We start from the raw sequence: 142132 nt of genomic DNA, 5'->3' as shown, positions 1-142132 counted from the left end.
TGTGAGTTGGAACCAGGGGTTTCTTGGTCGTGTACCTGTGCCTTAAAACATTGGCATCACAGAAACTTTGTCTCTTTCTTCTGTGATACATTTAAATAAATATATCTTTACTTTATGACCCAACATATCTTGTCTCTGCTCATGTCAGTCCATTCAAGACAGAAAGGTATAGATGAGAATCTTGATAGAAATAAAAAGAAAAAGAGAGAGAGCGAGAGAAAGTAATTTAACAGCACGAAACATTATTTCTTGCTGGGTTGGTTATTTATAATACGATTTTCAGAGAAAATGACAGCAGCTGATAAGAGAAAATACAGAATCACTAAACTTAAACACTGCTGTTGGAAAACTGAAGACAAAATGTAAATAACCATTTTGCCTATTTCATGTTTATCACATAATCATAGCACTACCATATTTGGAATAAATAGCTTAGTATTTGAATGCAGATGTAACTGATATTTATTGTAATATTTTGGACATGTATCCACATAATGCAATCTTTTCATATGCTTGTCTTACCCAGAAATGAATTTGCTGGATGGCTTCCAGGCTGTAATTTGGATCTATAAGAATGTAAATACCACATAATTGAGTTCCCAGCAGCTTTTAAGCTCATGGAGATTAAGCAAAGCAGATGAAGGCGACTTCAGAGGCCCTAGTGACACAACTGCCCACGTCACTTCCCCCCTCCTCCGCCGTGGGCCTCACATTCTCTTGGGCCATATTTCAAATTTTATTTCTGTGATTCTCACAGACTTTATGGGTTTCAAGAGCCTTCCTCACAAACATAATGACTTATCCTCTGAGGGTTGCCTACAAGTCATCTGGTAATTATAAAGCAGTACATATAAGTGTGAGTTGGAACCAGGGGTTTCTTGGTCGTGTACCTGTGCCTTAAACATTGGTGAAAATGTAAGATTTCACAGGATATCAAAAGAGAGGCACCTTGGAACATAGATACCCGGGCACTTGAAAGGCTTGCCAAGGTAGGTGGAACATCTAACGTTAGGCTTGAAGGATGAGCAGTCATTTTTCAGGTGAACTGGAGATCAGGAAGAAGAAACAGTGTTCCAGGCAAAGGCAACTGCATTTGCAAAAGCCAGGCAGGAGATAGGATAGAGCCTGAAGGAACTGGACAGAGCAATGGAGCATAGAGTGTTAGAGGGAGGGGTGATGGCTGGGCCAGAGCGGGAGGAGTGGCCCCATCATGAAGGGCCTTGAAAGCCATATTAAGGAGGTTGGATTTTATCCCAAGGGTTTTATGTGCTGAATTGCATCCCCTCCTTCCAAAATTCATACATTGAAGCTCTAATGCTCAGTAGTTCAGAATGTGACTGTATTTGGAGAGAGGGTACGTAAAGAGGTAATTAAGTTAAAATGAAGTCCTTAAAGTCAGCTCTAATCCAACATGGCTGATGTCCTTATAAGAAGAGGAAGAGACACGAGGGCTGGGCACACAGAGGAAAGATCACGGGAAGATGCAAGGAGAAGACAGACGTCTACAAGCCAAGGAGAGAGGCCTCGGAGTGAAACCAAGTCAACCTTGATCTGGGATTTCCAGCCTTCAGAACTGTGAGAAATAAATACTTGTTGTTGAAGTTACCCAGTCTGTGGTACTTTGTTACTGAAGCCCAAGCAAGCTCCTACTAAAGCAGGTAGGAGGAAACTGGTTAGATTTACCATTCTGAAAAATCCTTCAAGCTGATGGACAGAAGAGATAGCTGATGATTGCAGCTGCTGTGGAGGCTGTGCAGACTGTAGTCAGGACACTCATGAAGGGCGACTTCTAAATAGACGACAGTACAAATCTTGTGCCCACAGGTTGTATAGCACCCACTTTGCAACCGCACAGCTGCATGAGGCAACCCTGATGACAGCAGATAGGTAAAGGAATCAGGAAGAAGTGAATAGATTTGAGAAAGACTCAATGATTTTTGAAAATTGGTTGAATACTGCTAGTAAGCGAGAGGAAGAAGTAAAGGATGAAGCTGTTTTCAGTCTTGGGCAACTGGGTGGGTGGGGACACTTGCCGGTGCATAGGAAACTGAGGATGAAGAACCGCTTAGAGAGGATGATTGGGTCCTTTTTGGCTTCCAGTTTAAGGAATCAAATGAAGGTGTCCAAGTGGAGGTTTTCAATAGGAGATTGGAGACGTGAAGACACAGAATTTTATATGCATCACGATTTAAAGAGTCCGGTATTTTAAACCACAGAGGTTGATAAGAACAGAAAGAGTAATGTGTAAAATAAGAAAACAGCATAAAAGAAGTAAAAATAGGCCCTGCTGGCATCCCAACCCCTAAGTCAGAGGCTCATTGTGGGAATGCGGCAGAAAACTAAGAAATATGGCGTCACCCATTCCCTTTCCCTCTTCTACCCACCCACTGGTTTCAGGAACAGTCAGCTCTTCGTGTCTAAACAATTGATGCTTGGCAGTGCCCTGGAAACATGGATAGTGCATGCATGGAGTGATTCCCTCATTTGTTCAGCAAATACTAGGTGCCTACAGTATGTCAGATACTGTGCTAAGATTCTGTTAGCCAATAAAAACTGTCATGTTGTTCCCATTCTCAGCACAACCCAGATGCTTGGGCTGTTGCAGGGCCCCCAGAATTGTCATTCTAGAGACAGCATGGAAGAGCAAGGCTAGGTCTCTGCTGAATGCATAGCTGAAGTTGCTTCAAGAAAATATGTAGATTTGGAAAAGGTAGAAACAAGGCCACTGCCCCACCCCTTTTATCATCACACATAATCAAGCGTTAACTATAATGTAGCTGAAGGTGGTACTTTGCATTTGGCATTATCTGAGGTGAAGTTCAGATAACACTAGTTATTACCTACTCCCCAAGTATCTTTTTTTATTCATTCATATACCTGAGTACTTTTGTCTAGTTATTGGGGAGGATGGATTTAGGAATGATGCTTTGCAACAGAGCAAGCTAGGACAGAGGAGGCTGCGTGGAAACCACAGCTGACTGCCTGGTTTGTGCATACCTGGGAGGAACTCCTTAGGGACCACCTGAAAGTAATTGATGGCCAAGAGGAGAGGAGGATTTATTCTTGTTTGAGCTCAAAGTATTATAATTTGGGTACAGATATAAATGTAATCCCATTACCAGCCCCAGGCTGGTGAGGCCCAGAAACATTTGGGCAACATGAGATAAGCAAATATATATTCAAATCCTCTGGGAACCAGGGATAAGACCGTCTTGTTTTGTTCTGTTTTGTTTTAAAGAATACTTACAACATGAAATAACCATTAATGTTGATGTTTGACTTAAGATGGCAGTTTATTCAGCTTAGTAGCTCCATCAAGAGCAAAAAATTCATATGCAGGAGATTATAGGAAAGCAGGAAGCTTTAGTCTTTTGGCAGAAGGAAAGAGAAATAGTCAGCCATGACCAGAAGTCAACAATCCTTAAGCGGGTTGTAAAATCCAGACTGGAAACAATGGAGAAAACCATAATTAGCCATCCAGCCATGTCCCTGTGAGAGGATGGTGACACCACAGGAGGATCTGGACTTGAATGAGAGAAAGGTTTACATTTCTCCCAATTCTGGGTCAAATTTGATTCTAAGGCATTCTAAGGGGGCATTTCAAGTGCTTTTGTTGTTTCATTCTTGTTCAATACAATTTCAGCCCAAATGAGGAATCGCCTGGGGCTGGGAACTCTTTGGTTATAGAAATATGAGAAATGTAACAGAATTCTATCCAGTCCATAGAGAAATGAAAAATCTACAAGTAGGAACTAATTCTAGAAAACATACTCTGCATAGATGGATGTGTCTCCACCCAGTGTTCACCTGCCTTTGTTTTCTCATCATGCTGTAACATGGGTGAGCTGCCTAAAAATAGCCATGGGACTTTATTGAGTGTATTGAGATTCTGATTCAGAAGGTCTGAAGCGGAGCCTCGGATTTTACATTTCCAAATGACACTGATGCTGTTGGTCCAAGTAGCACTTCAGTAAGTTTACTATTCTTATAACATCCCATAGACGGAGAAAAATCTCAGCGCCCTTTCCACCTAGCACTGCAGGAGAAAACTATCAGCTACAGAGCAATGATTTTCCTTGTGTCAGGCAAGGGTTTAATTCTAGGCTGCCTTCACATGATGGATGAGCCCTACAGATAATTACCAATTTAAAGTAAAGAGAGATCAATGTCAACTTTCTTAATCCCTGTTATCTGTTGCGGTTACAAAACACCATGTTCCAAAATACTGAATTTACTCAGAACTCTTCAGTTACTGGCAAACTGTCCATGCTACACATCTAATTTCAAATCTGCTTAGCTGAAAAGCATGGAAACTGTGTTACGTCACTTCATGGAAGAGAGAGCACTGCGCTGGGATGCAGGAGACGTGAAATAAAGTCCCTGCTTTGTCACTCACTCGCTGTGTGACTTTGGGTAATGCCTTCCCTCCCTCTGTAGCTCAAATGTGAAGCAGATAGGACTGACTAGATGCTCTCTAGGAACACTTTCAGCTCTAGGGTTCCACATGCTATATAACATATTGGAACATAATTTAAGTTCTCACCAATTATTAGGAAGGTGTCTGGGGGGTGGGGTTAGTCATGAGTTTTGATCCCCACGGTTTCACATCAGTGAGAACAGAGAGGTGAGCGCATAGTGGTAGGGGGCACTGGCTTTGAAGTCAGACAAATGTGGATTCAAATCCTGCCTCGCTGTGTTACCAGGCTCATGGTATTTCAAAAATGACTTGACTTCTCTGAATTTCAGTTAGATTGTCTATCTATGTTGTCTGATCTGTAAAATGAATAAGAAAATAGACACGTTCATTAGAATATTCTAAGCAGAGTGAACGACTGTTCTGGTTTGCCTGGAACTGAGGGGTTTCCCAGGAGGTGGGAGTTTTAGTGATAAAACCAGGACAGTCCCAGGCAAACCGAGATGGCCAGCCGTTCTCAATTCCCAGGCACCAGCTGTGGTGAGCCTGTCCAGCACACAGAAAATGTTCAATGGGTGTTAGCCATGGTTATTAATAGGACAGAAATAAAGGGGGTTCAGGGTGAATTTATATTCAACCAGAAAGTGATCCAAAATTGCTTTTTTGATTCCTGATATCAACTTCTTCAAGGTTATATGGTTCTCTTTCCTGGAAAAGGGAGAGAATTTGACATAAGTTCCCTGCTCTGTCATTCACTTGCTGGGTGACTTTGAATAACGTTGTCCACATTCCAGAGGCTCAGATGTGAAATGAGTAGTTGCTGTGTAACTGTGACATATGAAGCCACCCAAAATGACTGCCTTTCTGCAAAGTAAAGTTTTGAATCAAAGGACAACATAGGCTCTCGATGATGAGACCATCACAAGCCTGGTGTGGGGACTCTGATGTGGCTGCAGATGGACAAAGACAGTGCTCAACAGTGCTGGAGGCAGCACCAGCTAGGACGGGGAGCAGTTGCCTTTCTAACCCCGATGTCATATACTGAGGCGATGCCAACATCCTTCTCTTCCATCAAGACGCTCCAGAGCTCATCCCTGTCAGGACGTATACTGATATGTGTCCTAGGATTATTAGCATAAGGCCTGCCTCCCACCACTGGCTCAGGGATTTGAGACTCATCCTGCTAGAAAGTCTCATGTATATAATTCTGCACAGACATTTAATTAAAGAAGATGTGGTAACCAAATTCCCTTCTCACGGCCACTTGGACTCTCTACCAATGCTGCTTTTAGAGCTTTTCTCCTCTTCCCTTCCTTTCTACTCTCTGTCCCTATGGCCCGCCCACTTCTGTGGGCTCTAGGTTCCAATCAGCCAGTCTCAAGGCTCACTCTTCTGGTTGCAAGCTGCCAGCCACACCAGTGCTCACACTCCTGTGGTTTCCATGTGAAAGCACATTGCTCTGTCCAGCTGAAACTTCTTCCACTTCATTCCAGACCTAGGCTCACCCATACACCCTGATTTGGCCAGGACAGTCCTGGATTACACCTGGTTAACAATTAATTGAACCCCCTTTTACTCTCAAAAATGTCCTAGTTTGGAAGATAAACTATATGATCATGCTATCTAGAGTGGTTCTCCAAGGATAAGGAGGATTTTCATCCTCCAAAAAGGGTGAAACATTCATAGCAACAGTCAACACCAGGGGGCTGGCCCAGTGGCATAGTGGTTAAGTTCGAACTCTCTGCTTTGGCGACCCAGTGTTCACACGTTCAGATCCTGGGTGTGGACCTACACACCACTCATCAAGCCATGCTGTGGCAGCATCCCATATATAAAATAGAGGAAGATTGGCACAGATGTTAACTCAGTGACAATCTTTCTCAAGCAAAAAGAGGAAGATTGGCAACAGATGTTAGCTCAAGGCCAACCTTCCTCACCAAAAAAAAAAAAGTCAACACTAGATAGGGTTTGAGGAGGAAATTCACCAAAAGAAACGCAGGCAGAAGTCTAACATCATGCTGAGGAATATCTGCTCCCGGGCCAGCCTTCATTGCTTAGGTACAAGAAAACAAACTTGTATTTTATAAGTGAAGCTGTGAGTTGTACTTCTTAAGAAAAAGAAAATACTGTAAAGAGGTTTATCATCAAGTAAACGGATCATCGAAATGAACATCAGTAATTCTACATTGGTAGAAGCTATTGGAGACGTGGCTCCAATAGTAGAAGGTGGGCAGCATGCATGGCCCCACGGAAGGACCCTGGGCTTTGGAATAAATCAGACTGGAATTAGGATTCTGACTTCTCTTCTAAGAGTATGACCTTGGGCAAATGGCTTAATGTGTCTGAGCCCTAGTTTTACCGCTTATGACAGGAGAGAGAACTCAATTAAGCATTGGTTTTCAAACTGCGCTCTGCAAAGCCCAAGGGTGTTGACAGCGTTGCCTTTTAGACACTTGGGGGAAAGGGCAAGCTCGAGATCTCCCACCACTGCTCAAATGGAGTCCCCTTTCACCTGTTTTACATCACTCAGTGAGCTCTCTTAAGATCTTTTCAATTTGATTTTAAGATTTTGATGAGTTTGAAGAAAAGATTTCGGTAGTAAAATAAAATGCATACACTTATGGATTATAAGGTATCTAGAATTCCTTCCTAATTATAGTATGTATGATCTTAAGGTCTTAGGAAATGTCAGTGGTTAGAGAACTTACAGCTGGAGATGGACAGAAGATTCTTCTGATGCCTGCAAAGCTTCTTGCTACTAAGTGCAGACTAAGAGGGCCTGAGGATGTGTGCATTGGTTTATTATGGAGGCTGCCAAAGACCAGGATGTGTATGAGGAACGTGTAGTTACAGACATGGGGATGTGTGGCTTGGAGGTGTCTTAGCTGGAAAGGAACATTCTAGGCCTCTGAAAAGTGGCTAGAGGTGTTCTCAATTACTCATAGAGATCCAGAGATTCTAAACTGGTCCTAGGCGGTTGATTTTAGGTTTTTAGGAGAAAGCCTGGTGTCTGAAAAGTATTGCCAATATGTCCAAAGTTCTTAATAATAATAATAATTAATAAAGTATGGTGTGTTTTAGCACTTTAGGGCATTGGGAAGCATATATAAATTTAAAGAGGAAAGCCTCCTTTCTTCTGGAATGAAAATCTAAGCATTTACATACAACATCTTAATGAGGACAGAGGTGGATCAGGGAACCATGGTCTTTTTCCCGCATGCTACATATTTCAGGAACTAAGAGAAAAAACACCAGATAACGGTGAGTGTGTGGCAGAAGTGCTTACTTTCACTGACCTGAAAGAAAATTCAGATGTTGAATCAGAAGGAAAAGGTTAGCACCACTAAGGGGATTTGTGTCCTAGCTACTTGTGAAGTCAGATGTACCCTTGGCAATCAAAATGTGAACTTGGGAGACCTGTTTCCTTTCCTCCATAAGATCATCAGAGAAGAAGTTAGGCTTGAGACTGCACTTGAACGAAAATCATTTGTGCTCTCATTTTTATCGTAATCAAAAAATGGGATTTCCCACATTTTATATACTCTTAGTCTCATATCTGAAACACTCTTAAATTTTGGAATTTGTTCGTATCTAGCCTTGAGTCTTTTCTTGATTATTCAAGAATGATACAGTTGGTTGCCGTTTCTTATTTCATTGAACTTTTAATCATGTCGCAATACCATTTTTCAGAACATCCCCGGATTTCTACTGCCAAAGAGATAAAGCCCAAAGTCTTCACATCAAAGGCTTTCATTCTGGCACGCTACTTTCTTCTCAATCTCATGTCTTTATGATCCAGAAGCACGGGATTACCCATTTACTGTCAAGCACATCTTCTACCTTCTTCCTACTGCCCATTCATTTACCCTCAACACTACCTTCTCCATGAAGCTTTCCAAATGCTAGAGCCCCAGGTACAACGAATTACCTTCCTCTGCTCCCAGAATCCTGCTCCCACTGTTGGCGCAGCAAGAATCTTGCTGTCCCTCACAAGCCGTGTGTGTGACTCTCTTGCTGTGTAGGCTGTGAGGAGCACGAGAACTGGGACCGTGCCTATCCTTTCGATACTTCTGACATCAAACACAGAGCCTGGCATATGGTAGATACTCAACCAATCTTTATAGAGAAGCCATTGTTTTAAATTAATGAATTCCCAATTCATCTAGGAATTAGGGGACGGACAGACCTTTAATGATGGATGCTTCTTTTGTCTGTTTTATATTTATAAGCTCATTTAACTGGTTGTGAAATGAAGAGCACTGTAAATCTTTTCAAACTAAATCTTTTCAGTTTAGGATGGCTGGTTAAGCACATGTTTTTAATCCCCCACCCCCAAAGTCCACTGAACTGCCATTCCCCAACAAAAAAAAAACTAGAAAAAAATCTACATCAGCAAAATCAGGAAGGGCATTATCCACACGAAAACAACTTGGAGGAATTTCTGTTAAATATAGTGCAGATGTGAGAAGTTAGATGGAAACCGCCCACAGTTTAGGACACGACATTTAGACCCCACCTGAGCAGGAAATGGAACTGCACCCCTGAGATGCTCTCCTCTAAAGCTCCAAGGCTCAAGGCCTTGGTGGACCAATCTCTAAAGGATGCTAAAATACTGCTAGAATAAATGGGAAAGTTGAGGCCAGTTGACAAAGTTGATTAAATCTTTAAAAGATGATTCAAATAAATAAACTGTACACGAATGAAAAATTCTGAGACAGGGGAATTTGAACACAGACTGGATATTTAATGATTTTAAATAATTACTGTTAGATTTCTTAGATGTAATAATGGGACATTGGTTGTGCTTTTTAGAAAGAGCTATTTTTCAGAGCCATACACTGAAATATAGTTGATCCTCATTATTTGTGGATCCCATCTTTGAAGTTTCTTTGTAATCAACACTCATGGTGCTTTCACAGTCATTCGAGTACGTGAGCAGAGTGGCAAGAAACTTTAGTCCTACATGTTCCCACCTGAGGCTGAATCCATGAATCAACAACAAATGTATATTAAATAAGGTGTTTTTAAACAGAAACACACATAAAACAAGGCTATGTGTTAATTAGTTGACCAAAATGTTGTGACCAGGGGCCCACAGGAACCTGACCCCGTGTTTTCCCAAGAGCGATGATTCGGTATTTGCTATTTCAATGTCCGCAAGACTTTAAAGACCCTCACTACCGTGAGTGACAAGAATCAGCTGTACTCACACCCAAAATGATAGGTGTCTGACATTTGCTTCAAAATAATCTGGAGGACTGGCTGTGGGAATACAAACGAAATAGACTGGCTCTGAGTAAATTGTTGAGGGATGTGACGGGTACATGCGTGTCCATTATACTATTCTCTCGACTTTTGTCTATATTTGAAGTTTCTCATAACAAAAAGATTTTATTTTTAAAAGAAAGAGAATAGCATAGCAGAAGCACCAGTTTGGCTTTTCTTCAGGCACTAAAAAATCGTTTAGTGTATTATACAAAGAAATATAATTATTTAGAAGTACAATGAATTAAATTTCACAGTAAGTATAAATGATCCAGTGCCAGGTAAAGTCAGTATATACAAATTCACAAAAGGGAAAGATAGTGAACGAGTGTGGGCTTCATAAATTGTAATGTAATAGAGAAACTGACATGTCATTTTTAGAAAGTGAAACGAGAAAGGCAAGAGACATCTGAATAAAAGACTACGTTCTGCCATTTAACTATAATAAAGCTCAGTTTCTAACATTCGTTCTCATTTATCCCGTTAATAAACCTGCCTCAGGCCCCTGGGATGGCAGTGCCCAGCTCTGCCCCAGCCAGGTCTCTGAGAGTTCACAGCAGGTCAAGTTCAAGGGCTGACGCCAGACCTCATCCCCACCTGTTTGCCGCAAAATGCCTCTGCTTGCTCTCAAGCTCTCCCACACGGATTCAGCAGTTACTTTTGCCACGCCAAAGCTTCTCTATCATTCTGTTCTTCCTCATCTCCTACAACAGTGTTTTCCAAATATATTCTGAGGGGTCCTAGGGCTCCAGAGAGATTTCTCAGAAGCGCAAGGGGCAGGGTAATCAAATGGCCCAGAGCTGCCACGAAACCACTTTTACCATTTGAGTTTGGCAAAAGTTTTTTCAAGGGAAAAAAAAAAATTATTGTGCTTCTTAGGGAAAAAATTGAACAGGACAAACTTCTGAGACACATTTTATGATGGGAGCACGTGAGGGCTTGATGAATGCCTATCATAGCTGTTTTGAGGAACCCACCTCGATTACGGGGTAAAGCCTCACTCAGCAGGTGGCCTTCTGTTCTCTTGGAGAAACCAGGCTCTTTTGCAGCCCACATCAACATAGCTTCCTCCGAATTGCTGAGCACTGGCCAGACTGTCTTTTGCACAGAGATAGGTGTTGCTTTAGGGTCTTCAGCTTAAGAAAGATTTGGAGACCCGGAGAGATTTTTGAGTCATGCTCCTCACCGCCGTTCCTCCAGAGCCTTTTTGTATGCACCAGTCACTTTGCATTTATTATTTTATTTACTCCTCTCAATAAACTTGCAAAATACGTGGTAGCATCCTCGTGTATTAGTCGACACTCTTTTACAGGCAAGTGACAGACACTTAGATTTAATTAGCTTACACTGCAGAAGCCAAGTGTGGGAAATGCCCAGTGGAAACTATCTTCAGAAGGACCAAAACCCAGGGCCCAGGGTTCCACTGCCGATAGGATGCCCATTGCCTTCTCTCCCCTAGGCTTCTGTTTTCACCTTCGTTTATACCCTGCAGAGGTGGTCACTTTCTATGCTCTCGATGAAAGCAAGGACCTCGCTCTTTCATTGCGATATTCCCAGCAGACAAAACAATGCCATGCACGTGGAATATACCCAAAATACACCCCAAATACCCCAAATACACCCAAAATACATCTGTTGAATGAATGGAGGGGATAAAAGTATGGTGTGGATTTTTCGAAGTCCCATTATTCTATGCTCATGCCAAAGACATGGTGGCATTTCCTGGTGTACAGAGTATCGTTGTGAGCACAGAGCAAGCAGATCTCCATATCTTAGCCTCTCTCCAGCTAGCTTTCAGAATTGCCTCCATTAACAAAGTATTACATCTTATGTCTCACTTTTAGCTGTTATGCTCCAAACAGTTTTGTTTTTTTTTAACATGGCATGTGTGAAGCTAGAGGTAAAATACGACTGGAACGCTGTCCTTCCATGAAATACGTGGTCAGGTGTACACCTAGAGCTGCCCTTGACTTTGGGTTACTGCAGAGGCCATCACGATTTATTTAGGAGCAATCCCTCTTAGTTATAGTCTCCTAATTTCACTGTGCTTCTATAATTTCAATTTGAAACAGAAGCATCCTCCCATAGATTGGGTCCTGAAGAAAGTCAAGTACTCAACCTCAGACCTCCACCATAAAATGAAAGTTTGGACAAAAGGAAGTCAAAGCATCCTCTGGTTCATTCTAAAATTCCTATGACCTATCGCTCACCCACACTTGTGCCTAGCTACTGTGAGTATTCGTTCACTGCTTGGGACCAAATCCAGTACATTTTCCTCCATTTGAGATTTTAAGAAGATGCTTCATTTCTTCTACATCAATCTGAGAAAGGCCATCCAATATTGGTCCTTAAGAAAATATAAGATGCTAGTAGGCCTTCCAGAAAAGGAAACGGACAATAAGCAAGTAATACCTAACATTTATATTGTATAATACAGAATTTATAAGAATATATAATGTCAGGTGGTACAAAGGTAAAGGTATAGAGCAATGCTGTCCAGTAGAAGTTTTTAATTTCTACTAGTCACATTTAAAAAGCAAAAAGAAACTAGTGAAATTAATTTTAATAACATATTTTATAAAACCAAATATATCTAAAATAGGGTCAACATGTAATGAACATTAACATTGAGATATTTTACATTTTTTCACACTAAGTCTTCAAAACCCATTTAGAAAATCTTTGAAACCCAAATGTATTTTATACTTAGAGCATATTTCAGTTTATGTGCTAAATTTTCAATGCTCAGTGTGAAATGTAGTCCCATCAAACAATAAAGTTGTTTAAGAGGAAAACCTTTTCTACTCCTTCAGCTTTTAAATTTAACTTAAAGTTAAAGACAATTAAAAATTCAGCGGCACTAGCTACATACCAAGTGCTCAACAGCCACACAAAGCTGGCAGCGACCACAATGGATGGTAAAGTGGAGGGAGTCATGGGCGGGGGCGGAGTCTGTGTAGAGTCAGGAAGATCTTGTGTGAAGATGACACTCGAGCAGAGACATGAATGGAATGAGAGAGGGAGTCTGCCAAGACGTGAGGGAACAGCATTCCAGGAAAAGAAAAATAAAAACTGCAAAGTTCTGGAAATGGGGTCGTAAATATCCAAACGCATGTATAACCTTCAAAGTTGTGACCTTGGGAGTCTATTTACTTGTCCTAAGGATGCCATCATGGTACAATATCTTTTTGGTGTTTGGGGCATAAAGTTCCTAAAATATGCATTGCTTCCCCTTTCTGTGGTTCATTAGGACAAAACATGAGATTCATCTCCACTATGAGAAACAAGTAAAAATTGTTGAAGTCTCTGAGTCTGGTCTCAGGACTGAGCCAGTTGTCTCCCTATGGCTTGGTGGTGTGCACCACTAAAGAGAAACTAAAAGAAGAAAATTTCTGCGTAACACCTGGCGGTGAGGTGCTGCTTGCTCTCACCCACCTCTGCCCTTGAGAAGAGTTCACAGTGGCCATCTACATTTAGCTAATCTCAGTGTTATTTTCTCCCAGAAGGTTTCTCGACAGCTGACACCTTTGACAGTGATATCACAAGTAGGTTCCCAAACAGTGCTGTCCAGAATCCACTCAGAGAATCTGAGCCAACGGATTAAAGTCTTTCTTATCTTCACTTTTTCTAAGGCAAGTTAGACAGAGGTGTGCAAGCTGCTGAATAATCTCAACCAGGGACAGAAAGTCTAGAGGAACCAAATGACCAAGAGCTGACAGGCCTCTCAGGTGGGCCCTGAGCTCCCGGGCAGGGAGCGCACAGAGCAGAGGAGACAAGTCAGGGAACAAATTATCGTGGCTTCGTGCATATGGAAGGCCCTTCTGAACCCACAAAATATCTAAGTGTATGCACAGTATTTCTGAAATGAATAAAGATTGGAGGGTTTAAGATGACAAAAATAGATTTTCTTAGCGTATTGATTGAAAGCTTTTTTTCTTTTATCAAAACTATCTTTAATAATTAGTATTAGTTATAATTAGTAAAACAATGAAAAGATGCTCAACATCACTAATCATCAGGGAAATGCAAATCAAAACCACGATGAGATGTCACGTCACACCTGTTAGAATGGCCATTATCAGAAAGACAAGAGATAACAAGTGCTGGTGAGGGTGTGGAGAAAAGGGAACCCTTGGGCACTGATGGTGGGAATGTAAAGTGGTGAAGCCGCTGTGGAAAACAGTATGGAGGTTCCTCAAAAAATTAAATATAAAACTACTATATGGTCCAGTAATTCCACTTCTGGGTATAAATTCAAAGGAGACGAAATCACTATCTTGAAGAGATATCTGCACCCCATGTTCATGGCAGGGTTATTTACAAGAGTCAAGACACGGAAACCACCTAGGTGTCCATCGATGGACAATTGGATAAAGGAAATGTGATATATACATGAGGGTGAAAGTGTGCCTGTCTCGTTCACCAGGTAGTCCCAAAACCTCACACAGAAGGGACGCTCAGAACATATTTGTTGAACAGTGAAGGGCCAATGACAGGTAGGAAGTCATTACCCAAACTTTGGGACAGGAGAAGAAATGCGGGGACGAGGAACTGTGTGCCTCCGCGGGGAGCAGGAGATTGTAGAAAATGAGATCCTCAAGGCATTTCTCGAGTCACCTGAGGAAGGAGGTTCCAGGCGGTGTAGAAAACTGCTTTGAAGTACATGAAAGGACCCTGAATTTTTAAGTCCAGGGCCACGAGGGACCGGGGGTGCACTAGTACCCGTCCTCAGAGGTTCAAGATGCTTTAACCAGCAGATGCGTCTGTCCTGAGGCTTGACAAATCAGATGCTGGACTCAGCCCCGTGCCCTCATGGACTATTTAATGCTAGAGGTGAGCACCGGACACTGTGCCCAGACAAGCAGCTGCTGGTCGTGGAGGGAGCTCACAGCCACACCCCCCTCTGCCCTCAAGGGAGAACCAGGGAGCTGGAAGCAAAGGATTTCTCTTGACTCTCTAGTCCAAGAACATGTTTCCATCCTCTGACCTCCCATAAAAATATCCAAGGTATTGTCAGGTAAGAGGGAGAGAAGACTTCCTGTGCCCCTTCACGGGGAGGATTTCAGCTCATTCTGTGGGACAACATCCTAACCATCAGAGCTAGGCACAGAAAAGACCACCTCCCAAAGTGAGGTCCCTCTGCAAGCCTGAGGGACCACATCAGTGGCATCATAGAGGGAAGCCTCTATTTGGAGGGAGTCTGAACTCGATAAACTCTCTCTCAAATAAGAGCGCACCTTTGTGAGGGGAGCCAGCATCTCCGACCAGTGCCAGCTGGCCTGGGCGCAGGTATGCTCATGCTCCACTCTAACCTCTAAGCTGAGTCAGGACCACAAAGCCAGGTGGCCCTTTTGTCCCCTGAAAGTAGGGCGTTTGTGTAATTTATCATGCAAACTAGAACACTTTTACAATTGTAAGGAAACAATACTAATAATAACATGGCACAACAGGGCAGATGCGGACCTATGGTCCCCTAACCAGACTGCACCGTTAGCAAAAATGCTCAGCCTTTTGGAGGGATCTACAATTCTAAACCACCACATTTATTAATGGGCTAACAATCTGCCTGGGTCCTTAAAGCCTGAGGGTCTTCAATGAATCTAGCAAGAAATATAGCAATGTGCTGTCACATAAGGACCCTTGGGCTGGGAACTCTGGTGGATATGGAATATTTTGGGGGAGGTTATGGTTTAAGAGTAGTCCTCAGGTTTGAGGAGCAGAGGCCAAGTACTGAGGACGTGAGGGTGGGAGGAGATGATTGAAAACTGCATTTCCATAGGTACTTTTAAAGATTTTATTGTTTTCGTTTTTCTCCCCAAAAACCCCCGGTATGACATAGTTGTATATTCTTTGTTGTGGGTCCTTCTAGTTGTGGCATGTGGGATGCTGCCTCAGCGTGGTTTGACGAACAGTGCCGTGTCCACGCCCAGGATTCGAACCAATGAAACACTGGGCCACCTGCAGCGGAGTGCGCGAACTTAACCACTCGGCCACGGGGCTAGCCCCATAGGTACTTTTAAACATCCTTGAAATAAGACTAAGAAAGTCTCAACTATCCATGTCAAATTATATGGTTTTCTTTTCTTTAGAGGGGTTTTGGGGATGTCTGGAGTAAATGTACTGCCCCCCCTCGCCCCCACACCATCACCAAGCACACGTCCGTGCTGGCTCTGCCTGCGTTTGCAAACAGCCGAACCCCAGGGCTTCATCTGTAAAGCCGAGCACAGAAGCCTTTGCTCCTGGGTTTCCAGCGAGCTTGGACCTCTGTGACTTCATTCTCCTATTGACCTACAGCAAAACAACTGACGTCATGCCAAGCCCCACAGACCTACCAGAGTGATTCATTTAATAATATTTGTAATCTTTGAAAGATGAGGTTGCTCCATAAAAGGGTTAGAAAATAACCATGACTTTAGTAATGTGTTAGCATGCATACCTCGGACTCTCTGCTGTCCAGACAATTTTATAGTCATCTCTTCCTTCCTTTCTTCCACTAGCTTCCTAATTTTCCCCCCTCTGAGACTCCTAAAGTCAGACTCACACTGGAATAGTTTGCAAACTCCCGTCTTTTCTGCTGGGCCCATCTGAATGGAGCCGTCACCAGTGTCTTCACAAATGGCATTTCCATTAACATTTCTATTTCTGTCCCTTCGGGGCACCTAAAGATTTCCCACCAAGATTTACATCAACTATTTTAAGAAAGTGCTTTTAAAAAGCCAACGCGTTGGCTAAGTTTAAATCTGACTTTCTCGAGGGATGCTTAAAAGAAATATACAAAGTTTTTTTTAAAAGAACCTTTGTAAGTTCAAAATAACATTCCAAAAGGAGTCACTAGAAAAACATTCAGGATTAGAGAAAAAAAATTTTCTTTTTTTGCATCTGTGGCAGACCTGGCTTCATCTTAACATTTTATGTTTGTTTTTTGACACAGAAAAGTCAAATAGCCATAAGAGTCAGATAATAATTGAAAGAAAAATGGGTTATGCTTCTCATATCTAGAATATTTACAACAGAGGGAGGAGTCGAGCTGTCTAGATTCATTATTCAATAGGCTAGGCAGAAACAGAAGATTCTGACAAATGGCGGATCAAAGACAGAGCTTTGGAGATTCTCTCAGAACTTCTTAGGAGCAACGTCAGAACCATTCCTGAGCTATGCCAACTGGAACTTTCCATCAGGCTGACGACCCATGACCTTCTGATGCCATAGCCTGACTGGAATGCCTGATATGCTTGGACAGCTGCCAATCAGAAAGATAAGCCGTGGATGATTACTTCAACAAAAGCTTAGAGTCCAACTGATCGCTCCCCTTGGCGTGGAGACAGACTTCCACTGGCAGAGCAAGATGAATGATGTATCAGTTAGAATTAGGTTTTGCTGCTAAAACTAAAAAAATCTCATAATAGTGGCCCATCACAAAAAGAGACCAGGGAAGGCTTAGGGCTGGTATGGTGGGACCACAATGTCATCAGGGACCCAGGCTCTTAACTGTTTCCTCCGCCACCTTGAGCATGTGACTTCCATTCTCCAGGTCACCTCATGGTCCTATGTAGCTACCAGGTTACTATCCATCATGACTGCATTCTAAGTAGGAGGAGAGAGGAAAGAGTGGAAAGTGTGGTCCTCTCTCTTTGGGGAGATTTCCAGGAGTCCCACACATCATTTCCATTATCTCTCATTGGCCAGAATTTGGTCACATGGCCATTACTGGCCACAAAGGAGGCTCAGAGTTGCTAGTTTAGAAGGGTCCCCAGTAGTCTCTTTCCCAAATAGAGACTGTAGTGAGCCTTTTCCCATCTTCCAGAGGCACCAACTTGCCTAAACTCAGCATTTCAGACTGCAAAAGACTTTATGAACGTTTGCTCTCCATTGGACATAACAAAATAACCTGGAAGTTTGAAAAGAATGCTGTTTTCCATGAACTATAATAAAAGGCAAGTGTTTAATGCTTGAAATAGTACGTATCTCCTGAGCTTTCTCCAGGTGAATAAGTAAGAAAGTCCATGTTTTAGCCTAATAATGATGTGGTCCTAACTTCACTTTTGAAGGAATATGAGAAAACCATTAGCTTCTGGAGAACCTATCTCCAGCACTTGCAGCAGTCAACCCAAGAGATCTCAAGGTCTCCATAATTCTGTTCAGAATGGCTTAGGGGGTGCCTGCCAGTCTGGTGGGAAGAGCAGAAGTTAAGGGGGAAGTGGAGGCGGTAAATTTGTCCTGAAGGTGCAGTTCCATAGGAAGCACGATACCCAGGATATGTTCAAAATCACTCGAGTACAAGTTTAGTAATCCCCACTCCCACGATGAGGCAACTCTGCCACATGAGATGGTCCTGTGTTGGAAGCTTTTTCAATATTCCTCCATAACACGTTTACAGAGCAGGTGCCACCAACAGGATCGGGCTGTATTCAGACACCATTCTACGCGGGAGCCGCCTCCCTGGATGCCTGCTCTAGGTTCTGAGATCTTGCCTGAAAATGTTAAGTGAGTCTCTCATCTTTAAGTATTTCTCTCCATTTTAATACATGATACTTAAAGGGGTTCTTTCACACCAAAATATATGATGATGAAAATAAAGGACTTTTTTGAAAACGACTGTGTGCGTTATTTATACAATACGGAAGGAAATCCTTGCTGGCCATGAAACCATAAACTGAAACCATTACCTACAACAAATTTCAATAATATGGCACTGGGGGGAGGGCATTGAAAATTTTTTTCCAGCTTTGTTCAAGTATAATTGACAAATAAAATTGTAAGATATTTAAAATTTACAATGTGATAATTGATGTATGTATACATTAGGAAAGGGTTCCCTCAATGCAGTTAGTTAACACACGCTTCACCTCACATATTTATCTTTTTTTTTTTTTTTGGTGAGAACATTTCAGTACTACAGTTTTAGCTGATTTTGTTATACGACACTGTGTTATCCAGTATAGTCTCCACGTTATACATTAGATCTCAGACCTTATTCATCTTATAGCTGAAAGCTTGTACTCTCTTACCAGCCTCTTCTGATTTCCCCCACCGCCCCAGCCTCTGGCAACCACTTTTCCACTTTCTGTTTCTGAATTCAATTTTTTTTGTTTTTCGTTTGTTTTTAGATTCCACATATTCCGCACTTGCTTCAGTAGGCAGATTATTGATGTAATTAACAGGAAAGTGTCTCCATCTTGTTCTTTTCTGCCTCCTCCTCACCCCTAAGCCTGGAGGCACACAATCTGATGCCCATGAGTAGGTTTAGGAACCCCCGGAAATTGCGCGTCAAGCTGCGTGTCTTTGTGCACTGGGAGCAGGACACCCATCAGATTCTCAGAGAGGCCTGCGGTCCTTAACACTGCTGCCCTGACATTTTACACTTCACCGATGCAGATTGCAGATCGCCCAAGGCCAAACATTCAAGGCTGTCTCCTGCCTCCGTGTCTGCCAGGGGACAAGAAGAGGAGGCCTTCCCGGTGGAGACAGCAGCGTTGCCTGCCTGGTAAACTCCTGCTTAGCTTTATATTCCAGAACAAGACCTGTTCTCTCTGTAAAACGTCTGACCCCTTTAAGCAGATGCAGGCTTCCTTTGCCCAGTTGTGCTGCCTGCACCCTATCTCATCATAATGTGTCATAATTACTTGTTTCTATGTTTTTCTTTCCACTTGTCTGTGAATTCTCTGAGGCTTGAATTGACTTTTTACATATGTATCACCTAGTACTTCAACTAGCACACTCCAGTGAGTTCCCAGTGGATGGGTGGATGGACAGACAAACGGATGGAGCCTCTCCTTTCATTATCAATTTTGCATTATCCACAGATTCATTTGTGTTCCCTATCTGATTAGTCATTTCCTTAACTCAGGGCTAATATTAATTTCAATGCCTGAAATTGCTGAATGTTTAGGCTTTAAAATAAACAATTCTGATTAACTGAATTTTGATCCATCCATTTCGGATTTCTATGGACAAATTCTAAAGCAGCAACTATGTTCTGTAAATGGGGCTCGTTCGGTTTCTGAATAACAAATAGTGTCTTCCCTTCGATGGGGGCTGCTCCATGCTTCTGTCTTCTTGTAGAAGGAAAACAGCGTCCAGTCTCAGGCTTATCTGAATCTTGCACCACTGTTCACAAGTTGTTTTGACTTCAGCTTCTTTACATGGCTCTCCATCAATTGCTGATCCCCACCCCCAACAGTAACTATACTTTAAAAACTATTGGTTGAGTTCTTCCCTGGGGTTGTACTAGGTTTTAACTTTGCAGTGCTGACTGGCATGTTTTAAATTTGCATGTCTCTAAGCTTACTCCCAAGAGCTGATAAACTTTCTCCTCCATGTTGATAAGCCCTGAAAGAGTGAAGAATGGGGAGAGGAAAGAGTTACCGTCCAGAGTTCGCCTGCCTAGAGCGGCGTTTGGATGAGGCTCATTATTTGTGGAAATGGTGTGTTCCACAGGCAAAAATAACTTTTTAAAAAAAGAACATCTCTGTACCCTCCTGAAGTCATCTCAGAATGAATTCAAGATTTCTCATGAAATGGAGAAACCTTTATTATGGTCTGAAAGGGTCCTTGTGTCCTTGGTCATGCCACATTAAGTCTAATCTAGGCAACTTTAGGGTCCAGAAAAAGCTAATAGAGGCTTAATGATGAGGTAATGAGAACGGAGGTCAAGGGTGGGGAACAGGTTTTCTATTTGGAGCCACACAGCCATGGGAAAATCTCACTTGAGGACCATAAACTACCAAAAAGAAACAATTGAAAGACAAGAATCTGGGGCCTTTGCCTTACCTGACTTTAAATTACCCCCAAAGGACACCACATTTTAAATAAGAAAACACATATGTCAGCATCACATGAGAATCAGCTAAGGGAAAGAGACAGACAGAAAAGGAAGGGCGTAGAAGAGAAGAGGAGAGGAAAACGGAGAGAGGGTAAGATGCCTGGAAAAAGAACCAGCACTTCCTTTATGGCAAGCACTGTTCTAAGTGCTTCACACATTAATTGTTTTCAGCGTTATAATACTCCACACAGCCCATGTTATTACCGTCTCTGAAGAAGTGAAGCACAGAGTGTAACTTGCCCAAAGTCAACACAGCCAGCTGGTAGGGGAACTGGAATTTGAACCCAGCAGCCAGCCTCCAGGTTCTGTGCCTTAATGACAAGAGGATGACAGGTACAACTGAGGAATTGAGAAAGCTGACTTCTCCTGACCGCACGCTGTGTATAGACTGACAGTATCCCCTCAAAACCCATGTGTTGAAACCTAACCCCAAATGCAATGGCATTTGGAGTAGGGCCCTTGGGAGGTGATCAGGACATGAGAGTGGGGCCTTTGTGAATGAGAGTAGTGCCCTCATAAAAGAGACCCCGCAGAGCTCCCTCACCCCATCTTCCAGGTGAGGACACAGTAAGAAGACTCAGTCTGTGAACCAGGAAGCAGGCCCTCACTAGGCACTGAATCTGCCTGTGCCTTTGTCTTGGACTTCCAGCCTCCAGAAGAAACAAACGTGAGAAACAAATACCTGCCGTTTATCAGTCACCCAGTCCATGATGTTCTATTACAGCAGCCCAAACGGACTGAGACACTATGGAACTCCCATCCCAAATCCCATTCAGAGTCCAGCCGCCCACACCCTTGCTCTGTGCTTTCCACCCCTCTCTTCACACCGTGGGCTCTTGATAAAGCATTTCTGAATGCCCAGCTCAGCCAGTCACCCTTCACCCAAGTATGACCCCTGCCTAAATTTCCTGACCTATGCGACCTCATATCCTGTCTCCATGGGATCTGACACTTCTGGAGAGGCAATCTCCAATCTCTCAGCCATGGATTCTTCATTCCATTCACCACACCTCCTGCTGGGCCTGTTTCTGACCTGTTCAACTCCACATTTTCGTTCTAAGCTGAGGGAGTCCCAAGCAGGACACAGAAAGAGGAGCATGTCTGAACTTTGATTTCATACCCGGGGGTTCAACAGAAACCTACTCTGAGAGAACGTGGAGAAAATCAAGTGAGACAGAGTTAGTTATCGATGGGAATGTGCATGGTGGGGTTGCAGGCGGATGCTGAATGGATTCAGACACTTCTAGTCTCGTCACTGTGGGAAACCAGAAGTTTCAGCTAAGCCAATAAACTCTGTGAGGTGGGTGTTCTAGCATTAGTAGTCGTGATCTTTGCAGGTGGAATATAGCAGCACATAATATCTTCTTGAATAGATGTAGGAATATTTCCAACCCTGAACACCTAACTTGACAAAATCATACTGTACTGGAAAATTTTATTTTGTAGACAATATACTCTAAATAACTTTCTTTCCCTCGAGTTCTAATCTAATCACGAGCTTTGCCTCTAGTTCAGAGGACACAGGGGGAAAAGCCCTGGATTTGAGGTCTGCTGCGTTGGGGAATGTAGTGGAGACAGTAATGTGACACCCAGAGCCCCAGCCGCTGGGAGTGTGGGGGGCTGGTGGCTCTCAGCTGAATCCCACTCAGAGATTTGCTCTCAGCCAAAGAGAATTACCCAAGTTGACATCCTCTCCCCAGGGGCATGTATATCCAATAATTGGTCCACAGGGATGAGGGGTAAAAAGGTCTGGCCTCACTGACTCAAAGCAGGACAAGTCTGAAGGAGCATCCCAACTCCAGAGCTCCCTGGGATTCAGGGCCAGGACTAGGGTGAAGAGAGTGAGATACTCGTCCACCTCAGGTGCAACATTGAAGGGGGCACCAAAGATCTCAGTAATCAAAATGGGTAAAATTTTGATGCAATATTTTTAATAATGCAAAGAAAATCCATGATAAAGCATCACAATTTAAAATAAAGACTGACTTCCTCAGGGCAAGGATTAGGGTGAGGAGTGTGAGGTAAGTCATGCAGATGCAGGATTGGATTTTGACTTTATTGAAAATTTTAATAATTTGTTCATCATGGATTTTTTTTAACATTATTTTAAAAGTTTTTAAATAGTGCATTAAAATATTATGTATCTTGACTACTGTGTTTTCTGGTGTCCCTTGAATTTTGCCCCAAGGCGAGTCTTGCCTCACCCTGGTCCTAGTTCAACTGGGATCTGGTAAGGCTTCTATGGCAATCACATCACAGTTTAACTTCTCCCCTCGCTCAGTCCCGCCTGCTTTCCTCACTCCCCTGTGGGAATTATTCCCAAGCCACTCCCAGTAGGCCTCCTACACCCAGACTTCACAGTGTCAGTGAGGAACACGACCGAGGGCAGGGAGACACTCGCGAGTATAGAAAGCTGACGTGGGAGGTGGACCTGAGTCTGAGGCTCAGCCCTACAACTTACTGAAAGTGTGATGCTGGGCAAGGCACGCAGCTTCCGCAGCTCAGTTTCCCTCCAAAGTAAAATGAGAACAACAGTGTCTGTCAATCATTTCATCCTGGGTCTCAGTGAAGAGGACACAAGCTAATCTAAGGAAAGAGCTTAGGTTAGTGTCTAGCAAATAACAGGTGTTTGGGAGAACGTTATTCTTCCTCCCTGTGTTTCAGCTTTGCCTTCCCGTAAGCCCTGGAGCGGGCTGAAGTGATAAGCACCAGGACCTGTCACGACAAGGCTGGAAGCCTTGAGGAAAGGGACGAGACCCTGTTTCACTGGTTTGGCCAAATCAGCCTGGTTCCATCCTCCTACAGCTAAATCAACACTTTTTATCTACAGCCGCTGATAATCTGACCCACTGCTTCCTGGTAAGCTCTGTACTGTGTGAGGTCTTCCTTCTTGGTTGTTTCTAAGCATCCATGATTAGGGACAATTAGGGACTGGTGTGCCTGCCATTCTTCTCCTTTCAGCTGAGGAGGAAGCTCTGACATGCCATTATCAGGAGCGAGACATCATCTGTCAGCCACAGACTCAGGAGCCCACAGGATCATTCAGACCCAACGCCAATCTTGCTAACTTTATCTGTGTTCTCCGAACGCCTCAGACTGTTTGCTTCTCACTGATAGAGAATCATTTTCTCAACGACCAGAAAAAGATTCTTAAATAGCAAGAAACTAAGATAGGCATTATGGAATGTCAAGGAAATCAGGAAAACCAGAGAATTCAGTCTCCACCTTCACAGAGCTTCCAACACTCCAATAGGGAAGAGAGAATAAACACACATGAGAGACAAGCAAAACCTATACTCACGGACTTATGGCGGGATGAACCCATCTCCCTGCCTGCAGCCTGTCAAAACCACTTAGGGCTCATAGGACACCTCCTCCATTAAGCATTCCTCTCTCCTGCACCAGCCCCCTGGCCTCAACCCCAGTCAGAAGCAATTTCTTTACTCTATATCTCCATAGCTTGAAATGCTCTTCTCATTTCTAGATGCTTTGCTTTAAATTTGGATAGCTGCATCTACTCCTGTATATTTTTTTATTTCTGTCTCTCCCACAATGTTTTGTGTGAAATAGGTGCTCAGCAAATGCCTGCGATGAATGGCTGTGCTAGAAAAGCCCAGGAGCCATGAGTAAAGAAAGGAAGAACGGGTTTCCAGGGGAGGTGGTTTTTCATGAGACAACTTTTGAAGGAATGGAACAACATGTTCCTCTGCGGTAGGAGTTACAAACTGGAGCTCCAAGGGCCACATTCAGCCTACCCACATGGATGCTGGGTCTGCACATCGTTGTGAGATTTTAAACTCTGAATGCCTGTGGCTCACACATGCACTCCCACGGAGCTGCATTTCCCATCACGTCCTGTCTGCTCTCTACATCGATGCCTGGCCCCTCAAGCCATTTGAGTTTGTCTCCTGCTTTAGAGCCTGTCCATAGCTGCTTCCCTCTCTGGAGTTGGGTCTTCCTGGCCAAATACACGGTGGATTAAGGTAAATGTGTGTGTTTTCCCTAATTTCCCGGCCATCTCCTTAAGTGTAGATTAAGACCTCTTCCTTCAGGGCCAAAGACAGATCTAGGAAGAGAAGGGACAGAGGAGTCACTGAGTGTCCACCATACAACAAGGCTTTATTCCAGTTAATCCCCACAACCACCTCGAAATTAGGTGTTACTTATCCCCACTTTACATGTGAGCAAACTGAGGCTCAGAGGGGTTAAATAGCTTGCTCAAAGTTACAGAGCTGGGAAATAGTGGAGCAGGATTTCAGACCTAGATCTGCCTGCGCCCCATACCCTTAATCTTATCACAACTTGGAGCTGCCAGGGAGGAGCAGCAACACAAAACCTCCACTTCCACCGGCAGAATGGGGGGCGGGGCGGGGGCAGCATGCCCGCCTGTTTGGAGCAGCACAGGGGTTTGCATGCAAATAATTCCTGTTTATCTGCCCTAAGGCAGGCGAGTCATGTGCAGATAATCCAAAAATAGTTTCTAATTTTTCTTGGGATAAATATAAATTTTTGGCAACAGGCACCCCTTTCAAAGTGTGTTTTGATTAGAGTTACACGAAAAGGCGTTTTTATTCTCTGAGGATTTGCCAACTAATGGGCAAAAGGGAACTAAGAAGTGTGCCAGCGCGACCTCCCTCCTGCCCACCAACAGACGGACTGTGTACAATCCACAGAGCTGTCAGTGAAAGGACGCTGGGTGGAAAAAGGACACCTGGGCTCCGGCTGAGTCTCTGTCGCTCTTGAACTGAAACTCAACTCAAGCCTATTCATTTCAGACACATTTCTTAGGAAGCTAAGATCTAGTTGTGAAGTGTCTTAGCCAGGGTCACAAGGCAAGTTAGTAGAGAACTGGGATTCAGAATCTAGAGCCCTTCACTTCATCTCCTTTCAATATTAACCCTCTTCCCTGATCCTAGTGTCGGACTGTTCCAGAGACAAGAATGGCCAGGAATTGAGATAAAGGGATGTTTGCATATGATTCAAAGTACGGACTCAAAACATGATGGGGCAGAAAATGGCGGGTGGGCAATGCTCTGTTCTAGGTCTGAAAACTGGCTTTCCGTGAATACCCTACTTCTGGACACTAATGAGGAGCTTGGATTCAGCAGTGAGGCAATTTGAGTCAAGTGGATGGAGCTGAAGCCTGGAGTCAGGCAGACCCAAGTGGTTTGGGGCACATAATTTAACCTCTGTTGGCTTTTCCTCAACTACCAAATTCAACTACCGAGAGGACTCACAGAAGCACCTGGCATATAGAAAAGATGGCGGTGAATGAAAACGAGTGGTCTTGTTGAGAGTGAAGGGACTCTCCTCTTCCAGTCCTTGTGGGTGAATCTGGCTTCTCTTGAGGGATTTATTGATTAAATTTATTGATTTAGTTATTTACCAGTGGGTCTCCTTTCTTTCTTCCAAACATCAGCAATGGATGGAAGAGAAATTAATAAATTGTCATGCAGAGAAATACAAGACATAGCCTCTCGGCCCCTCAAAACCCATGCTCTTCTGTCCCACAATGAGATGTCAACGACAGAAGTTGTGACACAACTAGACAGGCAATGTGGAGAGAGGGAGAAGCAGGAAGTGAAGCAATCCTGGACCATCGTTTTCTGAGTGTATAGGCTCCAGTAGATCAAGGCTGACCAAAATTGTCCAAGGCAAATGGGAGGGTCATTCTGGCTGGAAGAGCCAAGCCAATGGGCACTCACATTTCTGTCTTTAAGGTGAGATCTGAGAAGGCCTAGAGTTTAGCCTTAACATAGTCCTTGACTCTCACTTACTTGATCTTAGTTGTTACTAAGGAATAACTAGGGATAAGAACATTGAAACTCAGGGAGGTTAAATGACTTCTGCAAGTATAAACAGCGTGTAACAATAGAGCTGCTATTAGAACCTGCTATGTTGAAAGAGATTGTTTCTATGCCTTGGAACTGCTTGAGGACAGAGGCTGTATCTCACTCATCTTTGTGTCCTCAGCGCCAGCAGACAATAGGGCTTCTTTGGTCAGCATTTGTTGAAGGAATAAATTTCCTATATATTATGCTACTCTGCATGTATTTGAAGAAGTCCAGTATTATGAATCACTACGCCTTCTCATCTCAGACAGCACGTGACTTCAGAAAATCTCTGTGATTACAAACTGAACCAAGTGTGAGTTGGCAAGACAAATATTTATTTAGCCATATTAAAGTCTTTTAGTACAAATGTTTTTGTATAATTATAATTCATCAACCATTTAAAAATCAATTGTTTGCCCACTTTCTAAACATAATCAAGAGGCCTGAATTACGATTCTTGATGAGAAATTGAAGTAGCATCACCCAAATGGTCTTTATGCTTAGTGACATAAATTTGATGGAATTAGGCAGGAGTAGGATGAGAAGCTGAGTCAACTGGGCATGTCTTTGGAATCAAAGGTGCCAACTTCAGAATTTCATCTGTGAATAGCCTTAAGCCCACCATTTTATAGTCCTCTAAGATAGTGTATTTTGGAAGAACGAAGTTCCTTTTAGCCAAAAGAGAAAGAAAGAAAAAATCCCTAGTTTCTTGTGTCAAGATAACTCTGTCCTTCATCATCTTTGAACCCATCACGCTTGATCTTCTGGCATCCTCACCTATGTGTGATGCTTCACATGGTTCCATCCACTCCCTTCCCTGACTGTCTATATAGATAAAAACTCTAGGGCCAACAGTAGGAAGACAAGGGGCAGGGGAGGTCAATTGTTTTTGCACTATAAAGAGGACTGACCTGACCCTTGAGCCTGGAATCTTTAATACCACTGACTAAACACGTAAGCTGACAAGTAGGAAGCAGCTTCATTTCATGATTCTATGCTATTCTGTCAGGAATTAGAAAAGGCCCCGATTGACATTCTAGTGGGGAAAAGGGGAAGATAGAAAGTAAGATGGTGCAGGATCACCAGAGTGAGTGTATGAGTTTCTTGGGCTGTCATAACACAGTGCCACAGCAATTTGTTTTCTCACAGTTCTGGAAGCTAGAAGTCCAAATCAAGGTGTCAACAGGTTTGCTTTCTTCTGAGGCCTCTCTCCTTGGCTTATAGATGGCCGTCTTCTCTCTTGTCTTCACTTGGTCTTTCCTCTGTGCATGGGCATTCTTGGTATCTCTCTGTGTGTCCTGATCTCCTCTTCTTATAAGGACTCCAGTCAGATTGGATTAGGACCCACTAGATGGGCCCCATTTTCACTTAATCACTTCTTTAAAGACCCGATTTCCAAAGACAATCACATTGTGCCGTACTTAGGGTTAAGGCTTCAACATATGCATTTTGAGAGGACACAATTCAGCCCATAACAGGGGGATGTGTAAAGTACCAAAATCAAATTTCATCTCCTTCACAAATTTTCTCAAGCCAGATTTAGACATTGGACCCATAAAAATGAAAAACTAATGTTTTCTAAGAGCAGTCATATGTTGGTAGATATTTAACGACCATCTTTCAGGGAGGGGAGAAGCCACAATTTGTGGTGTTTGCCAATTTCTATGGTGTAAATATTCCCACCACCATCTATTGCAAGTTAGCACGGTGGTATCACTGAACACAGACTTGGGAAGAGATTCAAACAATCAAATCTCGCGAGCCAGTGTGAGCTGCCTCTAGCGTACCTGTAAATGGTGGGAAGGTGTAGTGATGCTGTGTGGTCCCAGCCAGATTCCTTCTTGTCATTGTTGCCTCTGGTTTGAAGTCCCTCTCTATTCCCTACAAGCTACTGGATTTCAAATCTGGCAAACTAAATATCTATTAATCGAAAAGTGTCCCTTTTCCCTTCATCTGGACCTGAAATATTTTAGTACCAATACATAAAATCCTTGATAGAGCCCATCTCAACTCTCAGTACTGGACAAATCACCTGTAAGAATGATCATGGGGGGAAGGCAGTAGCTATATGAAAATGTTCAACAACCTCCAAAAAGGGAATTGATCTGATAAATCAGAGGAAATGCCCCTCAATTTCAATCACCCTTATTGAAATCATCAGAGGCAACTTAATAGCATACGATGTATTTTCAATGCTTCTCAGAAAGATTTTACATTTATAAAGCTGGTCCTGAAAAGGAAGCAATCTGACATCAGAAAATATTTATTAGCAATCTAAAAATGACAGATACATTTTAAAATGCAATAAATGTAGTACATAGCGATTGGATTGTACATAAAACCTGAACAATTTAATTACAGTACAAGTTCAAGAAGTTTCTGGAGTAAAAGAGATAAACATGGTAAAGTATTAAAAAGATGGGAAGCATGGGAGGAATGATCCAGAAGATTTAGTATTTATACGCAAAAAGAATTCCAGAAAGAAAGATCAAAGAATTCAAAGGATTAATACTCAAAGAATTAAAAGAATATTATTCCTGAACTAAAAAAAGACATGATTCTTTTCACCAAGAATCATATCTAATGAATGAACTGAGACTCACGTTAAGACATACCTTGTTTGTGTGTTTTTTTTTTAAATTCAAGTATTGGGAAAACAATCTCATAAGCATCCAGGTACTTTTAAAAAATTACTCACAAAAGAAAAAAGTCAATTTTATACCAAACTTCTTTGCAACACTAAAAGCCAGAAGTCAAGTCTACAGATTTTAGATGAGAAAATATTGTGATGAAGGGAAATGTTCTTCAACATGCAGACTTTAAAACTACACCAGTACACCCATTCCTGCAAAATGGATCAGAGAAAGCAACTTCACAAAAGCAAATAAATAAAATAAAAAGAGATAATCCAAGCTTGAAGAAGGGAAAGCACAAAGAAATGGAGGTGAGTAATAAGAACAGTAATATTTAGGGTAAAGTTTCATATTTCTTGTTAAAATGATTTTGAAACTGAATGCGAATGGAAGAATAATTCTTGCCAAAAATGCTATATAATGAAAAAAGTAAATATTTGATTATTTTCTTCTGGATTTAATATTTTTGATCATTTCAACAAAACCTAGAAGAGGGAGAGTGCCAAAATTAAATTATGCTCTAGTTTGAAAGAATCAGAGAACGGTTCCCAGAAGAAGTGCTGCTTAACTGAGTTCTGGAAAATGCTTAGGTGATGAGAAGGGGAAGAGTGTTCCCAACAGAGGAAACACGTAAGTGAAAGCCCAAGGCATTAATAGAAAAATACATGCTCAACTCTTTTCTTAAAGAGATAAGGTAGTAATAAAAGACTAAAAATAAGATATAGAATTTGAAAATGACTATAGGAAAGAAAAGAGAAAATTAAGAACTCTGATGAAAGCATAGAAAAGCAGAAAGCAAAACAAGATGAGAGAAGTAATGCTAACAATTTACCACGATAAATGTTAATGGATTAAACCTCTCCCATTAAAAGACAAAGAATTGAATCAGACTGAAAATCCAGACTGTGTTTTTTTATTAGATAAATACCTAAAACAAAATGACATTAAAATTTTTTAAATGATGTATGAAAGTGTAACTTTCAGAAGAAGCAAAAAATACAGGCATAGTAATACCAACATTAAACAAAGAAGAATTCAAGGCAAGAAGCATTTAATGGTGCAAGGTTTTGTACCTACTACTGTTTCTTCAGCTATAAAACAGAGAAATAATGAGATAATAAGAAAATAATGAGTAAGTCCTATTTGAATACAAAGTGAGATAATGCTTAAAGTATTTAGCACACTGTTACCTGGCACTTAGAAAGAGTTAAATAAATGATGGTTATGTAAAACTTAAGAGACATCATTGATGAATTCATTTGAATTTTCTCTCCTATCTCACTTTTGTTCTCCATTCTCATTTTTAAAACCCTAGTATGGTCTTTCATTACATTTCTGCTGATTACAAAAATAATCCCCTAACTGCTGTCCTTGTCTCCAGTTTTACACACTTCAATCTACACTGCACAGACAAAGCCTCTTAGAACTCTATTTTTAGAATTTCATTTTGGCTCAAAATTTATATACAAGGTGAAATCAGAACTTTCCAGCTTGTTATTCAAAGCCCTCTAAAATCTGCCAAAATCCCGTCTTTATTTACAGGTTTATGCTGTACTCTCTCACCCTCCATTCCAGGAAGATCTACCTTTTCAATGGCCCTGAAACATTTTAATCACTTCCATCTCTGTGTCTTTCTTTGTTTACACTCGAAAGCTCCTTCCATCTATTTCCATGTTGGCCTTCCCTACTCCCACCTCCAGTCCCAACGATATCTTCCCTACCCCTCTTTAAATGTAATTTAGTCTGGTCTACAAAAAACTTTCCTCTTCTGATGTCCAGGGAATTAGGTGCTGTATTCTAATACTCAAATAAATCCTCCCCTGTATCATTATTTACCATATGTCATCAAATTTAAGAGTGTTGATTGTAAGATAAAGCATTATTTTATTTACTTCTAAGAAAGAAAAAATTATAGGGTGACATTCCATTGAGTTTTAAGAGGCATTGTTTTTCGGTGATAGTACAAGATGGAAAAATGTGCATCTTAGGATCAATAAAATACAGTAGGTGTTTCATACATTCATTTTTTCAATAGTCCCATTTTACAGATCATGAAAATGAGGCCCAGAGAGATTCAGAGAGCTGCCTAAATTCAACTCCCAAATTCAGGCTTCTTGATTGTACATCCAATGCTCTTTGCCAGATTATACAAGTGGAGAGTGAGGGATATCAGTGGGGTGGAAGGAATTTCAGAGTAATTCCACACTAGTCCTGAACGGTATTCCAGAAAAATCACCCTCTTCTCCTACCACCAAACACAAAAATCAAAGAACCATGCCAGAGTACTGACCGAATTGAACATCTGAAAGTCCAAATATCAATAATATGTAGAAGCTTCTGTGCAAACCAAATCAGCAGTGGAAAGTGATAGGTAAATTTTAAATGTCCCTGAGCGTGCCATTTAACCCTCTGCTCTTGTCTGTGGCTTGGCCCTCACCAAAGAGCTCCAGATGGAATGGAGAGTTTCTGGGGCTGGCCTCAGGGTTGTGTTATGACTGCATGTTGGCGTCTTGCCAGGCTTGGCCTTCACTCTGTCCCCCCCGTGACCCTGACCCACTTTGGCTGGCTGAATTATTTAAATATTGTACATTACTAGTTAATAGACACAACATATTGAAAGTTTTACAATCAAATATTTATGCTACTAGAAAACATTTTACGTTATCTTTAAACAGCCATGTCATCTATTTATTTTCATTCTCTGATCTTTCTGTTTTGTATCAGAATTGGAGAATTTAGCCTATTTACCCAGAAGTAAATATTATGATGAAAACATTGGGCGGCTCAAAAGTAGACTTAGTAAAGTGCAGAAGTATTTTTTGTTAGTGTCAATTGCACAACAGCCCCTGCATGGCAATAAACTAAGAAATTTCTTTGGAGTGACTTGAAGCATGGAGATTAATATTTCATGCCTCTACCTGCCGTTGGCCCCCTTGATGGAGCAGCCGAACCATTCTTCCTGGCCATTCATTCTTTTTCTGAAATGGAGAGAAACTCTTCTGGGGCAGAGAGTGGGAATTTGCAACTGACTGCCGTCAAGGAAAGATGTTTAACATTGAACCTTGGGCTGCAAGTAAGAGTTCACACCTGATGGTCTAAAGCCCCCAGTTTGGCAATCAAAGGCCACCAAGCCCTCAGCTTGGCCTCTTCTTTTTCTGCCAGATACTCCTAACTTCTGAAGACTTCTCCCTAACTCTATCCTGTGTTGTTGCTTTATTAGGCCTCAAAAGCTAGTCATTGTGTTTCAGGGGCAACATATCTCTGCCCTTGAGAGGGTCCAGCCAGTATCTCCTCTTATCACTGAGTCAAAGAGAAAGACCCTCCTGGAATATCAGGTGATTTTTTTCCATGTCATTTCCAAAGAACACTCTTAAAGGCACAGGGAAGGTGCCAGAATATCACAGGGTCAGGAAGCACCATCTTTGTGATGAGCTTTGACCCTAGTCTCTGATTTGGTGCTCAAGATTTAATTTCTGCCCCTTAGCCTTAAATTGGCTCTTTTGTGCTCTCTACTCCTAGAGCTTCATTCCTTCACCCATATCCCATTTTTGGAGCTCTAGTTGAACACCCCATCAGGGTCTTACTTCTGTCCCACTTTGGAGGCTGGGTGACCTACAGCTCCCTGCCCTGACTTACCAGGAGCCTCATTAGATTAGAAGAAGGAAGTGTACTGGGTTTAGCATGAGCGAGACCTGCGTCAGAATCTATGCCACCTTCCCAGAAGCCTTAGGCAGCTTCCTAAACTTCTTGAATTTCATCTCCTTCCCCTAACATAAGAGGAAAGTATATAGATGATAGGATTGCCATGAGGAATATGTAAGAACTCACGTGGGTTATTTGTAAAGTGCCCCACACTATGTTTGGTCCAGAGTGAGCGCTCATCAATTAAGTAGCAACGACTATTATTATTACTATTCATGGTATAGACGCTCTGACTTCCTCAAAGATCTCCCTGGCCTTGATTTCCCCAGTGGCTCTCCAATACTGGCATGGAATTTTTCAAGTCAGTATCTAAACATTACCCCTTAGGCAGTGGTTCATAGCTATAGGAAGGCACGGGAGGTAGGATGTGCGAAAGAAAACAGATAGCAAACAAGGAAGGATTGGGGAAATGCAGGTTAGCAAATCCGTGCTTTAGAAGAAACTACTCATTATATTAAAAATACATATGGAGTAAATAGAAAGTGAAGAAGAGAGGTCCCTTTCCATAAAAAAGATAGAGTACAAATGAGACAGAAACTGAAAAACTGAGAAAGGCAACCCTGGGTCACAGAAACTCTGGTCCCAGTCTCCCTGTGAGGAGCCGGACAAGGTCCATTTCCAAAGATCTCAGCTTCCTCATCTGTAAAATGGGAAAGTCCAGCTAGATTCATTCAACAAATGCTTAGCAGCCTTTTACCGAACACCTACAATGTACAAGGTGCAGTTCTGGGCCCTGGGGTTACAGAGGGGCACAGGAAAGACAAGATTCCTGCTCACATTCAAGTAGCAGAGACAAAAAATAATCCAAGCAGATAACTAAATAAGGTAATTTCGGTTAATGATAAGGGACTTGAAGAAAACAAAACAGAGAAATTAATAGACAGTGTTTGGGAGCAGCGGGCTACTTAAGGTACGAGGTCAGAGAAGGCCTTTCTGCGAAGCTGATACGTATGTGAATGGAGCTCAGGCACACAAAGATCTGGGGGGGAGGTTTTCCAGGCAGAGGACAGCAAATGAGACTGGGGTATGAGCAACCAATCAGAAAGGAGAGCAGGCCAGTGTGGTGAGAAGACAGTAAACCAGAGGAGCCTGGAGGGAGGTTGGTGGGGTAGACAGGTGCCAGACTTGGTGGACCTTAAAGCCAGCAAGGAGCAGATGGCACATGAAAATTTGGCAAATTGAGCAGATTTTAATAAAAGGAATGCTTACAAAGATGTGGGTGGGTAGGAAACGCACAAAGCATGGTAAAATACGCCCAGGGCGAAGAATAGCAGGACACCCTGACCACTCCCAGTGCTGGAGGGAGTGGAGGGAGTGGTCACCAGGACCCACCGGGAGGGAGGGAGCCAAGTGGAGAAGGCCTCCTGGAAAGAGCTGAGGCCATTAGTCGAAGGAACAATGCCCTGATGTCACCCCGCCCCCCCACAATGTCCCTCCAACCCATGCCAGAACTTCCTGTTCGCTGGACATGCCCTGAAGTCAGAGGGCAAAGGAGCCTATTAATGCAGGCCATAATAAGCAACCTCTGCGGGCACCCCCCAGCGTGAAGGGCAGGACAGAGGAAGAAGAAGAAAGATCAGGGGAGAGAAGAGAAACTATCAGAAGATATCCAGAATTGCCATAATGATGTGTCTGGTTCAATTCTGAGGGCAGTGGGAAGCCACTGGAGAGTTTTAAACAATGGAATGCTTTAAATTGAGTTATGTTCAAAAGGTCATTCTAGCTTCTGTGTAGAGAACGGACTTCAGAGGGGCAAGAGTGGAAGCTGGGAGACTATTTAGGAGGTTATGACATCATCTAAGTAAGAAATGCAGGTTGGGGTGGTTAGCATGGTGGCTGAAGATAAAAAAATAAATGCATTTAGGATATAAATTGAAAAAACTTTTTAAAAACAAGCTCTGCATTGCCATGAGCTAAAGGAGACTCTTCTACAAACCGAATGGAAAACAAGAACATATGTATGCCGTCAATGCTGCAAACTCTGGAACCTTGGCACCAACGCCAACTAATATCGCTTTTACATGCAAAGTGCATTAAGATAAATTTGTCAGCTCTATGCTGTTCTTGTTTACAAGAAGGAAAGAGAAAATAAAGAATTTTCCAAGCCTGGCATGTAGAAAAATGATTTGCCTAGTCAACCCGATAAATAACAAACAGTAAAATCTTCTAGTTTTATTGTTGGCATTATCATAAAGAACACGCTGTGCTTATTATCTGGTTAAAGAGGTTTCATTCTGTGTGATGTTGAAGTGAGTTATAATCTTTAAGAAACAAATAACGGCAGTAATTTTTAAATTCCACAGTCATGAATGTTTGTAGGATTTTTCTCTCTCTCTCTCTCTCTTTGGTGATACTTTCGTCACATGTCAGAAAGGCTTTTGCTGTATTCCCAGATGTGATATCATTTCCAAAGAAAGAATTGTAAGACTATTTCTAAAGTCCATCCTTGTCTCTTCAAGCAACGGACTGCACCAATGATGAGCAGCCTAAAGGCTGGTGTCATAAGACCAATCCGGAGCCATTAATTCACTTCTAGGAAGCTCCGATTCCTCATAAATAAACCGGGCTAGATTATTAAACTCAGATTCTTAGGTGAGGGAGTCATAGCACGGAAGGTGGTCACAGACCAAAGAAAATTGTGAGAGTGTTGTTTGATCATTCTGCACATAAAAGACTTAAGTAATAAATATTGTTGGGGGGAATTGATCATTTTTGCAAAATTTACATATAAATGTTAACTCCTTGTATCTTAAAGATAAAGAACAAATATGTGAGTATTTCTGACACATCTGAGGTCAAATACAAACCCTACCGCTGACCAGCTGGGTGATTTTGGTCAAATTTCTCCATCTCTCGAACAGGGCTGCCCCTAGAAGGTGCAGGGGCTTTGGGAAAATATGTTTGCAGGGCTCCTGTCAACATAAACAAGATGAGTAACTCAAAATCTGCACATCAGCACCATTCTGGCAGCCCAAGAACACGTCAGTCAGAGGACATCCTCAGCTCAGCAGGCTGTCCTCCTGGAACCAGGGCTGGTCATGAGGCCCCAGGACAACCCTTTAGGCTTTAGTGCCTGAGCTCATTTGGGCATCTGGTCAACCCTACCACAAGCTAAAGGGGTAAAGAACACCCTGAATGGGAGAAATAGAGACCAGGGAGCAGGGCCCACCCTGTCTGACTTGGGCTTAGAGCACCCAGCCCGGATGGCACTTCTGGCCTCCACAGTGGCCAGGTACCACAAGAAGACTCAGAAAATTTCAAAGGAGGCACTCTCAAGTGCAGGAGGTTCCAGTGATGTGGCATCTACACTAAAGGCCCTGCTTGCCCTTGTCTAAGGATGGCTCTCTTAACCTCAGTTTCCCTATCTGTAAAATGGAAATAAAATTGTTTCTACCTCTTAAAGCTTTTGTGAGGATTGAATGAGATAATAAAACCATTCAGATCCCTAGCACAGAGGAAGCACGCACTCCATGTCAGCTAACGTTACACACATGTACATATATATAAATACAGACACATAGACACGTCTGTCATAGCCCAGATTCAGAAAACTTTTTTGATGATAGATGCGTCTATCAGCTTTTAACAGTTAGCTCTATTTTCTGGCAAGTGTGGTGTCTGTCTTCAAAGTTGACAATGAGCAAATCCAAATACACCAAAGAAAAGGATACAAAATCTTTATCATTGTTAGTTCTAGCTTCCCAAAGTTCCACCCAAACAGGTGTTATTCTGCAGGGGTTCTTCCTTTTCAAGTAGCACAGAAACAAAACTTCCAAAGTCCAAGTGCCTCAAACCCGACTACCATTGCTTCCATTGTTATAATTAACTGAAGCATGGATCATTCCACATTTATATTTCCAGTGGAATCTTTAGAAAAAATTCAGAGGCCAGCCAATCCAAACCAGCAACTCAGGGATCTGACTGCAGCATCTGGGCAACTGCTCCCTGACCCGCAGTACCACATCCAGCCACGGGGCACTGATTTCATGCAAGGACAGCTTGTCTGATGTACCTGGAGGCTGTAAAGGATGCTGACTTGCCCACTGCTTTGGAATTGCTCTGGCCATTTCCATCATAGAAAATAGTTATTAAAGGATCACCATTCACAGGCCCTAATATGTAGCATTGACAGAGCACTTTAAAATTTATGAGGTGCTTCTCTGCCCTTTAGCTTTGCCTGTAAACGGATTGGTTGATGCATATGCATAATCGTCATGGTTGCCGTCACCAACACCAGCATAGTCATGATCAGGATTCTCCTTTTTTGGGAACCGCTCATGTGCCAATCTCTGTCCTGAGTGCCTTACATGTATTTATTTACCTGTTGAATCCTCTCCATAACTTTATGAGCTAGACATCCTAATCTTACATATGAGAAAACCAAGGCATACAGAACAGAGAGGTTAAGTAACTTGCCCAGGGTCATATAGGTAATAAAAGGTAGAGCCGAGAATCACACTCAGGCATCTGGCCCCAGAAGCCACATCCTTTGCCATAACTATCCACTGGGCTACCACCGCCCCTGCACGAGAGAGGAAGAATTACACCGCTAACAGCTTCAGGTCTCAATAACTCTTCTTTCCAAACCCAAACCATATACAGACACATAAATTTTATTGGATCTTTAGGATTCTCCTTTGGTCATTTTAAATAAATTTTCTGTCAAACAGATGAGAAGATACCCCAGTTTCATGTCTTGAAAGCCTTAGATACAAAGTTACCATTCTTTAGCTTTAAATGATAATGTAACAAAATCCTGGTTTTTGTATTTTCTTTTTTTTATGGAATGGGTCAGTACCAAGGTCAGTTCATAATAAAGAATTTTCTAGAAGAAAAACAGAAATTGGCAATGTACTGTAAGAAAATCCTGCATGAGCCAGGAAGCAACATACAGATGTTTAAATTTCGCCTGACATGAATACTGACCACCCAGGGAAATAAAAAAACACCTGTCGAAGGCAGGGCACGTGTCCCCCTAGAGAGGGAAACTGGAGCAGGCTTCTGAGTCAACTTAGAGGCTGCATGAGCTCGTGCAAAGAGCGGTCACGCGGGAGCCTTGCGTCCCAAGACCTGGTCTCAGCTCTGCCTCTGCCTGGAGGGACAACTTCGGAGGAGCCAGGATCCTCTCTCCTGCGTCAATTACTCTAGCTGTCAAAGTGTCAAACACCTCGCAGAACTGCTGTGAGGATCACAAAGGAAAATACACACAAAAGGACTTTAAAAAGTTAAAACTACCTACGACACTGGGGAAAAGCAGCATGAAAATAGTGCAAATGTGAAACAGCAAACTCTTAAGTGGGGAGGGACGAGTAGGTGCAGCAGAGAGGATGTTTGGGGCAGTGAAACTACTCTGTATGATACTAAAATGGCGGGTACATGCCATCATACATCTGTCCATCCCAAAGAATGCACAACACCAAGCATGAACCCTAATGTCACCTATGGACTCTGGGTAATGATGATGTGTCAGTGTAAGTCCGTCCTTGGTAACGAAGGTACCACCATGGTGGGATGTTGATAAGGGGGGAGGCGATGCATGTGCGGAGGCAGGGGATATACAGGAAATCTAGGTACCTTCCCCTCAACTAAAACTTCTAAACTTAAATCTTCTCTAAAAAAATAAAGTCTATCAAAAAAAAATCTTATGAGAAGAGGGGCCGGCCCTGTGGTGCAGCAGGTAAGTTCTCATGTTCCGCTTCGGTGGCCTGGGGTTCACCGGTTTGGATCCTGGGTGTGGACATAGCACCGCTTGGCACGTCATGCTGTGGTAGGCGTCCCACGTATAAAAGTAGAGGAAGATGGGCACAGATGTTAGCTCAGGGCCAGTCTTCCTCAGCAAAAAGAGGAGGAGTGGTGGCAGATGTTAGCTCAGGGCTAATCTTCCTCAAAAAAAAAAAAAAATCTTCTAAGGAGAGGCATACTAATGGTTGCAACCCCTACATGAACATCATGTAGATTTATGTCTGAGAGATGCTTGAGTCAATTTCTATAAAACTGGCATATCTGTTCAAATCACATTCATAAAAAAGGAATTTTGCTGCAGAAGCATTCAGTGGATCTGAACATCCCTTGGTCATTTGCTAAACTGAATGATGTTTTTTAGAAAAATTCTCCTTTTACTGAACACTGGGTTCCTGAGACAGCTGACGGTGTTGTTGTTTTCAGCGGGAGAGAAATACCCTTCCTAGACCGTGTCCCCTGGAACTGAAAACTCTCCCCGCTGCCTCACAGCTCTGGGAACGTGGGTGAGGTAAAGACGAGGTCTGGAAAGCTGGTGAGTGACTGTGGGCCGCTAAGTAGCACCGCTGGCCCTCCCCCGCCCTCCCCACTCCCGCCACAGGCCGGGCCAGCGCTTCACCATTCCTTAGCCATAATAGGCGGCCCGGGTTAATAAGACTAGGCATGCATGATTTGTAAGGTCACCTGAAACAGGTCAGGGATTTATGGGCTTCCATTCTGTTTTCTGAAGAGCGGGGGAGATGGCAGGCGTGCTGAGCAAAGGGAGGAGTTAGGAAACAGAATGTGACTAGTTGCAAAAAAAAAGGTTTGGAAGGGAAAGCAAACTCCCAGATCAGATCACACTTTATGAACCAGAAGTGGTTTCATCATCTCTGGAAAGGGCATAATGTTGTATTGGGTCCTGAATGGAGTGAATCAGAACAAAACAGTCCCTACTCCCCAGGCATCGTCCAACCAACCCATGTTGCAACTACTCATTGGAAGCCACCATATAAGATGGCTCAGTAGAGATAAAGCCTATAAGATGCAGCCAAAGCCTTCAAGAAGTTTACAAGCTATTTGGACAAGAAAAGACCAGAAATAAGAAACACTATTCCATATATAAATTCAAACACAAATTACATCAAAGGGTAGTTTATTACGAGTAATACAGACAATTAGCAAAATATAATTAAAAGGAAAAATAATAGGTTACAGATAAACACAAATAATATTTCTGTCCCCCAGTAGCCTATAAACTAGTAGAAAGATGTTCGTGTTAAAAAGTAATTGATAGCGCTCCTTGACAAACGCAATAACAGAAGAACTTACAAGATGTGAAAGCAGCAAAACAAGAGGGTGTGAGGAACTCTTGCAGGGGGCTGTCAAGGAAGGGGTTCTGAATAAGGTGAAGTCAAAGTTGGGTTTTGAAGTTTAAGTAGGATGTCTCTAGACAGAGAAAGGAAGAAGGCATTCTAGGTAAAAGAAACATCTTAGGAAAAGAAGAATGAGAGAGAAAAGCCCCAGTGTTTCTTAAACTATTTGTTATTGCTAGTATGTAGAGAACGAAGTGGGAAGAAGGGGCAGGAGTTGACGGGGCTGAATTACATGGGGCTTTCTATGTCATAATTAGGAGCCTGGACTTTACCCCTGGGCACTAGAGAGCCAAAGGCAGGAAGCAACGTGATTCTGCTTATGGTTTAGAAATACCATTTTGATGACAACATGGAAACATGGATTGGCACAGGGGAAGATGAGCAGGAGGGGAGACCACTGGAGAGACACTCATAATAAACCAGGAAAAAAACCAAGGAGGGCTTGAAGTAAGGAAGAGGCATTAGGAGCAAATTAAAGGGGTGGATTCAAGCGGTATTTAGGAGGAGAAGAGACATGGCATGTGACAGATGGATGACTGAGAGAATGCAGGAGTGTGGATCGTGGGCCATCTCCCACACCAGAAACTGGGTGGATACTTTCCCCATTCATTCAACAGGAAGAGCAGGAAAAGGAGTAGGTTTGTAGGAAAACTTGGTGAGAGGAAGTGGTAAGTTAGGTTTTGTACCTGTTGTTTTTGAAGAGCTTTTGGGAAACTCCCGTAGAAAAGGCATTTGGATACAAGGGTCTAGGGAACAAGAGAACAATTCCAAACAGACCCTTTGAGGGGAAGGAAAGGATTAACAACGTCTAAGCTTCAAGAGAATCTAGAAAGACAAAGACTGATAAGTGTCTATTGGGCGACTAGGTAATTATTCATCATCTTAGCGCCCTCAAACTACAGAAAAAAAGAAAGGAGAGTTGAAGAATTTGCACCAGGCAAATTGCACCTATCCAATATGGAATGACATCCATGAGTCTAGCTCTGTCAACACCCACCTCCATCTTCCATATTCTCCATGGCAAGCAAGGCACAGCAGTGTGAGAGCCTCCTGGATATACCCTGGACCCCCAAGGACACTACCATTGCACAAATTCAGTGCAAACTAGCTTAAGCAGTACTTATATGTCATGTAACCGAAAGGCAAGAATGGAGCTGGGACAACTGGTGTGACTGATTTGAACCCTCTCAGAATGCACATTCTTTGTTTCTGAGCTACGCTCCTCCCCACCCTCTTATAGTGACAGCAGCAAGGAAGAAGCTGAAGAAGAGGCAACATACGGATACACGACTTTTTAACACAGGGATCCTGGCCTCTTGTAAATGATGCCCAGCCCAATGGCTTTAAATCAGAATTAGCAAATTCTGTTCCCTTTTCTTGAGCTAGGACAGAAAAGTACAAAGAGAGAGGGAAAGAATGAGAAGCGTTGCTGGCAGGCAGGGGAAGAAGGAGCTGTTGCAGGTATTCTCCACTGAAACTACTTTCTTTATGTTTGTTTAACTCAAAGTCTTTGTTTAAATTAGGCAAAAGTCCTTTTATATTCACTTTCATGAAAGAAAACAGGTTATATCAATAGGGTGGCTCAGACGAATGCCATCTGAGATTTCATTACATTACCAGGGTAATAATGACATTGGATTTCTGGTTTGTCGGGGGTTTGTGGAAGCCCCACCACTTTCTTCTTAGCCCTACAGGTCCAGGATCATAGCTGCTGTATCTTTATAATCTCTACAGTGCTAGAACACAGTCTGTGCTTAATAAATATTTCTGGAATTGAAACAAATTGATAGGCTGAGTCTGTATTCCTAAATAGGTAATTCCTTAAATAGGCAACTTGGTGGTACATGTTTCACCCCCCCTCCTGGAGTCTAGATGGAACCTCTTGGAGATCAGAGCACAGATTTCACAGCAGAGGTTGCAAAGCAGTGCCATCTGAGTCTCACTAAGCTTGCAGACATGTCTTATTGGCTCCAGATCTGGATTTACCATTAAGTTAATGAAGCTTAAGCTTCAGGGCTCCCTTCGTGCACCAGCCCCGTGGGTGCTGGGAGTAGCTGAAAGTTCCAGAGAGTTCCAGGTGGGAAGAGCAAGCCAGGACGCAATTAGGAAGGATTTCCGCATTACCATTTCCGGTCAGTTGACTGAAGGATTTCACAGTAAAGAAACTGAATCTTCCACGCTCCAGTTAGCTGTGATTCCATTTCTCATTCTAAGTCAATAGTCACGCTTGCACTAACATCATATTTCTAATTTTGCATTTGTTTTTTAAAGGTCCCACAACCTGGATCTGCCCCTCATTGACTCATACTGTGTTTTAAAACTTTTTTTTTTTAATTACTAATAGTTGCTCACATTTTTAAACACCCAATAGCTGAACATGACAACCTGGATTTGCAGTTTGTCTGGACAACTGGAAGGAATGGTAACAAGTGTCTGGATTCCCTCCCACACGTGTACAGTTAACTAGAGCTAGGTTACGGCTGATCCATTTGGACAAGCCATGTGCTGTCAGGTTTGCTGCACACAAGCCCCTCCCCACCACATTCTCTCGTATCCCTGATCCTATCATTTGAGTTTGCAAACCTGTCTCTAGACTGCACGCCTACGAGGGCACTTGCCAATGGGACTTGCACAGATTCCTACACGCATTGCAATTAATAGGCCAAAGAGGAACAAATGTTCCCCTGAAGTTGCTCATCAAACATGTGAGAGAAAAAAGATACAGCAGACAAGAGGCGGTACCAGGAATAGGCACTGAGGAGAAGACAACGAGACCCAAGAAGACGGTGATGACCCTGGGTGGGGTGAGGGGATTGTGCTAAGAAGGGGAAAATTGGAGGTCCTGAGGTCAAGCGAGGTGAGCTGTTCCTTTGCTCACCACCTTGTACCCTGTGACCTAGCAGCTGACTTTATGCTGCCCCATCAGGAGGTCCATAAGGGGTCAGAGTTCAAGCCAACTGCCCTGAGCTGAGCTTGGGACTTATGCCTACAGACATAAGCACCGCCACCTCAGCTGAAGGCCAAGGGCCACAGTTGTGGAAGGCAGAATTCTAAAGTGATGCTCAATGAGTTACACCCTTGCGTAATCCTTTCCCCTTCAGCGAAGGGTGGGGGGGGGGGCGGGGGGGGGCTGGGGAATGTCACAGATGGCGCTGCCATGATTAGGTTACATTTATGGCAAAAGTAAAGGGGTTTTGCAGGTATAATTAAGGTTCCTAATTAGTATGACTTTCAGTTCATCAAAAGAGAGATTATCCTGGGTGAGTCTGACCTAACCAGGTAAGCCCCTTAAGAGTCTTCCCTAAAGACAGCTTCTCCTGCTGACCTTGAAGAAGCAAGCCATGATGACTTCTAGAGCTGCCAGGAACCGAATTCGACCAACAACCAATGAGCTTGGAGGAGGACACGGAGCCTCTGAAGAGACCACAGCCCCAGCCAACAAGTTGATTGCAGCCTTGTGAGGTCTGGAGCAAAAGACCAGCTAAGCCGTGCCCAGAGTCCTGGCCCACGGAAACTGTGAGATAACAAACGTGTGTGTTGTTATAAGCTGCTAAATTTGTGGTGATTTGTTACACAGCCATAGATAATTAATGGCAAAGTAAGGGAAAGCCACAACAAAGGAGAAGGATCCAAGATTGCTTGGAATCATCCAGAATGGTTGGAGATGGGGGAGGGTAAAGAGAAGGACCTAAACCACACCAGGAAGAATTTGTCTGGGCACTCCAAATGTATTATTTCACTTAAACTTCCCAACTATTCTGGGAAGTAAGTATTTCTGACTCCACTCTACATGAAGATGATGAGCATTTCAGAATGTGAATAACTCAGTCCGGGTCACAGGGGTAGCTTAGACTCAAATGCAGAGCTTCCTGATGCTGGAAGCTCATGTCTCCTCTCTGCATCACATCACAGGCTCACTCTCGGGCTCAGGAGAGAAGGGCCCAGGGCAGCAAGGCACGGGAGGAGTGCTGCCGAGGTGGTTCAATGGCAGGACCGAGCTTGGTGGCCTGCCATCGCTGCACTAGCCTGACGCTTGCAAAGCATAGCAGCTTGGGAGATCTGTTCCCCTGGGGAACATCCTCTCCACATTCCACCAAAAAAGCTTTTTTTTCACAAAAAAATGCTTGCCTACAGAGGGGGAAGGATGAGCTTCCATATGAGCATATTTATATCCATAGATATTCCACTCCTTCGGGGGTATAAATCTCAGAGGGCAGATGTCAGCAGCTCCGTGCTATGATGGGAAAATTGAGGAGGGCAATGGCCACCAGCATTTCCCAAACCCGCTCAGAAAAGAAACTATGCTCCCCTACACACACACGCACACACACTCGGGCCTGCAGAGGAAACATAATTTACTCCTGTCCAACTCTTCTAGGTCATGCAGACCCTTGCATTCGATGCTGGCTTCAGCTGTTTTCATCACAACTTTCACTGGAAGAACAGTTCTCTGCCAAGTTGCCATGTATCTCTTCTCAGCTCCACAGTCCTCAGGATAAAAATCTGTTTGGTTCTTTTTTTATTTTTTAATGTTACTCAGAATAGATTTTTCTCTACTCAGATCATTTAGCAACATTCCTTATCCCACCAATCGCTTTACCCAAAGTACCTCCCTGCTATGAGCATCCCAAAGCTTGCCAGGGTTCTTCCAGACTCCCGTGCATCCCCATTCGCAAGTCTCCCTCCACTTGACCTCTTTTCACTGAAGACGAGGAGCCTGGGGCTCGACTGGGGACAAGAACAGGCTGGTAGAAAGAGGGGTCGCTCCTCATCACAGGCAGAATAATACTCCCTCGTCACGTGTTCACGCCCTTCCCAGAAATCTGTAAATACGTTACATTACACAGCCAAGGGATTAAGGTCCATAAAGAGCTGACCATACACTAGGGTCTACCCAGGTGGGCCCAATATGATCACCAGGGTCCTCAAAGTGGAAGAGGGAGGCAGAGGGGGAGAGAGAGCAGAGCCATATCACAGGACAGGAACTTGGCCCACGATTGCTGGGTTGGCCACGAAACGAAAAACATGGGCGCCCTCTGGAAGCCGGAAGGGGCAAGGAAACAATTCTCCCCGGCTGCTCCAGAAGGGAAAGGAGTCCTGAGAACAGCCTGATGTCAGCCCAGGGAGACGTGTTTCTGACTTCTTACCTCCAGAACCGCCCGATAATAAGTTTATGTTGTTTTAAGGCACTAAACTTGTGGTAATTTGTTACAGCGGGACTAGGAAAGTAATACACTCTATATGGGAATGTTACATAATCACTGAGGGGCTCCTGCACATCTGTCAGCCTGTAAACAGGCCTCTGAGGTAGGGACACTATTTCCGAGGGGACCAGAGGCGGCAGTGCTCTGCCTCCTTTCTGACACATGAGGAATTAAATGCCCTATACCAGAAGACCTTAGTTATACAAACAACTGGTCAGATCCAAAGAATGAACTCCAGTATCAGAGGATTCAGGCAGAGGCCCAAATTCAGGATCTTAGAAGTTGTCCCACGAGCTATTGTCATATCAGGTCTTCATCTGTCACCGACTGACCTTTTAAGGGTTTAGAGGCCTCCTGAGACATAAGCAGGCTGTATGTAAGAGAGGATACCTGGGGGCCCACGTGAGCACAAGGTTGCAAATCAATTCAACCCAAAGTTGCGTACGTATATAGTTGGGTTTTTATTTTCTGTGCCGCTATGAAGGAAGCTTCTTGAGAGCAGGATCTTTGTCTCATATGTGACACCTGGCACATTCTAGATGCACAGTAACTCCGTGCTGGGAACCGAGTGGATTTTCCTCTGAGGGACTCACTGGTAGGAACAGCCTTTTAGCCTTTCCAAGCCGAGCCCACCCCCAGCTCTGACATCCCCCTGCTCCAGACACCCTCCCTCCTTGACTCCCACCATCGTTAGAGCCCCCATCGGGCGTCCAACTCGTGCATCTTCCCCGAGGGAGAGCACTGTGGATCTGCACACGCACTGAGTCGGGTTTGTCCCTTAAAAAGCACATCCCCGGAAAATGAAAGGCGTTTCATTTTCTCCGTGGACGTGCATCCAAGTCTGATACCGGGGGTGCGAGACGTGTACTCGTCCCTGCCAGTGCTCCTAGACCCGCAAGCGCAGAGGGGATGCGGGACGCTGCTCCGTGGGAAGCCTGGCTTCTCTCCGAGGGCCAGCCCCTCTGCGGAGCGCCGCGGCGCGCCCGGCCCGCCCGGGGCGGGAGATCCCCGCCGCGCCGCCTCCCCGCCAGCGCCCGGCGCCCAGGGAAGCCCCGGCGGCTCCCACCACCCGGCCCGGCCGGGAGCTCCCCGCGCCGCCGCCGCCGCCCGCGCCCCAGCGCACGCCCCGCGCTCTGCAGCCGCCCTTCGCGTCCTCCGGGCCCGACCCCGGCCCTGCCTCCCGCCCCCCGCGCTCCGCGTCCGCTCAGCCCGCCGCAAAGAGTTAAGACCCCGCTCCCCAGACTCCTCTGGCGGCTGCAAGTCCCCGGTCCCCGCTCGCCGCTCCTGATTGGCTGAGCTCCTGTCAGTAGTAAAAAAGTATCAGATAGCAAACTTGGGACCTTCATAAAGGCGTGGTGGTGATACTCCGCAATCGCTGGCAGCCGATGACATCAGCCAAGAACGCCTGGGATGCCGCTGCTCCTGGCCAAACTCAGAGGAGGAGGAGGGTCCTGCTGGCTAAGAGTTAATTAGCCCCGCACAGCGAGGGGGGAGCCGCCAGTTTTCTGGGGACACTGGTTTCGGTCACTGGCTGCCACTGTACTCCTACCCAGGGGAGCTCACGGAGAGTTGGATGAATTCTGGGTTGTTAGCTGCGGTCAGCTGGGCTCCTGGGAGCCTGTTCCTGGTGGAAAACAGGGGGCGTCTGGCAAAGGGACCAGCGGCTCGCTGAGACTCAACATGACACTCCTGGGGTCTGAGCACTCTTTGCTGATTAGGAGCAAGTTCAGATCAGGTAGGGCTAAGGCATTTAGCATTCCTTCTTCAACTTTCCTCTTCTGCACTTCTCAGCTCTAGACTGGCTTTACAATAAATGTTTCAAAGCCTGCCGTGGCTACTTTAGTGTCGTTCCCCAAAAGCACATTTTGGAAGTGAAAAATTTTCTTTGACTTTGGGGGCCTTTAATGTCTTCCATTTTAAGTACTTTTGAGTTGTTGAGTGTGGTTTTTGTTTGCGAAAAGCCCAATCTTTTCATTTTATCTTTTTCTCTGTACCTGTGAATAGAATTTTTGGAGGGGTACCTCCGAAAGGAACAACTTGGGAAATGAACAAATAAGGGATTTCAAGTTTGAGAGCTGCCTAATATCAGTTATAACTGCTGAGAAGATGAACCTGAGGCTGTGTATTAGATGCAGGGGTCACTTAAAATGTAGCTAATCCAAACAAATGTATTTCCCAAAAAAGTCACTTGGGGGAAGTAAAAATAGCAAATTTGGAGCACACCAAGTATTTAAAATGACATCACTGTAGAACAAAAAAAGGCCAGTGCCACAAATATTTTTTCCCAAACCATCTGATATTTATAAATGGAGAATTTTCCCCCAAATTTCTACGTCAGTAGCGCATAGAGAAACTTCTCAAAGGACGCTGAGTGAAGGTGAGTGGAAGGGAGAGACGGGAATTCTTACTGCTCCTCACCAAGGGTTGGTGTAGGCGCCCGAGGAAGGTGGTGACGTGTGGGTGTCCACACGCAGACAGGGAGACACTCGTCTTCTTCAGTTCTTCGTCAATAGTTCTGTGTATAATACTGGTTTTATAAAAGTAGTAACAAACTGCTCAATAAATGGCAGAACTCCTACTTAGAAGATGGATTAACATTCCACGTGACAGGTGTTAGAAGGATGCTGGCACTGTTTGCTAAGTTTTCCTTGGCCCTTCTAAATGGGACCACTCAGTGTTTCACTTGGGAAGGATGTTTCCAACATGAGAAGAGTGGATGCTGGAAAGTAAGGATCGTCTGTGACTTCCTTCGATTCTCCTGGCTTTTAGATGTCTGTGGGGTCAGTTGGAGATTTTCTTAGGCTCTGTTCTGTTGAAATGAGATGAAACGTCGACAGCTTAGGTGGCCACAAGATTCAGTGCCCTGAAGCTCTGGGGAGGGGAGTCTGCCAGGCCCTGGGTTCAGCAGTGGCTTAAAGTCCTTCCTCTCCTTTCCATGGTGAGGTGAGGTGGTTGGTCTGTTAATCCGCTAGAGACATTGCCACTGCTTTGTAATTTGGTGAAAACTGCAAGGCAACACTGCCACCTTTCTGAAGCAGAGAGGATGCAGATCTGTTTTGCAAGAAGCTGTGTTCATTTCAAGTGCACCCTTGTCAGTTTTGTGTGGGAGGCAGAGGAGGGGCTGGTTTGTCTCTCAAAGGATTTGCTGAGGTGCTTGATAGTAGAATTGCAAAACAGACTTATCAAAGGAATCCTTCCTTCAGCCAACATGCAGAGGAGAGGGAAGACAGTTTGCACTGCTCCTAATTCCTGTCTTAGTGGTTGGTGGAGTCCTGGTGTCCCCCAGGTAGACCCTGCAGCTTCGGAGAATTCCAATCGCCACTTCGCCTTTTTTTTTTTTTTCTAAGTTTGGATAAGTTTTTGTGTCATGGAAAGGGAAACCTCAGGAAAACACAATCTCAAAGCAGACAGGCATGCTTAATCCTTCACCTTGGATAAATGGGGAAGCTGGGGTCTGGAAATAGACAAAGTGGTTTGGTCACCTGAGATGCAAGGGATTGGTCATCTCCTGAAAGATAGAGAAGAAAAACAAGCAGAATGTAAAACTACATAAATGTCATGTTGAGGATGGTAATTATTCTTCCCGGAGATAATTACAGCCATAGCTGCACCAACACAGCAGTGTGGTGGCAGCATGCTAACTAGAGGGCCGGGCTCTTCCTAAGGAACTTGGTTTATTTTGTGGCTGATGATGGATAAGGAAGGCCTCTTCTCTGTTTTGATTTCTCTCTCTCTCTCTGTTTTCTTTTCCTTCTTTTCTTTCATGAGTTACTCAAAGTGTAAACTCATATAACTCTTTCCATTTCTCTGCTGTTTGCTTTGATGGTAGAACTTGTGTTCCATATTTCATTAAAAACATTTCAAAAAATAAATGAAACTAAATTGCTCTCTGATCATAGCAAGACTCCCCGTTATAGGGCTTGTTTATAAGCGGCCAGATGATGCCTTCCACTCTGAAATTGACATGTATGGCAACAGCGTCCAATCGGCTTGGTATAATCTGTGTTTAGGTGACCTTGTTATTAAGCACAAAATCGTGCTACGGGAGCAGTGATCTGTGAAAGTTTGCAGGTAGGGACATGTTTAGTGATATAAATTCATCTTATTTGGGAGGCTGCAGGGTTTCATGGTTGAGTGTGTAGGGTCCAGCGCCAAACTAGCTGGGTTTTTAGGAGGCACCTCTTCTTACTAGCCATATAACCTTGAACCTTAGGTAAACTACACAATTCTCTCTGCCTCATTTTGCCTCATTTGAGTAATGAGGATGATCATAGGGTTGTTGTGAGGATTAAATGTGATTACATAAGTAGAGCACTTAGAAAAATGCCTGGCACTTAGTAAGCCCTCAAAAAAATGTTGTTCCATTATGAATATTATTAGGCAGCTGGATCCGGCGTTGGTCACTTCCTTTCTGAGTCCTGGTTACTTAATCTGTAAATGTCAAGGTTGGACTAGGTGATCTCTCAGACTCTTTAGGAACATTTTATGCTTCTCTGAAAATGCGTAAAGATTGGGAACAAGCAAAATTGTGATTGGCCTGTGTGGGACTTGGGCATAAATGGTAGGCAGTTTACATAAATGCGATAATGAGCATTACTTTTAAACTAACCACATTTTTACCGTTTTTAATCTTCTCACTGTTCTTTTGTCAATATCTGTAATCAGTATCACTGTCAACAATTTTCCTCAATAACATAATCCTTGTGTCAACAAAACATGAAGGTTCGTATATATGTATGTATACACACATGCACAAAGGATCAAAAAGAGAGAGAGAGGGGTCCATTAATGGATTTCGCTTCTCAGGAACTGTTATGTTTCTTTCGTTTCTTTCTCTTTTTCTCCTCTTCTTACTCAAACAGCCTGTGCAAAGGCAGACTCTGGAATCTGCCATGACTTTGCCTTCATCCCCCACAAATTTAGGGTTGTCAAATTCAGCAGATAAAAATACAGAATGCCCAGTGAAATTTGAACTTCAGATAAACAAGGATTAATTTTTTGCATATTGTCATATTGGGGACACAATTTTATCTGAAATCTAAATTGAACTAGGCATTCTATATATTGTCTGGCAACCCTACCTACAATCTGAGCAGTCTTTGATCTACACTCTCTGCTGTGCCATCCAATATCCCACCAAACTCTTGAGATTCTGGGTGCCCAAAGACTCCTCAAAATGCACAATTTGCATCTTAGGCATAAAAGCAGGAGACTCAGAATGAGGGGATGGGGTGCCATGAGCATGAACTCTGGTTCCTCTAGGGTAGAGCCAGCCAACACCACATTCTTCTACTTCCAGCAACATCCAGGGACAGGCCTCCAGAGTCTGCGATTACTGTTTGTCCTTCCAGAGAAAGCAAGGGACATCTAAGGGCTCCGAAGGTTGTCCTCTCTGTGCCTTCTCTGTCCTCCATCCTTCAGATCCCCTAAAGGACTACTGATTTCTGCTTTAAGCTAGATCCTTAACATCTGTGGGACTGGATTTTCTCTGCTATGAATCGAGGAGATTGAACTAAGAGTTGGATGTGACACTATTGAAGAAATTTCCACTGTGATCTCAAGAGAAGCCCAGGCTCTGGCCCTCCCATCACTGTGAGTTAGTTTTGTAACCTAGGACAAATCATTTAACCTAGAAGAGTGCCTTATTACGTGTTACGGGAAAGGTACTCTTCTAGGCTAAATGATTTGTCCTAGGCTATAAAACAAATTATATATATATTTAGCTAATTTAATTGACCTCTTTAGATCTCATTTTTGTCATCTACAAAATAGAAGAGTTTGACTGATTCATCTCTAAAGTTGCTTTCAGCCCTAAGATTTGATATTTTTCCAAGTGAATGGCCCTGAGTATTTTTGTAAAGTTTTGAAGACTGTGGGTTTCATAAAAGCATTACCATGACGTTTTGAACTGTTGTATTCTCAGGGAACTGGACATAGAGTACATGCTTAATAGATATTTTTTGAATGGATGATTGAATAATTCACACCCATCTTCGTAATTAACACGGTATTCTAAGAAGATCATTTCAATTGCTTCATAGGCTCAGTCAAACTTTCAATAACAGCTTTTGGATGTGAAGCCTATGGGAGCACAAGTATCTTGACTATTCCCCAATTCCATCTTGCTACTGAAATGACCAGTAGAATATTTTAAAAGTTTGAGAAAACTCGTTTCATTAAAATCTTTCAGGAAGTTCTACTAGCTGTAATCAGAATAGGAGGAAGTGGAGGGCTAATTGTCACTCTGGGCTTCTGCACAAACCCTTCATAGCTGAACTTCTTCCTTCCTTTGCTGACAGCTGCTAATTCCCTTCTCAGCAGCAGCATTAGTCTCTTGTTGCTGCTGTAGCAAATGACCACAAACTTAAACAGCACAAATTTATTCTCTAAGAGTTACAGAAGTCAGAAGTCTGAAAGGGTCTCACTGGGCTAAAATCAAGGTGTTGGCAGGGCTTCGTTCCTTTTGGAGGCTCCAAATGAGAATCTGTTTCCTTGTCCTTTCTAGATTCTAGAGGTACCTGCATCCCTTGGCTTGTTGCCCCTTCCAACATCATCAGCGACAGCAGTGTAGCATCTTCAGATCTCTCTCTGACTTCCGCTCTTCTGCTTCTGTCTTCCATATTTAAAGAATCTTGTGATTCCACTGGCCTCATCCAGGATAATCTCCCTGTTTTAAGGTCAGCTGATTAGCAACATAAATTCCCTCTGCAGCCTTGATTCCCTTATGCCTTTTGTCTCAGTCAGCGTGGGCTGCTACAGCAACATATCATAGACTGGGCGACAAAACAACAGAAATTGATTTTCTCACAGTTTGGAGGCTGGGAGGCTGAGAGCAGGGTGCCCAAATGGTTAGGTTCTCTTGGGAGCTCTCTTCCTGGCTTGCAGATGGCTGCCTTCTTGCTGTGTCCTCACATGGCAGAGAGAGAGAGAGAACCAGAAAGAAAAAGAGAGGAGAGACAGAGAGCAGTCTCTGGTGTTTCTCTCATAAGGACACTAATCCCATCATGAGGGCCCCACCCTCACGACCTCCTCTAAACCTGATGATTTCCCTAAGGCCTGATCTCCAAATAGCATCACAGTGGGGCTTAGGGTTGCAACATGAGAATTTAGTGGGGGACAAAATTCAGTCCATAGGACCATGAAGGTAACATATTCATGGGTCCCAGGGATGGGGATGTGGACATCTTTGGGAGGGCCATTATTCTGCCTATGACAGCACCTTCCATTATGGCATTCCCAACTTCCACAACTCCACAACACCTCTGTCCTGCAGACTTTGTTCTAGCCATAATCCCAGTGATTTCCCTATCGTGGTCCACAGAAGACTAATTCCACAGGATGTTAACACTTGTGCAGCAGGAAATTTAAAAAAGAGGGAGGCAGAGATACTGAAAAATTAAATTGGATTTTTTCTTTTTCTTTTTTTTTTGAGGAAGATTAGCCCTGAACTATCATCCGCTGCCAATCCTCCTCTTTTTGCTGAGGAAGATTGGCCCTGAGCTAACATCTGTGCCCACTTTCCTCTACTTTATATGTGGGACGCCTGCCTCAGCATGGTTTGACAAGCTGGGCGTAGGTCCGCGTCCAGGATCCAAATCAGCGAACCCTGGGCTGCCAAAGCAGAGCACATAAACTTAACCACTATGCCGCTGGGCCGTCCCTAAATTAGATTTTTTAACTACAGAATTTCTCAAAGACTTTAGTATTTCTAATGTATTTGTGAACTTCTAAAAGGCAGTGATTCCCAAACGTGTTTCACCTTTATTCACATAGCATCCCATAGGGCAGGTTTAAGTGGACAAACACGTTGTGGAAAATTCTGCTCTGAACAGAGAAGCTCACAGTTTCCACAGTGGTTTATTTAATGGGGTTAATCTCTATGTGCGGGCTGCTGGCAAGCCCTCCCCACCCACCCAGGTGAGAACTCCCCTGATTTTCTTTCCTGCGTGCTTATTTGCGTGTTGGCTCACTCTTTCACTCCTCAAACCTCTGTTCTTTATTGGTGCCAGGCACCAATGCCCCACCCCAGGATATCCATCGTAGGGTTATAATCCCTGTCCGCAAGAGTTCGCAGGCAACCTGGAAAATGCTGGATGAGAGTTATCTATTTATTAATTCACTCATTCGGCAAATATCTCTCCGTGTTTCCCTTGTAATGGAGACTGCCAGGAGCTGGGGACACAACTGGGGAGCAGAAAAGACACATTCCATGTCCTCATGTGGAATATTAGAACTCACCTTCTAATACTCTATTCTGTGCATGCTTCCGGCAAACTGTGCCTTCAGAAGTCCACGTGAGAACACAGTTAGCTGGACCTGAAAAGATGAGGGTATTTTAATTCCTAAATGGGAATTAAAAATCTTTTTTAAAAACCAAGGGACTTTCAGGGTCTGGCTTGGGCCAGCTGCTTTAGACAACTGATCTGGCCTCATGTCCGACTGCATTGGACTTATTCACGTACCAAGTGGCCTTCCCTCACCTCTTATTTACTATACAAGAGCCCCCACCTCCCCTCCAGCCCCCAGATCCTCTCTGCCTTATTTTTATCCATAGCTCTTATCACTGCCCCGCATATAAACGTGTTACTTGCTTCTTTGTTTATTTGCCCATGAGGGCTGGAAGTTTTGTTTGTTTTGTTCGTTTCCGCTGCTTTATTCTCTGGCACCTAGAACAGTGATTGGCATAGAGAAGGCACCATGAAATATGCATTGTAAATGCATTTTATTCTTCCCTCAAAGAATTTCAAAAGCAATAAAAGTAAATAATATGTGTTTTAATATACTTTTAGGCATGTGCGTGTTAAGACTAGAAAAAAGATGAATTTGAATGCAAAATTCAGACAACTGGTTACCTCTGGAGTGGGAGAGGCAAGATGAGGAGATGGGGTAGCCCGAAGTCAGAAAAAGGTTATTGGTAATGTTCTTAAGTAAGGCAGTGGTTGCATGCATGTTTATTATTAAGCAAATTAATTAAACAATGTTCATTCGTGGGTCAATGATGACAGTGTGACAGTGCAACATGGACTAAGGATTAGGTTAATCCAATTTTGTGTACCTGAGGTCCTTTATAAAAAAAGCTTTTTAAGACCAGAAAGAGTAGCATTCATCTTTTATCTACTACAATATGACAGACACAGTCAGTAAGAGTTTATCAAATTAGATTGAACCAAATTGAATGGATTCTAATCTAATTGGATTAAGTTAGAGAATAGCAGAGTCCCTGGCAGAAGCAGAAGTGCTCAACCCCAAGGTTAGAATTTTACATACTTCAAAAAAGCCAAAACTGAATAGGAGATGCTGGAGCATCGCTTGACCTTTCAGCTCCTTTATTTCCATCTTTTTAGCAAGAACTCACCGGTCATCTAGCAGATGGTAACCAGCTATTTTGCAGCTCTGCCCAGATCGGGCAGGAGGAGCCAGCAGGTGCGTTTCACAGGTGTCTGCCTTCCCAGGCTCATTCCCGCGCTCCCACGGGCTGAGCGACGGTGGGAGCCCATCACCCGCTCTCTGAGTCCATGACCTTGGGAAAGTCAGCTCAGCTCCCTAGACCTTTGCTTCCATTACTGATAAAATGATTCATGCCGTTTGTGAAAGAAAGACGTTCCTAGAGTTATTGAGGGTTTCTTTTACAGAAAGAAGTCTCTAGTCCCCCTGTGGGAAGGAATTACTTGACCTGGTGGCATGTCAATTGCACAGGAGAGAAGCGTGGAGTAATTAAAAGGTTTTGATGAACATAAATAAGATTTAAAAACAACAACAACCATTAGCCAAATAATAGTTTCGCAGCCTTACGATTTTGGTACTTGGATTTCCAATGTTATTAAGCGGTAGTGTTGGGGTTTTTTGCCAGCAATTTGCACTAACTTCTCTTCTGATATCGTCCAGAATCACTGGTAAATCACGCTTTACTTAGCTAATCTTGGATCATCATTCTTAGATAGAATACGAAGTTCTCCAGATTTTGTTACAATAAAATGCATCATTTATTCCCAGAAATTTAGAATAAATAAGGCTGGTTCCTGGCTTTTATTCTCATGGAGCACAGCAAAGTGTCCTCTGGAGCCACTGAAGGAGGAATAATTTCTTTGTTTCTTTTCTCCTGTTAGTTTCAGGGAAGGTGAATTCTCCCATTTCCCTATAGACACTATTCGGCTACTCCTCTCACGTTTCAGTCACTCCAGTTGACACTTGCTGTATTCGGCCGCCTTAGGTCGTCAGAGGAGCAGTAGAATTCTAGCAGTAGAGACAGCGCATTAAGCCATTGTAGTATCGTGAAATGTATTTACTGGGTTCCCTCATGTGTAGGAATTTACCCATCACTAGGCATGTGTAGCAATGCTGAGTGAATACACAATCTCTGAAATACTTAGTATGTCTTGCCTAGCACCTCTTGTCTGGCACCCCAGTTTGAACAAACGCCCTCAATCGGCATCTCTTTTCTCTCAGCCTCTTAAGTGGTACAAAGTCATCCATTCTTTCTCATAAAATATAGTCAAATAGCCCCAGGAAATGTCCCCATTGCATAGATAAGGTGAAATGACAGGAAAATACCCCATAAACTGTTCTGCCTTTCCTATTTCCAGAAACTCTGTCCCTTCAGGAAGTCGCTCCCCTTTGTTCTCCTCAGGACTGGTTGGGCTGGTTTCTCGGTCTGAGGTAAAGTTCCACATGGGACTTTTTGATGCTCAAGCTCCAGATGGGGCAATAAGGTTCCAAAACAGGCTAAATCCAGAAAATGCTTTTCCACATTAATTGTGCAATAATCTCCTCAATACTTAAATGTCTTCACTATTTTGTGTCTCTTCCTGTCCTTGTCCAGATGTGTAAAGAATTTTACAAAGTTTCAGTCACAGCATATGTGTACGTTATACCCAGCCTTTTTATCAGGAAGTGTAATGTCCTAAGTTGTTTTTCAAGCTGCTACATAGCAACATAATTCTTGTTTTGAGGGCTGTATCATATTCCACCAAGTGAGTATGTAATAATTTGCTAAACCTTCCCCACTCATATTGGAAAATTAAGCCAGTTATAATTTTTATATTATAAGTAACACGACTGTGAAAATCTGTATGCACACAGCCTTTTTCTTACTCTGGGTTGTTTTATAGGATACTCACTTTTTAGAGTAAATATCCAAGGATGGGAATAATGGAGATGAATCTTTGTGATCCACTCCGGGAGCTGGTATTTTTGGAGCACTTGCAATATACTAGGCTTAACCCTAGTCCTATTTTCACATGGCAATGAATGCTTGGCCCTGTTATAGAACTAACTGACTGATATTCAATGAGCTTTTCACACCTTTTCAGTCAAGAATTCAAAGGAAAAGGAGCCACAATTACCTGATACCTTTGGAAACTTCTATGTAATCTGTTATTTGAGGACCACCTGTTACCACATATGACTGGTGCTTCGTCAAAGGAGAAGAGAAGAGAATTAGGGGTTATGGAGAACCTATTATTGCTGGCACTTTTATTATCTCATTTAATTTTTACAAAAATGCTATGAGACAGATATGATTATCCCCCTTTTATGGATGAAGAAGCTGAGCCTCAAAGATATTAAACAACTTGGTGAGAGTAACATAACCAGCAAATGGCAGAGGCCATATTTGATCCCAGTTGTTACCGTGCCGTGATGACCAGCTCTGTTACAGACTAAACCTCCCTCCTCCCAGCCTCTCCCCCCACCATATACCACACACCTGGACCAGTGGATTTACTATAGCTCACTCTGGGCTAGAGCTCCAGGCATGTACCCAAATGTCATTATTGGCCTTGCTTTCTGAAATAGTGATTTATTAAGCTACTTGTTTCTAGTACTAATTAACCTATAAATTATATATGCCATCTCCCCCAAATCCCAGGATTTTTAATGAAACTTGACTATTTAAATCTCAGTTTGAGAAAAAAAAATTCAAGAAAATTTTGAAAACTAATAACAACAAAAGTAGACTTGCTCTAAGACAGTAATCATCTCTGAACAAGAACTGTCTAGCAACAGAGAGTAGAACTGTGGTTGCCAGGGGCGGGAGGGTGGGGAAATAGGGAGAGCTTGGTAAAAGGATACACACTTCCAGCTGTAAGATGAGTGAGGTCTGAGGATCTAATGTATAACATGGAGACGATAGGTGATAGCACTGTGTTGTATAATTGAAATGTGCTAAGAGAGGACTTAAACGTTCTTGCCAAAAAAAAAGGTAAATATGTGAGGTGACGGGTGTGTTAATTAACTCAGTGGGGGAATCCTTTCACAATGTATACACATATCAGATCATCACGTTGTACACTTTAACTATATTATGATTTTATTTGTCAATTATATCTCAATAAAGCTGAAAAAATAAAATAAATATCTGATAATTAGTATTGAGTAAAACAGACAACTATTATCAGTGGGTCAGAATTGTGTGTGTGTATGTATACACACACCTACATTTATATGTATATGTATGACTTTAATTTCTAGTTAATTATTAATTATTAATCTCTACTAATAATGGTGGCTGTTCCAGTCAGCAATAAAATATGTAACGACAGTTTGTTGGGAAAATTGATGATCCATTTGGAAATAAATGAATTCAGCTATTTTATAATATATCTTAAAATAAATTCGATGTGGATTAAAGAACTAAGGAAATCTTTAAAATATTAGAAGAAAACAGAGGGGAGCAATTTTATAATCTTGGCATGGAACAAACCTTTCCAAGCATGTCACTAAGGTCAGAGTAGAAATAAAAATTGACGTATTTGGCCACTTAAAAAGTTTAAAATGCTACATGGAAAAAAAAGTCACCGAAAGAAATTTAAAAGTCAAACAGTAGATTGAAAGAAAATACTTGAAATGTGTATGCCCGACAAAGTTATTAAAAGGACTTCTAGAAACAAGACTAAAAGCACATAAACTAGTGGGAAGAGAATTTAAGGGGAAAATAGTCAATAAGTACATAAAATATGCTCAACTCACTAACATTCAAGAAAAGGCAAATTGAAAGAGCAAGATATTTTTTTCAAACATCAGATTAGCAAAAATTTGAAATATTGATAGCATCAAGTATTGGACAAGTGTGGAGAAATAGGCTCATATAGCCTGTTGGTGAGCACATCTGTAAAGGGATGATTTGACAGTCTCTAGTGAATTTTGAGCCTCACCATCAACCAAGAAATTTCAAGGCATCTAATCTAAAGAAGTACTTGTACGTACAGGGATTTTCATTGCATCGTACTTTATAATGCAAAAAAGAGATGGAAATGACAAAAACATCCATCACTGGGGCATAGTTAATTAAATTATGATACACTCATACTATGAAATATATTACAATGCAAAGCAAAGAAGAAATGATAAATTTCTATATGAACTGACATGGAAAGATCTCCAAGACGTATAATTAATTTTTTGAAAAGCAGATTATGAAACAATCAGGCAACATGTTTGCATTTAAGTTTAAAAAAATTATTTAGACATAAATACACAGAAAAAAAAGTTTAAAAAAATTATTTAGACACAAATACACAGAAAAAAACCTTCAAGAATATAAGTCAAAGTGTTCACAGTCACATCCAGGGGTGGGAGGAGGGCATGACCTTATCTTCTCTTTACCATCTGAATCTTTTTTTTAGATTGGCACCTGGGCTAAGAACTGTTGCCAATCTTCCTTTCTTTTTTTTAAGGATTGGCACCTGGGCTATCAACTGTTGCCAATCTTTTTCTTTTTTTTCCTCTGCTTTATCTTCCAAACCCCCACCCCCCGTACACAGTTGTATATCTTAGTTGCAGGTCCTTCTAGTTGTGGGATGTGGGACGCCGCCTCAGCATGGCCTGACAAGTGGTGCCATGTCCGTGCCCAGGATCCGAACCCTGGGTCGCCACAGCGGAGCACACGAACTTAACCACTCGCCCACAGAGCCGGCCCCCCATCTGAATCTTTTAAAATAAGAATGTATTGGTATCTATGTAGTTTAAAAATATGTCTAAAGTACAAGGAGAAATTGACAACAGTAGGGGAAAATAACACATATCTGTAAGTCTAATCAAGTAGACAAAAATTCAAACTAGGATTTGTAGGATATGAATACAGAAGTTAAATTGATTATCTGTTTTAAATGTCTTACATGACATAAAATATTAGAAGACAATTTTCAATTTAGTGCCCTCCCCAAACACACATACACACAGAAATGTCAATAAATTCTAAATATCAGGCTCATTTCTTGACCATAAGGCAGTTAACAAAAAGAAAATACTTTTAAAGTTGACATATTTTAAATTCAACAAGTTAGGCATCAAAATACACCACAAACCTACCAAAAATGTTACAGCACAGAAAAAAGCCTGGAAAGACCCATTCCCAAAGTGATTGGCTCTGGGTGTGAGACTATGAGTAAATTTTAATTTTTCTTATATTCTTTCTTATATTTATGTATTCTATATTTTGATTATCTCTTCGGTGTCTCCTATATCTTCTAAGATAAACAAGAAAAACTTTGGTAATAAATTAATTAGCAGTGAGCGATGTTTGCTTATTTAAAGTCATGGTGTAACGGGGGAGAAAGATATCTTATCTGAGGGACCACTAAATTGGGAGCTGGCTGAACACCTGGGAGATTTAAGTTCTTATTGAATTTCTGCCGATCCTAGAGCGTGCTCACATTCAGACTACAACCAAGAAAACTGCTCCTCAGCAGAGACTGAAAACTGACAACCCCTAATATTAATTTATGTTGGAAAATTTGAACGTGTCCATTGTGCATAAGCCCTGTAGTCATCTGACCTGTGTTCAAATCTTGGCTCCACCCTTCCTGCTTGTAGGAACTTGAGCGCGTCCTGCCAGCTCTCGAACCTCCACTTCTCCATTCGTAAATGTGGGCACAAAAGTGCCTCCCCCGTGGAAATTCTGTGGGGCTTCAGTGAAAAAGTAGATAAAAAGTGTTTGACGTAGTGCAGGAATATGCTTATGAACTCTATAAATGGTAGCATTTTATCTGCAGATTAATATTAATTATTATATTAATATGCTATAGTATGTTGATTTACGATATTTTTAAATAATTTAAATATTATTATAAAATATGTTGTTTCTAAGTTAGCAACAGCCAGCCTCTTGTGATTGTCTCTTAAGATTTGCTGCTATTGGCTATTCTCATTTCTTTTTACCCCAGGTTGTGTTTAAGAATGATGAAAATGATTATTATCATTATAGAATTTACACTGTGTTCTATAAAGTGATTTATACACATATTATCACTTTTTCTCTCCTTTTCAAAACATTTTCTGGGTAAGGCATTATTATCATTTTCGTTCTCTGGAGGAGGGTGGTGGTTGTCCAGCTCAGGTCTTCATGTGTTTCCGAAGAGAGCCTGGCCAGGTCTTGGCTGGGACCTTTGTGAGGTTACCTGGGGCTATAAGGATTAGCAAAGGCTCGTGGCTGCTTTTCAGGCTCATCCGAGAGCCCAAATCCTACACCTTTATAATTGAAAATACTCTTCTGTCTGAAACTAAAACCAGGGGGAAGTGCTCTCTCCAGCGGAGCCAAGTTTGGGGATCAGACAGCTCGTGGAGCCGTCTGCTGAATTCTAACACCTTATGTTTTTATGGTGCATTAAACCCTCCCCACCAAAAAGGAAAAAAAGAATCGCATCAGTTATGATGTTTTTACTTTTATACTAACTCTGGGAGATTGCACAGCCAGCCCTAGAGATGAGAACACTGAGGGCCAGGGACGCTAAGAAATTTGTGCAAGGTCAGCCAGGAGATTTAGAACCAGAATTCTGGTTCCGGGCTCCCAGAACCAAGTTCACCACGTGATCCCCCGAGGAGTGTGCAGCCAGAGGAACACAAATGGTGCTGGCTAGGCAGATGCCTGGCTCTGAAGCCAGAGGCTCTCTCCACCAAATGGCGCCTCTGCTTAAGGCTTTCTTTGCACATGGTAGCCATCTGTACTGGCTTCAAGACTGAAAACTAGATTAGAAGGAGAGGTGAAAATTAAGCAAGTCTAGCACAGTGTCAGCTGCGAGAGGAAAACAGAATGAGACATAGAGATGGCAGAGGAACCTTTGGCTTAGCAGAACGCCAGCCTCTGCAGAGGCTCTGGTCTTAACACAGATTAGAACCCAACGCCATGCAATGTCCCAGAGACAGAAAATGTTCTTAGATATTATGTCTGGTTGCTTCAAAACCTGTATCTAACAGCGGGAACAAGACTGTGTTCTATCATTTAAAAAGATTTATTATGCCTACAGTTACTGTTTTCCCAATTGTGAAGGTAGTGTATCAGTACACTAATGAAAGACATACATATATACACATATGCATGTATATGTGTGTATAAATATATGCAGTCATGTGCAGCATAACTACATTTCAGTCAGCTATGGATGGCATGTGCAACAGCAGTCCATGAGATTAGTGCCATATAGCCTAGGTGTGTAGTAGGCTATACCATCTAGGTTTGTGTAAGTACACTCAATGATGTTTGCACAATGACGAAATCGCCTAACGACATGTTTCTCAAAACATATCCCCGTTGTTAAGCGTCTCATGACTCTGTGTGTGTGTGTATCTATCTATCTATATATATATATACTCACATATGTATATACTCACACTATTATATATATGTCTTTACATATATTAGTATGTATATATTAGGGTACTAACATATACACTATATACTAATAGACATACTAATATATATAAAAACATATATGTATCACATATATTTTATATACTCACCCTAATATATATAACTATTATATCTATCACTATTATGTATATAATAGTATGAGTATGTAATGTATACTATATACACATATGTGTCTATTGTATATGTATGTATATGCTATATATCATATGAAAGATCAAAGATTTATGTTCTTTGTAGTGTTATATATGCTACGGAAAAATTGAAGGAAAAATTTGAAATGTTCAACAAAAGAAGAATATTTGAATACATTGAAATAACATCCATGTTAAATATGGTTCTTTCAAAGAATAGCTAATGAGATAGGAAGACATTTATAATATAAGGACGTTTCAAAATTGCATATTTAATCCTATGCCAATTCTTGAGAAATTGTGGAGTGGATATTCTTTATATCCATGTACATGTGTGTGAGTTGGAAGAAAGAAGACAAAGTATTAGCGGGTGTTGGTTATTCCTGCAGACTCGAATTACCATTAATTTCACTTTCCGTCTTGAAACTTTTGTATGTTTTCCAAATTTTCTGTAATGAACATGCATTTGTTTTATAATCAGGAAAGGCAATATATGCTCTAAATGCTAGCATAGTATGCCACAGGCTTCACTTAGGATCTCAAAAGAATTATGTCTATATTCAAGGACGACAGCAACGTGGAATGAGCATTTTCCTCTTAATTTAGAGAGAATTCCTTTTCCCTGCCCTCATAAAACCCACCCTTTGTTCCAAGTCCTAATTCCCCTTTATTACCAATTATCCAGTCATTCACTGGGTGCCTACGTGAACCTCATTAATATTTGTGTAGTAATTTACCACTGCTGACAGAGTCTTAGTCTGTCACTTCAGTTACTCTATAAATGGGCATAAGGGTATCTTCCTTATAGGGATGGGAAAGCCAAGGTTCAGAAAGTGTTAATGGCCCCTGCAAATTCACACAAACACAAAAATGGCGGCACAGAACTGGAACCTGGATGTCCTGGCACCAGCTCTCGTCACCTCCCTCAATGAACGGGTGGACACAAGGAGGCGTAAATGAGAGTCCCTTTTCTCAGGGACCTCTCCCAGCAAAGCTTTCAAGGAAAGCAGGGCAAACGGCAGGTTCTTTCCCCCACAGGCCCCTCCTGCGGTCCCGGGGTGTGTGCACGCTGTCTGCTTAATTCACTCATGGCTCTACGCCATGGAATACATAAACAAGTGGGGAAAGCCTCTGAGAGGAATCTTGATGCCCAAATGAAGTGATTTGTCTTCTGGCATTATTGTTTGAAATTGTTTATGTCAGTTGCCGAGTTTCTGTACTTCAGGGACCTGTTTGTGATGGAAGAAAAAATCCCCTGCAGTTGAACAGCTATCCTGGCCGTGCAGTTCTGGTGACAGTGTGGCCTGCTGCTTGCCCGTCCTCCTGACACAGGAAGGGGTTTAGGGAGATTCACTCCAGCCCCACTAGAGCCCCTCCAAGAATTATCTGGTGCTCACTATTTGATGGGCAGTGCTCTAAGCATGTAACACGCTAACTAATTCCCACGACAATCCTATAGGGAGGCACCGTCGCCCCCGACCCTCTCCCTAAATTTATAGATGAATAAACTGAAGCATCCAGCCTTTAAGGAAATTTCATGAGATTCCATGACTAGTAAATGGAAAAGCTGGGACTTGAATTCATGTACCCCTGGCTTCAGAGCCCCTGTTTTCAACTATGACCCTGTCCTGTTTCTCCCAGCCACCTAAACTGGCCAGAGCTGGCTTGAGCCATCTGACTTTCTCATCCCGTCGTCCCAGAGAGCATGCAAATTGTGAATTCTGCCCCCTTAGCGACATTGTAAGCCCCAAGGCGTTTCCACTTGAGGCTCACATTCTTCATCTCTCCAGTATCTTGAGATGTTGTAACATGAAAGCCTTCAGCTCACAAACCTGGCAGCCTTGTGAGTGAGAGAATTCCTTTTGAGGCATGAATTAGTCTTCTTCAAATGTTTTGACAAACTGAGAGTGCGGTGCTTAGGGAAAGAATAGCTTCACAGTGTTTGTGTGAACAGACATCTCTCTACAACAACTTTGGACCGTGCATGAGGCTTGACCATTGAAATCACTGCATGGTAATTCTGAGTTCAGGCTCTTTGCATTTGAATATTCTCCTGGTTTTTACCCTCTGAATGCTCAGTGCTGGAAGCTGGCCTGAATTAAAGTTTCTCAATCTCCTTAAAGGAGTCAGATATCTCTTAGGATTAAGAAAGAACAACGTGTGCCTCGTCCCAGTCTCTTGTGTACAAGCCTGTGCATTTGTGAGGGCAACTAAGGCCAGTCCAGCACCCCCTCAGGCTCACCTTCTCCTTTCAGACGACAATGGACTACATCAGTGACCTGATCATCATTTTCACTTCCTCTTCTCTGGATACTCCCAGCGATAGATGAGTAGACAGTTGGGCCTATGTCATTCTTAGTCACTGCTACCACTTGACCAGGCATCAGCACGCAGGCCAATGTTTGGCCAGGGAATGGTTATTATTGGTACCAGGACTCAGAAGGCAGGGAGCAGAGTGTGCTCAGCCATCAGGACTACACACAAAAATAATTCCTGGCTCTCAGTCTTGTTTGGGAAACATGGCCAGATCTGGAGATCTGGGCAGGAACAGCATATACAACATGGCATATCAGGCCATGTTCTTGTGGCTTTACATCAGTGGCAGCCCTGTCTCCTCTTACCAGGGGGTTTAATGCCTGTGTACCCCAAGAAAGAACATGTCCGACCCACGATTGACTTGGGCTGCTTATGTAAAGGGCGGCTTTGTCCCAGAGTCAGATAATAGACTGACTATTATTAGGTAGAGAGAACAATTTTGTGGGTGGGCCACCAGTTGGGCAGGAAGAGTAGAGTTATATCTATACTATGTGTCCTGCAATATCGACTTTCAGCTCTGGAAGGGCCCTGAAACCTCCAACGATGGTCCTGCTTGTTACTTTCTAGGAAAGCATCCATTGGTCAACAGCTTTCCAGTGGCCTTTGTCTGACAGTGTCTTTGAAGGCAGTAATGTCAAAGTGCGGGGTCGTGCGTGGTCGATCCAGCTAAACCCAGGGTAGGTTCCACAAAAAGGGGAAGGCCAAGGACTAAATTATGGACAGGTACTACTGTCCTTTCTGAGAGAACAGCCCTTAGCTGGTTGATGCTCTGTTGTGTCCAGAGCTTGTGGTCTTTACCTGGCACTGTGTAGAGAGGATGCAGTATAAACAGCCATCCAAGATGTTTTTTCGTGACCTGATTAACCTGGATTCCTGGGTCTGCCAGTGTCATGCATTGACATTATAGGTATGTTTTGGCCACCCTTACAGACTCTATAGGTCCACACATCTAGGAGTTTTGACTGGTAGTACAGGATTTAAAAACAGATCTCAAAGCTTTGCTTGGTTGTACTGATAGCGTTCTACCACCGCTGGATGCCTCCTTCAACAGAGATCAGTAGGGAGCCTCTTTGTTTGCAAACAATAGAGAATCAAATAATGGAAATCTCAAACAGGCTTAAGCAAAAAAAAAAGGACGCTTATTTTAAACATACTGGGGTGCCTTGAGGAAGTCAGAGACAGGAATGTGGTTAGGACTTGGAGGAAACTAAGCTGGAACTGGGGATTTGAACACCTTCAGGCCCTCCCTCTGGCTCTCATCCATGCTCCATTCTTCTCCCCTCCGTCAACCAGATTTATCGTTCTCCTAGTTCACATGGTTGGAAATGGCCACTCCCAACAAAGACTGAGTTTCTTCTCTCCCAGTCCCATTTCCAGAATTCCTAGGGAAAAGCCAAGTGTGAGTGGGAATATGTCCATCCTTGGGGAAAAACGGCGATCAGGCAGAGAGGCCATCCAGTGGGAACATCTTAGCTACACAAAAACCACATCCATGGCAGAAAAAAGGCATTTCCTTGCAAGCCCAGTGGAAAACCATTCAGAAGAGAACAGAAGGCCAGTATCACTTGCTTCTCGTTTCTTCTTTTATTCCTCACTCTGTCTGTAACTTTGTTGTCAGTATCTCCCTCTCTCTCATTAGGCCTGCTGAGTCTTTCTGAAATGAAAATTACTCCACATAAGTGTGCACATGAGCACACACACACGCACACACATGAGCCGTTGTTGAGTGAAACTGGAAGGAAGCAAATTCAGTGTTGTGGACTTAGCAACTCCATTTATTTGTTTAAGTTTCCTGGGAGAAAAGACTAGAAAAACCTTCTCTAATTCCCGAACTACATGCAGCTCCCCTTTCCTGACATTCCCACAATTGTAATTATTTGTTTAACGTCTTTCTCCCTCCCTAGACTGTGAAATTTACATAGGCAGAGCCCATGACAGCTCTGTTTGCTGCTGGATCTTTAGTGTCTGAAACAGTGTCTGGACATAAAGTAGGAGATCAATAAATACTGAATGAGTGAAATGAATGGGTGAGCGATGTGTGTGTGTTCACCTTACTGCCAAGTTCCTACGTGAAGCCTTGCCTCAGAGGCTCCGGGCAGCCTTACCGATAATCAAAGGAACAATGCTTTAGTTTGTTGTGGGATTTTTTTCTTTTTTTCAAACGTCTTATTATAGAAATTGTCACGTAAAGTTGATTCACCTGTCTCTGACTCTCTCTCTTTCCATCTTTCCTTAATTTATTATCGAGAGATAGTAATTCTTCTTTTCCACTTGTTTCTCAAATCTTCCCTCTCCTCTCCACTCCCACTGTTTCTAAGTGGACTTTCTTGCTTTACCTAAGGATCATGATAAGAGTTTTCAAACCAGCCCTGCCTCCTTCATTCGTGTTAGCATGAGATTAGTCATCCTAAAATCTCAACATTACCGTATAACTCTCCTGCCCAAAAAAATGCCAGTGCTGCCCTCTTTCTACAGAATGATGTCTGAACACCTCAGCACAGCATTCACGGCCCTCTGTCTATGAATCACTACTTCCTTTTCCTTATTATCTCTTACCACTCCACAATAGTATCTCTTTCCTTGAACAAGGCAATATTCTGGGGGACACTACATATTTTGTGGGGCCCAGTGCAAAATGACAATGTGGGGCCCTTTGTTTAAAAAAGATTAAAATTTCAGATGGTGACAGCATGGCATTAAACCAAACACATTGCCCTCTGACCATGGGACTCTGACAGCATAAGTCATATGCTCGTGAAGGTGGCCCTGGCCAGGGCATGCCATGTCTATTCCACATTCAAGTTCTTACGTATGTTCTTCCCTTGGTCAAGAATGCCCTTTACCAACTGTTTCACCCATGTGATTCCCCTTGGAAATGTAAAGGTCCAGTTCTTCCACCCTGGGCGGGTCTTCTATGAATATGTATTCTCTAATCACCTGTTGCATAACACAATTTATCTAACTCAAGTGTGTATGTCTTCTCTTTCCCGCTGCATTATTCATGCCTTGCTTTGTATCATCCTCAATGTGTAGAGATGACTCAGCAAATAGCAGGAAATTTTTAAATACTTTTCGAGAGGCTAAATTGGTAAATAAATGCATGAATGCATGATCACCAGTTTGGCCTGGTGATCCTAAAGATTTCTGTGGGATTCACAAAAGTAATAGCTCTTATAGTTCATATTTCCCTCTAGAGGATCACTTTAGGACCCTGCATTTCACATCTGACTTCTTAGAACTCTTGATGGGGTCTTGCTTTGCAATCTTGCAGCCCTTTCCTGCACTTTGAACATAATACTAAGAACAAGAAATATTGTAATCTCATGGGGAAAACTCCAGAGATTAAGAAAAATCTCAGAGGCCTGAATTTGGAGACACACAAAGAAAGACCCTGGTCACAAATGAAGCCAAGTGTCATGAAATGTTAGCACTCCAAGGAGCCTCCAAGTTCATCAGTTCATTTTTCTTGTTTTACGAAGGAGGAAACTGAAGTCTGGAAAGGTGAAGGGTCTTGACCAAGGTCACATAGCTAATTAACGAGAAGAACAGGGCCTTGTCTTCTGAACTCTTGTGTGACTAGCAGGGGACATCTGCTGATGTATTGTGGCAGACAGAACTTCAGGAGACCTTTTAATCACTACTCATAGGTGTTTGCCTAGGTGCAAAGCATAAATTGAATACATACGCAGGTTTTTTTTTTTTCAAATAGAATTCACTTTGGTTTTCTACAAAATTCTGAACTTTGGCATCTAACGATCCAATGTGTAAATTATAATAAGGATTTACACTTAGACCTAGGGCTTATTACACATGTAGAACATGGAAAAAGTATAGAACAGTGAGAATATAAGCAGCATTATGGGTTTGATGGAATGACTGCTCTTGTGGTTACTAAGGGGTGCTGGTTGCTAGGCAGGGTATAAAAGATTCTAATAGTAGCCAAGAGTTCATTGCAAGAAGATGCTGCAGAAGTAGTGAAAGCCCGCCACCATCTGCTGATGTAAAGGGAGGCTTCCCTCTGTTGCTGTTGCTAAGGAACCTGGGCTTGGTCTTCTACTGGAATCGGGCACTTTCCTGTGCTCTCCAGGCTTCACTCTCCCTCAAGGAGTGTTCAAGAGCCAGGATGGGCTGGGGGAACAGGGTTATGTTGGTACAGTGGCACCATCATCTACCCAACCCTGGATCCTGGATAAAACCACTCCCATCTGTTCCTAAGCAATATCTCTTAGAAGATTTGAGATTTTTTAGATTGAAATCATAAAAATAAAATATTTAAGTTGGAAGGGATCTGGGGATCATCCAATCCAATGATTTTCAAACTCTGCTAAACGGGACTCTGACATTTCAGGAGAAGTTCTGCCTTTATTGCTCACCCTTGTGCTATTTTTTTTCCTTTCATGTAATATTTCAGTTAAGAAATGTTTTCAGTGCTTAAACAAAAGTTTAAAAGCACATAATTCTAACTTACTTCTTCTCGTGGATAAGGAGGCTGGAGCCCAGAGACATGATTTTTTTATATGATTATCTTGAATATTGGAAGAAGAATGTGTTATTTTGAATGTTTTGTTGGAAGAAGACATTTAGGTTCATTTAGTAAGATTTGGGGAGTTATTTTTACCTTCTCCATCATCAAGGCAGAGCCATTCCTGGGGGGACTAGAATCCATGGAATATTAGAAGAAAGAGAAGAAGATGACTCTGTGGATAATGAATATATGGTTAGTACAGTGAACACACATCTCTTATGTTCTCTATCAGTCACCATTTGTTTGGTAATTTTACATTTACTTCTCCCCCAAAAGATTATTTACTAAATATATAATAAACATATATTATTTTATGACTTTGGTAATGTTTAAATACACATTAATTTATAATTTAGAAAGAATATCTTGTTCAACCATACATTCTGGTGTTCCTTTAGAAATAGAACCATTCTTAGAGGCTGTAGAGGTTGTGGCAAGTAGGCTGCACGGAGATCAAAGGCCAAGTGAGGCTAAGGGGAATTTGCTTAAGAAAAATGTAGGATTTGATAGGGGAAAAAAAAAAAACCCAAAACGTTTGAGTGGAGGGGCGATAGAACAGAAAATCAGTTAAATATGATGTTCTTAAGAAGGCAGTGAGGGGCCGGCTGCGTGGCCGAGTGGTTAAGTTCGTGCGCTCCGCTGCGGCGGCCCAGGGTTTGGATCCTGGGCGCGGACATGGCACCGCTAGTCAGGCCACGTTGAAGCGGCGTCCCACACCCCACAACTAGAAGGACCTGCAACTAAGATATACAACTGTGTATAGCGGGGTGGTTTGGGGAGATAAAGCAGAAAAAAAAAAAAAAAGATTGGCAACAGTTGTTAGCCCAGGTGCCAATCTTTAAAAAAATAAAAAGGCAGTGTATCCATGGCAAAATGGGAATGTAATGAGTAAGGATGATGCTCTTAGCAATGATGATTTATTTGGATGGACCAAATAGAAGCTTAACATGCAGATCCTAGTAACTTCCTTGAGATTCTTTGGATGATGAAACTTTGTGTGCCCATGTAATATTCTAGATGGAAAATAATAAACAGAGCTGAAAATTGCCAAAGAGTTGGGAAACACTAAGATACCGAGAACTACTGTTTGGATACAATAATATTGCTAGAAGCACTGGAAAGTCTCCTCCACCCAATGGAGGAAAAGCAGCTGTTCTCCACCTTGAGTGACAGTAGGAGGGATTTCCAGGTTTCAGTTGGACCTTCCAGCTCTATCAGCACAGCCCAAACTGAAGTACAGATGGGTAACAAGCCAGCTTCTTGGAGCAGGATCGATAGCACACTGGCCCCAACTTTGCTGCTTCCAAATTGTCTAAACAGTTGAACAAATAGCCAGATTCATTCTGAAATTCTTACAGCAAATCTTTTGTGTAGAAGTACGTTTCTTTTCTCTTTTTATCTCTTTTCTTCTATTCTCTTTCTTTCTCCTCCCTCCCTTTCTTCCTTCCTTCTGTTCTTCCATCCATCCTTCCTTCCTTCCCTCTCTCCCTCCCCTCTTTCTATCTACCTTTCTTTCTTTTTTCCTTTTTTTAGAATTAGAATTACCTCTACCTTGGACCCAGGGAGACAGCTCATGATGTGGCCGAAAGTATAGCCTTATAAATCCAGAGTTCTGCCAGGACACTTGGCCTATCTCTTGTTTCACTCCTGGAACAGGACCTGGTGTGCCCCTGCCTTAACACATCTTTTATTTTCTATTAAATACATATGAATTAATAGCCATCATTGGAACAAATATTCATACACACACAAATATTCTTCTTGCAGTAAAAAAATTAAACCTTTGTCCTACTCTCATTCTTTTTAACCTCTCCCCCATCTTTCTACCTTTCCCCCATCCTTGCTTTCTCTTCTTTTGTCTGCTTGACTTTCCCCTAAAATCCTCAGTACATTCAGAACTGATTCATACTCAGATTTCGTTGGATTTAACTTTCCCTACCTGATGAATGTAAATATTCATATGAACACATGGCACTACTGTCTTCATTTGATACATTGCCTCTGTTGTTGGTGTGGGTAGAAGCTACTTTCTACTGTTTGGGTCCCTTGAAACATTGTAATTACTTGGAAATCGTTCTGAAGGCTGGGTTTGGGGAATCTAAACTAGGATTGTGTAACTGGGGAGTTCGAGGTATCCCAAGTTTGACTCCCACACCCTAAAAAGTGCATACGTAAGTCAAGGCCAAGCCCAGCCTGCCACCAAACAAAACAAAATATTGAGGTCAGAATGTAAAGAATGAGTATAAACAGATTCGAGTTCAGATAAGTATGACAAACATGCTACCTAAAATCTATTTGATATAGAAATTAATTATGTTAGAATAACTAGTTAACAATTTCAAAAAGTAGTTAGATCCTTTTCTAATACTTTATACTAAAATTAATTCATTGCAAAGCCAAATGCAAAAACCAAAGCCGTAAAAATAGAAGAACATTTAAGTGGATGTATATTCTGGATATCAAGAAGATCTTTCTAAGTATACACCAAAGATAGAAATCATAAGAGAGTTTTTAAAAGAATTGCATATAGAAATGTTAAATGCCAAAAACATCACAAACACAATTCAATGGCAAACTAAAAACCAGGGGAAATTACAACCTAGATGGCTACATTTAATGTGCTTCAAATATAAATAGCTCTCCCAAATCTGTAAGAAAAAGAAAATCCCAATGGAAAAATTTACAAAGAATGTTATCAGGGAATTTGCAAAAGAAAAGATACTGATAGTCAACAAATCTATGAAAACATGCTTGACTCATTAAAAAGTATAATGAGATACCATTATTACTTATGAAATTAGCAAGGCTGTTTGCTTCTTTAATAGCATTATCCATTGTTAATATGGGCAGGCGTAGTGAAATGGAGACTTTCCAACAGACCTAGGAGGAAGACAAAATGACACCTCGTTTCTGGAGGAAAAAAAAATTAAATGTACAATAAAAGAGGATTCATTAAGCAGATGTTGGAACCTGATGAAATACTCTGTAGCCATTAAAAATGAAATCTACGTATATACACTCACACAAAAAGTAACGAGATATTGCCAGTGAAAAATCAAAGCACAAAACAGTATTAAAACGTGGTCTCATTTTTGCACATAATATGTTTGCTTATTTCTATTTCTCAAACCTACTTTTTCCTCAGAATTTCCTGGAATACTTGTTAAAATATATTTCTAATATGCCCCAGACCTGCTGGACTATAGTCTCCAGGAAAGGGACCCAGAAAATAGATGTTTTTTGTCAGACCCCAGGTGATGCTGAATATCAGGCAAATTGGGGATATCCTGATCTAATGTAATCTAGTCTAATCTCTTCTTTGGGTTTATATTGAAACTGAGATTCAGAGAGATTCTGGGACCTGGATAAAGTCACAACTATGTAGTAGCAGAATGGGGTCTAGAATTACGTGGACTGGATTCCAGATGAATGATCACTTTCTAGAACACCAAGTTTATTCAAACCGATATTCTTAAATTAAACTCTCATCAATCTCCTATTCCTTCAGTCAGACAGGTAACAGAACTTTTCTTCAACTCCATTGTTTCATATTCAGTAATGATCTTTCTTTGTTGATGGCAAATGGAAAGTTTTCCATTTCCACCGTTCCCTAGCAATGTGACATTTTCAAACAGTAGCACAAAACTCTTTAAATAGAAAAGATCCATTTCCACTCTATCGTGACTCAGTAACAGCCACAGGATTCTTCTCAAACTTTCCTTAAAATGTCATCTTTGGGCTGGACTCAAGAGGAACATTTCAGCCAAGGAGACGCATTTTCCACTCTGTCAGGAATGAGCGAGTATGGGGTTGGAACATAAAGTGTTTTGCAATCCTCAGAAAAGCAATACTTCTCACCAAAACCATGGCAACAACTCTGTGTGATGCCGTCAGAGTCTGGCATCGTTCAGGAGCCTCATCCTAATCGGAGACTGGGCTGGGCCCATCACCTATATAGGTGAACAGTCCCCCAGCTGCGGGTTGTCTCCAGAAAGAGAATGGTACCTTACATGATTGTTGCTATGGAGACACTGTGGGCAGTGATGCTGAGCTGAGGGTCCTTTATGTTGAGTTATCTAGGAAGCAGGGAGCATGAAACACACCTTATGTTCTAGTAGCTCCTGATTCTTCATTTGAAGGAATCCCCCCAAATAGGGGAAATGCATTAAAATATAAGGCAAAACATGGCGAAAGTTACTGTATCATCCATATCATTCCATTTGGAATTTGCGCCCAAATTTTAGAGGCAAAATTTTAGAGTCCAAAGTCATGGCTTTGAAATTCACTTCCCTCACTTCATAACTCTACGGCTTTGAATGAGCTATTTATGCTCTCTGGGCTTTGTGAGCTGTAACGTGGGGATAATAATTCATACTCCTACAGGATTAGTGGGAGATTTCAATGAGATTTATATAAAAGCCTCTATACCACAGACTGGCACTTTTCAGTTCTATCAGTGCCAGAGAAACAGGGAGAAGAAATGAAAGAAGTGAACGGGAAGATGAAAGAGCTGATCTGTGAGGAGCTTATGGCTCAGCTTCTTCTATTCGCCCCTTTGCCTGTCTTCTGCTTTTCCCACTTTACTCTATGCATCGCTTAACCACTGTGTCTTTAGTCCCCTCTTCCTACAAGATTCCTACAAATTCCTCTTTCCAATTTGCACCTCCTCTGCCCAGAAACTGGCAGCCATGGGCATGGCCAAAGTTTAAGGCAGCAATGACTTTTTAAAAGTTACGTGTCAGTGCTCCCACTACAGCATAAGGCTCTCTTTTCTTCTTCAGATTCTATAACCAGAACCAAACAGGTGGGGTTTTTTTCTGAAGCAACCATGATCGATATAAAATAGAAGGGTATTTGATAGCCTTATTTAGTTTAGAAAGTGATTAGCTCCATCCCAATAACCCTGTGAAATTGGTTATTATGATTTATTATTAATGTCAATGTGATTACCATATACAGATGAGAAGGCTAGGACTCATAGAAAAGTGACTTGCCTAAGGTTACACAGCTTGGTGGAGTCACAACTGAGTCGATGTTTTTCATTCCCAACGTCCTTGCTGCCTCCGTCGTGCTGCCTCCCTTCTGCATCCAGAAAGGTCTGCTCACCAGCTCTGGGCATGTGGCAGAGCTGGCTGTCTGTGTGATAAGAGAAATCTCACAATGTCCATCAATTCTGATATTTCCTGCCTCTTCAACCTGAAACTCCCAAGAAACCTACACAGTTGCACCTGGCCTCGCTCTTCTGGGTGGCTCTACTTCCTCTCCTGGGCACAGGCAAGTGACATGCCTGCTTGCACCCCAGTGGCGTGTAGAGATGTTCTAGCTCCCATTGTTGATTTCGGTACTCAGTCCCAGCCCAAGCTGCATGTAGGGAACCTATTCCTAGTCCAGAAATTTCTGTATATTCTTTAATACTCATTAAACAAGGGGTGGCTTCTCTGCCTGGATAGGATTTATACCTATGGTTATAGAATATTATAGGAACACATTCCGTCTCCTTTTAGGGAGGTAGATGCTTAGGGCGGTGGTGGAACTTGCTCCTCTGGTCCTGAAATTCATTTGGGGGGGAAAAATAGGCTTGAGTAGTCAAGAAGCATTTATTTTAAAAACTGGTAATATAAGATTCTTCCTATCAGACATGAAAATCTATTATAAGTCTAGAATAATTTAAATAGTGCAGTACTGGGACAAGAATAGCCAGACAGATGAGCAAATCAGAATCAGGAGCCCAGGACTTCTGAGTAAAGAAGGAACTTGGGTGCAAACGTATGACTCCCGATTCTGATGGCAATGGCCAAAGAATGCAAAAACAGAGGAAAAGAATTGCTTTGGTTCTGGAAACTAAGAAAGACTGACACCCAAATACCAGAACCATAAGAGAACATATTGGGTTGGGATGACATGGAAAGGACACCAAGAATTCACTTCCCAAAGATAACCAGATCTTCACCTCCCAAAGATAACCAGATGGCCTCAAAGGGAATGAAGAGAAACTCCATGAACATCTGTAATTTGTAGATGGTTAGAACTGTGAGTCCGGGGGAAGGCATGAGCAAAAAGCCAGCCTCTGCTCAGAGTATTTTTAGCTATGGTGGATCAGTGGAGGTTTGCCAGGAGCTCTGGGGACACAAAGGGCCACAGCAAGCTGAAAGCAGGGAGGGAGGTGCTGCTCAGCAAAGCACAGAAAGACAGGGAAGGAGGCCGGGCAATAGCTGAGGAAAGCTGTGCCCAGCAGGAAAGCCTCCTTGACCAAACGCAAGGTTTCTGCCGAAAGCATCAGAGCTCTCCTTGTGTGGGGGAAGCAGCCACAGAAAGGGATGTGGTCATCCAAGCTCCACCTCTAGCATCGGAGCTTTGCCAAACCTAGAGAAGAAGCCACCCAGGGACACATTCCACTGCCAAGATCGTTCTGGCCTTGGCCCTCTGGCCACTCTCTCTTGGCTTGGAGCACTGAACTGGCAGCCAAGCCACCAGCTTCAGTGAAGAGAAGGATTACAGCAGCATCCAAGTGATAAGAGCAGCAAGGCCAAGGGCAGTGGGCAACCCTGCGACACTTTACCAGTGATGAGAAAATCAGAACAACCTTTCAGGAGAGTTGTTTGCCTTACGTGTGAAAGCCATCAACTTTGACATTTCCTGTAGCCAAATAATTCCACTTCCAGGAATGTATCCTAAAGTAATATTGAGGATGTGGCCCAAAATTAACACAAAGATTGTCCACTGCTGGGTTTTGTGTTTTTTTTCTGAAGGAGATTAGCCCTGAGCTAACTGCTGCCAATCCTCCTCTTTTTGCTGAGGAAGACTGGCCCTAAGCTAACATCCATGCCCATCTTCCTCTACTTTATATGTGGGATGCCTACCACAGCATGGCTTGTCAAGCGGCGCCATGTCCACACCTGGGATTCGAACCACTGAACCCTGGGCCGCCAAAGCAGAACATGAGCACTTAACCACTGGGCCAGGCCCCCCTACTGCTGTTTTTCATAGTAAAATGTTGGAAACTAAATACCAAATAATGGGAATTTGGTTCAATAACTCATAGAATAACCAAAAAATAAAATACTTTGCAGCTACTAAAATAGTATGTTTTGAAGAATATGAAATGATATGAGAATATATTTGTGATATATTACTAATAAAAAGCAGCTAGTGAAGGAAAACTTATGTGCTCTGACATGAATATGTAGGACAAGGGACCTCAAGTACATGAATCAAATATTAATAATAGTTATCTCCAGGTCAGGGGTAAAGTATTTTTCTTCCTGGCAGCTTTTCTACATTTTGCAGTGTTTCTACATTGGGAACCTATTGATTTTGCTTTCCACTTCTCTATCCCTTTGTGTTACATCTAAGAGAACAGCTCAGTTCAGTCCTCTGGCTTACTAATTCATTTTTAACTATATTCACTCTGATATTCAGCAATCCATTTGAGTTTATTTAATGAACTAAATTTTGCTTTGATCTTTGTTTTTTAAATTTTTTTTAATTGTAGTAAAACACACATAATGTCAAATTTATCTTCTTAACCATTTTTAAGTGTACAGTTCAGTGGCATTAAATACATTCACATTTTTGTGCAACTGTGATCACCATCCATCTTCAGATCTTTTTCATCTTGCAAAACTGAAACTCAATACCCATTAAAACAGTAACTCTCCATTCTTTCATCCCCTCATCCCCTGGCAACCACCATTCTATTCTCTGTCTCTATAAATTTGACTACTCTAGATACCTCGTAAGTGGACTCATACAATATTTGTCCTTTTGAGACTAGTTTATTTTACTTAGCATAATGTCCTCAAGCTTCATCCATGTTGTAGCATGTGTCAGAATTTCCTTCCTTTTTAAGGCTGATTACTATTCTATTGTACGTATATGCCACATTTTGTTTATCCCTTCATCCGTCAATGGACACTCGGGTTACTCCCACCTTTCGATTATTGTGAATGATGAACATGGGTATACAACTATCTCTCCAAGTCTTTGCTTTTTTCTTCTTTAGGATATATACTCAGAAGTGGGATTGCTGGATCATATGATAGCTATATTTTTAATTTTTTGAGGAGCCACCATACTGTTTTCCATAGCAACTGCACCATTTTACATTCCCACCAACAGTGCACAAGGGTTCCAATTTCTCCACATCCTCACTGCAAAACTTCTTTTCTTTTTTTTTTTAATAATAGCCATCCTAATGGATGTGAGATGGTTATTTAATTTTATTTTTAACTAATGAAAATTCTCTTGCCTCTCTCTGAGAAAGAACTGTTCCCATGTGTTCACACTGTTACCTTGGGTATACGTTCTTTCATTGTGAGTTTGGAGTCTTTCTTTCATAGTGCTGACGTCTGTCTCAGGTGAAGTGAGTCTCGATCGTACCCTCACATTGTACCTTTGTGGAGACCTGTTAGACTGTCTGATGTACAGATGAGCACAGTCTGTGGGGAAAAGACATGTTGCTAACACTTGTGCTTTGATCTGATTTCAGGGATTCAGGGAGGGGCACAGGATGACCAGTAGCTAGTTTCAGCCAATGAAGGGTTCCCCTTAGGTATTGCCAACAATGTGGAGCCCACCTCTGTGTCTCCCAAGGTGCCATATTTGCTGCTGCCATCTGGAGACAGACAGTTGCGTCCCCCATAACCAATTCCTGGTCTAATATGGGGAATGGTGCTGGACATGGTAGAGACTGACCTCTTGCTTTGTTACCCCAACTAAAACTCTGTTAGACTGAGCCTTAAATCCCCTCCTCCTCCAGAGCAAGGAGGATTCTTGGCATGGCCTTCAATCACTCATTTGCATATGTCTCGGGATGTAGTTTTCCAATCCAATCAATCCCATATTCTTTTCATCTCATAGATTACTTGTACTTCCAATCCACTGAGGAATCCCTGTCTTTTTTTCCTGTGTATAGATTTTTTTAAATTGTCTTTTTTAAACTATCATTTCTGTTATTTATAGGAGTCTGGTGTGTACTCAGTCTGCCATTTTGAAACAGAAAACCTTTACTACTTTTACTGCTAAGAATAAAGAAAAAGATAGGAAGTATAATTAGATCTAAGTACCTAGAAACAGGTCACAGCTTATATTAGAACTTTAATAAATGCCAAAGGCAACATTACAAATCAGTGAGCACAGGAAAATTCTTTAATAAATGGCAGACATATATATAGTTTGCCAACTATTGGGAATAAATTAAAGTTATGGTTAGCCTCAAACCGTATACCAAATTCCACATGTGGGGATATATATTTTTCTCTTCCCTCATATCACCATATTCTCCCAATTCTTTTGTTCAAATTTTTTTTCATATTTTTCTCTTCGATTTTCACTTCTATTGCCTTAATAAAACTAAACCTAAGTCAAAATAGCTTATGTCTAAAGAACTGAAACAGTTTTCAAAATGGTTGAGTCTAGCAGTGGGATAGCTCTGTGAACTTTATCCTTTGCTGGATTGAGATCTATGATATTGAAATACAAAAGAATTGAGGATTCTTATCTACTACAGGTGTAATATGTAGAATATGAAAGTTATCTTATGGGGAACTTGGAAAATAACTTATTCCAATCACAACATTTTGATAGAATTCACCAGCGAAACCATCTGGGTTCGGAGTTTTTTGTTTTTGTTTTTGTTTTTTGGCAAGGGGAGTGGGTTTCTGGTAATCAAAGCAATTATTTATTAAATATAGCACTATTCAGATTTATATTTCTTTTAATATAAATTTTGATAAGTTGTAGTTTTCAAGAAATTTGTCCATTTTATCTAAGTTGTCGAATTTATTGGCACAAATTTGTTAATGATATTCTCCTGTTATCCTTTTTAATATCTACGGTCTGCAGTAATAACCCATTTTTTTATTCGTGGTATTAGGTCATTGATTTCAAATTTCTCCTTATCTATCATAAGCACTTAAAACTTTGTTTCCCTCTAAGCACTGCTTTAGCTGTTTTGCATAAATTGTAATATATTATATATTTATTATCATTCAGTTCAAAATATTTCTGATTCTACTTGTGATGTCTATGTTGACCCATGAATTATTTAGAAGTGTATTGCCAAATATTTTCCTAAGTAGCATATTGCTTTCAATTTCTGATTAATTCCAATGTGATCATAAAACATATTCTGAGTTCCATTCTATTCAAAAATTTTATTGAAACTTGTTGTATGGCCTAGTACAGCTTGGTGAGTGTACCACATGCACTTGAAAAGAATGTTTGTTCCACAGTTATTGGGTGAAATTTATCCACCATGGGTGATCCTGCTGGTGTTAAGAAATTCCAGTGACACAGCTTTCAGCATCACAGCAACATGCAGCTGCCACAGTATGACAACTGACAGATGGGTGGTGTGGTTCTTTAACTGGAAAATGAACGCATGCCGAGGCAGAGAGAGCACCAAATCTTAACCACTAGACCACCGGGTCTGGCTGTGGAGCCCTATAAAAATCAATTAAATAAAGATGATTGACATTGTTGTTCAAATCCCCTATGTCATTAGTGATTTTTTTATCTAGTTCTATCAGATGTTGGGAGAAGGATCTTAAAATCTGCTAGTATGATTTTGAGATTATTTATGCCTTTAATTCTGTCAATTTTTGTTTCCAGTATTTGGAGGCTCTTATTAGATGCCTATGCATTTATAATGCCTAGGTCTTCCTGATGAATTGTCCCTTTTAAAATTATGAAATCTCCCTTCTTTATCTCTGGTAATACTCTAACTCAAAGACAAGTTTATTTCATGTTGATATAGCCATTCCAGCTTTCTTATGCTTACCATTTGTATGGTATATCTTTATTCCATCTATTTGCTTTTAACCAGTCTGAGTCTTTATATATGTACTGTGTCTCTTGTAGACAGCATATAATTGAATATTGCTTTTTTTAATCCCTTCCAATAATCTCTGCCTTTTAATTTGAGTGTTTAGACCATTTATACTTAAGGTAATTATTGATGTTTTCAGATTTAGATCTACCATTTTATTATTTGTTTACTGTTTGTCCCTCTACTTTTTGTTTCTATATTCTCCATTTCTTGCCCTTTTTGGGTATTATCTGAAAATTTTTTGACATTCCATTTTAATTTATTGGTGTTTTTAGCTATACCTCTTTGTATTTTTATTTATTAGTTGCTCTAGGGAATATAATATACATCAGTAATATTTCACAATCTACATCTAGTTAATATTATGCCACTGAATGTCAAGTGTAGAAACTTTGCAGTCATAAAGGGCCCCTTATGTTATAGTTGTTGTCTGTGTTGCATCCACATGCCAGTGTTATAATTTTTCTCTGAATAGCTATATGTATTTTTTAAAACTTAAGAAGAAAAAGAAAAATCTTTAATACTTACCCAGATATTTATCATTTCTGATCCTTTTTAGTCATTCCTAAATGTTCGGTGCCCTCTGATATCGTATCCCTTCAACCTGAAGAATTTCCTTACGCATTTCTTGTAGTGAAGTCTGCTGCCAACAAATTATCTTATTCTTTCTTTACCTGAACATATCTTTATCTCACCTTTATTCTGAGAGGACGTATTTTATTCTGGATTGACAGGTTTTTTGTTTTGTGCTGTGATGTGTTTTTGTTTTTGTTTTACCTTCTGGCTTCCATGGTTTCCGATAAGAAGTCTGTGGTTATTTGAATCAATGTTTCCCTTTATATAATATGTTGCTTTTCCCTGGCTACTTCCAAGATTTTCTCTTTACCTTTTGTTTTCAGCTTTTGGATTATGATGTATCTAAATGTGGGTTTCTGTGAATATGTCCAGTTTGGAGTTTGTTGAACTTTTTGAATCTGTAAATTTTTGTCTTTCACCAAGTTTGGGAAGTTTTGGGCCGTTATTTATTTCTCTCCTCTCTTTCTGGGACTCTAATTGACTGATGTTAGACTTTGTGATATTGTGGCACAGGGCCCTGAGACTCTTGTCAGGTTTTTTCATCATTTTTCTCTCTCTTCTTCAGTTTGATCTATCTTCAAGTTTATCAATCATTCCTCTGATATTCATTTTTCTATTAACTTCATTCCGTGAATTTTTATTTTCAGATGTTCTAGTTTAAGTTGTAACATTTGCATTTGGTTTCTTCCTATGTGTGCTATTTTGCTGCTGAGATTCCTATCTTTTCATTCATTTCAAGTCTGTTTTCTTTTACTTCATTGCGCATAGTTGAAAATAATGACTTTAAGGTTCTTTCTGATAATTCCAACATCTGTGTCACCTCAAGGGTAGCATCAGTTAATTGTCTTTTCCATTTAGAATGAGTCACATTTTTCTAGTGCTTTGTGTGTAAAGCAATTTTGGAGTCTCTCCTGAACATTACAAGTCTTATGTTACATAGACTCTGAGTTCTTTTACAGTTCTCTGAAGAATGCTCATGTTTTTTGTTTTAGTACACAGTTAACCCAGGTAGATTCAAATTTGAAGCTCTCTCTTACCTATATGCACAGAGGTTAAAATTTCAGTTTTATTTTAAACCTTTGCTGTGCTGCTTTGAGTCTGTCCCATAGAAACATCATTAAGGGATCAACCTGAAACTTGTGGGGGTTCATACACAGAGTTAAGGGGTTGCTTCCTTTTCCAGCTCTCTCCCTTGTGTGATTCCCCCTCAGTCGCTGTTGGTCAGCCATGGTATCTGAGTACCTTTCCCTGAGTTCTCTGGCCAGAAAGATGACTACATTGTCTCTTGGAATTTTAGTCGCCCGTGACCCACCACTTCATGACTACAGGTCACCCTCAATTTTCCCCCAAGTGAGAAACTCACCCCCATGCAAGTCACTTCTCCAAGTTTCAACTCTCCTCTACAATCTGCCTGATCTTGTTTACTATTCAGATTCCTCAGGTAGTTATTTTTATATTTTGTTCAGAGTTTACAGTTTTTATTAGTGTGAGGGTTTGTCTGAAGGAGGGCTTAAATAACAAACTCTCATATTGTTTTCATTTATTCACAAAGTAAAATAATTTAGTCCTCTTTGTTGTCCAGTCAGAACATGGAGTCATATGAGGTTATTCAATGAAGCACAGTCTAGCAACCAAAAGTAATTAAAAGCATTTCAACAACATTGGTCTCTCCCAAAGAAGGTTGGTGAGAATTCAATTCAGAACCCATGGCAACACTTTTTAAAATTATCTTTCTCCATTACTCTGTCACTTTGTCTTATGACTGCATTTTCCCTGAAGCCTCACTCTGAGATACTAAATAAACTTGAAAATCAGCCCACATAGCCTTTTCATTTTTGTGCCTCTTCCCTCCGTTCTAATTTTCTTTTCATAAAAGCAGTTCTTGTTATCTCTTTTCATTTTAAGCTGATTAAACTAATCTCTCTCTTTGCAAACTTCTGCTCTTTTTATCCTTATTCTGAGCAACTTAAACTCAGGAACCGAGATGGCAAACTTAGAATCTCCCTGAGAAAGAGAAATGTCCATGAGGAAGAGACTAAATGTCCAAAGATAGAATTTTCTTAAGGGGAGAGGGTGAGGAGAAGGAGAAAATCACAAATACAACACTCATAATTTAATATATATATACATTTTTTCTTCTTATACATATGTAAATATATGTTATATATAATCTATTTGTGCTAAGGACAGTAACATATTTTTATAATATATAGTTTTGACAATTTACAATGTTTTAATTTTTCTAGCAAAAAATGACTCCAATAGCCCTTCTTTGAATTTCCAGATGGATTCCAGATTCTCATAATACTACCATTTATTGATGGCCAGGCACTCTGCTAAGCCACTTGCATCCATTGTTTTATCAAACTTTATAGCAATCTTGCAAGGTAGACATAGTTCCAATTTACAAATGAGGAAACTATGGGTCAGAGAGGTTAAGCAACTTGCCCAGATTTACTCACCTCTGGAGGGGATAGAGATAGGACTTGAACCCAGGTGAGACTCCAAAGCCTATGCTTTCTTCACTCTCTCTCGCCTTTCGAAATCAGGGGCAAATTTCTAGCAGAGTTTGATGGTCTTCATCTCCCAAGTGTTATAGCAGGCAGAGAGAGAGAGCATGGTGGTGTAAAAATAACATTCACTTCAAAGAGGAGACAAGGGCTCGAATCCTAGGTTGTTACCTCCTTGCTGCAAAACCCTGCAACCGCCTCAGCTCCTCTCCACCTTCTTTCTCTCTGTCTACTATGGAAATAAAAATGTACTTCACACAAACTTTCCAGACTGTTCTAGAAATAAAATAAGAAGTGCTGTGTGAAAAAAGTATGATGCAAATGTAAGCAATTCTAACTATACTTAGCCCAACTCACAACTAACCCTTCCTTTTCTAAGTTTTGCAGTTACGACTTCAACAGAGAAGGACCCAGGAACAACTGGCTAACCAAGGCATAATACCACGTGAGTAGCTGCATCTCTTATTGGCTGATATTTACCCATGGGACCATGCGATTTGGGAGCTGGAAAGCACCTCAGAGGTCATTTAGTCTAAGCCCATGTATCAGTCTCCTGAGATCCTCATGGAATCTGTGTGAGCAGAAATCCCAGACTTTGAATGCTTTGCCCCAAATGCTACTCACCTGCAAGTGCTTCCCTTTAATGATATAGGTTGTACTTAAACTTCCAAAGTGGTGGGTTTGTTTTTAGGGTAAACATAATTTACTATGGGCATCCCTTGCCCTCTCCTACTTTTGGCATTGGATATTATCTCTATTCATTCCAGAAACATCAATCACATCACCTTTTTCTCACCTCCTGAGTTTCAGTCCTGTTTGGGGTACTTGAGTCCACAATTAGTGGAATATTGTCAAGTGCTTCCTTTCTGGAATACCAAATAGCAATATCATTCCGACATAAATAGTATAGTGTTGAATTATTGGCCATATTTTGGATCAGAAAAGAATTACCATATCTTTCAGAAGATATGTTTGAAATTTCCAATCAATTTAGCATTTAAAGCTAACTCTTGATTATCTATAGAAATAGGCAAAAGGGTGCCCTGGATGGATGAAGTCACAGTTGGAGCTCCTTTAAGTTATACTTTCTAACTTCCTCCCCTGATGAAGTTTAGAAATGAAGATTCATAATGACTCTTGCAGAAATCCAGGTCCCTGTTGTGACTATTACCTGAGAGTTTAGTATCCAACAAGCAGAAGTTTGCCCTTGATAAATTGTCGGGCAGTTAATATTATTGGAGCCCTATGACCCAATTTCTAAAAATTTTGAGTATAGTCTGTGCTTCAGAGCCAGAACAAAACTAAGAATTTTTCAGGCCTTTTCTTTCGTAAGTCAAAAATAGCTCTTGGTTAATGGCTAAGCACTACAAACAGTAAACAGCAGGTGACCTTAAAGTGGGATAATTTTTTAGAGATTTGCTAAGCACAAAAAAACACAGCTCACCCTGCAATTTAAAGGCTGCTTAAACAATAGGTACAACTATTATAAAAAACCAAAGGGGCAAGTTTGTGTGGCCTGTTTCATCTTAGCCCACTAGCGGAGGTGCTGAAAACACAGGAGAGACCAAAGGTCTGCAGATAAATGCATCTTCACTCAGAGCTGACCTGAATCCTTTTTCCTGAATCCTCTTGCAAATCTGTAGAATCTAATTTGGTTACCATTATCTAGAAGAATTATTCACTAAGAGTGGACTGTAGATAAGTGAGATCCACCAGGACCCTCTCGGCAGACCACAGTCCACACCACGTGCCCTCAAGTATATAATGAGCACACTGATTTGAGTAGTAGGAAAATAATCCAGCCCCTCACTGGTGTTTCTTTCCCTCAATTCTGGAAAGGCAGATGGAACAGATAGACCCAGTGCCTTTCATCAGCTCAAGCTCTTCACAACTGATTCAAAGTTCTACTCATGAGCTTAAATACTCTTAACCTGGGTCTTGCAGCTGGTATTTGGATGATGGATGAGAATAAACTTGTTTTTTTGAGGTTTATGGGATTAAATCTCTGGGCATCAGTAAAAACACCCAATGAAGGTAGGAATGAACCCTACAATACATTTTTAAATAACATCTCTATGTAAGTTGTGTAAATTAAATGTCCATTTGTGGAGTAGGGCCCAATAGGAATATACTATTCTGTTCTCCAAGCTTTCCAGAATCCAGTAGAGTACTTGTTAATGAAATACTGCTTGACAGAAATTTTGCATCCATAGTCCATTGTATCATTAAGATAATTACTGGAAAAAAAAAAGTCCTATGAGTAATGAAATGATTTTTCTTTCTAATTCAGCAAAATGATAAAGCTTAATTAAGCATCATCAGTTGTCCCTAGTCTTCAGCCAGCGCCTCTCAACCAGGCTCTCCAAGAGTATGGATTCTGCTGTGGAAAAATGTCAAAGCCACAGCAGGCCCACACTGCAGGCCCAGACAGACCTTGACTACTTAGCTCTTCTCAGAAAGCTCGACTCAGGATGAGTCTCTTAACTTGCTGAGAGATTAAGAGCAGAGATGGTTGGCATCTTCAACCCCATCAGAGACTAAACATGCAACTAAATGCAGCGCAGAGTGGCGTGTGCTTACTCAGGCAGCTAAGGAAACATGTATAACTGCAGCCAATTGAGAGAAGGAAAGAGGAACCGATAGTCTCGGAGTCCTTTCAGTTCAATCAAATTCAACAAATTTTATTATGAACCAGACTATATGCACAGTAGTGTGCCGGGTACTATAGGGACAACAATGAGCAAGACAGTCCTTTGGAGAGACTCAAGATTTTAGGGAAAAAGGTGAAAGAAATACACATAAGTATAATTCAAGGTGGAATTTGTTACATTCCACCAGAAGACCTTTTATTTCTTCATTCTATTATTTGAATTTTTTGAAGCAGAAGGAAAGAAGAAAGGAGAAAGGAAGAGGGTAGAGTGGAGGGAAGAAAAGTCAATAGTCATTAGAGATCATCTCATTCCATGATTTTCAATTTTTTTAATTGTTAAAGATATCTTGTGTATATATGTACTGGCTGAAACAGGGTCAGGGGCCTCTGTCGCATTCACTCAGCCCCCCTCATCCTTCGTAGACGCCCTTGATTATCCACCCAGAGAGCTGGCTCTCTTCAAAATAGTTTGAAAACCCCTGACCCCATTCAAGCTCCATTGTCTTTAATGGTCGTGAAACTCAGGTTGAAGAGTCCCAAGAGATTTTCTCAGTGTCCCCAAGCCAGGTCCCAATGTGGTCCTATTTTCTGCAAATTTGAACTGTGAGATTTTAAATGTATGCACAATAAAACTGTTACTACAATCTCACTGTATCCGTAAATTTGGAATAATTGCAATTCTCTCCCCAAATTTTAAAACTTGTCATAAATTTATGCTAAATTGAAAGCTCACGTCCAAATGAATTGTTAATTGTCCTCGTGTTATCATTGTAGCGCACGACTGCCTTTAGCTGCTCAACAGAAACGCCTGTTATCCTTTGGCAGAATCAGTCTTGAGTTTTACATTAGGTTAAATTTCAAGGACATTGTCTATTGCAAAAAAATGTCCTCTCCTCCTGTTGTGACAGAGCTGAGGCTGGACCCCATGTGTCCTGATCCATGCATGGGGCTCTTTCCTCAAATATTCAAAAGGAATTACTTGAACTTTAAAAGCACTTACTTAAGTTTCTATCATCAAATATTTGTGGCCAAAAAATTCAGTTGGAATTTGGAAAATAAAAAATATATATGTGTGAAAATGCCCAGGGAAACCAATGGTTTTAATGAAATAACTTCAGGTTCTACATCATAATCTATGTGTCACCATGACCAAGAGTGACTGACAAATTCCACTGAGTTGGCTGTATGGCAGATCTCACTTCAACTGCACACCAAACTGATGATTAAATTATAAGGTTTCTCCCTTCACTGACTCCAATGAACTGAACCATGTGTAATTTTCAGTCAACTAGTGAAACTAGTCCAGGTGGATTGAATTTAATGCCTTCCTCCTTCTTGGCCATGCAGGTTTTGAAGTGCTGATGATTAACAAAGGGTCCACCGCAAACAGGGACAAATTCTCTTTTATAACCCCCTTAATCATTTCTCTTAAGCATTTACTTATTTCTTACTTGTATACATTATGGGTTTAGGATTGTCCCCTTCAGGTGCTTTGAATGAATTTAAAGGCAGTGTTGCTTGAATTTAGTCAAGAAAAGCAGGGTTGAGGCCAGCCCAGAACCCCTAGAACAACTTTAAACAGTGGAAAAAGGTTCTCAGGCCAGGAGCATGTGTCCAGGCCAGATTCTAACATTGCTTTCATATTTTTAATATCAATTGTGGAATTTACAATTTCAAAATAGTCATGAAATATCCTCTCGAAGTTAACTTAGAAACTTTAAGAATTTATTGTTTGGACTTCTCTCCAAAATCCCAAGTCTGAATATCAAAGTGAAGATTTCAAATTGCCTACTTTGCTGCCATCAACTAGAATTCAAAAGGATGGCAACACTGCCCCTCCCTTTCAGGCTCAAGGCTGCAAGACGACATCAAGGTTCTCCGTTTTCTCATGACTTCAGGACAGAGCCCAACCTCCTCCCTTTGTAGACCGAAGGGGCTTGGATCTGTTCAGCGTATCTCATGCAAGTTTTCTCCACTACAGTTCTTTTCCTTGGGCATCACTCTCCTGGGTAGAATCTTAAACACCACCATTGTATTCCAACCACTCCAGAAGCCTTAGTGCAGAAGGATGGTCAGCTACATGAATTAGATGTAATCGAGGGTCGTAGGGCAATTCAGTAGATATTTTGACCATCTGCTGTGAGGAAGGCCATACGGAACAGAGGAGTCAGACATGAATTCTGCTTCAAAGCAGTCACAGTGTAGATGGGGCCCCAAGTTGCCCCTGCTTAATTGTCCCCTTTAAAAATATTGAACAGCGTCACACCACTACATGGGAGTGAGCTCTGGGAGGATTGAAGGAAAGAAGTTACTTTCTCTTTCCCTCTCCCTCTGCTGTTAAAGTGGGGCTAATATTTTATCGGAACCCAGGGGAAAGAGGAGGAACATTTAGCTTATTCTCCTGGAATATGCAAAACGAGATTAGGGAACTGGAATGGACTGTGGAGGACCAGGGACCCAGAGAGGCTGTGACTTCTCCACAGAGACTCAGAGAAAGCCGCCGCTGGCCAGAGTGAAAGTCTGGGCAGCTTGGTTCCATGATCTGATCGATGTAAGTGAATTTAAAGATACGATGAGCTGTCTATGAATGGTGCTGCCTTTATTTGTTTTGCAGACTAATCCAAGCCACAGCAGCCACATACTTACTGCAAAGCCTTGGTAAATCCCTGAATTCTGTGATCCTTCTCCTGAATAGCAAGAAGAATGACTGGGGCAGCTCCTGTCCCCACACCACATGCAGCTTCTTGATAGTTTTGAGAAGTTGACTGGGCAAAGTCTTCTTCCTTTCCTCCGTGCATTCATCTGACTTGGCTTCTCCCTACAGCACCCTGCCACACACTCTTGGCTGTTTGAGCAGAACACGGCACAAGGGTTTTAATCTGTCTGCCTCTTCCCTTCTTTCTAACATCTCAAATTCAGAGATAGGAAAAGGCACCCTGGAATTTCAGGGCAAGCCCATTTGGGTCAACAATCATCAATTCCTCCTTCTTTCCACCCCTCCTCCTTCAATTTTCCAGTTCCTTGTTCCTTCGAAACTAGTAAACCAGTAAGTACAGGCACACTTTGCATTTGTCTTTCTTCTGAGAAATTCCAAAGTATTCACGTACGTTGCCTCAAATTCTCCAAGTGTGCAAGCCAGGTCTTAAATATTACAAAGCTACGTTGGGAAAGTGCGCTATTTGCAGACCGCCCCCGAGACTGTCATTTGGGTACTGAATAGGCAACGTATTGCCATCCTAGAGAGAGAATATAATTTCCAGAGTATTATCACTTACGCATAGCATGCACCCATTTGCTTGGAAGAAAAACATTCGTGATCCAATTTGTCTTTAAGAGTGAGACCAAGAGAGGACAAGCATTACTAAGTCCATTTTATACATGGGAAACTGAGAGCCCAGGAAGACTATCTCACTTGGTTAAGGTTATACCAAAAATAGATGGCAAATCGAAGACAGAGTCCACATGGCTGGTTTCCAAATTTTAGTCACCCAAGACTTCTCTAATTATACCCCTCACTGCCATAGAGCCTATGTTTAAAATAGTTTTGTCTTCCCTCCAAAGAACCCTACATTTAGGAATTATTAATCCATACATCTGTTTTTGATTAATTAATGGCATTTATGCTTACCAGCCAGTGCTGTTTGATCAGAATAACTATAACTATACCAAGTTGTTATCATCCTAGGCAGCAACAATGAAAAGTGACAGTTGCATTAGCCAAGCAGTGTTTCTCTGGGCAAACATAACCCTTTTTCTTCAGCTTTTTGAAATGCCAAATATCAGTCTTAGAAATCCGTTAGTCCCTTTTTGAATTCCTAGATTCCCAAGGACCCTAGATCAGGACCCACTGGCCTTGGACACTCCAGAGCAGTGATTCTCAAACTTGCACATCAAAATCACTGGGAGGGCTTGTTGAAGCACAAATCCCCAGGCCCCACCCCCAGCGAGTGGAATTCTGTGGGGTGGAGCCTGGGAATTGACGTTTCTGACAAGTTTCTAAGTGATGCTGAAGATGCTGGTCTGGGGGCCACACTTTGAGAACCACTGCTCCCGTTGCTACCCTAGGACACTGGCTCTTTGATTCTGCCTCTAGGACCTTATCCATAATACTCAAGGAGTTGGATTCTTCCCCTCCCAGCCTGGCAGTGAGCAACCCCATGAGAGAAGTCAGGCACAGCCCTGTCTCTGTGGCCAGCTGCACCAACACCAGACCCGCTACCCTGTGTTAGAGAGTCGGGTCCCTCCCCTTAACTGAGTTCTCAGTGGCCCCACAGCCTATTTTCTCCTTTTTCTGGCCTCCTCTTGGAGGCATGAGGTTAAAGTTGAGAGCAGGGGACTGTAGGAGGCCTGTTCTTATCTTGGGATCTTTTTTTGAGCTCTAAGTAAGCAAATGTTTATACACACAGCTGACCCAAGTTAGCTGGAGCTGCACGGACAGAAATAGGAACAGCCCGTAACTAAATTCTGAGGCGAGAACATGAATTCCCTTGTGAGAAGAGATTAATCTTCCTCCAGGGGGAATAAGTTAGATGTGTGGCTGACTGAATTTACAACCATATTTTAATTTGAAATCACATGGACGTATTTTTTTTTAATTTAGAAATTCAAATTCCTTTTCAATCTTAAATGTCAATGTCCCTTAAATACAAAACTTTGCCATTTGATGCTGCCAGGGCTGGCAGCAAAGGAGGTCCTTTATGTATTTTCTAAAAAGCCAACCTTGGGGGTGAGGTGCATTATGGCTTTTGCTGGCCCTTAGGGAAAGTGGCTAAAACCCACATTCTCAGGAGTCAGAGAAAAGGCCAATGGCAATCACAGGACCACGGCAGGGTAGTTTTCCATTGTGACCTCAAGCCAATGCCCCATATAACATCTCTTAAGCCCTGAGGAGAATAGCATGTAGTAAAATGCAGTGTGTGGACTTCCTTGGCTTTCTTCCCAAGTTCTTGATAAATGAACAGGCCTTCTCCCACCCTGTGGTAGAAGTTTCCAGAAGACCTTTGTGCTTCTGGCATTGGAGAACTAGACTGTGAGAATCATTTCACAGAGGAGTTGCTAACACCAAGAAGTGATGAATTATAGCTCTACAGGCTAAGATACAGGAAACACGATGTTTCTTAGAATGATTAGTAATCTCCACTAATAAGCATTGAAAAGCCTCAGATACAAGAGAACCGAATAAATTCCTCCTAAGTCCCAAGTCCAATTAAAACCAATTGAGACGGAATGTAAGTGATATCTCAATTCATACCATTCCCTTAGGGTTGCTTCTTCAGGAAAAGGATGTGTTATTCTTTTTAACCACTTAATAAGACCACACTACAATGGATTCCTTTTCTGGATTATGTAAGTGATTAAGCCACACCAATACATCATACCTAATTAGATGCTCGCCAGACTGCAGGTCAGAGGTGAAGACCTACCAGTTCAGATCGTACAGATTCACCAGGGCCCGCTGGACTTCAAGCAGACTTGTAGTATCTAGTTGCCTGGGGAAATGGGATTTGCTTTCAGAACGCCATCAATATAAGTTGCAACTTTGATTAAATGTTGGAAAAGGCAAGCCTCCTTACTGAGGATGGCAACCAGACCCAAATCAGAGAAAATGCATGAGTGACACAGTAGAACTGCACATTCCTCCAGATGCCACTGGAGAAATTTCTCAGAGCCACTAAGTGAGGACAAATAGGGGAGCGGGAGAGGAAGGGCCATTTGAAATGGCAGGTTTTGCAGAAAAGCCCATTTTAAGAGTGAAAGCAGCAAAAAGAAACTGGTGTTAAATCAATCAGAAATGTCATATTCAAGCAACATAATTAATTTTTTTTTCCTGTAAGAAAGGAAGCCTTTTGATCTCTGCTCAAAGTGAGGAGAAGCGTGCTTGTCCAGTGTACTTGGCACCGGGCAGCCAGCTGGGGCTATTCTGCACGTTCCTTTGGTCAACGTTGTTAATGGTGGGGTGAGGCAGGGAGATTTAGAGAGATCGAGCCTTAGTAGCTTCCCAAAGAGTGTCCTCAATAGAGGATGACATGGCCCACCAGCCGCCAGGACTGCAATGGAGTTTGCTTGATGCCCAGCAAGTCTTTCTAAAAACTATGCTCACGCTAACATGATCTTAAGGACGGAATGAGGCATACACAATGACACACACATGGGCCCCAGTGCTAATTTGGCCAGAAACCCAATTTTTTGTGCTGGCCAAAGTTTAGAAGAGTATTCCGTTGCCTGCAGCTTAAGAGTGGACATCTGTTGGAGTAATATTAGAATTCTGGATCATGTGATTCATGAACTTGTCCAGACTTACAATTCAGAAAAATATTCAGTGCGATTCTGTAACCTCTGATCAACCTCATTACTTAGAATGAAAAGCAACTCCTTGTGGCTCCTGATTGAGATCGTTCCAGGGGATCAGGAAAAGTAATAAAAAAAACGTAGAATTTTGCTGAATGATGTCCTACGGCTTTGCTAAGTCAAAAGAGTTTGCTAAATCATCGTGAAGAGCGCTGTGAAACAGTGAGGAGGAGGAACAGCGAACAGTGGAAAGAATGGAAGCGGGCATTCGGTCCAGGCTGTTTATGGCTGCTGTGTGCTATGATGGACCAGGGCCTGCCGCTTCTGATTGCTAATATTATGAACATCACACTTTGAAAGAAGTTAGGTTGTCAGGGGACCAAGGCTCCTAGTCCTAACTGTGTGACCCTGGGCAAGTCAACCAATTTCTGTGGACTTCAGTTTCCCCATTCTGTGCAGGGTTGGAGTTGTATTTCACTATCTCCAAGGTCCCTTCCAGCCCTCAAAGTCTCAAAATTTTGTGCTTCTCACTCCACACCCTTAGTTGCATGTCCTGGCCAGCCAGCCACATATCTTATCCAAAGTGCATGTCCCTTTCTACAGTGTGAGACTCCTCTCTCATGGACCACAGCCTCCACCCAGGCTTTTGCACTCAAGGGCAGAGCAAAGTCAAAGAGGGTGTTACTTACCCCAGTCTACCCGTCTCCCTCAAACTAGAATGTTACTTCCGTCCCCAGTTTTCCACAGGCCTCCGTATTTCCTCAGGAACTTGGAATGCCCTGTCTCCGCCACTGCTCTTCCTGTCGCGTATTCTGCCTCTGCTGTTCCTTCTCTTTGAGGCCTAAGTTCCACCTTCCTCTGTATCCTATGGCTTCAGGGAAGCTGGTGTCCTCCAGGCCTTTCCTCTTCAATTGCTTGTGGCCTAATAAAGGCGATCACGTTCATACTGTGCACAGCTCGGCAAGCGCACCAGCAAGTACTGTGATGCGGCTCCGTGCCCCTAAGCCCACCTCTGCTCACGTCTTGTCTTTCTGTTTCAGCACTGAAGAGTCCAACTGAGTCCCATGAGCAGAGGAAACGTTTGGACAGTGACAAGGTAATTTTTTGCAAACTGCCCTCTTCCTGAACTTGGATTCCAGGTTACGGATCTCTGAATGCCAAGCTTTGGCTGAAGTAGGTAGAATTTCCACAAGAAACTCAACCAATTTGCTGGTTCCCTGCCCCCATGCCATATGGAATCTTACTCCTATGAACTGGAAACTGTGGAAATGGGATCAACTACATTAGCTTTCAAACTGCTTTCAAAAAGGTATCCCCAGTCTTTCTAATGTCTGGGCAATCCCTGCAAGGACTTCGTAGAAATCAGAGAGACTTTAAAAAAGGAGGGAAAGTTGGTTTACAAGCTGCCTTACCTTTCATTGTAGTCCTTTCTTAGCAACAGTCAGATTTTTTAAAATCCCATTCAGTGGTAAGGGAGGGCCTGAGGATACCAAGTTTATTCACAGTTACTTAAAGGCAACAGGCATTGAGTTTATTTCTCTTCCTGCTTCTAGAGGTTTTTGTTAGCATTTCACGGGGGAAATTGTCATATATCCTGCACCGTCTTAGCATAACTCTGCAACCTGAACTTATCAATCATATAAATACTATTTAGCAAGCATCAGCACTGTAAATGAGAAGGAGACACAAAGGAGGTGTCTTCTGGGATTTCTTTGTCTAAGAGTTCTAGCCTCACAACTCGTTTGTGGGTGGAGAAAGGGCAGAGCTCTCGAACTCTTCAAAGTTACCCATGAGAGGCTGTGGTGCCTACTACCTGGAGAATACCTTTTTTTTTATTGGAACTGGAGTGATCCAGGTCTGACCCTCAGAGGGACAATATAGGAGATCCCATAGAGTGGAATAAAAACTCCCGGACTAGAAATCAGGGACTTGAGGTGCCGACGTGGCTCTGCCCCAGCTCACATCATCCCTGCGGACAGCTCCATCCTCAGGGAGATGATGAGACTCGGCAGATAATCTCTCTCTAGGTGTCCTTCCAACTCACAGTGGGTCTGAATCCATCTGCAGGCTTGACATTTTCACCATTTTCACAGGTGCTAAGAGAGAAGTCGGGCAAATGACGGAGGAGCACGTGTGTTGTCATGTTGTACTTAGAGGGACTCAGTTACATTTTGTCTCTGACCCTCATTAATTTTGTGCTGTTTTAAGAAGTAATGGAATAGAATTGATTCTAGTACAGCTTAGTATTGTCACAGTTTTATTAATATTTTATTGGTATGTACCTGCCTGGCCTTTAAATTTGTAGCCCTCATGTGGACCCAAGCTTTTTACCATTTATCTCATTTTTCCATCCTAAAATTACTGGGGAGTCTTGTTTAAGTGTTCCTGCATCAAAGATAGGAGACTAGAGATATTTTTCTCTATTTTATGTTCCATTTGTCATAAAAAGAATACTTTTCCCCTTTGAGAGAAATTGGGTTTCTTTTAAAGTTAAAACTGGGTGATTCACCTGTGTGAGGTTAATATCAGAATTTATTCTGTGATTGTGCTTCCAGACTGAAGACACCGTGAAGCGCAAGGTCAGAAACAGGTCCGACCGTGGTGACTTGGTTAATATGCACATACTCCAAGGTAAGGCTGCGCAAAATCATAAACCCGTCAAATGGTGGGCCTTTTTTCCAGAGTTCTTTGTCTCTGTACGGTTACTAAGTCCTCTTAAAAAGTGTCCCGTGCCATTACAAAGGGGCAATTTTGAGCAGTCATCTAGTCATTCTCGGCCCCAGTAGACAATCAAATTGGGAAGCCATGTAATGGCTAAGAAGGTATCAGACCTTGGTTCCAATCTTAGCTGTGCCACTTTCTGACTCTCTCGGAGCACAGAAGGATTGTCCAACATATATCAAATTCTTTTAAGATGTGTCCACCTTTTAGCACAGTAATAAATTTCTAGTAGTGTATCCAAAGAAAATAATCAGACATACAAAGATTTATGTACAGTCATGTTTACTGTGAAGTTAGTTTAGATGGTGAAACATTGGAAACAGTGAGATGTCCAACAATAGAGGCTTCGATGAATAAATCATGAATCACCCTTGCAGCCACTACAAATAAAGCTTTAAAAGAATAATGATTTAATAAAAGAAGGCTTACAAAATGACGTTCAGAGAAAAGACCAGAAAAAAACCCTGTATTTACAGTCGAATTCTGGGATGAAAAAACATAACATAAACTGGCTTCACAGTCAGATTCTGTGATTTAAAAAAATAGCCCTAATGATAAATAGAAATAATTAAGCAAGACACCTACCTATTAAAAACATTTAACTCTAAGTGGGGAATTTTCTAATGCCTTGCTTCCTTTGTATACTTTTTTAGCATTTTCCACACTTATGACAATGAGTCTGTAGTAATACTATAATCAAAAAAGCATAAGAGGGGCCAGCTCTATGGCCTAGAGGTAGGATTTGGTGCACTCCATTTCAGCAACCTAGGTTTGTGGGTTCGGATCCTGGGCACAGACCTACACCACTTGTCAACCATGCTGTGGTGGCGACTCATATAGAAAATAGAGGAAGATTGGCACAGATGTTCGCTCAGGGTTAATCTTCCTTGGCAAATAAAAAAGCATAAGAAATTTTATTTATTACAGTCTTGAATTAAAATATCAGGCTGTGAATCACAGAGGTCTCAGTCCAGTTGTGTGTCTCTGGTGATTCCCATGGAATCTTCTCTTCTCCCCAACAGAAATTGGGAAATAGTCCTCTGGAGCACCAAGAATCCCCTAGATACAAAATGACGCCTGCCATCCAAGAGTTCACTATCTAATTTCAGAATCAGTAATATAAGAGTAATGGCCAATGCTTATAACTGCTACAGGCAGTCACAGCCAAAGGGATCCAGTAAGAGCAGGAGGAGTTAAGAGGCTCTTTGCTGAGATCTGAAAGAAGTGTCAGACGGTGGTGGTTGGGAGAAGGTGGGAAGCACTCCAGGGTGGGGAAGCTAAGTGAACTCAGTAAGACATGAGGGAGAGAAGGAAGAAGACGAGGCTTGCTGGGGTGGTGGGCTGGTGAGGGAGAACCTCAGGTGGTGAGGGGAGTGGATTGGGTTTGTGGCGAGCTTGCAAAACCCGACTGAGACATTTGGATGAAGACGACCATCTTTCAGGAAGATGCAAGCAAGGAGTGTTTTCTGATTAATCCTGTGTTCCATCACAGGATGGCTCAGAAAGATCCCTGAGGCAGAGGGGTTAGCAAAAAGCCCTTGCAATGACCTGCAGGGTGACTTGGAGAGGGTTTAGGCTTAGGCACACCCGTTCTTTGGTTTGGAGCATTGATGTTTTCTCCATCTCACGTCAAGTGCTTTGCAGATGCAGTTTCTAGATAAGTCTGACCTGTTGCAGCAATTAAACATCACTAGACTTCTCCTGTACGGAGATTTCTAGATCAGCTGCCAGATACTAGGCCTGGGTTAGTAGGTTGATAATAATAGAACAATGGGGCTGGGAGCCTTGTGTTGTCAATATCTCACCTTCTAAATTTGCAAAGTTGACAGTAAAGCTACAAACTCTTATGGAATCTTAACTTACAGCTCTGCATTAGAGCCCCAACCAGGTGACTAGATTCTGCTCCAAGTTCTTCCACAGAAATCGGTGAGCGCCTCACGGCAAGGGGCACAGAGCGGTGATTTAGGGCTCTGCTAGTGGCCTTGCTCACCTTCTGAATGAGGGGAAACTGCCTGCTGGATAAATTCACTGTTAAAAATCCCTCTGTTTCATTAAATAACTTTGAAAGGAATTTGTTTTCTTTTACATCTGACCTGGACATTTGAATCAGTCAGTATCACAACATCGACAAGTACAAGACCCTGAAGAGGTCATTCTACTACAACTAATTATAATAATAGATAATATTCACTGCAGGCTCAGCCTGTGCCGGGAAACATACAGACAGGATGTGCATCTAAGTGCTGGAGCTTAGGGTCAGCAGGCAACGTGGGCTCTGTGGACTGCTTGCTTATAGAATAGCCAAATTTCACATTTTTTCAAAAATCCTCACAAAGCAAGTTTCTCTAACTTTTCCAGGCATCTGACTCTCTATTTGCCTTTATTTGGAAGTGTCTAGTGTTGCTGCTAATCCATGGGAGATGATGATGATTGCATTGAAAAATTATTAGGATGATAGAGCACAATGTGATGCAATGCTTTGGTTACAAAAGCAAAAAAAAAAAAAAAAACACCCAAAAATAACACTGAATTCTAGAACTGATTCTCTTCATTTCAACCCCTCAGCCTCCACTGCAGAGAGGTCTATTCCAACTGCTCAGATGAAGCTGAAAAGAGCCCGACTCGCCGATGATCTCAATGAAAAGATTGCTCTCCGGCCAGGGCCCCTGGAGCTGGTGGAGAAGAACATACTCCCTGTTGATTCTGCTGTGAAAGAGGCCATAAAAGGTAGTTACAACAAATGGCACGCTTCTCTCCATGTTCCAAGGTCTGAGGGCAGCCATGGCGCTGACAGGCTGGCGCGCTGGGGGTGAGGGTCTCTCGCTAGACAAGAGTCATGCTGTGGGTTGCTGTCCCAGAACATTCCCCATAGCCAGAGGTCCTGAGAGTGAGGAAGAAACTCTCATCTACTCACCCTCCAAGGTCAGGTTAACATAGACCACTTGTGTTTTAGTCAAACGGGTTGAGAACCCGACTTGAGGTGATCCTCAAAACACCTCCTCTACAAGGATCCATCACTTAGGAGTCACGCCCCTCGTTAACCTTCCTCTTTTAGAGGGAAGTGGATTACTAGAGTGGAAAGAGCACTGGACCTGAGTGAGAAGACCTGAACTCTAAGCCCAGTTTGGCTGCTGTTGTCGAGGCTTTCCCAAGACCCTTTACCTCTCTGAGTTGGAGATAACAATATCCACTAGGCCCAACTCATAGGATCTTGGGAGGGAGGTTCAGGTTATATAAGCACGGGAAAACTCTTTGACAACCCTCATGTGTTCTAAAAGGGTGAGGTACAAATACTCAAGGAGGAGACATAAACATTAATTCTATCATACACTGTGTAAAATCATTTTGTAGACTTTTTGAACGATTGAGACCAAATAAACTCAAACAGCCTGAGTGCACTGAATTCATTCACAGAGGTTTTGGGGTGGACCTGGGAAAACTACTATGGAAGGAAGAAAGGGGAGTTAACATCCCCATAGGCAAACTGATTTCCTTCCAATGATGCCCACAGAGGGCTCTGAGATTATTGATATTTAGTAAGCAATACACATTTAAATGTTTCGACACATTGTCAGAAAGTATGTATAAAGACGTTTTATTGAACACAAGTTCATTTTTAAACTTATCATCAAGTGTATTATTCACATTCTAAAATCTTGCTCTCACCCAACCATTAAAAGGCCACATGAATTTTGTATTTGGAACATGTAAATATGAAAATATCAACTCTAGAAGGGACAATACGCTCACCCATCAGTGCCCATTAAATATCCCATTGTGATTTGGCCTCTCCTCTACTCTCTCCCTCCACACTAATTATCCTGTGCCTTTAACTTTGACTAGCCTACTCAACTGTGCACTTTGTCCATCTTTGCTCTGATAAGATCTACGACAGGAAAAGATCTCCACTGGGCATCTCTTCTAATTTCTTAAAACATTCTATTCCATGCGTGTAAATTTATGATTGCTTTTTATATGATAGGCAAAAGATCTCATTTTAATTTGCATTCTTTGGTTTATGGTGAGATTATATTTTTCCATGTGGTTTTGTGTCATTGGAAATTCGTGGCTATTCCTCTTTCTTCTACTGGCATTTTCTCACCCTACTGCTTCGAAAAGCTATTTATATATAAGGAGGAAAAAATGCTAATCCTCCATCTGTCCCAGGTGTTGCATCCTTTGACCAGCTCATCCTTTGCATTATTGTGTGTACAGTGTATTTTACCTATAGCAGCTTTTAATTTCCATATAGTTAAACCTATTCATCTTCTTCTTAGTGGTTTCTGAATTTATCATTTAATTAAAAACATTTTTTAGCTCAAGAATATAGAATTATTCGCCTATACTGTCTTCTAACGTTTAGATACTTCATGTTTATATTTCAATCTTTAGTGTGTATGAAATTATTTAAGTACATGGTTTAAGAGACACATCTAATTTTATTTTTCCACAATTTTGTCGATATGTTTTACAATTTGTTTTAGTGTCTGTCTCCACAAGTTTCTTTATGTTGGTTTCATCTTTCTGTTTCTTGGCTACTCTCGTATGTATCTGCTAGGTGAAATTTAAAATCAGAAAATTTAAAATATTCCAATTTTAATCTTGTTAGAATTTTGTTTGGGATTTCAGTGGATTTATAGATTAATTTATGGAGAATTCATATGTTTGAAATATGTTAATTGTTCTGAGGCACAACTACAGTATCTTTCTCCACCAATTCGTCTTCTTTTATTTCCCTTAGTAAGGGTTTTTACTCAAGTCACACCAATTATTGCTGGCATATGGGAAACCTATTAATTTTGCACCTTTGAAGATTTTCTTAATAGTTCCAATAGTTTCTCCATTTATCTTAGATTGTCTAGATGTACAATCATATTGTCTACAAATAGTGAAAATTTGCCTCCTGTTTCATTTTATTTCTACCTTGGTGGACTGGCTTATAGCTTAAAAAGCAACATCATGGTTTTATTAATATATTACATAATTAATATCATTTTTAAAACTATGTACAGTATATTCATACATAAGTTATATATAATTTTCATGTTTTATTTATACATTATATATTACATATTTTTATTTGTAAATTATGTTTTACATAAATTATAGAATACAATATACTATATTATACAAATCTTATATTTCATTATATATAAAATATTTATATCATATGTAGATTTATATCATATAGAAAATTCTATGTATGAATTACATAAAGCACATATAATTTATATTATTTTATATTATGCAATAAATAATGTTATATAATTTAATCATTATTAATATATTACATAGCAGAAAATTATTATTATTGGTACATTGCCAGTGCTTCAAAAGCAGTATTATATTGTTATATATATATGTTATGTTTTTTGTTATATTATGTTAATGTAACATTTTGTTTTGTTTCTATCACAAATGGGAATTTCTCTAATCATTACTTTCTATATATCATATTAGTTTTTGCCATAGATAGATTTTCTAAGGAAATATTTCTCTATCCTATTCTACTAAGAGTAGTTTATAAGATAGATGTTGAGTTTTTTAAACGCTTTCAACAAGCATGAAAAGATGATCACATGGATTTTCTTCTTTGATCTAGTACTGTGGTATTGCTATCTTTCCTAATCACCTTGCGTTTCTGGGAAAAAAAATTTTTCTAGAAATTGCTGGTATTTTGTCTGAGATTTTGCATCTATTTTATTATTGGTTGGGTTAAGGGTAGCGGCTAAACAAATCACAAAACTTCAGCAGCTTAACGATAGAAGTTTATGTCTTATTCATAAACAGTCCAGGGAAGGTTTCCCTTAATGGCAAATCTTTCAGGCACACAGGCTTCTTCAGTCTTGCTGCTGCACCATCCCCAAGAGCAGGGGTAGCAGACTTTCCCTCAGAGGGCCAGAGAGTAAATAAGCTAAGCTCTCTAAGCTGCTTGTCACAACTACTCACCCCTTGTAAAGCAAAAGGAGCCATAGGCAATCAGTAAACAAAGGGCATGGCTGTGTTTCAATAAAACTTTGTTTACAAAAACAGACAATAGGCTCACAGGCCATCATTTGCCAACCTGGGCCTTAGAGTCTCATCATCCTCTGAATCCAGCCAGTGAAGGGGAAAGGAAGAGTGAAAAGGCCCACCCACATATTTAAAACCCTCTACCGGAAATGAACACATCCTACCACTCCCATTCCATTGTGAAAATAGTACATGTGGCTGGGAAAGGTATTTCTTGGTTGAACAGCGATTTCCCAGCAATATCTCTACACTATGGAAGGGGAGCATAAATTTTGATGGATAGCTAGTCCTCTCTGCTACCATGTTCATAAATAATATTGGTGTATGTTGTTGTTTTATTCTTCTCAGATTTAAATATCAAGGCTTCACAAAATAAGTTCTTAATACCTTTCCATATTTTTCCATGTTCTGGAAGTGTTTAAGTACAATCACAGTGATCAGTTGCTTGAAACCATTACCTGTGGAAATGAGAGAGGTTCAGTTGTTTTCCTGGGAATAGCTCTTTGATAACTTTTCTTCAGTTGTGTTCATAGTTGTGTATTCAAATTTTCTCCTTAAAGTAAACTGTACAATTTACATTTTTCTAAAAATTCTCCTTATCCTCCTGAATGTCAAAGTTAGTAGCCTAAAGTTCTATAAGGCATTGTCTTACAGGTGTTCTCAGCTTCTCTGAACCAAGGGTTACACTCCATTTTCATTACAAATTTTGTCATTGGTGTATTCACTCCCTTCCTCCCTCTCTTTTTCATTACCCTTGCTAGAAGTCTTTCTTTTTAATTGGTTATTATTGCAAAGAAGCAGTTCATGAATTTATTCATAAATTTTGTTAGTTTCCTGTCTTTTCCTGAATTCATTTAATTTTGCTTTCAGTCAGGGTTGTCAAGCAGGAGAGTCTCCACGAGGAGAGCTGAGGCTTAGGAATATTCATCCCCTTCAGGCACTGGGGGGGGGGGGGAGGAAAGGAGGCAGAGTCAGACCGTGTGAGCAGGAGCACAGTCAGTGGAAATGGATAGAAAGCAATAAACATGAGGGCTGTTAAAAAAAGTAACGGACAGGATGTGAAGCTTCCTGAAGGAGCAGGAGCTTTGGGACCCATGGCCCTGGTTTTCAAAGCTGGACTCTGACTTTGGAGTGATTTAATCTCCCTGTGCCTCAATCGCTCTTCTCTGAAATCCCCACAATAATAATGCCTATCTGAGGGGCCTCTTTTTCAAGGTGAATTCAATTCAAGAATTTATGTAAAGAATTAACTAGGCTCTGGTGACATGTTAGTGAGTTTGTCTCATTTCTGACCTCAAGGGCTTCCTACTTCAGCAAGAAAAGAGGCATGGAAGAAGAAAACTATCATTCCTTGTGGTAATTCCTATGAAGAGAATGGATAAAACTCACAATGGGAACGTATATGCCTGTACCTAACCAGGGCATCCTCGGAGATGTGATTTCTTAGCTGAGCCCTGAAAGGAGAAGGGTAGAGATGAGTAAGAAGGGTGGAGAGGTGGCACTGGTCAGTTATAAAGGCATTTTAAATTGTGTCTTCAAAGCAGTAGAGAGTTTCAAACTTCTCTCATCACTTAAGGGAACAAATATAAGCACTTACCTAGTTCCCCAACAAGAGAGAACATAATTTAAAATAATAATAATAATAAAGCAGGGGAGAGCCATTAGAAGGGTTTCTACTGGGAGCCAGAACTGTGTTTGTGTGTGAAAGAGATGGGGATTTTGCGTACGAAAGGATTCCTCTGAGCGCAGTGTGAAGTGGACTCTGGAGAAGTGGAACAGAGTCAGAGAGCACTGTTAGGAAGCTGTTAGACTTTGATGAGAATCAACGAAAGTCTGAACAAGAGTTATGGCAGTGGGTGTGGAAAAAACAGGAGCTGAGAGATCATTCATTTGGCATGATTACATCAACAGTAGACTTTATTACTTTAAACAAAGGGAAAAGTCAAGGATGACCCCTAGGTTTCTCTCTTGGGCAACTGGGTAACTGGCAGCCATTTATCAAGATCAGAATCATGAGTAGAAGAAAAGATTTGGGGAGAAGTGATGAATTCTTGTTTCAACTGTTGGATTTGAGAGGCCCACAGGAAATGTAAGGACAGGGATTAAGTAAGCAGTGGGTTCTATGGAACTAGAATTTAGAAGAGAGTATTGGTCTAGAGCTGTGGACTTGAGAAACTTTAGGATAGAGGTAACTTAAGCTGATGGACTAGATAAGATGGCCCTTTCATTCATTTATCTCTTCTTTAATATTCATGCAATATCTTCTATGTCAGACACTATTCTAAATGCTGGGGCTCTATCAGTGAGCAAAAGATACAGAGATTTCTGCTTCCATGGAGCTTATATTCTAGTTGGGAGACGTAGACAACAAACATAATAAATAATTATGTATCATAATAAAGGGTGATAAGGGCTGTAAAAACAGAAGTAGTGTGGGATACAAGGAATCCAGAGCATCCAGTAGAGGGTGGTTGTGGGGAATGGAGGATGTTCACAGGGAGGAGAGGGCTAGGAGGCTCTCACGCAGTCATATTTAAGATAGAGGCAGGAATCTGTGAAGAATAAAGAGAAGGAAGGGCTACAGAAAGAGGTGCAGGAGATAGGTTGACCTCATCCAAGGAAAGTCCAGAAGTGGGCACCAGTAGTGGGGACTTAAGCATCTGTTATCATCTCATGCATCAGCCTCTTTAGAGGTAATCTTTCAATGTACATAAGAGTCGTTATGGGCAAGGTAATGGCATCACATGAAACATCGTAAAGACAGAGGGAAGTGCTCAGAGACTAGCTGTAGAGATAACACTATGAGTCCCCCGCCTTCCAGTGGTGACAATGTTCCAGCCCCCTCTTCTATCTGTCACTTCTTGGGATCAGATCATCTCCCTGGGGAAGTGTTGACTCAGGGTTGTAGTTTACTGTGTAGCATTCTCCTGGCGTCTGTGTATTATCGCCCCCCCCCCATCCACGTGCCTTTCCAGATGTGTTTACATTTTCCAGCTCTCTCTGCAGCTGTGTGTCTGTTTCTGCCAAGCTCTGAGTGGAACACTCCATCATAGTCTTCCTTCCTCCAGATTTTATTAAAGACCAACTATTCTTCAACCCTTAAATAAAATAGTCTAGAACCTCTCCCAGCACAAGGAAGGACATTTTTGGCAGAGAACCGGGTCCCACTCTGGGAGTTTTCTTCTCATTTCCAGATGTCACCCTCTTGCAGTCAGCTGAACAACCACAGCAGTCTTTTCCCGAAAATTTCCTTGCATTTTGTGTGCCAGCTATCAATCTCGCTCCCAGCCTGCAAGTTTATTTCTGAGTCAGGTAGCATTTTACAGATTCCAGCTGGAAGAAACATAGGCACATCGGGCTAGAATGACATAATGTGGATGAATAGGGGGCTTTCTGATTTGACTTCCACAGCAGGAGGCTTGGGCCTCCTCCTGGCTGCATCTCAGAGGAGCGTGCACCTGATTCTGTTTCCTCTTCAGAGAAAACCACTAACGGGGTCTAAGCACCTAATCCCAACATGTGTGTATGGGGGGTAGGGGGCGGGGTTCTCACACCACCAAACCATTCTCAAGGCACCAGCTGGGTGTCCCACAGTGCAACTCAATTCTGACACTGTCTACCCAGAAATAGCATCAGATCCCATAGGTAAAGAGCTCAGTGCCGTAAAACCGCCCTCCATTTCAGAAGCCAGTCACAAGTCCTGGTTGTCACCTGTAGTTCTGACTGACTGGCTATAAATCAGAGGTTCCCAAGACCCCCTCAGCAGGTTCAATTTATTTGCCTGAGTGGCTCACAGAACTCAGGAAACTTGCTTACTTACTAGATTACCGGCTTATTATGAAAAGGCATAACTCAAGAACAGCCAGATGGAAGAGATGCATAGGGCAAGGTGTGGGGGAAGGGACATGGAGCTTCTATGCTCTCTCCAGAGCACACCACTCTCCCCAAATTTCCACGTGTTCACTAACCCAGAAACCCTCTGAATCTAGTCCTCCAAGTTTTTAAGGAGGCTTCATTGCATAGGCGTGATTGATTAAATCATTAGCCATTGGTGACTGGACTTACTCTTCAGGCCCTCGCCCCTCTCCAGAGGTCAGAGGTGGGACTGAATCTAATCACAGGGTTGGTTCTCCTGGTAACCAGCCCCATGTTAGGTAGGGTCCAAAAGTCACCTTGTTAACATAACAAAAGATATCTTTGTGGCTCTCCTCACTTAGGAAATCTCGAAAGGTTTTAGGACCTCAATGTCAGACATGGAATGAAGACCAAGTATATATTTCTTATTATAAATCACAATGTGGCAACCACTATCAGCCACACTCTCTCAGGACAGAATACAACAAACATGACGTCGTAGGGAGTGAGGATTTATGAAAACAGAAATTAAACGCTGGAGTTTAGCGTGGCCTTGTTGAGCTTATGAGCGGGTCATTATTACTTAGTGATCCCTCAGTTTTGAGAGCCCTGGAGCCTCCTCCTAGCTTTTTAATTCTCTCTCTGGTCATCTGAGTAGTTTTTTCACTTGACAGCATGATCCCTGAGCTACCAAGGAAGCTGTTTATTGTCCCGAGGCCTGGCTTCTGTTTGAGTAAAACAGAACCCCAGCTGGCTTTCCCAACTCTTCAAACAGTGAAGGATCCTGGAGTTCAGCTCACGATAGATAAACCTCTCCTCCTAAAGTGTCCTCACCCTTTCCTTGGTTTGGGCCCTGGTCTGGGCCAGGCGACCATCTGAATGGCTAAGTCAGCTTTTCAGCTACTTTTTTAAAAACTCGAACCTGTGATTCAGAATAGACAGCTCCATCATCAAAGATAAATCAGTTCTTTTTATCTCTGTAACCCTTTAACAGAGGAAGCAACATTTCTAGTCCACCGGGACTGGTCCAGAAGTTATCCATTTACAACTGCCACTTACGTTTCTGAAAGATTCCGTACTAGTCTTTGCTCACCTATATCCCCAAGGCTCAGAGTTCATAACAAAACAAAACAAAAATTCTTATTTACTAAGAATCCAGTTATTCTTCAGAGACTCTGGAAGTCTTGATACTCTCTGATCATTCATTTTTAAGACAAATAGACAATAACTGTGGCTCTAAGCCAGATAGTAGGACTGTTTGCTTTGGCATCAAAAGAAAGGGTTTGCTTTGGCACAACTTTCTCACGGACGAAATTTATCATTCCATAATGGGAAATAATTTCCAAAGTGTAAATGATCCTTGTGGAAAGAAACACACTAAGGCATACTTGAAAAATACTTCTCTGGGTTCTGGGAAAGGAGTGGGAAGGGAGAGTCAGGGAGCTGGTGGCTTTGGAGGGTGTGGGAGTGGTAAGAAGGAAAGTTAGCTCTGAGAGGAGAGGAGGGGGGTTGTCCTGGAGTTGGCTGTGGCTGCCCACTGGACTGATCACAGACCTCATGGAGAGGTGAGCAGGGCGCGCCCAAGTTGGGCCTGCAGCTGGGGAGAGGTCCCCAGAACCCTGAGAGGGAGCTGTGCAAGGGTGCATTCTGGAAGAGAGGAAGTGAGAGACAGTGCTACCCTATCTTTACACACCTGATGATCTTTGTCCCCAGAGCATTAGCCTCAAGAGCTCATGCAGGACCAGTGCTCATGCAGGTTAACTGTATTTCCTGGACTCCTGTGGTCCTAGGATCAGGGTATATCTAGAGACTTAAGGCAAATTTCTGAAGTGCCGGGAATCTGAGGAAAAGGAATCCTTATTCCTCCAAACATCCACTTACATAGTAAAGGCATCTGATTCCCTTCAAGAGAAGTGGATTCTGTCTTTTTCGGACAGCATAGTCTGTCTTCTACAGACTGTGGTATCTTCGGAGTATTGGAATATCGTTAGGCAAGAGACACATTGAAATTATAGCTACTTTCATGTGGATTGTCTCTTCCATTAGGAAGTGGATTTTGCTTCGGTCTCTTCCAGGAGGATGTCAGGAGATGGTCTGCCCATGAATTAAAATAGCTCTCATGCAGCACACTGCTCCAGCTTGCGAGTAGATAAGCAGGCAAGGTCCATTTTCACATTCCACTTCATGGTTTCCAGACCTTGGTGTGGGTCGTAGCAGAAAGGTGACTAGGACTTCAATTATCTCACTTTAATCTTGGAATGTTAAATGTTTATGCGGAGGAAAGTACAACTGACTCATTCATCTAATCACTTCCAAGGGAGAGAGGGAAAGCTTGGAGTCGCCAGGCCAAGATCCCCAAAGGGCCAGTGCCCGGAGCCAGCCCCGTGGGCATAGCTGGAGGATGATGTCAGGGCTTCCCGAGAAGGTCCTTGTCATCACACAGCCTGACGTGTCTACAGGGACAATAGCCAGTACCCTGCACTCCAGCAGCTCCCAGGGAGCCTCGCGCCGTCAGAGATTGGAGCAGAGGCCCAGGGTCACAACACAAAGCCGATAGACGTGGTTGTTCCAGAGGCAGCCAGATAAGGTGACCTTTGTCCCTCTCCACATGAGCCCCGCTTGAACCAGGAATGAGAGGGAGTAACATGCAGCCTTTCCAGTGACACCCCTGTTCTGGGGCAGGTCTGTCTCCACTTTCCCAGAATGAAGTGCTCACGACAAACCAGTTTTTCTGGCTCTGGGGTTGTGCTGACTTTTGCAAAGCTGACCACAGGAGAAACTGCCTCCTGGGTGGTCTTTTTTTTTATTTTTGGTAATGGTAAACTTGAGACAAGCAGATACTCCTAACAAAAACAGTAACAATGACAGCGGCTAGAAATTATCGAACACTTGGCCATCAGAGACTGGGCCCAATGCTTTACATATGTTATGTTATTTTAATCCTTAGAACTCTGAGAGGTAGCCGGTATTATGACTCTCATTTTATGGATGGGGTAACTGAGGCTCCAAGAGGTTATTAAATGCCTTGCCAACAGTCACACTATACTGAGGTGGCAGAAGAGAACCCAAGTTCTTATTGACCAGAGGACACCACATAACATCATCTCAAAAGGAAGCGAGTGCCGTTTTCTCTCAGGGGCCTCCCCACTGTTGTGGTTCTCTTCCTCAACAGAGACTGAGCCCAGTGTGTTGCTTTGTGCCGCCTCTTTCTCTCGTCTTCTGTCCTAGCAGTCACAAATCCGAAACACCTGTGGCACTGAGGAAGTGGTGATTGGCAGGGGCCCCATGCCAGGATCTTTTGTCCTGGACAGCCCCTAAGTGGTCCTCAATGTTTCTGTCAGCATATTCTGACCTGGCACATCGTGCTTTATAGATACCAGGCGGGAGTCATACTTAGAGCCTTGGCCCTCTCCCTGTTTGTTCACTCAGGTGTAAACAACTATGCCATATGTGGTTTTGTGCACTCATGGCTTCTTCATATATATGGTTGCATGTGCTCATGGCTTCTTCATTGACTTAAGCAGGAACCTCTTTAAATGACTGATGTCACTTGATAAATTAGACTCCTAGAAGCCGTGTCTCTCCAGGGATTGGCTCCCCAAATAATGCTCTCCCTTGGCTGGGAGAGTTTCTTCCTCACCCTTCCCACTTCAATTCTGCTAATCACCACTCTGTAACTTCCCTTTCACTTCTACCCATTACCGCCAAATGCCCCCCCTCGCTTTCTGTAGCGCTATCCACAGCTGACGGTTATCCCAGGCTCATTCAACCCCACCTCCTCCAGGAGTCTTCTTGGACTGCTCTGCATTCTGTCTCCTTCGTCTAACCACCAAGAGCACTCACCAGGCAGGCTAGTCCTTGAAAAGTTCTCCTACTGTGTCCCATGAAGGTACGATAACGTCCTTCCGTCTCTTCACCATATCGTATCTGATTATGCTCCTACTGGTCTCTATTTCTCTTAATGTGTGAAGGCTGGAAATGAACAAAATAACTGAGGAATGCTCCATCCATACTGGGGAAAATGGGACTGATTACCAACTCCTTTATTCCAGATACTCTGCTTCCAGACTTTTCTACTTCATTCTACTACCTCGACCTGAGGTCATCAAATGCCAGGTGTCAAAGTGGAAAGGGCATGCTGATTTACTGGTGGCAACAACAAGGCTTTCACAATCCTTTCGACCCCTTTCTGAGACAAGTCTCAGTGAAATCATCATGATGACCCTTCCCAGAATCTTCTGCCTTCTTTGTTCCCACTATCAGGATGTCATTTTCAGTCTCTCAAATCTCAAACACTCAAGTAAAAGATGTTGTGGAACATGGAGATGTCCTTAGTACGTGATGAGTGCAGAAAAAGTAGACTTGCTGGCATTTTCTGTGTTACCTCTCCATACCAACCAACCCAGCAGGTCTTACGATGTTCCCTAAACAACTTGTTACCTGATGGCTTCCAGAGAGGGTAATGGATTTCCCCACCCCCTCTGCTGGTGGCTCTGAGAGTCCAAAGGCTGGATCTGCACTCCTAGCTCAGTCTCTAAATCACTGAGTGGACTGGACATTGCAATGTTCTCATCTTGAAAGTGCGCCCCCTGCTCTAACTTACGGGACCATGATGAAGCCTAACAAAAGTGGATTATTTTTCTCATGGCTGCCACTGTTAAGTGAACTACTGATACAAACTACCATTTTCATCATTTGCTATCACTCCACTTGCAACAATTACAGTGGTGTTGTTGGGAGATAAGCAGAAAAACCATTCTCTCTCTTTCTGTCCCCCCGCTTTCTTGTAACATTTCTACCCATGATAGAGTATTCGGACAACGGTGCAATTTGGCTAATTCCCTCCACTTTGTGCACATTTGGGATATGATACTCTGTGTGGGTGTAGGTAGAGATGGAGAGTGGCAGGAGTGAGGAAGTCTTTGTCACTTCACGTGTATCAGACCACACAGAGAAGAGCCATACCCTTTAGACTGAAGGAGGCGGGAGGGAGTATAAGCTAATAAAGCTCTCAGATGGAGGATCCTGCGGGGCAGAGAAGATTGGCTGCCCCAGGGGCTGGCACAGTCACGTGCAGGGGTCTCTGGAAATGGGAATGGTGTTGGCTCAGGGTGGATGCCAAGTAAGTCCCAACAAAATGCTGCCATTTCTGAGGTGGGGAAGGCTTGACACCCACCCACCTCCACTCCCATGCCTACCTGGCTCCCAGTAACACAAATAATCCTTTTAACAAGGACAAAGGCTTTAATTCCACAAACAGAAGAAGGACTTGACATTTCAATGAAAATATGGTTTCTGAAGTAAAGAAACTTACGGGTTGAGTTTACAGTGGGAACATCCTTATGGAAGCAACTGGAAGGAACTTCCTAGGAAGACCCGAGGCAAACAATCTCCTTGAGATAGGAAAAATGGTATGGAAATTCTTTCACAATTGGCATGAAAATGACAATTAGAGGCTTATTTGCAGAGTCCATGGTGTCCTGTGAGAAAAGAAGGGAAGGGTGTAGCTAACTCTGGACGCAAAATAGAAAGGGAAGTGTTTGTGACCAGAGTACTGAAGGGGGAGAAGAGTGACCCCTGATCTCAGAGAACAAGTTGGCATTTGTCAAATACCCAGAGAAACCCCTCTCAGAAAATGAATAGATTTCTGACACAAATATCAGAAAATGCTAGCATTTATTTATTTCAGAGGATATGTAAACAGGTGTTTTATATTATTCTCTGTACTTTTCTATTATTCCAAAATTTTTACAGCTAAAAAAAAGTCCACCTCTGAAAATGAAAGTTGATAAATGAAAGTTCTCATTAATACGATGAAATGCTGTGTAGCTGTTACAAAAAATTTTTAATTGAGGAAAATCTCTCTGTGCTCACTCGGAAGCATCTCCAGGAAACGTTGTAGGGTGAAAAACAGCAAGTTTCAGAACAGTGTATTCCGCCCAGTCCTATCTGTGTGAAATACTTTTTATAATGTGTGTATATGTCTTGCTATATGTATCGAATTAAATCTAGAAGCAGCAACAAATTATTAACAGGAAGTGGGATTATGTACATTATTACGTACCCTTTGTATGGTATGAATTCTTATGATAAGTATATATTACTTTTATAATCGTAGAAAAGCAGTAATAAAGGATTCTCGAAGCGGTAGAGCAGCAATGCTGGTCCCCAGGCCTTTCCAGGTTAGTGTTATGCCCAACAGGCCAGCAACTGGAGCTTCCACCTGCCCTGTCCTTGTCCGGCCTCTTTCCTGATTTGACACTGCGATGTCTGAGTGAGGGTTTGTGACAGATGCCAGCTGGGGCGGTGATGACAAGCCCCAAACCACATTTGTTCCATTACTTCCAGCTCCTTGTTGCCTTTGCAGTCGCCTCGGCGAAAGCTCCTCTCTCTTATCTGCACAGAGCAGGAGTCAGAAGTTCTTGTCGGTGTGAGTGGAGAACGCTGGGCTGGAAAACCTCCTGATAATACCTAAATTCCTCTGGAAGAGCTGTGCCTGGAATCGGGTCAGAAGTGCTATGTGGCCTCAGCACATTTTGTACTGTGCAGTCGGATCATAAACTAGATGAAATTTGGCAATTAAAAAACATAAGGGACATATAAGGATGTCATTGTAGTCCCATCTGATCTGCTAATCCCTCTCCCCAAGCCAGTTTATCTGTTCCCCTCCAAAGACCACGCAGGCCCCTGAGGAAGACTCTGCGTGTGTGAGCCATTGAGGATTTCAAAACAGACACGGAGATAGGAGAAATGAAAAGGAAATCCAAATAAGAAAAAAAATAGAGATCATGCCGAAGTTTCTGAGACACATTTATGGCTTTTATAAACAGATATGCGTTAGCTGAATGGGGCTGTGGGACCTCTGGTGACATTAGCGAATTCTGACAGGAATTTAAACTTAGTAGCTGTCCGAGCTTATCCTTATTAGCAGTTTGCTAAACATTTTGTGCTGGGTGCCCTGCTTTATATTTGAACATGATGCAAATGGCACGTTGTCATCTCAATTCTCTCTCTCTCGTCGTAAAACCCGAGGGAGATGGGGCGTTCGCCCACTGCAGTCTCCTTTGGCCCTCATTCTGCCTTCAGTGGCCCCTTTTCTTTCCTTCATCTCCCCTGATTTCGTTTCGAAAACATATGGGTTCACATAGAAAATGTGAAGGAATGGATGAACTTGAAAATGAAGTTTAACAAATGATAGACTTTTTGATATATCACTCATTCTTCCCTGACAGACACACCATTTTTATAAACACAAGTTCCCATATAGAGTAAATATATGAGAAACGATTTAAAATGTACCTTCACTCTTTCTTTGAACTGGAGACAGATCTAAGGAGACAGACATGTTCTCCTAGTAGGGATGACACCTTGAAGCATTTCCCAAAAGCCCTTGGATGTGCGTCAGCCACTGACCCAGTTCTTGGATTTCGCTCCCTCAGGTAACCAGGTGAGTTTCTCCAAATCAGCAGATGCATTTGCCTTTGAAGAGGACAGCAGCAGCGATGGGCTTTCTCCAGACCAGACTCGAGGTGAAGACCCCCAGGGCTCAGCAGGATCTCCCCCAGACACGAAAGCTGCAGAGACCCCTTTGGCAGGTCCTCTGGGAACAATCCAGGTAAACAAACCACATCTCAGCCTGTCATCTCTTCAGTCTTAAAATCAACACTGCCACGGTTGGTTTGGCTTAGAGACCCCAGAGAGGTCTCGCTGGCACACCATCTTGGTGCCTCTTCTCATCCTATTCGGTCCCGGGTTCCGGGTGTGTGGGCAACAGCCTCCAGGAAACACTGAGAGAGACTCCTCGGGACTCTACCCTGTGACTTCCTTTTCAAGCAGCTACTCTGCCAAGTAGATTCCTTTATCTCCGTTTTTACCAACAAGGTACAAATGAGGCTCACTGACATTGAATGACCCACCCATAATCTCCCAGATAGAATGTGCCAGAGCAGGACTGGTTGCAAAGCCTACCAGCTTTCCACGTGTGGAAGAGTCCCTGTCGGGTCCTGGGGAGTGGGGAGCAGGACGTGGTGACTGGATGCAAAGTAGGGAGGCCCATGGTGCTTCTACCTGCGGAACCCCCACGGTCCACCTCCAGCCCCAGCCCAAGCACAGCATTCACCTCTTTCCGGACAAATCCACAAACTCTCGAGATGTGAGGAACGTATACGGCAAATACTATTAAAAGCACATTTATAAAGAGCAATAATACTTATTAACAACAGCTACTGCTGTGTATTAATGGCTCCCTCTGTGACAGGGATAGGGTTAGGCACTTTAACAGAATTTTTCTTGGATATCACAGTCCCCTCCGGGTGGGATCGCTGACATCGATTCCGAGGAGGAACCACAGCTCTGTGAGGCTGAATAGCTGTGTGGTCCCCAGGAACACTGTAGATGCACCCCAGCCCTGGAGCTCCCACCTCCAGAAGCCACACACCGACCTGATGGGAGTTCTCCTCAGCTTAGCGTGGTGGCCTTCATGGAGCCCCAGAGAGGAGACGTGTGTGGGCGTGCACATACGAGAGGGAAGGATAAACACTAGAGTGACAGCGAGATGGGTCTTCCATACCCCGGCTCTGAGACAACCCTCCAGACCTTCAGCCCCTTCCCTTTGGGAAAAGTTTACTCCTCCTGGCCTCACAGGAATTGTTTGATGGATTGAAATTAGATATTTTATATATCTCTATTAATATATATTATACATTAATATATATCTATTATATATGGTTATTTTATATGTATATGTATAATTCTCTTTATTTTCTAAAATTGAGTTATAATTGACATATAGCATTATATTAGTTTCAGGTGTACAACATAAAGATTTGATATTCGTATATATTGTGAAATGACCACCATAATAAGTCTAGTCGACATCATCACCACACATAGTTACAATTGTTTTTTCTTATGATGAGAACTGTTAAGATCTACTCTCCTAGCACCTTTCAAATATACAATACGGTGTTGTTAACTATAGTCACCATGCTGTCCATGACATCCCTGGGACTTTGTTGTTTTATAGCTGGAAGTTTGCACTTTTTAATCCCATTAGATGTTATATTTGGAGGCTTTTTTACGCTGGAAAGCACACGCAGCTCTCAGGGGGTTTTGGGATGCACCATGGCCACCTCCTGAAACCGTGCTGGTTGCTGGTTGTTGTCATGACCTTCACTCCATTAAAGCAAACCTGAGGCTGCCAAGGAGAAGACGTGGATGGGAGGGAAAAGGGAGACACAAAAAGCAGAGCCAAACTCTTCATACGTTTATTGTGCAAGAGTTTCTAAGCAGAGCAGCTTTCCCTCCCCTGCCTGCCGCGCTGGTCTTTGTAACCAAACTTCCCTGATAACATCAAACAATATATCAGACCATTTGTATCTATTATTCTGACGGTAAATTCCCGAGCTTCTGCTTTCAGGATGGCTTGAGGAGAAGGCAAGTTCTTTTCTACTTAACCCTAGGAGAGGAGTCTAAGGGAACAACACTGAACAGCGCTAGGCAAAACGCAAAAATCGTCCTGTGTCTGTTCACCAGCAACCCCATTTGAGAGACAAGGACGCTGAGGCTCTGAGAGAAAAGGATGCTACAGACCATGGACAGGGGCCAGGCCTTGTGGGAGGGCTGAGAGGCTCCACGGGAGATCACGAGCAGCCTCTGCCCCTTCTCTTCTAAGTCACAACACAGGAGTGTAGGAAAGGGAGAGAAGATCATCAGGCCTTTCCCAGAATCCTCTGCATACAGAAACCTGGCTCTCAAAAAGATTCTTTATGACGCTAAGTACATACATACACACACACACAAATACACATATGCCTGCGTATACACACATGCACACAGACCACAGACACACACACACACACACACACACATACACACAAGCACATACATACACACACAGACACATACATATACACACATGTAGACAGAGATAAATATACACATAACACACATACAGACATATGCATACAGACACATACATATACATGTATGCACACATAGGTACACAGAGACACACGTACACACATTCACACTTTGCCTCCATCTGCTAACACCCTTTTTACCTGGATTTTTATGGTCCTACTTTCCCCCCATGTTCCTACACCCGCTCCTCCCTCTTCCTTTCTTTTTCAATCCCATTATCAAGTTCAACAGGTGGAGCTCGTTGCAGACAGAGAGAACTCTCACACAGGGTGACCAGATGTCCTGGTTTGCCTAGAACAGGCCAGCTCCATACCTGTCTTCCAGGATAATTATTAATAATGCCTCCTTTCTCTCTAAAAAGTGCCCTCAGTTGGTTGACAAATTATACTCCCCTGGGGGAAGGAGTCTGATATGGCTTGGAAAAGAAGCTAGGATTAAAACAGCACGGCTATGTGTGGGGCTCTTCCTTAACATTTCTCTGTCACACAGTCTTTACTGCTGCCTCCTAACAGTGCTGAAATTTGGATTTTAGGATCTTACTTCCGGCTCAGAAAATGAGAGGAACGACTCTGCCTCACAGCCCAGCAACCAGTCAGACGCGGGGAAGCAGGGGCCTGGCCCGCTCAGCACCCCCATCCCCGTGCATGCTGCTGTAAAGGTACGGACGGGCCCACTCCGCGCCCCAACCCTGGCACCCAGTGCACAGAGCCAGCTGGGCGCAGGGCTGTCCGAGTCAGGTCTGGCAACAGGAAGAGAGTCACACAGATCCATGTATAGGTTCAATCCACTAGGAACATCGCAAGACAGGGGTTGAGAAATGGGCCATCGGTGTATATGGACCACGATTCCACTGTCCGTGCGGCACAGCGTGAGTCTTCCCGGCAGAGGAGAAGCACGTATGTGTGCATTTCTTTGGGATCACAGCTCAGCCAGCATGTTCCTACTTAACGGACTTCATGAGCTCAATCTAGAGATAATATGGCTGATTGTAATGCACACAGGACTTGTAAGTGCCATAAAATAGCTATAGGGTGGTTGAATTTTATGCAAAGGAAGCAGACCTGAAGTCCTCGCATGATGTAAAATCTGCATCATTTAAGCCAGTCTCCCTATGGGAACAGTAGACAAATAACTGGAAGCATTGTAGCATATTTTGGTTGAATTTCGCCGCATTGTATCTAATAGCTCACAGAGTGCTCTCCCCTCAATCGACTGCCTGGGAGTCATTTGGCCTTCTTCATAATATTTTATCCCAAATAACTTCTAATTAATTGGGGAGCATGTTTTCTCAGCTCTAGGGCCACCACTTAATGAATGGTGAGATGACCCTTATGAAATATTTTTTTTAAAAAAAGATCGTAAGTTGAGTAAGAATCAATGTTAAAGGAACAGCCTTGTAGTTCCCTTCACTGCATATGCACAAATGTGCTTCTCATGTTCTAAGTGGATGGCAGGCCTTCAGTTCCCCAGTAAAGCTCCTCCATCCAACTGAAGAGTTTAAACCTTGCCTACAACTCATTCAGCTCAACAGCTTTGAAATGAGGTGCCTATTGGTGAGTTTTGTTCATTGCCCGTGGAGGGAGGAGGAGATGACTCACATCATCTCTAATGTTGTGCACAAAGAGAAGTTTCATTAATATTTCCAGCAAAGTATTTACATTTTGCATAACGCAAATGAGCAAAGCCTTCAGCCTCTCTGTCCTAAGGGAGCGTGATATTGCCCAGAGGGAGGACAGATCAATTTCAGTGGAGAGCAGGATTGATACCCAGCTGATCCAGCAGGACTGGAGTTTACGTAAGAGCCAGCATCCCATCTGATTAGTTGATGCCTGTGAATTCTCAGTTGTTAAATATTTATCATCTCTGAATTAAGAGGATACTAGAAGAGAGGATACTTCTCAAAGAAAGAGGCACCCGAGCTAGGGAAAAATATCTCTGCCCTGTTGACTTTATAAGATTCGTATGAGGCCAATGAGAGAATGCACAAGAATGCTCTTTGAAAACAATAAAATCCTTGTAAGAGAAAAGTGCTCTCAATGCAGGGTCTGAGGGGGTGCATATCAAACTTGAATAGAACATGATTCCTGCCCTCGAGGAGTCTACAGTCTATTTGGGTACCACAGCCACCATTAGCCCATATAATACTTTGAGCAAGTAAGAAAAATGTGCCCCAAAGGACTTGAATAGACATTTCTCCAAAGATAAACAAATTACCAACAAGCACATGAAAAGGTGTTCAGCGTCAATAGTGATCAGGAAAATGCAACTTAAAACCACAGCGTAATACCACTTCACACCCATTAGAATGGCTGTAATAAAAAAAAGGAAACAATGAGTGTTGATGAGGATGTGGAGAAATTTGAACCCTCATACATTGCTGGTAGAAATGTAAAATGGTGCATCTGTGTGGAACACAGTTTGGTAGTTCTTCAATAAATTAAATATAAAATTACTATATAACCCTAGATATATATACCCAAAGACATTGAATAAAGATGTTAAAGCAGAAACTTGTACAGGGCATTCATAGCAGCACTATTGCCAATAGTCAAAAGTCGAAACTAACCCAAATGTCCATCAACTGAAGAATGGATAAACATGGCATATCCATACGATGGAATATTACTCAGCCACAAAAAGGAGTGAAGTACTGATACATGAATGAACCTTGAAAATATGCTGAGTGAAAAAGTCAGACACAGAAGGCCACATATTGTATGATTCTATTTATACAAAGTGTCCAGAATAAGCAAATCTATGGAGACAGAAAGCAGATTAGTGGTTCCCAGGGGCTGAGGGAAGGGGAGAATATGGAGTGACTGCTTAATGGGGATGGAGCTTCCTTTTGGGGTGTTGAAATTGTTCTGGAACCAGATAGCAGTGACACACAACACTGTGAATGTACTAAATGCCACTGAATTATATCCTTTAACATGGTTACTATGGTGATTTTTATGTTACTTGTATTTTACCCTGATACAAAAAGAGAGCCCCCTTCGCTGGGCTGCCACAGCCCCCATCAGGGCTAATAGCTTAGGAAGCAGAACGGGGGCTGGATTTGAGTCTCCCTCCTGCTCCAGCAGGGTATGCAGTGTCGTGACCATTATCAGGCAGCCTCAAATGCCATATGAGACGTGCGGATCGGAGACATCACTATGAGTTAGGAGAGGCGTCCCAGGTGAGCCAGGGTTTGAGCTGGCCTCGAAGGACGAGCCAGATTCAGACAACGAGTGGAGGAGGGAGTTGCAGACAGCAGAATATTATAAGGAAAAGAGGCAGGAGGGGTAAGCTGTTGGAGAGGGGAGGTTTAGGCAGTTGGTGAACTGTCTTCTTTGGCAGACTAGAGTTCAGACTTCATCTTGCAGAGCAGGACAGGCAAACTGAATGTGGGCAGCTGGGGTGGTCTATTGTGTGGCAGGCCCAGTGTGTGTGTGAGGGTTTGAATCAGAATGCCTTTAGGAAGTCATGCACTCTCTAGCCACGGGCTGCACCACTCCCTGTTGAATTACATACACTAATTTACACATTTGTGCCTGGGTCTTAAACCACGGGATTTTGGATCCATGTCTGCTTTAGAAAGATGAGTGTGCTCCCATCTATTTGCCATGCAGTTCTAGATAGACACAAAAACAAACCCACAACCTTGATGTCCTCTGGTCTCAAAAAGACTGTGAAACCACACAGTTCCATGGACTCAGAGTTCCATGGGTTCAGTAGTCTTTGCCCTTCACTATCCAGATAAAATTGTCTGATTTTTTAGTACCTTCTGGAATGCTCAGAGTCTCTGTGCTAAGGCAACAGGGAGAGAAAATTCCTTAGCTCCTGACTTAACTGCTAGACTGGGGGCTGCATCTCCCCCAGACAAGGCAAGTCGTAGGAGGAGGTGGGAACGGAAGCCACGCTGGAGCAAAGCAGGGCAGAGCTGATTGCAGGAGCCTACAGAAATTCTCCCAAGTGCAGAAGACTGATTAATTAACTAGGATGCTAATCGATTCACGAGCAGAGAGAAATAGAGCCACCGAGCACATGGGAATACTTGTACTCCTTATTCACTGGTCTCCAAGAAGAAGCCTCCTTGAGAAAACACAAACAGGCTTGGTGGTGGGATGCGCTGAGTCAGAGAAAAGCAAGTTGTAGGCTCCTCTGGATCGGTCACATTCAGATGTGTGCGTTGTGGTGAAAATGGGGAAGCTGCCCAGTCACAACGTGCCTGCCAGCTATTCAGGAGCCCCCTCTTCTGGACACTACTGGTACCACACTTTCCCTCCAACTTTTCCCCCAAATCCTCAAGAATCTTCTGTCACCACATCCATGTTCTTCATTTTAACCTTCTGTAATAAAGTCAGGGTTTGAAAATTTATATTTTTTAACTGATTTCAGAATGGACCTATTGCTTCCCAATATATGGAGGCTTTTTGATTTCAGGAGCAGGTTATGGATATAATCACACTGTCCTTTGAGACCTGTTATTTCAATATTATCTTTTATCATCCTTCTAGTGATCACTGAGATAGAAAGTAGAGAATGTTTTCCCCAACTTGCAGATGAGGTGGCTGAGAGGTAGTCAAGTTAAGTCATTGTACCACATTCAAAAATTTGTCTTACCTTCCAAGCCTGTAACCTTAACTTTTTTCGATGTGTTTGAATCGTGCTCTAAGTGGGTAGCTTCTGGAAGGGTTCCCATGGCTGGCTAACCGTTCCCATAGTAAGTAAAGTATCATTAGCTCAGAGGGGGTCACCTCTTGATCTTGTATCAGTATTTGGGGTGGTGGTAGGAGGGGGACTCTATCTTAGATTTCAGGCTGAAACAACAAAAATACACATTCTGGATTTTCAAAGACAACCTTAATGCCATCTCAGTTTATGTCATTAATAAGTCATCTTACTAAAGTGCCTGACTAGAGATGATTACATGTATACGTATGAAAGAACTTTCTTATGACTCCATCCCAAGATGAGAGTGTATCCTTTATTAGGCTATCAGTTGGTTTTAGGTTAGGAAAGTGCCCTCACTGAAACATGGGCTTACATCTCTCTCTACACTAGGAAAGAAATAGTCCCGGAGCCACTTCTAGGATTCCAGATTCCCTGCCTAAGGAATGTCCTTCCATTGTGATGCGTTTGCAGTACATTAGTTCATTGGAACCTTAATGTTCTAGAATCTCTCTGTGCGTCGTGCCTTTGCTGTATTTCCAGATGCAGGAACGTCCATCAGACAAAACCTCCTTGCGATATACTCGTGACACCAAGTCACTCCCATCCATCACCTAAACCACATGCTGTTTCTTCATCCTTTTTGCAGTCCAAGTCCTTGAGCGACAGTAAGAACCGCCACAAAAAGCCCAAGGACCCCAAGCCGAAGGTGAAGAAGCTCAAATATCACCAGTACATTCCCCCAGACCAGAAGGCAGAGAAGTCCCCGCCGCCCATGGACTCAGCCTACGCCCGGCTGCTCCAGCAGCAGCAGCTCTTCCTACAGCTCCAGATCCTCAGCCAACAGCAGCAGCAGCAGCAGCACCGGTTCAGCTACCCCGGGGTTCACCAAGCCCAGCTCAAGTAAGTCAGGGAGCCCAGGGTGGGGGCTGCGGGCAGAGGCTGAGAATGGCTTCTCTCCATCTGAGGCCCACGGGGCCAGCACCTGGAGACCCAGCAAGTCCTGTCTTGCACCACATCCTCAGCCAGTGTGTTTAGAATATGACTCTGTTTAGAAACCATGCACATCTTTTCAGGAAGGTAAGGCTGGGAGGAAGCAAGTAAATCAATGCTCCTGATAATAATGGGCATAATGGGAGTTATGGGAAAAGGAAAGGTTTTAGCACTTCCAGATCGAATTGTGGAACAGGGAGGAGAAACCATCTAAGAATGTCGTACTGGAATTGTGAGCAATTCCACTACAGGTTACATTTCTTGAACTGACTCAGCACTTATGCTTTAGGAAGCATGAGTCAATGAGTGACACCCTCAAAGATGACTCCCGAGCCCCATTGTGTGACCTCATTGCCAGGTCACCTTTTAAATGGTCAGTCTCTTCAATTATAAAGTTGGGATGTGGGTTCTCTTACCAGTCTCTGTTCAGTTTTGGGTAGTGCTGGCCGGTATGCTGAGTGCTGAACACACTCAAGCTCCACATGGTCTGCTTCTGCCTCCCCAGGACAGTGCATCTGCTAAATCATAGATGGACGCACATCTCCCATATGCCAAAGTCTCCACCACTCCCTCCTGTCTCCCCGAAACTCAGCTTGAGGGTTACTTGCCACTTGCCATCTAGCCTTCACTGTTGTGTTTCCTCACCCTGCCTCTTCTGCTGAGTTGTTACGCATCTGATCCTCGTAGACAATTAGCTTGTGATCAGATCTAAACGCAAGTTACCCCCTAAGAGTTTTGGTCACCCAATTCCAATGTGTGGGTTTTCTCTCCACACCACCAAGCAATTCTCCGACACCATTTGGGTGTCCTACAATTCAACTCAATTCTGGCACTCTTCTACCTGGAGATAACATCAGATTCTCCAGGTTAAGGGCTCAGTCCTACAGACTTCCCACTCCCCTACTTCAGATGCAGGTTGTCACCATGACCTCCTCCTTGCATTTGATTAATTTTTTAAAATGGCTCTGAGAAACATTTTGCATACTTGATTACTGGTTTATCATAAAAGGACATAACTTAGGAACAGCCAAATGGAAGAAAGGCACAAGGCAGGGTATGGGGAAAGGGCGCAGAGCTTCCATGCCCTCTCCTAGAAGGCCACTCTCCCCAATCTCCATGTGTTCACCAACCTGGAAGCTCTCTGAACCCCATCCTTTTGAGTTTTTATGGAGGCTTCATTACATAGGCACAATTGATTGAATCATCGGCCATTGGTGATTGAACTCAATCTCCAGCCCACCTCCTTTCCTGGGGAAGATGAGGGGTAGGACTGAAACTTCCAACCTTCTGATCACAAGGCTATTTCTCCTGGCCATCAGCCCTCATCCTTTGGTGCTTTCTAAAAGTCACCTTATTAACATAGCAAAACACACCTTTAAAGCTCTGGTCACTGAGGAAATTCCAAGGGTTTTAAAGAGCTCTGTGCCAGAAACCTGGACAAGACTCAATATATATTTCTTATTATAAATCACAATATCACACCCTCACATAAATATTTGACCGTATTTTAAGTGCCTCTTTCTTGTTTGTTTTTCAGGGAACCAAACGAACAGATGGTCAGAAATCCAAACTCTTCAACACCACTGAGCAATACCCCTTTGTCTCCTGTCAAAAACAGTTTTTCTGGACAAACTAGTGTCTCTTCTCTCAAACCAGGTCCACTCCCATCAAACCTAGATGATCTGAAGGTATAAGATTTGCCATGATTTTCTTTTCTTTTTTTTTACAAGTGCATTTTGAACATCTTTATCAATTGATTTCTTGAGTAAAATAGTAGCAGGGAGAAGACTATGTCAGAGACTCGAGTAGGTGACAGAATTTTAACTGCTGTGGTTGAACACCCCAGAGAGCAGAAAGCCATAGGCTCCCAGCTCAGCTCTTTCACTGGCTGTGCAGCCTTGGGCTCGTTTCTTAATATTTCTGCATCTCGGATTCCTCATTTGCATAAATGAGATATTGTGAGAATCAAATAGAACTGTATATGTGACAGAGCTGAGCACAGAGAGAGGCTGTGAAATTGATATGAGCTTCCCCAGCGCTCTCAGACAATGGTCAATTCCATGATGAACTTTTACCAATCCCTAGTGAAATGAGAAAAATAAGACCCATTTAAAGAGCTTTTCATAAATCTAAGTGTGTTCAATATATCTGACTAATCTTTATTTAAAGTATTTATATCCTCCCAATGTTTTGAATGTTCAAATATCCTTTCCATTTGGAAATGATGACAGTAATAGATGGAAGTTGAATGTTGCTAGTAGAGTTCTGTTTGTTTCTTATTATTAAATAAGGATATTCTAATTTAACAAGATGACATGTTGGTAACTCTATGTCAATTATATAATTTAAAGCAATGTACTGCTCTGAGAATTCCCCAAATCTGAGAACTTGCGTTCTGAAATGTTAGCAGCAACTTGTTACATGATACATGTGTTTGTGACTTACTCTGTATCACAGACCACATGGATCTCAGTTCACTGAAGTGACAATGAGTTGAATCTGGTGTGTTTCAACACAGTCCTCAGGATTGGCATATTTGTTCATCTAGTATTTACAAAAGAACTGAAAGAGATGAATGCAGTGCCTTCGACTTCTCTGTGCATGCACACCTGTTCTCTTCAATGCTTCACTCAATTTTCAGTGACTACACCTGTTTACCTGGTTGTCACTCCATGTATTACTCCTCCCTAAGAAGATCTTATCATTTTTCCCCAAAAAACTCATTCCTAAAGGTCCCCCTAGTCTTCATTGTGGCAATCTTATGGCCGTTCCTCAGCCCGCATTTGTCACCCTCATTCCCATTCTCTGTCTTCAATCATTATCTTCTTTGGGGGAAAGACAGGACTGGGATTTCAAATTACGGAAAATTCTATGGTTGCCAAGTGTCAACACCAGTAAGTAAAGCCCTGACATCAAACATTCCTCTAGTCCCTCCACTTGGAATAAAAATGCTTAGGTTTCATGGGCTTTGTTTCCATTTGGTACCCATAAACCTAGAAGAGGATGCCAAGCTTATGATACTGCTCTCCAGAGCAACGTGTCATCCACCCTCCCCTCCCCAGGTCATGAATCCGTAGGGATAAAACTGGGCTCTCTCACCTTGAAAACATTATGCGCAGTGAAATGAGCCAACACAAAAGAACAAATATTGTATGATTCCACTTATATGAGGTACCTAGAGTGGTCAAATCCGTAGAGAGGGAAAGTACAACGTGGTTGCCAGGGGCTGGCAGGAGAGGGGAATGGGAGTCAGTGTTTAATGGGTACAGAGTGTCAGTTTGAGATGATGAGAAAGTTCTGGAGTTGGATAGTGGTGCTAATTTGCACAACAGCGTGAATGTATTTAATGCCACTGAACTGTACACTTAAAAATGATTAAATAGTAAATTTTGTGTTATAAGTCTTTTACCACAATAAAAAAGATATTTTAAAAAGTAGTCTATGTCTGAATGGGATTCTGGACTAGGCAGGACCGGAGATGCCACGGCCCCAGAGAAAACATAGTCCAGATATGATGCGCCATCTGTCAGAGCCCCCAAAGATAGATTCCTCAGTGTGCACATGCTCTGAATCATAGGCTGATGGAGATGATAGTGGCAACTACCATTTTTTGTGTATAAACTATCAGTCCACCATCCTATATAGATTTGCTTTAATTTTCACCCTGCAAGATAAGTTTTATTTTCCTAATTTTAAACAGGATCATAAAAATCAGAATCTTAAAGAGGTTAAATGATACGCAAGCTACCCAGCTTACAAATGACAAAACAGGGGCTTGAACTCAAGTGACGGACTTCGAAGGCCTTGCTGTGGTCATTCAAGATGAGGATGGAAAGAGAGAGACAGATGGGAGAAACCTTAACTGGACTTGATCACTGGTGTATGGGGAGAGGTGTTACCTGAGAGAGTTACACCAGGGGTGGAAATTGGGAGGATAGGATGAGGAGCTGATTTGAAGGGACTTTGGGAAGTTCATTCAGTTTGGGAAAGTTGAATCGCAGGTACCAGCAGCACAGCCAAGAGAACAAGTCTAGCCAGTTTCCGTCAGCTGGAAATATACCAACCTAGTTCGGCTCAACTGTGTTGTCAGGAAGAGGAACGGAAATTTCCGAATCGTTTGCCTTCTGAACAAAGGGTTGAAACTAGAAGAGTGAATGAGATAGAGGGGGAGCAAAATGAAAGAGTGGGAGGAAAGGATGGAGTGGGGAGAAAAGGAGGGAGAGAGGAGGAATAAAGGAAGCAAATGATGTAACCACATTTTGGGAAAGGAAAAAATAAGAGGAATTAACGAAGGTGATCCTTAAAAAAAGAAATCAGAAAGATAAGGTAATGAAGGTAATATTTTCCAGAAATGGTCACGCTTGGCTACATAGGAGTAAAAGGGAAAAACCACTGAGAGAAGAATTTGATTTCTCATTAAAAAGCTATAAATGGTAATATCACAGTGTATGGAATTTTTCACATCCTGTTTCTAACAAACTGGGGAATGAGAGACAGAGAGAGAGAATGTGAAAGTGAATGAGAAGTTTAAAATCTGAGAGAATATTTGATGTATATTAAGAAATAATTGTTCATATTTTTTAGGTGTGTTATCAGTCTTGTATCTGTGTCTTTAAAAAAGTACTTATCTTGTAGACAAAGATACCAAAATGCTTACAGATTAAATTATTTGATTTGCTTCAATATAATTCAGGAAATGTGGGAGAAGGAGTGGTTTGGGTATAAATGAAACAAGATTGGGCCATGAGCTGATCCTTGAAGCTGGTTGATGAGTATATGGGGTTCATTATACTTTTCTATCTACTTTTGTGTTACTTTTGAAATTTTTTGTAATACTTGGTTTTAAAAGTTATCAATAATTAAAACACCAGTGAATGTAGGAAAGCGATGTATACAAACCTTTGTCCTCAGCAAGCCCATACAGCATAATATTCTGAAATTTAAGGTAAACGGAACTCAACAAGTATTTTTCATTTTGTTTTAGAATATGAGCTGCATTATTTAATAATGTAGTTTAAATTATTCAGTGCCAGAACAGATTCTAAAAATAAACGTAGAACTCATTAATTTTAAGTAATTCAAAATTCAAACAATCATGAGTTGCCATCTTGCACTTTTTCAAACCAGCAAATCCAAAAGAAAATGATAAAACGATGCTAGCAAGACTAAGGGAGAGAGAGCGTATTTATTGCTTTGGTGGTATAAGTTATCGCAATCCTTTTTCAATAACTTTTAGCTGGTCATAAAGTAATACATATTCACTAGTGAAATATGATACTGTACAGAAAAGTAGAGTATTTTAAAAGAGGATTGATTTACAGATACCATTGCAGATTATGTTCCCTTCTAAACTTAAAATGTATATGAACATGTTCTGTTCCAAAATAATTATGTGAGCATAAAATTCTGGCATGCTTTCTTGTTTAACATATCATTAACATTTTTATAGCTTTTAATATTTAATAAAATTTTTATTTTTAATAGCAGCATATTGTTTTAACCACCCCGTTGACAATCCTATATTGGACATTTAACGTATTTCCCAATTTTTGCTGGTAAAAATATGATTTTTACATACATTTATTAATGTCACTGATTATCTTCCCAGGCTAGATACATGGGCAGCGTGGAATTCCTCAACCAAAACATGTTAATATTTTTAAAAATTCTTGATACCTATTGCCAAATTTCTGTCCTGATCTTTTGTGCCAATCTATTCCCAGAAGCAATGTGTTAAAGCCATACTTGTCAACCATGAATGTCACACTGACCCATGGGGCCCTGGGTAAAAGGCAGATTCCATTCAGTAGGTGTGGGGAGGAACCTGAGAGTCTTCATTTTTATCGCGCTCCGGGATGGTGTGGATGCTGCTGGGCCGAGGACCACACTTGGAACAGCAAGACATTAAAGAGCTGCTTTTTATTTTTTTCCAACGTTTTCATTTATTTATTTTTGCTGCTACTTCACTAACACAAAGTGTTATTATCAATTTCTTTGTCAATTTGATGAATACAAAAATATGTCTGTATTTACTTTATTTGCATTTCTTAGGTGACTTGTTATGGGCATTTTTTAAGAAATTTATCTTTTGTTCTTGAAGAGGTGGATCACGTCCGGTACTCATTTTTATATTGAGTGTCAATCTTTTTCTTTTGAGTTGTTAAGCACACTTGATCCATTGAGCTTACTAATACTTTATTATTTGTCCTGAAATTTTTTTCTGAGATTGCTATTTGCATTTGCATTTTCTTTTTAGTATTTTCACTTATAGGAGTTTTCAATTTTTGTTGTCAATATTTTTATGATTACTTTCTTTGCTTTTATGCTTGAAAGATCTTCCCCTACAGAATATCAGACGAATATTTCCTTATATATTCTAGCTGTTTTATGGAATTATTGACAGTTAAGCATTTAATATGTTTCCCATTTTAAGTACAAATTAATATGTGCACCTAGAATATTGAGGAGATGCAGATAAGGATAACACTGTTAACATTTTAGCATATGTTTATCCAGATATTTTCATCTACAAGCATACTTTTAAAAATATATATCACGAATATATTTATATAATTCTTAGAAAAATATAATCAACAATTCAAACTTTTTTCACTTAATACTATACTATGAACAATTATTTATTGTTCTATATCAATAAATATTTATGGCATCAGTTTTAATGGATCTCAAATATTCAAATCATCATTTGCATGCACATCATTTATTTAGTTTCCATATTTTTAGATATCTGTAGTTTATAATTTATGAACATTATAAAAAATGCAGGGATGAAATAATTACATGAGAATCAACATAATAATAATAGCAAACACTTACACTGCACTAACCATTTGCAAGGCACTATTCCAAGTGCTTTACAAATTTTAAGCCATTTTAACCCTCTCAGAAATGTATAAGGTTGGTATGATTATCTCCATTTTACAGAAGGGGAACTGAGACACAGAGTGATCACTGAGCTGGTTAAGAGGCAAGGCCAGGATTTAAATTGATGGTCTTATCTCTGCACATACTCTCTCTCAATGTATGACTATTATCCAGCCAGTCGTTAGGACATAAATGTTAACGTGGAACCATGGTTCTCAGACTCTGGTCTGGGATCAGCAGCATTAGCATCCCCTGGGGCCTTGTTGGAAATGCACATTCTCAGTCCTCACTCAAGACCCAATGAATCAGAAACTCAGGGATGGACCCCAGCTGTCTGTGCTGTAACCCCGTAGCCAGGCGTTCTGGTGCCTGCTCAGATGTGAGAACCATCCACAGAGAGAGCATGGTAGGGAGAGCACCTCGCCAGGAAGCGGAAGACCTGGATTCGCAGGTTGCTTTGGGATGCGTGGTTTCTGGCTGACGTCTAAACCCAGGCAGACATCCGTTTTTCATCTGTAAAATGGGGATCAGGACGGGGATGCGGCTTGGAGGGCAGTAGACCACGTTCCTTTGAGCTCTATGTTTCTATGATTCTGGGATCACGAAAACACAGTATAAGATAAATTAAAAGACAATCATTAAAATTGTGTAAAACGTATTTATATGGAGAATAGGGGAAGAAATTGTAAAAAAGTAATAAAAAGAGAAGAGGATATTGTGAAATTCCATTTGTGATGTTTTAAAGCTAATGTAACAATAAATACATTTTTTAAAAGATTGTCGTGAAACAGTACACTAACAATATCTTGGTTTCCTTAGGTCTCTGAATTAAGACAACAGCTCCGCATACGGGGTTTGCCAGTGTCAGGCACCAAGACAGCCCTCATGGACCGGCTTCGGCCCTTCCAGGACTGTTCTGGGAACCCCGTGCCCAACTTCGGTGATATAACAACTGTCACCTTTCCTGTGACGCCGACCAACACGCTGCCCAATTACCAGTCCTCTCCTTCCACCAGCGCCTTATCCAATGGCTTCTACCACTTCGGCAGCACCAGCTCCAGCCCCCCGATCTCGCCTGCCTCGTCTGACCTGTCAGTGGCGGGGTCCCTGCCCGACACCTTCAACGATGCCTCCCCATCCTTCGGCCTGCACCCATCCCCAGTTCACGCCTGCACAGAGGAGAGCCTCATGAGCAGTCTAAATGGGGGCTCCATGCCTTCCGAGCTGGACGGGCTGGACTCCGAAAAGGACAAGATGCTGGTGGAGAAGCAGAAGGTGATAAACGAGCTCACCTGGAAACTCCAGCAAGAACAAAGGCAAGTGGAGGAGCTGAGGATGCAGCTGCAGAAGCAGAAGAGGAACAACTGTTCTGAGAAGAAGCCACTGCCTTTCTTGGCTGCTCCCATCAAGCAGGAAGATGCGGTCTCCAGTTGCCCTTTTGCATCCCAACAAATAGCTGTGAAAAGACAAAGCAACAGCTCAGAAGGCCAATCGCCAGCTTGTGAAGCTGCTCAACTCCTGCCCCTTGGGAACACTCATTGTGCGGAGCCCTCAGGTCAAACCACCGTACTTTCTTCCACATTTCTCAGCCCACAGTGCTCCCCTCAGCATTCACCACTCGGGGCTGTGAAAAGCCCCCAGCATATCAGTTTGCCCCCGTCGCCAAACAACCATTACTTCCTACCCTCCTCTTCAGGCCCCCAAGGAGAAGGGCACAGGGTCTCCTCACCTGCCGGCAGCCAGGTGTGTACCGCACAGGTAAGGACTCCTTGCCCCATGCCCAGTGCACCTCTCTTTCTGGCAGTGGGATATGGATTTGCAACTGCTAAGGACTTGACATTGGAACTTTTAACGGGAGGGGTTTACCAAAAGCCCAACGGCAGCTTACAGACTCCACGATGATCTGCAAGCCTTCACAGTAGACCAAACTCACTTCTCTGAGCCCAAGGTTGGCAAACTTGTTCTGTAAAGGGCTAGATAATAAATATTTTTGGCTTTATGGGCCAGAGGGTCTCTGTCACAACTACTCAACTCTACTCTGGTATTATGAAAGCAGCCATAGACAACTTGTAAAAAATGCACATGGCTGTGTTCCAATAAAACTTTATTTATAAAAACAAGCAGTGGGCCAGGTTGCCGACCCCTGTTTTCAGGACTCCTTGGCATAAAGCCTTACCAAATGCAAAACCAATTCACCAAGAAACCCAACAGGGAAGTTGCCAGACCTTACTGTTCTCTCCATGTAATGGTCTGCAGTGCAAATAGTTACTGAGCGCCTCCTGTGTGCCAGGCCCCGTTCTAGACTTGGAGGATTAGTGCTCAACTAGCCAAACAAAAATCTGTATTCTCATGGGAAGACAGACAGTAAATATAAGTAAACTATATAATATATTAGAAGATGATACATCTTATGGAAAAAAAGCAGAGAAGTGGGTGGAGGAGGTTGGAAGTTTGCAACTTTAAGCAGAAGGGCGAGAGACATTTGAGCAAAACTTGGAAGGAAGTAAAGGAGAAAGCCTTGTGAATATTTGGGGTGAAGGCATTCAGGCAAAGGAGGAACAGCAAGTGCAAGGGCCCTGAGGTAAGAGCATGTGTAGAAAGTTCAAAGATCAGAAAGAAGGCCAGTGTGGCTGGAGCACAATGAGAGGAGGGTTGCAGAAGATGGCTTAGAATAGTAACTGGTTCAAAGGCTAGACCAAGGTGATCATCAAAGGCTTTCCTTTTGTCTACAAAGCTGAAGAATTATTAGGAAAGTCTATTTAAGTCTATCTGAGAAGGAAAATTGCATTATCAAAAGGTTCTGAAATCATGTTATTAGAAAGAGAATAGGAAGCAAACTCACACTAATTGGATACCTGCCACGTGTCAAGTATTAGGAGGCAAGTATACGAGTAATCTCATTAATTGTCACAACAACCTTCTGAGTTCCTATTTATTATTCTTTATTTGAGGAAAATGAGGCTCAGGGAGTTTAAACCACTTGCCCAGGACCACACCAAATTATCTGATTCTAAAGTGCATGCCTTTCTCACACTGAATGTTCTCTACCCTGGGAGTCTGAGGTGTAGCCATAGTTAATGATAATCTATTTTTCTGAAGCTACCAGAGCAACACATTCAAATGAATGATGCCCACTCCTGAGTGGGCACTTTGGGAGGAGTTGGGACTTTAATGGATTGTCATCATCGTTGACAACCTGTATTGAGTGCATAGTGTCCTAGGCAACAAAGGTAAAAATAGCTCTTGAACATAGCTCTGGACCATAAGATGCTCAGTTCTAATGATATTGATATTATCAAGAAGAACTAACATTTGTACAGTAATTTGTGGTTTACAAAGCACTCCTGGAAGACGTGAATGCTTACATGATAAAAAGATAAAGAGCAATAATATTGGATAACATTACTGATCTGTACTTATGACATTAAATGCTGCATAAAGCATTTTGAGGGGGGAGGCAGCTTGATGAACGGTTAGAAAAGTCTGGGAAGCCTTGCCAAAAGGGTTGGACTTAATGAGAAGTATAGAGTTAAAAAAGAGAGTCAGGAGAAGGGCATTCCATATGAAAAAAGATACGGGGGTAGAAGGTACGGGGCATGCTGAGGGAAGCTCATGTTGGGATTAGTAGAATTTAAGCTTCCAGAAGGATGTAATACTTGACTGTGGAGAGTCTGGAATACTTATCCTGGTTAGAAATGGAGACCCTATGCTGTGGATATGTGGGAGCCATGCAAAGTTTTCGAGCAGTGGATGATATGTACCAAGCCAGATCTGAAACTGTGGTAATGGAATTTAGGCAGGTTTGAGGCGATAAGACCCCAGGGCCAGGACCAGTAGTCTCAGCAAAGGCTACTGTCAAGTATGCCACTAGTGTTCATTTAATGCTTTGCTTCTTTCTTTCTACAGAACTCAGGGGCACACGAGGGCCATCCTCCAAGCTTCTCTCCCCAGCCTTCCAGCCTCCACTCCTCTTTCTCTGGAGCCCAGGCAGACAGCAGTCATGGTGCTGGGTGCAACTCTTGTCCCAAAAGCCCAGGTGTACAGCAAAAGGTAGTCACCTGGAAAAAGGTTTAAACTTGGCATTGACTTTCCCTCTTCTCTCTTCTGTGGCTCCTCTCCTCCAAATGATGAGGTTCGAAGGCAGAAATAAATGACATTTTAGATAAAATCAAGTCTACTTGAAAAGGACTGAAATGGATGTGCAGATATAAGTTAGAGTATTCCAAAAGGTATTTCCTGGGGTCACCCCAGAAGTCATGATGACTAAAATGGCCATGGTATGTTTGTGAACCAAGATGGCGAACAAACCAGTTTTAGTAGAGTTGAAGATTGGAATAAGGGCATATAGGAAAATAAAGTTGGAGAAAGAGGAAAGTACTGGATTCGTGGAAATGACAGGAGAGGTACAGAAAGTTGGAGTTACAGTGCAATAGCTCTGCAAAAAAAGAAGGGATGATACATATCAGCAGGTGGAAGAATCAGGGATGTGAAGGATCCAGGATATGGGGAGTTGCAAGGAGCAGTGAAGAGATGACAAGAAGGAGGCAAATATGAGATGGCTATGAGACAAAAGTGCTACATGCCACCAGTCAGGGCAGGGCGTCCTTTGGGGACAGAGACCCTGAAATGGTGCAGGCACTCCACAGAACACAGAATACACAGGACGGGTTCACAAAGAGATACTCCAGCAGTGCCTCCAACTCTCTGCAAATACACTCAGAAATGAAACGACCTGGGTGATAAATTACTCTGGAAATTCCTGAGTTGATGGACTTTATCGGACTGGACTCTGTTGCTTTATTTCTGTTTCTCATCTCCCTTTCTCCTAACAGACAGGGTATACTTTAGGAGGGGAAATGAACCTGCGAGGTTCCCATCCTAAGATGCCTCCAGCAATGTGTACATAGTGATATGTAGTCTTGTTAATATGTTGGAGTTGTTTTCTAAGCCCTAGCTGTTTTTTTCCCCTTCAATCAATTATTCCAAAATTTGGCCTTCTGGTTTCTGAAACAGAAGCAGTACCATTTCTGACCCATGAATTGATTGTCTTTCTCTGCATTTTACCCACACAGATGGCTGGCTTACACTCTTCTGATAAGGCAGGACCAAAGTTTTCAATTCCATCCCCAACTTTTTCTAAGTCAACTTCAGCAGTTCCAGAGATAACACAGCCTCCGTCCTATGAAGATGCAGTAAAACAGGTAACTCCATGACTTGTTCTTCATAGCAGAATAGACTTGACTAAGTAGACATTGTCTTACATGATTCAGCTTCATGCACGTAGATTCTGATATGAGTGTGTCTGGTGCCTCCCCACCCGAATGAGCAAAGTGTCTAGGCGCTAATTGTAGAAAGGTGTTGTGTGTGTATAAAAGCTATGTGAGGCAGAGAGAGGAGATTGGGCTGGGCACCCAGATGCCTGGACTTAGTGCCAGCTCGGCCACTAGCCAGCTGCCACTGCCAGTTGGGCAAGTGCTCAACTTCTCTTGTATAAAATAGGGCCAATATCTACTTCGTAAGGATTCTAGATAATGTAGCACTTACCACATAGTCCAGGGACAGGATAGGTACTCAAGTATACGAGAGCAATTGTCAGGGTGACACTTTCTAATGTTCTTCCTAGCTTCAAAATTCAGTGATCCTGGCAAAATATTGATGGCCGTGCAGCCTGGGTAATAACGGAGGCTCATTGTATCCTTTGTTTTCGCTCATGTTTGGAAATTTTCAAAATAAAAAGTAGAAAAGAAAAGAAAAACAATTAATAAACTCATATTTCAAATGATCTGAGCTTGGATAAAGTATTAGAAGGACCTTCATTTGTGCTCAACTTAGAAAAGAACATCTACATCCGTTGCTGCATCCTGGTATCCTGCAGATCAAAATCAGCCTGCAGTTAGGTTTCGTTTGGCTGAGAAAGCGTTCTAAATATCAGGAGATCTTAGGCAAAAAGTGGGGTTTCTCATTTATGAAAAATTAGGGAATCTGGCAATACTGGAGCCTCATTTCTGCCAGACAACAGTTTCCTGAAACAAAGTATCCACTGCCTCCTTGAACTAGGCATATGTTCTACGCTCTGCCCCTCTCTCTTGTTCTGTAGTTGGCTCATTTACATTACCTGCCAGGCCCTGTGGGCATCTAATGCCTCCTGGACTGGCACATGACTCATTCTTTGAGCAGCGTTCCGTTTGTATTGACTACTGATGCCTGTGTTTATTGCACTGGGCTCTTAGAGGAGGGAGACAGATACCTGCCTCTGTTCTCCCCCCTTCCTTCCCCTGGTTTCTGTAAGCATCAACTGATCCTTCACAGTCTCAAAAGAAGAGGGCTAAGCAAAGTGGATTTCCATAAACGAGACTACTTAACAACTCAGATGAGCCAGAGGGGAGTGGTGTATACCCTAAACGGGTCAACAAGTTCCACAGGCTACTTTGATGAGGAACCAGGGAAATGTGAGCCACGTTCTTGGGCCAACACCCAAACAGGAGGCCGATCCAAGTCACTTCAAAGTGAGAAAAAGGACCATACTACCTGTGCATTAAGATGCCCTGCTTCTGAGATGGAAACCTCTCAAACAACTGAACTCACTCTGAAGGCCTCTGTGCTGGGAGCATTCTGCCTTCCTCTCCCCTTCGCTTGTTATAGTAGATTGTTTCATTCAGTAGTTTTCCTATCTAAAATTAATACTGTTTTAATCACATAAGGTCCAAAAATCTTTAGCCAGACACACCCATGTTCATAGCAGCATTGTTCATAAAAGCCAAAAGTTAGGAGCAACCCAAGTGTCCATCAATGGAAGAATGGATAAAGCAAATGTGGTCTATACGTACAATGAATATTAGTCAGCCTTACTTAACAAGGAAGGAGATTCTGACACGTGCTATGACATGGATGAACCTGGAGAACATCATGCTCAGTGAAATAAGCCAGTCACAAAAGGAAAAGCACTGTATGAATCCACTTATCTGAGGTATCTAGGGTAGTCAAATTCATAGGACGGAAAGCAGAATGGTAGTCGTTAGGGGCTGAGAGGAGGAGAAGGAGGAGTTAGCATTAATGGGTACAGAGTTTCAGTTTTGCAAGATGAAAAAAGTTCTGGAGATGGATGGTGGGGATGGTGGCACAACCATGTGAATGCAGTTAATGCCTCTGAACTGTGTGCTTGAAAATAGTTGAGATGGTGAATTTTATGTTGTGTGTATTTTACCACAATTGGGGGGAAAGCCCTCACCAAATCTAGTTTAGAAACCTGTAGTGCTGCTTCTAATGATTTTCCGCAGAAGAGGTAGCCACCTTATAACTTCTCTGGTCTTCTTTGGTTAATTTACAACAGCAAATGACTCGGAGTCAGCAGATGGATGAACTCCTGGATGTCCTCATTGAAAGTGGAGGTAAGACTGCCCTGTGTCTTGTCCCTCAGGAGACTGCACCTGCACGTACTCTAGGGAGTGAACCATTAGGACCAAGGTCAGATGCTCATTGTAAGTCAGACCAAAAAGCCATTTATGGGTAGAGGGTCACTTCATCTGAGCTCCATGGCCACATTTAGAGCAGATAAAAGAAGCCATAGTGGGTGATTCCTCATTGCCTTTGTTCCTTTATCCTGGAACATTTTTCACCAGTCGTTTTAATAGTTTTCATGTTTCACTTCGGTCTTTGTTTCCCTAAATGTCGTCTCTTGCTACACCATTTCTCTCTGCTGTTCTATTCCCAATGTCCCTATCTTCTCAATTATAAGAAGAAGAAGAAAGCAGATAAAGCAACTTTTATGCTATCTACTCAAAATGAAATTCCGTTAGCAATCTCCCACTGGATGATCCATTCATGATTAAACATCATTCAAGCTAGCTACAAAAAATGACCAACATGCCCTTTTTGCCTCCTTTTAAGTCATTCATTTATTTATTTAAAAAAGATTACAGAGTATGTGCCTAGAATTTGAGAGCACACAAATGAATAAGATCATGTAAGGAGAATATATAGGTAAAAAGGAAAGGCCTCAGGTCTGAACCCTTAAGCAACAACATGTAAAGTTTCCGAGAAGGAGCGGCCAGGCACTAGGCTCAAGGCTACACCAGACAAAGACTCCACTTTCATGGAGTTCACAGTCTGGTTAGAAAGATGGACAACAGCAAGTGAACAGGCATTTCTTCCATTGCAACAAGAGGGAAGAAGGAAAAATGGACACAGGTATATGTATCTTTATACATTTTCTCATGGAAAGATGAGAAGGTTCATATCAGACACCCTTATGTTTTTAATGAAGTATGTGGCAAGGTCAGCAAAGAGTGACAGTGCAGGAGGGGAACATGGGAGATTGGAGGAAAGAAGAGTGGTTATGAACCAATCATGAATGAATTGAGTTTTCTGGAGAAACACAGTAGGGTTGCAGGGCAGCGCTATGTGCCAGTTGTAGGCTTGACATCATGAATTTAAAGTGAAACCGGTCAGCTTCATTGTGTAATTTTTCTCTTGTAACATCCAGCTTATCCAAGGCAGGCTCAGAGAAAACACATGATAAGATCTTTCAGGTGTGGGATTTTGCCAAGGGAATATCATGAAAGGAGAAAAAAGCCAGGGGCTTGAGAATATTTATAAGAGAGTAATTATAGTGGTAGATCAGAAGTGAAAGAAGTAAAAACCAGAAGGCGCTGATGGGTGGTGATAAAATAGTAGTCAGTAGACTGGAGTGACCGCAAGTAGCTGAGAAATTGCTGTCATGGAGTACTTAATAAGTGAGCTGGAGGAATGGGAGGAGATGGACAGAGAGTGGGAAATTTTGCTTGAAACTGAGCTTTCAGAGGGATGCAGAATTTGGGAATGATGAGGCCCAGGGTGTGTCTAACAGAGTGGGAATGGAGGAAGCGCTGGAGTTGAGGGGGATGGGCTGTCAAGGTACTGAGAGGCCAGCTGGACAATGGGTTACTTCTGCGGATGCTGAAGTCACAGAGAATGACAAGAGTTGAAGGGGAAAAAAGGCAATAAACCAGGGAATAGAGTTTTCAGTGGATGATGAGGAGTGACCAGGAGACTGGGAATGGGGAAAGCAACATGACCCCAGGAACCACGGAGGAGTTATAAGAGGGAGGCAGTGTGTCAGAAAGTGGCAGTGGATGGCACCTGATGACTCATCTTCTGGCTCTGAAGTAAATGAGCCCCATGGAGGGAGGGGTGTAACATAGAATGTAGTGTCCTCAGCAAACAGCCAGGTGTCAGTGAAGGAGCAGGTAACGGAATCTGTTTTGAGAGTTTGATAATCACAGAGTGGAATTCCCAGAAAAGGTCTGGGGAGAGACCAGAGGAAGGAAGAACTGAGGTTATATAGGGCAGTTGAGGGAGGAGACTGGGTGATGAGCAATGACCAGAGAAGCGTGGCCATCTCCTGTGTCTAAGTGTAACTCATTCATTCCAAGGATTCATATTGTGTGATTGAACAATTCCCATTGTATTTTGCCAACAGAAATGCCAGCTGATGCCAGAGAGGATCATTCATGTCTTCAAAAAGTCCCAAAGATCCTCGGGTCTTCCCGAAGCCCTACTGCTGCCCTCCCCAAGCCCTCGGCGTCCTTTGAACACACGTCTTCGGGAGGCCAGCTCCCCTTCGATCACTATGGCACCGACAGTGATGAGCACCTTGAAGTCTTGTTAAATTCCCAGAGCCCCTTAGGAAAGGTGAGCGATGTCGCCCTTCTAAAAATTGGGAGCGAGGAGCCTCCTTTCGATGGGATAATGGATGGATTCTCTGGGAAGGCTGCAGAAGACCTCTTCAATGCACACGAGATCTTGCCAGGCCCCCTTTCCCCAATGCAGACTCAGTTTTCGCCCTCTTCTGTGGACAGCAATGGGCTGCAGCTAAGCTTCACTGAATCTCCTTGGGAAACCATGGAGTGGCTGGACCTCACTCCACCAAGTTCCACACCAAGCTTTAACTCCCTCACCACCAGCGGGCCCAGCATCTTTAACATTGATTTCCTGGATGTCACGGATCTCAATTTGAATTCCCCCATGGACCTTCACTTACAGCAGTGGTAGAATGCCTGATGCAAAAGTGCTAAGGAAGACCAATAGGAATTCCATGGGACAAAGCACACACCCATAAATACTTATGTTATCCAAAGGAGGAGGAGGAGGAGAGGAGGAAGAGGAGGGAATTAAAAAGAAGTAATGGAGACTTCTGTGACACTCAACAAGAACAAATAGGAGTCTTTTTTTATATAGATAATGTAATATTTACCAACATTCAGTAACTGTTGATGATTTCAGCAATACATTCAAAAATATACTTTCTCAGATCAGAATGCCAAAACCAAAATTCTTTCACTGCCTTTTCAAACACCAGTATTTTTTCTAGCCCATAATTTTTCTCAGGCATTGTTGGGGCATAATCTCACATTGTAAGCTCTTCTCATGAATTTATTAGATGTACTGTGGAAAGAAAATGTAAACTCTTTGGGGAGTACAGGGAAGCCTGTCTGTCAAGGGTTATGGAAGACATATCCATGATGGAGGCTGCTTCTCATCTCTCCATTACCTGTCTCTCAAAATAGAAGTCAGGCCCACCTTCAGTTAGGGAGTTCTTGAGGCAGTATAGAGGGACAGGACCAATACATTCCCAGGAAGGTGAAATCAACTCAGTGTCCCTCAGCCACAAGGCTGCCCATTGGAGTGGTTTCCAATCCTGTATCCAGGACTCTGTGTGATCACTGATAACAGCAGATCTGCATTTGGTCCAGAGAACCCCACCCAGAACTTCTCTCTTTCTTAACCAGTAGCCGAGTCACTCCCACTGTCTCTGCGGTGACAAGCATTGAGAAACAGGGGAGAACCCTAAAGCCAAAATAAACCTCTTGCTGTAGAAGGTTCTCTAACACAACCCCCTTTAGTTCCAAAGACCAGAGATGACCACGTGAGCAGATTGGAAGGATCTCTCTAGCTTCAGGAAGCCAAATCAGGGATAATTTAGATAGGACTAGAGAACATCGTTTCGCATATCACGGGAATAAATACCTTGGGTTACTATAATAGGATTGCTTATGGAGGGTCCAACTTCTTTTTCTGCGTGGGGGGGGGTCCACCTCTGTTTTTCTTTCTCCCGCTCTGCTTTTCTTTCAAGATACCAATCCTCTCTTCCTCCTCTTTTGAAGATCTTTCTTTTTCTGCACCAACAGTGGGAGAAGAGGACTTCTCAGATCTAACAAGCTGACATACTCCCAATAAAGCCATAAATTCAAAAGCTAAAAGTCTGGGTTCTCCTGGAGAACTCACTGACCTTATGCATAATTTGCTGAAACAGGAAGTTGAAAGAATGTCCTTAGGAAGAAACTGGTGACTTGGCCCATCTGTCACAAAGCTCATTCTACCCTCATTTGATTTACAGCAATCATTGATTTGTGTTGCTCTGGGGAAATTGGAAATCATTCTATTGTAAAGATAAATATGAATTATATTTACAAGGAGAGAGCATTTTAGGTCTGGGTTTCTGAAAGAAAACACAATTGCACACTGAAAATGATGGAAGAAGAAAAGACGATTGTCTCATGCATTCCTCATTACCTCTCGTGCTTTTCGTGCTTTCGCTGGGAGTTGAAAAACTCAAATTACATGACAGTCCCTCTAAAGCTCTCTGTGGCTCCACCCACCGTTTTATATACAGTGTTGCATGCTGTAGAAAGTAGCTACTGCTGTTTTTTTTTTTTAATTTAAATCACTAAGGCACTGTTTCTTGTTTTGTAAAAAAATGTTGTTCACTGTGCACTTAAGGAGAAAATAACCAAAAACGTTGTGATTTTAGAAGTTCTTTTTTTGATAAACCAAAGATTTAGAAGTCATTCCATTGTTAACCTGTAAATGTGTGTGAACACGGAGTGTTTTTGGTGACTGTGACTCTGAAAGCTGCCAGATCTTACTGGGGCAGTGGGGGGGAAGGTGTATGTATATATATATACACACACATGCAAATGGGTATAGATGTATACATATGTATATGTATTTGTGTGTATGAATGTACACATAGAAATACACACATATGCATATGTATATATAGACACATATGCATGTTTGTGTATTTTGAAAAGCAGTGTTACAGAGTTCTATACCAAAAACCTTTAAGCCTCAATCTGCTGTGAAATGATATGGCCTTTCTCACTACAAGTTCCTGATTAACCAACCAGACTCCACGTTGCCTCTCTGTGTATGACTAAGGGCTCCAGCCCGATGACTCACAGCCACTTGCTTATCATCAACATGCTCATCTTGACAATGAATATGGACGTGAAACGACAGAGGAGCTTCACCATTAGTAGCTGGAAACAGTAATACAGTATCTTATAGAAGAGCATAAAAGGAACATGAAAATCGTTTTTACATTCCTTGATCTGCATTGTGCTTTAAAAGACCCACCTGGTAAATTTTTCATTTTGCTTTTATGTTAGTCATCAGAACCAAAAATCTAGAGGGAAAAATTACCAGTCTTTTCTTTGAAGATGAAGCGATGGGGAAGAAAACCTTATTAACACATTCCTCACATTTGTTTTATTCCTCAGATATTGAAGTTTTATTTGGATTTTGACAAAGCTTGCTGGTCAGTACATTTTTCATGTGCCACGTTGTGCAATCTGTATGTTATTTTTTTCCCCTTACTTCCTTTGGAAAACAAACTCACGGTGTCCCTACTCTGAGACTCTGGTCTGAATGTTAATTATTACTTCCTTTGGTGTCTCTATCAGAAGGACTCACTCGGTTAGGAGGCCTCTGCACTTTGTCAGACTGTGCATCTTCATTGGGGTCTTTTTAGGATACAATCTGGGACTGACCTTCACGCATCACAGTAGACAAACCATAAGATGGTTCCTGTTTGCTACTGTAAACCAACACACTCAACACAGAGCAGACCCAAGGATTATTGATCTCGACCTCCTCTCAGAGTCTCCACATACTATAGTCATGCTATCTCTTCATAGATCAGATGTGAGATTTACGGGATAAAACTGGGGATAATTGGGAGAAAACTGATGAAGTTGGCAGCTCCCAGTGGATCAGATAATCCATGTTAATTCATCTGTCTCCTATTGGGGATTTTTATTTTAAGTTCTCTTAAACTCTTCGTTGTGTCCTCTTTTCTGGTGACAAATTGGGCATGACTAAAAGATGTACAGATGTACTAAAAGATGTACAGTGACTTATGGAGATAGCCACGTTCACATTTCTTAGTGCTCTTAGAGCCTAAAAATAACCACATGTGGTTTTCTTAAGACTTCTGGAACCCCCATGGTGAAGCAGACCTGAAGACATTTGCAGCTATTCCCAATGCTGCTGTGGTCCTGTAGGTTCATACTTATCCAACGGAGTCAGAAAATTCATTTGTGCAATGCTTTCATTATCCAGTGCTCATTAGTGGTGGTCCTGCTTCTAACAATGTTATTGAGTTGACACACATTCTATTATAAGGGAGAGAGAGAGGGAGGGAAGAAGGAAGGAAAGAAGGAGGGAAGGAAGGAAGGTGGGATGGAAGGAAGGAAGGAAAGAAGGAAAGACTCAAATTCAGAGACAGAGGAAAGGAGAAAGGAAAGAGGGAAGGAAGAAAAAGAAGGAGGAAAAGGAAGAAGGAAAAAAAAGCCCCCAAATTCCTTATGAACCTCTCAGTTCAACTCAGACACTGTTTTATGAAAAGTCTGTTACAAATTTTCAGATGAGAAGCTGTTCTGAACAATGCAATGATTGCACCAGTAAGTGAGGAAACCAAGAGTGTCTCCACCTGAATTGTCAAGAATCTGTGAACTGGCAGCCTTTTGCCATTCAAAACATTTGTGTCCAATCTGAAAAATAAAAATAAAACCTATCCCAAGCATTCAAGACAGTCTTTTTCATAAATTATTTATTTAAAACTCTATCAGCTCTTCTAGAAATGGATCCTGGTCTGGCTGAACCTCCTGCATCAAATTTACTCATAATGGATAATTACTTGATGTCTAACCTGTGCAAAGCATGCAAATCCCCGGATATCCAATACCAAATTGACTCAGTACAGTTGATTCCGATTTTGAGTGACTGGGAGTTGCAGTTGCTGTAAGCAAGAACATGGGGAATCTCCCAGTCCTCTAATCAGAAACTCTGTAGCGCTGCCAAAAAAAAAAAAAATAAAAGAGAAAAAAAAAAGGATGGTCTTCGTTTTTCCAGAAAGGAGAGTGGAGAGCCCCTTTTTAGCTAAAAGCTGTCTCCCACACTAACATTCTTTTTTGTCTCTCTCTCTGATCAAACAGCAGCTCTACATCCCTTGGAGTTCTTTCAATCTCCCACCACTTAAGCATCTGTGAGAGCTTGAGAGTTTGCTTTCATTGCCAGATTCTGAAGCCCCTTGAAAATCGGGGAAGGGTGAAGGAAGCATTTTTTTCTCTTCACCCCTATTCTCAGTCTTCATAACAAGCTCTCTAGACAAAAGGGACACTTACTGGTGGGGAGGGGTGTCCATGGTGAGCCTCCTTTTTTTAGGAGAAAATCTGTAGAATGTGGAGGTGGCGTGGCCTCCCTCTTCAGGTCTTTGCTGCCTGTCTCACAGTGGGAAGCCCACAAATGCTGACATACCACTTGGTATCAGATTTGAGAGAAGTTGGAGTGAAAAGAATCTGGGGTCTTCTTTTTCCTATAAATCCAGTATAAACCAGGAGGGTAGTTCAGATGCTGAAATTGCTAATGCTTTATTAGACAGATGACATTAATAGACACACAGGGTCAAGATCCTGGAAGAAGATGGTCCTATGGTTCTGAGAGTTGCGCAGGTCACGTTAAGGAGCTGGGTTTGATTCTAGAATCCACATTTTCAGAGGAGCCCTGGCTAGGTTGAGACTTTCCACGAAGAGATTTTAAGACAGGAAGAGATCTGGGAAGAATTTTTCTATCATCTGTCAGGGAAATTGTAATAGGGCTCATTCAGTTCAATAACGTATGAGTAAGTTCCCTTCTGATTCTGGGATTTGGTAATTTCTTTCATGGAGTAAGACAAACTTCTGAACTTGTTTTGTGCTTATTTTAATCCTCTGCTCCCTTCATGGACACTAGTAATGTGAGTTTCCTGTAAGTGGTTTCCCATCTCTTGGGTGTTTGTGGAAAAAGGGAGAACAATGATGGGGATCCTGGCTGCTATTCTAATGTTTTCCAAAGGAAGAGAACCAACACTGCTCCCCAGAGTTCCTCTCCAGCGGGCCTCCAGTGGGGAAAGAGGGCGATGCATTGCTGGGTGCTGGAAGTCCTCCCTCGGTGAAACTCCAAGAGGCTCTTTGTAAAGAAATCAAAAGACCAGGCGGACGTGCTCTGCAGGGCCCCTTTGTTTGTTTTCATATTGGTCTCCTTTGCTCAACTATACAGAACCAGAAAGAAATGTGGGTTACCAGGAAGAGAAAAGAAGCAATGGCTAAAATACCAAAGTTGGCATGTGTTCTTTTAAAAAATATATATATTTTTAAATAAAATGTTTATTTTAAAAACAGGTGTAAGCTTTTGTCTTGACTGTCTGATGTACCAGGCAGGGTGCTATGCCCTTTAGGTGTGTGACTTCCTGTTATCCTCACAATGGTGCCATCAAGCAGTATTATTGTCATCCCCATTTTGCCCCATATGAAAAAACTGAGGTCCAGAGAGGCTAAGTAAATTGCTTAAAGTTACA

At 42.2% G+C, this 142132-nt stretch overlaps 1 protein-coding gene across 5 annotated transcripts; it reads left to right on the top strand.

Moving 5' to 3' along the window:
* The first annotated feature begins 46341 nt into the window (after positions 1-46341).
* MYOCD (myocardin) lies at positions 46342-141893 on the top strand. Of its 5 annotated transcripts, XM_046677888.1 has the most exons (15): positions 46663-46703; positions 82879-82944; positions 87764-87807; positions 92478-92533; positions 93993-94068; positions 96724-96885; positions 111465-111640; positions 114479-114604; positions 119249-119502; positions 121130-121280; positions 127297-128235; positions 130384-130527; positions 131550-131678; positions 133808-133865; positions 135935-141893. In XM_046677888.1, exons 5-15 carry the CDS (start codon positions 94053-94055, stop codon positions 136504-136506), a joined length of 2727 nt encoding a protein of 908 aa, XP_046533844.1. In that variant the 5' UTR covers positions 46663-46703; positions 82879-82944; positions 87764-87807; positions 92478-92533; positions 93993-94052; the 3' UTR covers positions 136507-141893. The 5 variants fall into 5 exon arrangements, with proteins under 5 accessions (XP_046533842.1, XP_046533841.1, XP_046533843.1 ...); XM_046677886.1 differs by lacking the exon at positions 87764-87807 and having other exon boundaries at positions 46342-46703; positions 127297-128220; XM_046677885.1 differs by lacking the exon at positions 87764-87807 and having other exon boundaries at positions 46342-46703.
* Positions 141894-142132: the final 239 nt, after the last annotated feature.

Source organism: Equus quagga, chromosome 11, assembly GCF_021613505.1.
Source record: "Equus quagga isolate Etosha38 chromosome 11, UCLA_HA_Equagga_1.0, whole genome shotgun sequence".
NCBI classification, from domain to species: Eukaryota; Metazoa; Chordata; class Mammalia; order Perissodactyla; family Equidae; genus Equus; species Equus quagga.
Note: the sequence above shows the minus strand (reverse complement) of the source record. Positions and strands in the feature narration are given on the sequence as shown.

What these genes read in the sequence shown, in the direction of transcription:
- MYOCD (XM_046677885.1), top strand. Translation starts at nt 46,649, where the DNA reads ATGACACTCCTGGGGTCTGAGCACTCTTTGCTGATTAGGAGCAAGTTC. An exon ending in GCCCAGGTGTACAGCAAAAG is followed by an intron (nt 130,528 to 131,549) that starts GTAGTCACCTGG and finishes TTACCCACACAG; the next exon opens with ATGGCTGGCTTACACTCTTC. An exon ending in TGTCCTCATTGAAAGTGGAG is followed by an intron (nt 133,866 to 135,934) that starts GTAAGACTGCCC and finishes TTTTGCCAACAG; the next exon opens with AAATGCCAGCTGATGCCAGA.